A 121,896-nucleotide genomic window follows, 5' to 3' on the forward strand; every position below is an offset into this window, starting at 1 on the left:
GGTGCGTTAAGGGGCGGATCAAGGATTGAAAAGGTCTGAAGAATCCCATTTCATTGTTCATCCTCTTGCCTCTAGGGACTCCGGCACTTAACTACTCTTATAGGTCTATGTATAGTTCAATACCTTTTTGGTTTCACTGGACTCATTTTCTTTAAATCAACTTTCTGTGTGAAAATGGAAAAAAAAGGCACTAAAGTTTTTCTTTATGCTCCAACTTTATATCTTTGGAGTATGTATTATCACATCTGATTCTTCTCATAAAAGGGAGGAGGAGGGATATGGCCTTGTAACACAGGGCCTTAGACATCCTTGAGGCCTGTCTTCTCACAATTCAGGGGAGGCAAGTGAGGCCCAGAGAGGAGCTCCTCCAAGATGGTGGAGGCAGGGCTGGCATCCAGGCATCTGGGAACTTTCCCCAGCGCTTCTCTCTGGGTTCTGGTCTTTCACGTACTGGATCTGGTCAGCGGGAGGAACACTACGCCATCCGGATCTGTCTATGAGTTACTTGTGTCCTGATCATCATCCCTAAGGCTACATAACCTGACAGTGTTTATTTAGGGTCCAGAAAGATAACTATGATTGATATGTGTTCTTTGAGGAAGAATTTCTCTCTAAAAAGTAAACTGAGAGTAATTTGGGCTTAATTTGTGAGCAATATAAGTAGCTCTGTTTTTCATTTTCTCCATAAAATGCTAAGAAATAGCTATAAAGCAATGAAGTCAGTGTTAATAACCTAAAAACAATCTCTAAAGGGCTTTCAAAAAAGGAGTTACAAGTTTAGAGAAATACCTGATTTACTTTAATAAGTGAAGATAAGATCATTTAGCTTTATGAGTTTTTACAATGTGTTTAAAACATCATGATTTATCACCAAATATAATCTAATTTTCCACAGGATTGTCTGATTTAATTGAGGTGTAGTCATTCTGCAAAGTCAAGCTTTGAACAGCAGAATGTTCCAGTTGTGTTTACAGTAAGAAAAGAATTAATAGAATTCTGCATTAGAAAATGGATTTAAGATTATTCTTATGGTGAGCCTAAGCATAAACACGTCATAAATCCTTCCAGCAAAGGACCAATTCTACAATACCTTTTTTTCCCCCTTCCAAATTTGTGTTTGGGCAAGAAGCATATATTGTAAGAGACAGAATCATAGATCTTTTTCAGGCAGTGGAAAAATCATGTATATTTCTATGGGTTTCTGTTTGTACTCCTATGGAAAAAGAAAATTAGACTAATCTGTTCTGGTTGGCTAAAGTGGTAATCTCACTGTGTCAGTTGAAATGACAAATAGTGGCCTATCACTTCTTTTACTTTATGGATCTAGTGGGAAAAAGATTCTTGGCAGTTGAACCTTACTCTATTTCAGGAAAGCAGTTCCACAAAAGACCAAATTCCTAGTAAAAATAAATGAAAAATAGTAGACAAAATTTGTTTCTCTTGTTATTTCAATCTAGTTGTGAATGGAAAGTCCATAGAGATAAATAAGTCCTATGCTTAAATGGGCATATTTCCTGTTTCTAAATTCGGAAATGACTAATTGTGTTAGTTCAGGTTTCAGGGAAGCAAGCACCAAGATGCAGTTAGAAGTGCAAGAAATTTATCAGGAGTAATGTTAGTAAAAGATAGAGAAAGGGAGCAGAACAGACCAAGAAAGCCTCAGGTCTGGTGTGATACAGGCCTGACCTCCATGAAAGCAGGGTAGGAAGGAAGGAAGCTTGGGTAGGAAGAGCTCAGACAGCAGTACAGCCGAGAAAAACTTCATCAGCTCAAAAGGGAGCTTTGGAGCAGAGACTGACTGAAGAGGAATCTGCACTGGGGAAAGTTGTCAGGCCCTAGTACGCAGGCCACAAGTGGCTGGGAACTCCCCGGGCTCCTGAGGACTCTAGTGCTGGAGGCTGTCAGCTAACGGTACTAGCAGGAGGGCAAGCTTTTTGCATCTGAGTGGCATATCTTGGCTGTCTGATTAGTAATGAGATGTATCTTAAGTTTTATGTTCAAACTCCTTCTAAAGTACCCTTAAAAATTTCTGTTGTAGTCTGCTCTATCCTTTCAGGCTATGGGGATACGCCGGGCATACTGAATAGCAGAAGAGCAAAAGGCTTTTGGGCTCCTGAGCTCAATCCACCCAAAGAAGTCATATCTCAGTGTCCAGTGGGCCAAAGTTTGGTACTGAAAATCCCCAAATTGGCAGCTTTATGCTGTATGGGAGATGGTGAGATACATTTATGAAACAAATACTGATTAGTCAGCTGAAGGAAATAAAGCAACACTGACCAAAATAAGAATACATACTAAACTGTCTTATGGATAACTGGGGTGAAGATGAGGTTATTACATAAGGTGTTGGAGGTAACATGAGGGGCATTTCATGCCCCTCTGCAGTTCTGCAACATCAGTTTGGATTCTGGTCTTCCTGCTGCTGGGCTCTTTCCCTGCTACCCCATCCTTCCATTCTCTGTGCACTACTTGATGGACAGACTCCATTTAACATTACAGAGGTCAGGTTCCGAGAAGGAAAGAGACATTTACAAGGCAGGAGGGGGGATAAATTTCAGACAGATAAAACACCAGCAGCAAGGTCTGGGCAACACGGACATCCAGGATATACTCGGGAAATAGCTATTGAGTGATAGCTAGAGAGAGGGATGGAGAGGGAGAGACAGAGAGAGAGAGAGAGAGAGAGAGAGAGAGAGAGAGAGAGAGAGAGAGAGAGAGAGAGAAAGTTGTGTTTGGACAGGGAGGAGAAAGAGGAAGGAAGGGTGGAGGGATGAAATCAGAGAGAGTGGCTGAAACTTATTTGGTTCTCACAGGTTTGAACTGATATCTTACAAAAGCTTTTTTATGCTTCCCTGTGTAATGACATGTGGAAACCTCTCTATATAGAGTTGCACTGCCCAGTACAGTACCCTCTAGCCGCATGTGGCTGTTTAAACTAAAATTAAAATTAATTAAAATTTAAAATGTTGCTCCCCAGGCACATCAGACACATTTCAAGCATGTAATAGCCATGGATGCGTAGTGGCTACTATATTGGATGATTGATGCAGATATAGAACATTTAGATCATCACAAAACGTTCTTCTGGACAGCACTGAATGGATCATCCACATCTCAGCTTTCTGCAGTATTATTTGTGCCCTGAAGAAGACAAAGAATCTTGGCAAGAGAACTTAATGAGAAAATATTGTCCAGCAACTGGACAGGAGCACTGCTACAAAACAGTTCAGAGATTTGCTTTTTCATCTTCTGAAAAAAAATCAACTCCTGCCATGTAGGGAGCTGTGACAGTTCCTGGCTTTCATTTTGAAAGCAAATTTAAAGGCTAACTGAGAGACATTATCATAGGAGGAAGACTCCAGAGTCACCTACTGGGCTCAGATTTGGCCTTGACACTCACTAGGTATGATATCTCGAAAAACAGCTTAACTTCCTGATGCCTTAGCTACTCCATCTGTAAAATATTGCTGAAGAAAAATTTCTACAACACTTGTTAAAACAGTAAGGCAGACTTTATTCAGAGTTATGGTCTTAAGTATAGGGACTACTGAGGTTGGGTTTTCCCAAAGAACAGTGATTGGCTCAACTCTGAATACAATGAAGAAAAATGGGGATTTATAGCCAAAGAGCAGGATGGGTGGACAGTCAGTGGATGTAAAATTACTAAGAGAAAAATATCAGAAGAAAGGGGGGGATTCTTGCTACAGATTTAATAGGATTCTTGCTAATGACAGGCCAAGGTGATCAGACATCCCTGGGAGATGGTGGAGAATGAGGAACCCAGTCAGTTATCAAGGGGGTCAGATATTGAGGATGGAGGATTCTGGCTAAATCAATTAAATAGGATTCTTGCTAAAATTGGGCAATGCAAAAATGAACAAGTAAGTCCAAAAATTAAGGCCTAGTTGGGAAGAGGATTCAGAGGAGCCCAACTAAAAGTCTGCTCAAGGATAGCCTCTTTGTTGGTGTAGCAACGGTAACTTTGCATAGAGCTGTTACGAAGATAATATACAGAAATCTATGTAAAAAATTACAACAGTGTCTGGTGGTTAATAGTGCTTTTAGTGCTAGGTAATATTATTACTCATCGTGGCTTGTCTTTTTTGCTAAAATGGCACTACACAAAACTGGCTCTGAAGGGAAAGCCTAGACTGAGCTGGCTTTGTATGTCTGAACACATCCTATTACACAGTAAACACCCAATACCCACTTATTATTGTTTTTATCTTTCAAGTGGCATTATTACCAGAAGCAATTAGCTCTATTTGTGAAAAGCTGGTAAATCGATTTATGGAATGCAATTTTTCAATACAAAGATGGGTGTTCTAGAAATTTATAACCCCACAAATTGCCTTCATACACAGCACAAAACTGTGCAATGTCCTTTGATATTTTTTTTCTTTTTTTGAAACTTTTTGCACATAGATTCTAGAAGGAAAGTCAACTATGTACCAGCATCCCTCTTAAGGACAAGTTTGGTTACATAGAGATCATGAATAGTTACTTTCTGATGTCCCTTGAGAGTGGATTGATACTGCCTGATGCCATCCATTTTTTTGGTCACAGTAGAACACATGTTATGACCAAGAATAATACATTAGCTAGAAATGTTTTAGGAAGGTATAAATAAACCTTCAACAACAATCCTTTTCAGCTGCAAAACTCTATGACAGCACTTCTGCTTTTTGGCAAGATGGAAAAACAACGGCTGGACTTATGCTATTAAATGAAACAAAAACATGAAATAAGATATATAAAACAGGAGACATCACACAATGCAGGAGAGTAACCCCTCAGCAATGGGAAACAAATAAGGTAAGCTCTATGAATGCTTTGGTTTACTACCTTGAGAGCACTTTCAGATCATGGCACAAGGATGGGAATGTGTGAGGCCTATAAGACTCCACAAGTTGGTGACAAGGAACTAAAGGTTTGGGGAACCAAGGTGGGCAGAGTTCACAGGACAGAGTGCTAAAGAGAAGAGAACTGCACCAAGAAAATAATCCCAGAGATAAGATCAGAGATTACCCCTTGAATATTAAGCAAAGTACCAATCAATGTTCACATGTGAGAAAATTACCTTAGGTTGTGGGGGAAAAACATCTAAAAGGATTAGTGAGGACAGTGTTTTATACTCACAAGAGCTGAGAACATTGCACATTCCCATCAGCCTGAGTGGAAATTCTCATAGTGCATGGGACACTGGGTAGAGTGCTTGGCAAGTTTCATCTCAGGAATGGTAAATAATTAGCCCTCAACCTAGTACTCTTCCAGACCTGCCCAGCAAATAATAAAGGCAAGACTAAAAATGATCAAACTGATTGCATTAATTTAACAGCATCATAGAACAAAGTTCAAGACTATTTATGGTAATAAAAAACATTCAGAACTCAAGGTAAATTTCAGTAAGTCTTGCATCCTATCAAAGATTACGAGGCACATGAAGAAGCAGGAAACTCTCACCTGTAAGAGAAACATCAACTAATTAAAAGTGACAGAGAACTGACATGTGTTAGAAATGGCATACAAGAATATTAAAAGTTACCATAAATGTATTCAAAAGTTTACAAATATTAAATAGTAAAGACATGAAAGATATCAAAAGATCCAAATGTAAATTACAGAGATGAAATCCACAACTGGCAAAATAAAAAATACTCTGGATAGGATCAATAGCAGATTAGACATTGCTGAATAAAATATTAGTAAATTTAAAGTCATAGCAATATGAATTATCCAAAATGAAACAGAGACAAAAAACAAAACAAAACAAAAAATTTAAATGGCATCGGAGAGTGGAACAACTTCCAGTGGCCTAATTTAGGTATAATTGGAGTATCTGAGTGTGAAGATGTCGAGGGGATGGACAGAAAAATAACTGAAGAAATAATGGTCAAAGTTTTTCAAATTTGATGAAAACTAAAATTCAAAGCACAAGAAACATGAAGAAACAATACCAAGTCACAATAAACATATTTTTTTCAACCAGTGATAAAGTTTTAAGAGCAGTGCAGGATAAAAGGCACATTATATACAGAGGGAAAAAATAAGGATGACACATTTCTCATCAGAAACAATGTGAGCAGACAAGAGAGCAACATCTTTAAAGTACTGAAAGAAAAACTATGTAAACTGAGAATTTCATATCCAGCAAAAACAACTTTTAAAAACAGTGAAGGAGATATACAAAAGTTGGAAGAATTTATAACCAGCAGACCGTCACAATCAGAAATGGTAAAATAGGTCCCCCAGGCAGAAGTAAAATGTTTTCAATGGTAATATGGATCTACACAAAGGAATGATGAGCACCAGAAACAGCAGCTACATGAGAAAATATATAAGATTTTTTCTTATATTCATATCTGTTAAAAAGATATGACTAAGGTTGACTAAATCAAACTAATAACAATGAATAAATAAAATGTATGCCAACAATAGCATAAAAACTGGGAAGGGAGAAATGAAATATACTCTTGTAAGGTTATCATACTAGACATGAAGTGGTATATCACTTGAAGATAGACTGTAGTAAATTAAAGCTATACACTATAAATCTTAAATCAACCCAATAAAACAAAACAAAACAAAAAACCAAATGAGGCTATGCTTAATAAAACAGCAAAGGAGATGAAATAGAACCATAAAAAAATACAGTTGATGAAAAAGAATTAAGGAAGAGAGCAACAAAGAACATCTGGGACAAAGGAAAAACAAATAGGCAGATGATAGACTTAAGCCTAACAGCATCAACAATTACATTAAATGTAAATGATTTAACATGCCAACTAAAAAGCAGAGGTGGTCAAAGTGGATAAAAGCAAGACTATATTTTGCTTTTAAGAGATGCACTTTAAATATAAAGCACAAATAGTTAGAAGGATGGAAAAAGATATTCCATGCTAGTCAAAGAGTAACCTGGAGCTGCTATGACACAATCCAGCGGTTCCATTCCTATGTATTGACCTAAGAGAAGAGAAAGTTTACATTCATACAAAGACTTATACACAAATGCTCACAGCAGTTTTATTTGTAATAGTCAGAAACTGGAAATAGCTTTAACATCAACAGATGAATGGACAAAGTCATTGACTTGTAAAACATATTCTTTTCTCTAGCTTACTTATTATACAAACATAGTATATAATATATATAATGTACGAAATGTGTTAATTGACTATGTTATCAGTAATGCTTCCAGTCAACAGTAGGCTATTAGTAGTTAAGTTTTTGGGGAGTCAAATTTGTATGTGGATTTTCAGTGGCACAGGAGGTTGGTTCCCTTAACCTCTGCTTTGTTCAAAGGCCAACTATATTTTGCAGACACATTAATGGTGCCTAAGGTAGATTTTTGTTTAATCTTTTGTTAGTCTTTAAACAACATTTAGCCTTTTTATAACTTAAACTTAAATTGTATATTAATATAACCCCCTATACTGCTACAATTATTTCTGAAACAGGCATTTATCACTGATGAATTAAAAGTACTTGAGGACAGGTATCGTCTTGCCTTTGCAATCACAGCATCCAGCAGTTTACCAGTCATATACAGGGTTTTGAACAGTTACTTTTGTTTTTTTATTTCTCAAACCCGATGTATGAGATGCTGCAATCCTCTCTGAAACAGTATTTTCATGTCTATGTAAGAGTAATGAAGAAGTACAGAACATTTTGCCTCTATTTTCCTATTATTTTCCATCAAACCATTTCCATGGGTGTCTTCAGAAACCCTCTCTCACATACAACCAAGGTATATTAGTTTCTTTTTCCTGGAGGATAGAACTAGGATTGGATCATGTTTTATTAATCTCTGTATGCCCAGTGTCTGACACATAGTAGGTGCTCATTAAATTTTGTGTGAAAGAATGAATAAGTGAGTAACACCAGCCTCTGTGTAGTGTTAAGTGTCATTAGACTGGTGTTTGGCCCTAAGGCTATCAGGTTTGAGCAACAAGTTTGTGTCTGACTCTGTAGTGGATGCAAAGGTGCATACAGCAGACACACCCAGCCTGAAGGATGTAGATATGGAAGATATGGAAAGACATCAAATATAATACCACAGTGTAAGTGCTATAACTAAAGTATGAAAGTTCTATGGAAACACAAGTAAAGGGGTGAAGGTTCTTGAATGTTAATTCAAGTGGGACTTGAAAATAAGAGAAAAAATATGCAGAAGTTTTGAATAAAGTTAACCAAGAAAAAAAATTTCAGAATAACATGTTTAACATAACCACCAAGATTAGCCATAAAAAACAGACATAGATAAGATCAGGTTTCTAAAGAAATGCATGGATAAATTAAAATATACTGTAATGTATCTCCCAAGTTTAAGTTACAGAGCTCCTTCAATAAGCAACAAATATTTTAAGCCACCTGGATGACAATGACAGTGGTTGGGTTGTCATTTCCCAATAGCCCCTGATATTTAAAAGACAGGGAAGGGGAAGGAGAGCATTCTAGGTAGAAAAAGAGTGTTTGCCAAGTACTCAAGTGTTTTGGGGGATAGTGAGTTTAGTTTGACTAGTTTTCTTAGGAAAAAGTGACTAGTTTAGCCTGCTTCAGCAGACCTAAGAAAACACTGTAGTCTGGAGGCTTAAACAACAGAAATTTATTTCTCACAGTTCTGAAAACTGGGAAGTCCAAGGTCAAAGTGCCAGCTCATTCAGTTTCTGGTGAGGACTTGCCTCCTGGCTTGCAAACATCAGCCTTCTCACCATGTCCTCAGATGGTCTGTCCTCAGTGCATGCTTGGGGTTGCAGGGAGAACAAGCTCTCTGGCATCTCTTGTTTTAGTCTCATATGAAGGCCCCAACCTCATGACCTCATGTAGCCCTAATTACCTCCCAAGTCCCCATCTCCTAATACCATCACACTGGTGGTTAGGGTTCAACATATGAATTTGGTGGGGATACAATTCAGGTCAGGGCAGTGGCTGAGATGGGACTGGACCTGTATCGCTGGGCCAGCTACTCAAGCACTATGTTCAGGACATTTCCAATGTCAACAAGGAGGCAGTACAAGTTTTATAACAGGGAAAAGACATGATCCAAGCATTTTTAGAGAGGTACCTTTGATGAGCAGCATCGTCTGGCCGCTGTTTTCTGCTGCTTTAGTGATTCAAGTGGCTGGTTGCCAGGAAGCAGACTCTACACTCAGTAGGATACAACATATTGAATAATCACAAGAATTTGTGATGCATTATTGGGAAATTGTTGCTAGGAAAATTATGTTAAAATCTGTGATAATCTTTTTTTACCTAGTATTTACCCACATGAGTTATTTGAATCATGAGTGTCTGGCAGTGGTACCATGAACCTACAAGGCATTTCTTTATATAGAGAGTGTTTTGTCCTTTCATCTTGTTGACAAATTAGATCCCCTCTTCTCTCCTTGTTGCCACTATAATTGAAGGCAAATCCCTTGGGGCGATCCACCAGTAGTCTCATCTTGTTTCATTACTCTCCTAATTTTTCACCTTTCCTTACTTAGGACATAACTTGGGGGAATTCACATTTATTCCTTAAGGGTATTTATTACTGAATAATGCCCACTATTTTTACTCATGCCAAACCAAACATCTTTAACCTGAAATAGATCCTTGGAAAAGAAATGGGAAAACAATTTTAAACACAGTCACAACAAAAAAACAAAGAACAACAAATGATGACGCCTCTTGTAAACAGGCAGCATTTTGCCACCTGTGCAAACTTAGGGGTGGGTTTTTTGAAGTCATTTAGCTATGAATGAGAATTAAAATGACTTGGAGCATAAAGACAAATTTTAAAAAAGGGAACAGTGTTCTTTCTAAGTGAAAAGCCCAAAGAGACCAAAGGTTTGATGATGTCCTAGATTTCTGGGGCAGTCTACACTGAAATGATTATTTGTTTTTTTTGGAACTGCCAAATTTTTTAGGTCATTAGTGGTTAGGCAAAGTTGTTAATGCCACTAACATTTCTTGTTAATGCCATTTTTTTTAAGCCTGGTAAATCTCAATCATCAAATAAAATTTAAAACACCAACACAATAGTTTGAGACTTTTCCATTTATTTCTAGTATGGAATGTTTAGAACCATAAACTGTCACATTTTTGCAAACCGCTGTTATATTATTCTGTGCTGAGTATTTTCTTTTCCATAGTTATAACTATCCCAGATCCCTGACTTAAGTCCCTGCTTGAGTTCACATATTAAAGTCTTTGACCCCTCTTAGGCTTTTCCTGCATGAATTTGGAAGGAGGCACAATGGTTACTTTCATTCCAACTTAAGCTGCTATTCCAACTGCAGTGAGAAGCAGTGTGCATTTGAGCGTATCACAGGGCTGGCTTCATTTCAGGACTTGTGGCTGGTACAAGGAAAGGTCTGGGCAGGCTCCCCAAGGGGTGTGCTCAGCTGCATCTTGGCTACTGGCTGCTTCAATGAGGATTTCAAGACAGAGCAAGACTGACTGAACAGCATGGAATCTCTAACCAGTTTATCTTTTATGCTCTCATATGTAACATTTTTTTGGTGTGTCTTTATTTCACTTTAATCGGGTGACAAAGGAGTACCTTTCTCAGAGCTGAGGTCATGAGGTGGAGGGGAAACACTCTGGATTTGATGTCAGAGAGTGTTAAGAGTCACATCCAGGTCCTATTTGGAAAACCCTATGTATTGTCTATACGACACTTCCTCAAATTACTTGATTTCAGTTTCATAGGAGCTATTTTACAACTCTGTACGCTGCAAGAACTGATAGGCATACAAATTCGGTCCTGTCTGGTATGAGTTTACTGACTTCCCTTTCCCAGCCCCCGATGGGAGGAGGTGGGGGGCAACAGTTTTGCTTCCATTTACAATTCACCTCAACTTTCCCTTCACTCCACACAAATTTGTGCTTCTTGACTTCTTTTTGAACTGGCTGTTAACATCTTCCTGGTTCCCTCACTGAATGAGCTAAACAAAATCTTTAATGTGTGTTCATTTTATGTCTGTATGAAAGTCACGATTTTATTTTATTTTTATTTTTAATTAGCTTTTAACACTAAGCTTCCTCATTTGGAGAATGAGCATACCTCCACTCACCTTCCTCCCTGAAGTTTTGCGATTGTATGAGTTATAATTAACTGGGTTGTAATGATAGCCTAAGGGCTGAAAATATGTCTTTAGCTACCTTCGTAGTCTAGTATCTGGGAAAGAAAATCTGCCCCTAGATGCTCTTTATTATAAAATACTAGGCTAATAGGAAGGGTTGTCATCATTATTAGACATTATTGGCAACACAGGAGCCAGCAACCTCTGACTTCATTTTGAAAGCGGCCAGAGGGGTCATCTTAGGTAGCAAGCAAAGAGCCAGAGGTGTGGAGCTCACGTGATGGGCAAATGAGGACATGGATACACTGAGTGCTTTCTGATTCCAGTGAAGAGGCTGCTGGTGGCAGAAAAAGGTTGAAGGTGACTCTAAAAGTTGCCTCTTCCTTTCTGGGCCCTTTGCCACCAGGGATTTAGAGGTCGAAGTGCTTACTCCATGCAAACATCAGCTGGCCTAACACACAGCCCCTTGTCACTTCTCCTGGTCTTTGTCTGTGCTGACTGTTGTGGAAGGGCTGATGGGGGCAGAGAGCAGGACTTCTGGTATGCAAAATCCTACGGTGAATATAAAGATTTGTCAGAACACTTAAACTTGGCCAGCGCTTATTGGCTGGATCTGTATCCTACTCTTTACATTCAAATTATTTACTTCAGTTCCACAATATAGTATCAAAAACTTTAGAACAGGAAGCTAAAGCTCAAATTGAGGTCACTATAGAAATATTTTGGGATGTTTTTTAATAGTCCCAGTATTCTTAGCTTCACTTTTCTACTCCTTCTCTCTCCCTGACCTCAAAAATAAACAGGTACACTAAACATCTGGTTCACTAATTACTAACCTAAGATTCACAGGAAGGTAACCTGTGTTCCCTGAGTATCTAGATGCATTCTTCTGTTAGATACTGCAGTAGGCAAATAATGGCTCCCAAGAATATAGGATCCTAGTCCCTGCAATTTGTAACTATTACATTATACGGGAAAAGGGTCTTTATAAAAGTGATTAGATGAAGGATTATGACAAGGGGAAATGATCTAGATTGACCTGGTGGGCCCACAGTGCAATTGTGTCACTGTAAGAGAGGCAGAGGAGATTTGACACAGACAGAAGAGGAAAAGCCACTTTGACCATAGCTGCTGAGATTGGAGCAATGAAGCCATAAACCAAGGAATGCCAGCAGCCCCAGAAGTAGGAAGAGAACAGGAAGGAATTTTCCCTTGGAGCGTCCAGATGGAACGCAGCTCTGCCAACACCTCCATTCAGCCCACTGAAACTGATTTTAAACTTCTGGCCTCCAGACAAGGACAGAATCCTCTGAAGCCTCTGAATCTGTGGTTATTTGTTACATCAGCCACAGGAAACTAATACAGATACTTGTACAAATATATTGTAAAACCTAAAACACAAAATAAATGAAAAATCCCCAAAAACTTTGTCAAGTGTACTTGCTATAACAAAGTACAGTATAGCCTGGGTAATTTAAGTGATGCAAGTTTTATTTCTCACAGTTCAGGAGGATTGAGGTTCTAGATCAAGGTGTCAGCAGGGTTGATTTCTTCTGAGATGTCTCTCCTTAGATTAAAGATGTCTGTCTTCTCCCTGTGTCTTACATGCTAGATTAGGACCTACCCATATGAACTCAGTATACCTTAATTACCTCTTTAAAGACTCTGTCTCAAAACAGTCACATTCTGAGGTACTAGGAGTTAGGGCTTCAACATAAGAATTTTGAAGGGGACACAATTCAGCCCATTACCCCAAGTTATATCATTATCTCCATTTCTACTCATGAGAAAAGACTAAAGGCCCAAACTTTGCTTAACATCACTTAGTTGATAAGTCCAGAAGCTTGGATTTGAAATCAAGTTGCTCTGATTCCACTACCTAGTTCTTAAAAAAAATAGATAAATTATTTTAGGTAGAATTAACTTTTGTTGAACATTATTTCTTATTAGAAAGTTTTGATAAAAGTTACCAGTGTGTCCAGTCAGGCTAAGACAAGGTTATCAATGTTAAGTTGGGACACAAAAAGAAAGACAATAGGACACAGGTGCTCAAGATGGTGGTGTGAGTAGGGCGGTGGAAATCTCCTTCCAAAACCATATGTATTTTGAAAATACAGCAAATGCAACTATTCCTAAAGAGAGACCAGAAGATAGAGGACAACAGCCAGGCTACATCTACATCTGTGAGAACTCAGCATCCAACGAGAAGGGTAAGAAACAAAGCCATGACCCAGCAGGACCCGAGCACTCCCCCCACCCCAGCTCACTGGTTGGAGGAAAATAATCAGAGTGGGGAGGGAGTGGAAGCACAGGACTGCTAAATAACCAGCCCTAGTAATCTGCACTGGGAGCACAGACACACACTGCATGGTGTACTTGATGTTAGAGAAATGGAAAAGTAAAATCTGAGACGGAGACTGTGAGCAGGTCCCCACAGCTGGCTCCCCTGGGACAAAAGAAAAGCAGGCACTTTAAAAGTCTTAAAGGGACAAGAGGTTAACAGGTGAACAAAATCATCCCAGCACACTCAGCCCAGCAGGCTGGGAATCTTAAGAATTTCAGGTGCCCTAACTCCCTGGGTGGCAATGCAGCTCCGAAGCCCCTCACGGTGATAAGCAGGCTGCCGCTCATTCCCCACCACTGGCACTGCAAACAAACTGGCTGACCCGCCATTATTGCGGACTAGCCAGGGAGCAGCCCTGCCCACAGAAACCACACAGAATCTTTTCCCAGCGTGCAGCTAACTGGGTCAGACCCAGAGGCTGCTGCCAGCATGCAGCTGCCCAGCATAGGTGGAGGAAGCCAGGGCAGAGTGCAGAAGGCACGAAGGGGCGCTGTTCTCACAGGAGAAAACACCCAGCATGCCTGCGACCCTTGGTAATGTCCTAGGCCATTCTGAGGACTGCCTCACCCACAGCAGCTCAGGGGATTAAAACCCAGAGACTGCTCCTTATGTGTGGGTAACTGGCCCAGGCAACAGAGAAGGGCAAGGTGACCAGCAAGCAGGAAGGGACTTTGTTCTCCAGCTGACACATGCGCCACTTGCCAGTGATCACTTCTATCACTATGAAAAGGCAGAAGAACCTGGTCCTGTCCCCAAATCACTCAAACAATGCCAGAGAGAGGGCCTGGTGAGATAGATATAACCAATCCTCCTGAAAAAGAATTAAAAATAAAAGTCATAACCATGCTGATGGACCTGCAGAGAAATATTCAAGAGCTAAGGGATGAAGTCTGGAGGGAGATAACAGAAATGAAACCATCAGTAGAAGGACTTAAGAGCAGACTGGATGAATTTTAGGAGACTGTTAATGGAACAGAAATCAGAGAACAGGAATACAGAGAAGCTGAAGCAGAGAGAGACAAAAGGATCTCTAGGAATGAAAGAATATTAAGAGAACTGTGTGACCAATCCAAACGGAACAATATTCACATAATAGGGGTACCAGAAGAAGGAGAAAAAGGGATAGAAAGTATCTTTGAAGAAATAATTGCTGAAAACTTCCCTAAACTTGGGAAGGAAATAGTCTCTCAGACTATGGAAGCCCACAGATTTCCCAACACAAGGGACCCAAGGAGGACAACACCAAAACATATAATAATTAAAATGGCAAAGATCAAAGACAAGGACAGGGTATTAAAAGCAGCCAGAGAGAGAAAAAAGATCACCTACAAAGGAAAACCCATCAGGCTATCATCAGACTTCTCAACAGAAACCTTACAGGCCAGAAGAGAATGGCATGATATATTTAATGCAACGAAACAGAAGGGCCTTGAACCAAGAATACTATATCCAGCAAGATTATCATTTAAATTTGAGGAGGGATTAAACAATTTGCAGACAAGCAAAAGCTGAGGGAATTTACTTCCAACCACCTCTACAGGGTTTTTAAAGGGACCACTCTAGATGGAAGTATTCTTAAGGTAAATAGATGTCACCAGAGAAAATAAAATCACAGCAAAAAAAGCAGACCAACCAAATACTAACTAAAGGCAAAAAATAAAATCAGCTATCCACAAAAGCAGTCAAGGGAAATATAAAAGAGTATAGAATAAAACACTAACATATAAAGAATGGAGGAGGAAGAATAAGAAGGGAGAGAAATAAAGAATCATCAGACTGTATTTATAATAGTGTAATAAGTGAGTTAAAGTTAGACGGTTAGACAGTAAAGAAGCTAGCCTTGAACCTTTGGTAACCATGAATCAAAAGCCTGCAATGGCAGTAAGTATATATCTATCAATAATCACCCTAAATCTAAATGGACCGAATGCACCAATCAAAAGACACAGAGTTATAGAATGGACAAAAAGCAATACCCATATATATGCTGCTTACAAGAGACTCACCTCAAACCAAGAGACATACACAGACTAAAAGTCAAGGGATGGAAAAAGATATTTCATGCAAACAATAGGGAGAAAAAAGCAGGTGTTGCAGTACCTGTATCAGGCAAAAGAAGACTTCAAAACAAAGAAAGTAACAAGAGATAAAGAGGGACGTTACAAAATGATAAAGGGGTCAGTCCAACAAGAGGATATAACCATTATAAATATGCACCCAACAAAGGAGCACTGACATATGTGAAACAAATACTAACAGAATTAAAGGAGGAAATAAAATGCAATGCATTTATTTTAGGAGACTTCAACACACCACTCACTCCAAAGGACTGATCAACCAGACAGAAAATAAGTAAGGATACAGAGGCACTGAACAACACATTAGAATAGATGGAACTAACAGACATCTACAGAACTCTACACCCAAAAGCAGCAGGATACACATTCTTCTCAAGTGCACATGAAACATTTTCTAGAATAGACGACATACTAGGCCACAAAAAGAGCCTCAGTAAATTAAAAAAGATTGAAATTCTACCAACCAACTTCTCAGATCACAAAGGTATAAAACTATAAATTAATTGTACAAAGAAAACTATAAAACTATAAATTAATTGTACAAAAAGCCTCACAAACACATGGAGGCTTAACAACATGCTCTAAATAATCAATGGATCAATGACCAAATTAAAACAGAGATTGAGCAATATATGGAGACAAACGACAACAACAGCATAAAGCCCCAACTTCTGTGGGATTCAGTGAAAGCAGTTCTAAGAGAAAAGTATATAGCAATCCATGCCTATTTAAGGAAGGTAGAACAATCACAAATGAATAGTCTAAAGTCATAATTATTGAAACTGGAAAAAGAAGAACAAATGAGGTCCAAAGTCAGCAGAAGGAGGGACATAATAAAGATCAGAGAAGAAATAAGTAAAATTGAGAAGAATAGAATAGAAAAAAATCAATGAAACCGAGAGCTGGTTCTTTGAGAAAATAAACAAAATAGATAAACCCCTAGCCAGACTTATTAAGAGAAAAGGAAATCCATACACATAAACAGAATCAGAAATGGGAAAGGAAAAATCACTATGGACAAAATAGAAATACAAAGAATTATTAGAGAATACTATGAAAATCTATATGCTCACAAACTGGATAACCTAGAAGAAATGGACAACTTCCTAGAAAAATACAACCTTCCAAGACTGACCAAGGAAGAAACAGAAAATCTAAACAAACCAATTACCAGCAATGAAATTGAATTGGTAATCAAAAAACTACCCAAGAACAAAACCCCCAGGCAAGATGGATTCACCACTGAATTTTATCAGACATTTAGAGAAGACATAATACCCATTCTCCTTAAAGTTTTCCAAAAGTAGAAGAAGAGGGAATACTTCCAAACTCATTTTATGAAGCCAGCATCCCTCTAATACCAAATCAGGAAAAGACACCACAAAAAAAGAAAATTACAGACCAATATCCCTAATGAACATAGATGCAAAAATACTCAATAAAATATTAGCAAACCAAATTCAAAAATATGTCAAGAGGATCATACACCATGATCGAGTGGGATTCATCTCAGGGATGCAAGGATGGTACAACATTCGAAAATCCATCAACATCATCCACCACATCAACAAAAAGGACAAAAACCACATGATCATCTCCACAGATGCTGAAAAAGCATTCAACAAAATTCAACATCCATTCATGATAAAAACTCTCAACAAAATGGGTATAGAGGGTAAGTATCTCAACATAAGAAAGGCCATATATGACAAACCCACAGCCAACATCATACTTAACAGTGAGAAGCTCAAAGATTTTCACCTAAGATTGCGAACAAGACAGGGATGCCCACTCTCACCACTTTTATTCAACATAGTACTGGAGGTCCTAGCTACAGCAATCAGACAAAACAAAGAAATACAAGGCATCCAGATTGGTAAAGAAGAAGTCAAACTGTCACTATTTGCAGATGACATGATATTGTACATAAAAAACCCTAAAGACACCACTCCAAAACTACTAGAACTAATATCTGAATTCAGCGAAGTTGCAGGATACAAAATTAATTCACAGAAATCTGTTGCTTTCCTATACACTAATGATGACCTAGCAGAAAGAGAAATCAGGAAAACAATTCCATTCACAATTGCATCAAAAAGAACAAAATACCTAGGAATAAACCTAACCAAGGAAGTGAAAGACTTATACCCTGAAAACTACAAGACACTCTTAAGAGAAATTAAAGAGGACATTAACAAACGGAAACTCATCCCTTGCTCATGGATAGGAAGAATTAATATTGTCAAAATGGCCATCCTGCTTAAAGCAATATACAGATTCAATGCAATCCCTATCGAAATACCAACAGCATTCTTCAATGAACTGGAACAAATAGTTTTAAAATTCATATGGAACCACAAAAGCCCCCGAATAGCCAAGGCAATCCTGAGAAGGAAGAATAAAGTGGGTGGGGGTTCTAGCTTCCCAACTTCAAGCTCTACTACAAAGCCACAGTAATCAAGATAATTTGGTACTGGCACAAGAACAGACCCACAGACCAGTGGAACAGAATAGAAAGTCCAGATATTAACCCAAACACATATGGTCAATTAATCTACAATAAAGGAGCCATGAATTTACAATGGGGAAATGACAGCCTCTCCAACAGCTGGTTTTCGCAAAACTGGACAGCTACATGTAAGAGAATGAAACTGGATAAATGTCTAACCCCATACACAAAAGTAAATTTGAAATGGATCAAAGATGTGAATGTAAGTCATGAAACCATAAAACTCTTAGAAAAAAACATAGGCAAAAATCTCTTGGACATAAACATAAGCGACTTCTTCATGAACATATTTCCCTGGGCAAGGGAAACAAAAGCAAAAATGAACAAGCCGGACTATATCAAGCTGAAAAGCTTCTGTACAGCAAAGGACACCATCAATAGAACAAAAAGGCATCCTACAGTATGGGGGAATATATTCATAAATGACAGATCTGATAAGGGGTTGTCATCCAAAATATATAAAGATCTCATGCACCTCAACAAAGAAAAAGCAAATAAGCCAATTAAAAAATGGGCAGAGGAGCTGAACAGACAGTTCTCCAAAGAAGAAATTCAGATGGCCAACAGGCACGTGAAAAGATGCTCCACATCGGTAATCATTAGAGAAATGCAGATTAAAACCGCAATGAGATATCACCTCACACCAGTTAGGATGGCCACCATCCAAAAGACAAACAACAACAAATGTTGGGAAGGATGTGGAGAAAGGGGAACCCTCCTACACTGCTGGTGGGAATGTAAATTAGTTCAACCATTGTGGAAAGCAATATGGAGGTTCCTCAAAAAACTCAAAATAGAAATACCATTTGACCCAGGAATTCCACTTTAAGGAATTTACTCTAAGAATGCAGGAACAGAGTTTCAAAAAGACATATGCCCCCCTATGTTTATTGCAGCACTATTTACAATATCCAAGAAATGGAAGCAACCTAAGTGTCCATCAGTAAATGAATGGATAAAGAAGAGGTGGTATATATATACAATGGAATATTATTCAGCCATAAGAAGAAAACAAATCCTACCATATGCAATATGGATGGAGCTAGAGGGTATTATGCTCAGTGAAATAAGCCAGGCAGAGAAAGACAAGTACCAAACAATTTCACTCATCTGTGGAGTATAAGAACAAAGAATAAACTGAAGGAATAAAGCAGCAGCAGACTCACAGAACCCAAGGATGGACTAACAGTTACCAACAGGAAAGGGACTGGGGAGGATGGTGGGAAGGGAGGATAAGGGGTAAAAAGGGGCATTATGATTAGCATAGATAATGTAGGTGGGGGGGGCATGGGAAAGGCAGTACAACACAGAGAAGATAAGTAGTGATTCAATAACACCTTACTATGCTGATGGACAGTGATTGTAATGGGGTATATGGTGGGGACTTGATAATGGGGGGAGTCTAGTAACCATAATGTTGCTCATGTAATTGTACATTAACAATACAAAAAAAAAGACAGACAATGGAAAAGACAGAACCCCATGGGGTACAATATGAAATTAAAGCAGAATGACATATATGAACTTCTACTACTTGTACTTCAGAGTACAAGGAGTCAAATGAAAAGTAAGGAATCAGGGAGATCACATCACTGTCTTTGAAGAGTCTTGCTTTTTATAGCTCACCGCTCTGGAGTCTAATTCAATAAGTTCAATCTGAAGCTGAAGGAGGAGATACAGCCTAGGCAGTAAAGATCATTACATTAAAGAACAAAACACAGCCAGAAAACAATCCCTCTTATAGTTTATTTCCTGAAATATCATTTTTGGGACAAATGTAGACATCTACAGTGAATCAGTTATTTTTAGGAGAAATGTAGAAATTTTGTATCATCATAATAGCTTACTTTTATTTTTCTTAAATAATAATGCCTTCATATATACTTTATGAGACATCATTCTTTTTCTGTACAAAAACTTCAATCATGTTTTAAAATGCCTTTTCTTAATGGGGGAGAATTTTCAAATGTAACATCATTCATTGAACAAATATTTATTGAAGACTATCTAGCATATATTATTCTAAAATTGGGAATGAATTAAAAAAAAAGAAAAATCCTAAACAAAGCCTACATTTTGGTGGGGTAAAGGCATACAGTAAACAATTACATGCCAAAATTAAATACATAGTATGTATGTACCAGTCATGCCTTAAAGTGACTGCACTGACAGTCAACATAAGCCCACAACCCCTAAGAGTAACTACCAAATTCCTAACCCACAGAAATCAGGGCAGATACAAATAATTGTCTTTCTTTAAGTCATTAAATCGTTTGTTATTCAGCATTAGATAACTTGCATGTTGTTTATAATTATTCAAATATGTTGTTAGTACCTGCTTTGTAATAGTTTTGTGTTTTCAAATGATTATTTTATGTTAAATATTACAACTAGAAAATGATACTAGAAAATACAGATTTTCCTCTAGGCAGTGCTTTGAAAGCAATTGTTGGTATGTTGTTGTCATTCTTAGAAGAGTCTGATATTTCAGAGTTACAGAGATCAGGCTCTTTAAAAGGAATATGAATTTCTATCCAGAGAACCGAGTTTCCTATGTTGCTTAATTACTTGAAAAGAGGGCCTCTAGATAATTATGACACCTGCAAGGTGCTTGTCACAATAGATACACAGAAAGATAAATTTGTTCCTTTACTTTCCATGGATGAATTCTAACTTCTAATCAATTAGACTAATGATTAAATTCATAGATTTACACAGATAATAAATCAGTTACCTGCTTTCCAAGCCATTATGGACTTGAAAGTTTAAGAAAATGCAAAGTTTGTATAATTTATTGGCCATAATGGTTTTGAATCTCTTAAAGATCACCATGGTTCCACCTGTTAAAGTGATGGCCTCTACCGCCTGAGAGAATGATGCGTTCAGTCCAGAGTATCTAAGGAAAAAAATTCCACATTTCTTTCTTTCAAATAAGCCCGTATTACTAAGGCCTGGATTTCTTTGTAAACACAGTACCAACAAAGAACTCTTGGAATTGCCACTGAATCAGATCTTTGGAACAAATGGTGATTTCACTGACTTCTGCCCAAGACATTTTAATGTTGAATGTTGAAACATGATCTATTAGTAGCATGTGTTATTTAGCTGCTAATCTTAAAAGAAATCTTCATACAAACTTATTAGGGCACAGATAAATTTCTTTCAACTGTGTTTAAGGATTCAGTATCATCCTTTTTCTCTTCCTGGGCTGTGGAGGAATCTGTGTCAGGGTCTCAGGGTCTGAGACTCCCACACAGCATTTCTCCAGGAATGCCTTCACTCAAATTGCAAATGGGTTTGCCCCAAGGCCTATGACAGTTGTCTTACTCTTCTTTTTACAGCCTTTTGAAGTTGGTTCCTTGGACACTGTGAGGTTGTACTCATTTTTTATTTTGTGTCAATGCATTCATCTTTTTAAATGGATGGCAGACAAAAGCAGCTTGTCTCTTTTGTATCACATATCATCAAAGAGTACTAGTATGCTGACACAGCACACTCTTGACCAATACAAGGTCTTGAAAGTTAACAAGGAGACTCACCACTGCAGAGTTCCTCTGTAAACCCTGCATACACAGAGCAGGGGTTCTCAAAGTGTGGTCCCAGACCAGCAGGAGCAGCACCACAAGCAAACTTACTAGAAATGATCAGACCCCACCCAGACCTAGCGTATCAGGAACAGGGGCAGGGTCCGGCAATCTGTGCTTTTAACTTTTAACAAGTCTTCCAGGGGATTGTGATGTGGGCTATAGTGCTACAGTTTGAGAACCAATGATATAGGAAATTCCTATCCAAAGGGTAAGACTCATCGTTTGACCCCACTAGGCCTGGCACAAATGTGGGTTTAAAAGAAAGACAGGATGTAACTGGCATTTGCACTTTCTTTCTAAATGGTTACCTCCTTGATTTCTCTTTAGGGTCAGAAGCTGGATGATAAAAGTAAGTTACTTCATAGTTGAAGCAAATCTAAATATGGGAATTGAAAGTGAGAGGAATGTTTGGTAGGGGTTCTATTTTTCGTAATCCATACAACTCTGCCTTTATGTGAACCATATTTATCAGTTATTCAGACAGTTAAATTCAGCAACTATTTATTGAACATACAATGGCAGGTAATCCTTTTTACTAAATTAACTGAATTCCTTGATACATAAAATTAGCTGCATTTCCTATGGTTACTAACTTTTTAGAAAAGAAAATAGCAGCCCTCCCTTACTCTCTTTTTGTATTTATTATTCACTTGGCTAAGTAGATTCTGGAACTTACCACCATGCATTTTGGGAGAAAGAACAAACACCTAAGATGGGAAATCACCATAGTTATGTATCTGCAGACTTAAAAGAACATTAAATTTCACTTGTACTTAAAAAAAAAAAATCCTAGCCTTTCCTCAAAATCTTTTAGAAATGACTTCACTATCTCCTTTGAGAACTCATTTTGTATTCTAAAACTTTTTCCTTATGGATAATTGAAATCATACTGTATATTGCTCTATGACCTTCCTCCTGTGCATTCAGTAGGAAAAGTGACTAGCTCCTCCCCACAGACATCTTAATACAAGATGAAATCTCTCTCCACACCACCTTTGCATGACAGTTTGAGTATGAAGCCAGCATTAAGCTACTTTATCTACTTACATGGGTGATGTCACTTTATCTACTTACATGGGTGATGTGACTGCCATGGAATAAGGGTGTTAGTGTTGATCTGTATATTAAATAAGAGGGAGCTTAATTTCTCTTTAACAAATAATCCCCTATGCAACATAAGTTCCAGTATATTCTTTCCACATCTTAGTGAATCTCCTTGCCTATTCCTACACTGGAGACCACTATCAGGTATCAGTGATAACTCATCTTAAAAGCTGTTTCTCAATCTCTTCTTCTTCTTCTTTTTTTTTTGGTGCAACCTTTTTTCTTTACACGTTTAGGTTACTTCTAAACATTGTTGGGTGTTTTCTTAGAAACACTACAATTCTATTTAAAAGTAGTAGCATAAATAGTATCATCCATGTGCTTCCCCAAGGCTGGTATGTGAGTCAGAATTCGACCAGGGAAACAAACCAGCAGGACATACATATTAAAGGATTTATTGCAAGGCACTGGCTTACTTGATTATGGAAGCTGGTTAAACATATCCAAAAGGCTGTAGGGCAGGCCATCAGGAAGGGCAGGCTGGAGCTCTCAGGCATGGACTGGAGCTGCTGTTCAAAGGCTGAGTTTCTTCTTTTGGGAAATTTCACTTTTGCTTCTAAGGCCTTTCAACTAATTGAATTCAGCCCATCAAGTCACCGAGGACAATCCCCCTTAGAGTTGGCTGGTTATGGACCTTCATCATATCTATGAAACACTTTCACAGCAATACACAAGTGAATGTTTGATTGAATAACTGATTCTATGGCCTAGCCAAGGTAACTCATAAAACTGGCCATCATAGGTGACAATTTTCTCTGGAGCCAAAGTCACAGATTATCACTATTTTACATTCATATGGAAAAGCATTTGGTTTAAAAGTCAGCAGCTATATGAACTTCAACCATTCAAATAATTTTTTAAACAAAGTGTAAGATGCAAAATTAAATGGAATTCCTTGTACAAAGTCCATTAACTAGCTACTGTGTGAGATTTCTTTCTACAGTAGGCCTTTGACAATGATCAATAAAAACGTGCATACAGCAACTTACTACAAGCATGGCTAGAAAAATTTTGCCTATTTCCTTAATTGTCCATGAGGAGACATTGAAGGTAATTTAAAAACAGGCTACTGTTGTTCTCAAACTTTTTGGTCTCAGGACTTTTACATGTATCAAAATTACTGAGGACCCTAAAGAAAGCTCGTTTAAATGGATTATACCTTCGCTAGTTTGGGCCACTATAGACAGAGCAGACCCTCCAGGGAGCTGAAGACTACACAGTTCAGAGGGGTTTACCCTTTGATACTCAACTGAGGACTGCCTTCCCCCAGGGGTCCACTGACTCCAGGTAGAAGTGCTTGGGTAGAGGTCTGATAAGTAGCCTTTTACGTAACGGTGGATAAACTGCTTCTACTACCTAGACATAGAATTTCAAAACCGAGAAGGCAAGAACATATAGGAAGGAAGGAAAAAGAATTAAAAAATGTTTAACTCAGTTGAGATCTTTACCTTAATGCTTGGAAGACAAATGCCATTTCAAGCTAATCTTTTGCTGTATGCAGAGAAAAAAAATAAGTGTAAGGGTAATCATCCCTTAAAAACTCACTACATAAGTTAGATGTCTGCTTAGCTGACTCATCACCAATAACTCAGTTGGCAGACAGACGTGCTAGGTTTTTATTTATACCATATTATGTTGGTAGGCAATCCACTGGGAAGTTGAATGTAAATACAGAGTACAAATGGTAACCTGCAGAATATGAGGAGTAACATGGTTATCAACTAGGGACTTAGAAAGTGAAAAGCATTGGGGAAGTTTGAAGTAACTACACCATTCCATAATGATGCTGAATAGTTTAATAGCTAATCATTTATAACCATTCTAATAAAATAAAGCAACACCAGGCACTGAAACATATTCCTTTGTAAAACACAGGATTGTATTTACCAAAGAAGACATCATTCGGTGACAACAGAAAATATAGGATATGGCACTCATTTAATTACAGGGAGCTGAAAAACAGATGAGGGACAGGATGTCTTCATAGTTCTGAATCAGCATGGATGTAGTAAATATAAACTAAATGGTCTTGAAAGAAAATAACACAGGTAATCTAGGAGATACACCCCAAATAATTAATGAAGTGAGGAGAAACTAGATTTCTAAGGAAATTCAGGTACAAATGTTTGCTCCTTAAAGCATTGGAGGGATCAGTAATCAGAACTGTATGGTATACACATTACGGATCTGAAAAGATTCCCCATGTCGAAAATATGTCCTTGGACAAAACAGTTCCTTGAAGAGGCTCTATCAGAGGTATGGAGCCTAAGAGCAGGCATCTAGGAGACAAAAGCGTTTGTACAGGGAGACCTTTAAGAAAAGGCTGAAGGGATGCATTATTTCCCAATGGATTATATTAACTGTTCAGAAAGTTACTGAGCAATTAAATAATACATCACCTGTATGAAGGATCAATATACAGATAACAGTAATTAAATTTTATTTCTATTTTATAAGAAAAAGAGCATAAGCTGCAGTAGAAAGGACTTGCTTCCAGGATAGCAAAGTCAGTTTCAATGAACAAAATTTCTTGAAAGTTACTGATATAGGTATTAAACAATGCAATAGGATCCAAGTGATGGTGTGGGACCTTCAAAGACAAGATAATGTGTCCCTGAAAAATCTGACTGAAGGCAAGGGTAAGCTAGAGGAGGAAACTTTGGTTCCTGCTAAATGCTAGTGCAATTTTTTTTTTTTTTTTACTAGTGCTATATTCTGTCTGTAACTCAGAGGCATCACTGCTTACCTATTGTGAGACTTGAATTCCCTTTGGGGTTATCAATCACTCACAGTCCTTTTCTGAAGGAAAGCTTGAAAGTAGTTCATATTTAACACTGACATGTGATAGCATTCATGTGGGCTTCATAGCATAAGTACATAGAGATTCTTACGCATTTTATAAAATTTTATAAAATACAGAGTTAATCGATCATTGAGGAATTACTGAAGATTTCCTTTATCAGAGTAGACAAGGTTAAAATGCATTACTTGTACTGTACTGTTTAAATGACATTTCATTCTTATACTGATATGCTAGTTAAACATTATGAAATGGTGTATTATTGTCAGTTTTTGTTTAAATTCTAGAAAAGTGAAAGATATTTTTTATTTGACCAGGCCTGAGATCATTTAGCATAGGAAATTTCTGCATTTCTCAAAGGTCATTCTGTAATTTAATAAACATAAAGAACTCAAACATGCTAAATCTTGGGAGAGTTAGCAAATGAGAGCAGGAGAAGATTTAAAAGAGGTAATTTCTTCCTTTGTCCAACTGAAAGGGTAGCTTAAGTTGATGATGGGTCTTGTATTGCTGAATTCAGTTCCTAAATATGTTAAGTACTGTTGGGTTTGGTAATTAATTATTTGTGGTTATGTGCTGAATTATCGTGACAAAAGTTTTTTAGTTTGCTATTGATAGGAAGAGTTTTTTAGTTTGCTAGTGATAGGAAAGGGATGAATCCCCAAAACCAAATGCAGGATCATTCTGCTGACATTACACAGAAAGAGGAACGTTGAAGCTGCAATAAACATAGCAAAGTTATTTGTGTTTAAAGCAAAAGATTACAGAATTAAGTGTATGTATTTTACATTGTACAGAAGTTAAGTCCTTTCAAGTCCTAGTAACCTCACCTGGATCCCTTTTAACAGAGAATGCTTCCCAAGGTCTAAACACATTTAAAATCTCTAAGAATTGGACTACCTCACTTTTTCTTACTGGTTCATTAGTACAGCACTGCTTAAGAACAACTATTTATAAGCAGAGTGGTGATATTTCACAGAATATGAAATGATGAAAGAAGGAAACAGAAAAGTCCTTTGTTTATAAGTAAGAATGTGTAGGGATTGCATCTGCACTTATTTTGAACAATTATTTGGAAGAACTGTCACAACTGTTTTGAAGAAGTAACAAATACCTGTAACATATGGGATTTTGCAGTATATTTGACATCTTTTGTTGAGAGATCAAAGTGAACAAACAAAAACCAAAAGCCATACCATATGTCTATAGTATTCAGAAATTAAATAAATCCCCAAATTTCAATTTCCACTAGAATATTTATTTAATTGATGATATTTTACAGAAATAAATAAGAGCAGTCTTTTTTCTCTAATACAGGTATGTGTGTGTGTCTATATATATATATATATATATTTTTTTTTTTACAAAATTGAAGCATTATCAAATTGTTTTTCCTAAAACTTTATCTCAAAAAAGAATACTAGGAAATAAACAATAAACAGTAATACTGAAATATGGTCGTCAGTAAATTTAACCATGGGCCTTCTGAATCTCAGTGTTACATATAATTTAGAGAAAGAACATGAGATTTGGAGTCAGGAGATGGGGGCTCCACTGTTTAGCTGCACTGTGCCAGAGGCACAGTTCTCAATAGTTCTCTTAGTTCTCTGCCTTCAAAACAGGAATGATGTCAATTCAATTTCACAGATTCTTGGGCAAATTAAACACATGAATGTATAGGAAAGCTCTTTATAGTGTGTAAAGAGCTACAAAAATAATAGTTCTGTTTAATTTCATATAAAAGAATCAATGAATGTCCCTTCAACTGAACAATAAGCACCAAAAATGTGTGTGTGTTTTCCTCAGTTGAATTATGTCACCCTATAAACCTAGAATAAGAAAATGCACCTTAACTAAGCACCAGAGTCCCTTGGACAAATGTGATCCTGGGAATACCTCTATTACAGTTTTCTGAACAGCTGAGAAGATGCTAATGAATCCTGAGGGTCACTTAAGAAAGGCTCAAAGAAAACAAACCAGAATGAGAATATATATATTACATCAAATGGCTAGGATACAACAAGCTACCCCTTATTTAGCGATTTCAAAGTCTATTAATTCTTCACAGAAGAAGCAACATTTGGTTTTCATCACTTGCAATAATTTGCTTATGTAAATATGCCATTCTCTTGTTCTAAAGATCAAATGCTAGTCCTTGAGGGAAGTACTAGTGTAATAAAATAAGAAACCCTATCACAAATTTAGATATTGGTGGTTAAAAGTCTAGTTACATGAGAACATGGGAAAGGAAGAAATTCTAAGACATCAATACAATTATGATTAAAAAAAGACAACCTGCCATATTTCCATGTTATAATGGTAAGAAAATGATAAAAATTGCAATATTTACAGATAAGTCAATCTTAAAACATTAAAACTTAAAGATTAGAAGTAAAGCAGTTTAGGTAATTTAAAGGTAAATTTTAAGATAATCTTAACTTAATGTTACTTAAAGTTAACTGTTTACACTTAACACATCTTAGAAGTCAAAAAATGTCCAGTGTTTCATTAGCAACAAGATACAGAAAAAAGAAATCATTGCCTAATATTAATACATTGTTAGGAGCTGTATTACTATAAAGTTACTATGCATGGAGTTAAAACTAATCAAATAACCTAATCAACCAGGAGTTGATATGTTCATCACCTACTTAAACAATATCCTGGTGAATGTATGTTGAAGAAACTGAAGGTCCTTCAAAAATGAGATCTCTATTGGCTGAATACACTGGGTCATAGAAAACTAAGCTACTTTATTTTCTCTCTTATTTGCTCTCTTAGTTCCCTCACCTCATTAGATAGAGAGATTCTTTGGAACAAAAATAAAGATTCTATTAGGAGTGTAAAATTAAAATTCTTTATAGATCGTTTAGAAGCAAGTTATTGAAAAGAACTCAATAATTACTAGGACACTTTACAAATAAAAAAGGCAATAAATTCATATAACTAAAACAGTATTTACTGACATCTACTGGGACTTTTCTTTATTTTTTTACTTGTAACTTTGCTTTACAAGCTATGAAATAATTTGAATACATTGCAGCTTGTGGATTGCATCAAATGTACTTCACTCAAGTTCTTCAGTTTCTTGGGTAAAAAGGTCTGCCAGATTAGCCAAGGTCAAGATGGAGGCTTCTGGGTGCTTTACCGATGAGATCATGTGACTGCAAGATTTTCCAAGTGAGCAGAGTCAGAAAGAAACCCCAAGGAATAAATTAGTATATGTGTCTTATATATTGCTCTGTCTTACAAAACATAATGATATAAGAATAAAGCATTCTTATAATAATATGAGAACATATTTGTTCCTAAGTTTTTGTTAGTGAATCTCAAGACAGTCCCAGAAGAAGGCAGATGATGGGATCATTACTATATCTTGTCAAAACTAGTGAAGCCTTCTATACAGTATTTTCAGGCTTTGTCATACAATGTATTTTCTCTGCACAATTAATAAAGAGACAAAATCCCTGCCAACTGTTACTAAGGCTCTCACCTTACAATTTACATTCTTACTACCCAAATCTAATTTGTTTCATGAGAATTTGAACAGGTCTTCTAATTGCTGTTATTTAAGCAACTTAAACATGATCAGTGAATTCTGTTACATATGGAGAAAATATCCACAACAAAAAGCCTTCATGTTCGAGGCAAAAAGCTCTTGTGGTAGCCTCTTTCTTTCTCATAAACCACCAATGGAAGAGAATTTCTGGTTTCAGATTGCTTCTTTGCTATGCAAAGTACTTCTGTGGAGATGTCCCTTCTAAGGCAATCATCTCCTCTGTGTATATGTTCCAATCATATCTATCTCACAAGAATGTAGTAAGGCACTGGTTTACGTTTTCAAAATGACTTTAAAGAAAACAAGTTAGGGAATAAATATCAGGAAGTTTCATGATTCCAAAGTTAAGTGTTTAAAATTAAGGCTATTCTGGTCTCTCTCCTTCTGTTCTGCCTTTGGAATTAACACTGCAATTATCAGCCAAGTTTTAAGTCCAAATCTTCTTATCAGCATGTGGCTAACTAGTGTGATGTATAAGGCAGCACTAAGTTTCCTTTACAGATATCAGACTAAGCTTTCAGCTTAGGTCTAAAATATTTCACTTAAAAAGTAATCTAACAGTATAACAATGAAGCAAAACTGAAGGAATAAAATAGCAGCAGACTCATAGACTCCAAGAAGGGATTAGTGGTTACTAGTCGGGGGTGGGGTGGGGAAGGGTGGGTGAGGAGGGAGGGAGAAGGGGATTGAGGGGTGTTATGATTAGTTCACATGGTATTGGGGGTCATGAGAAGACAGTGTAGCACAGAGAAGACAAGTGACTCTGTGGCATCTTACTACATTGATGGACAGTGACTGCAATGGGGCATGGCAGGGGGACTCAATAAAATGGGTGAATGAGGTAATCACATTGTTTTTCTTGTGAAACTTTCATAAGAATATCAATGTTACCTTAATAAAACTAAAAGTAATCCAACATAGTGAAGAAATGTAGTACCATTTAAATATTTTTATACATTACAAATTCTATTAGTAAATTAAGTCAAACACAGAATGTCCAGAGCATCAACTGGGAAATTCTGGATAGGTAAAATGCCGTATTTTGCTTTCAGAGTATTTGCACTTACTAACTTTTGGCTGACTAAGTGGTCATCTAAGTGAAGTTCTAAACACTTCCACAACCTTTTACAAACAGGAAAACTTCTGTCGAATTGCAGTAAATTGCCACCTACCGTCTCTCAGTAGTTTTCAGCATTGCTTGCATTCTTTCTTCTATTGTTGCTTTAATTAGGAATCTGTGTACAACAGTTGGTCTAGAAGGTACACAACGATAATTTTAGAAACATTTAAAAACAAATTAGAATAAGCAGACTTTACATACTACATGCTTCACATATTATATTCTTCAGTCAGTTGGTGCCCACCGTGGCAGGTATTATTAATCAAGGAGCGTGGGAAGTGGTCAGCAGTGAATAAAACAAACTAATCTCAATGAACTAACATTCTAATGAGGAGTGACAGAATAAACACATAAGCAAATCAGATCATTTCAGGTACACATAAATGCCAGGAGGAGGGTGACATGAATTGAAAGATGACAGATGGGAAGGAGGCCACTAAGGAAAGGAGGAGTGGGAGGAGCATCCAAACAGAAACAGCAAATCAATGCAAAGCCCTGGGTAGAGAACATGCTTGGAACAAGCTTAACATATTTGAAGGGCAGAAAGGCCTCCATGGTAGGAGCATCTTGGAACTGAGGGTTGAGAGGTGAAAATGCGAGTGGATAGGTGGGCAGGGACCAGGTCATGCAGCGTCTTGTGGGACATGGCAGGGATTTGGACTTGATGTGGTTATAATGGGAAGCCATCAGTACGTTTTATGCATGGTATGATTCATACTTTAATTAAAAAATCCTTCGGCTGCTGTGTGGAGGAAGGACTCTTGGGCAGCACAAATGCAGGCAAAGAAGCCAGTTAAGAGGTTCTAGATCTAGAGTAGTCCAGGTAAGAGGGTGGACTGTGCTATGGCTGTATCAACAGAAACAGTAAGTACTCAGAAAATTTGAGTATTTTTTGGAGGTAGAGCTGACAAGACTTATTGACTGATGGTTGGCACGTGAGGTATGAAAAGAGAAGTATGGAAGAGCCCTTGATTTCTGGCCTAGGAAACTTCTGATGAGAGAGCCATTTTATAAGATGGGGAGGGCTTGGGGCAGGTGGGAGCACAGTAGGAATAGTTTTGTTTTGCTCATGTTAAACATGAGTTTTCTATTAGATAGGTGTCCGAGGGGAGGTGTAGAGTCCATAGATTCATGTGAAGAGAGAGCAGCACATATGAATCTGGGACAGGAGTTAAGAGCATGTCTGTCCACAAACACTATCAGTTCTACCTTAAAAATGTATCCAGAAGCATTTCTCACCATTCCCATTGCTGCTGTGGCCCAGGATACCTGCAGCTCTTACCAGGATTACAGCCACAGCCTCACAGCTGTTCTCTGCACCCCCTTACCCCCCGGGCTTCTATTTTCCCTTGCTCCCCTTCTCCCCAGGCCCCAAACTTAGCACACAACATGATTCTTTCAAAACGTAAGTTAGATCATGTTACTCCTCTGCTGAAAGCCTTCCATTGGTTCCCTATCTCACACACAGTGAAAGTGAGGTCTTCACAGTGGCCTCCTGGCTCTACATAATCCTCCTGCTCCAAGCTCTCTAAATCCATCTCCTAGTTTTCTCCTCTTGGCTCACTCTCCTTCAGCAACTCTGGTTCCTTGCTATTCCTCAACATACCAGGTATGCTCCTGACTTAGAGCCTTTGCACTGTGTGTGCTGGTCTGTACCACTTTCCAATCTCTTTCAGGTGTTTGTTACATGTTACCCTCTCATAAGACTGGCCATGCCTTCCTACTCAGTCGCCTGCACACTTAATTTCTCTTACCCTGTGCTACATTTCCATCTGCTAACATAATACATATTTTACTTTTGTGTTTATTATCTACCATCTTATGGCTAAAATCTAAGCTCCTCCATGAGGGCATCTCAAATATGAAGAACAGTGCCTGGCACACACGAGGTGCTCAATAAAAATTTAATGAATAGTATGAGGGTAATGATGCAGGCAGGCTGTTCAAGTTGGTAATGGAAAGATGACATACTTCTAATCTGATTATATCTGTTTTCCATACATGAGGCAAGATCATCATCCATGGGAGCAGGATGACACAGAAGACTTAAGGTAGTTTCTTCAGAAAGCAGAAAAATGTTATTCACTAGGAAAGTGTGGTAGGATTGTTGGGTAATGTTGAATGGCCTTTTTACTTTAGACTTGTGGCCTTTCATCTGAGCTGAGTCCAGTCTATGCTTTAAAATATTGGTAAGACAAGAAGTCAATGTAAGACCAAACCAAAAAAGTACCACAACAAACAAGTAAGACATAACTGCATTTCAAATGACACTTGGTAGTATTTTAGAACAAGCTTGTATTTACTGCAATGATGTTATTTTATCACATTTTTGTTTGACAAACATGTCACCGTCTTGCTTAAGTTATCATCTGCTTTCCTGGCTATTGCTTACACTATAGTTCCTATTTCTGTGTTTGGCATACAAGGTGGCATCTCCTGCCACTCCTCTCCTCATACTTAATACTCCAGCAATTCCAAACTTCTTATAGTCCCTTGAAATATCATGGTGTTAACTCTCTGGCTGCTTGAGCCAAAACCCAACTTTATTCCTTTAAGACTTAACTTAATGAAGCCTTCCCCTGACTCTCTGGGACACAGCCAATCACTCCCTGCTTTGGTTATCACAGCACTTGTATCATTCTGCAATATGTTAAATCTTCTATTTCCTATACTACAGTGACCTCCTTGGGGGGATAGATTAAATCTTATTTAATTTGAACCTTCAGTATCTAGCATAATGCCTGACAAATAGTGGGTGCACAATATTTGTTCAATGAATACATAGTACTATGGATGCATTTTTTTTTAAACATTCAAGGCATCTAACATCCAAGAGGTAATACATCAGAGAGGCTTTATTTAGGATAATGATCTGTTGTGACATTTGATTAAAGGTAGTACATACTATATAGTATTCATTATTAGGTTTGCTTTGGGCCTTAAACTAAGTTTATTTCTTAGCACAGAGCTAGTGGGCTGTCTTTTCCAAAGGGGAAGAATTTAAGAAGCAGCAATTTGTTTTTAGTTATGCATGATGTGCCTTCTTTTAGACAGACACAGGCTACTTCAGAAAATCAAAAGTCGATTCTTCTCAAAGACATGAGGGATACCGTCAACTCTGTAGTTGTCTTAAGTATTTTAAGACATTTTTCTGGTGAAGTGATCAAGGTATTTTTTGAAGGAGAGTAGAAAAATATCTGGGAGAATTTGGGGGCTTGATGCTTGGAGGAGGGAAGGTTGGAAATCTCAAAATATCTTTTTGTTATCTACTAATACCTGAAAATTTAATAAATGTGGAAGTAACTAAAAATGAACAGACTATGATGAACATAAATGAAGACTTTAAGTGCTGATTTGTACATTAAGACACTTGAAGCAAACATGTTAATTTCAGTCCTTACTTTGTCTGTCCAATTCGGTGCACCCGTCCTATGGCCTGAAGCTCATGGGCAGGGTTCAGGATGGGCTCCACCAAGAGCACATGAGTTGCTTCAATGATAGTTATTCCATTGGAACCTGTGCGCAGCGGCAGCAGCAAAATGTTGACCTGGGGATCATATTTAAATGCTGACAGGTTCTCCTGAAACAGAAAGGTGCACTTACATGTTAGCTGGATTAGCTAAAAATAAGAGCAGTTCATTGCAGCTTATGTTAAAGATGACTAATGGTATCTAGGTCATTGTGAAATGTAATAACTAAGAAAATTATATGTAAAATTACAAATTTTAGAAAATGTAAACTTGTTGACTGACTTTATGAGTAAGTGTCACCTAAGTTCTCTTGTTCTTTATAATATGTAGCTGACCCTTGAACAATGAGGTTGGGGGTTAGGGGTACTGATCCTGCACAGTCAAAAAGCCATGTGTACCTTCTGACTTGCCCAAAACTTAAATTATTAATAGCCTACTATTGACCAGAAGCCTTACTAATAACACAGTCAATTAATACATAGTTTGTATGTTATATGTATTATATACTGTATTCTTATAATAAAGTAAGTTAAGGAGAAGAAAAAGTTTTTTCAAGTTGTTGTAAATGTCCAAAATATTTTCCAACATATGTATTGAAAAAAATCTGCATGTAAGTGGTCCAACTCAGTTCAAACCCATGTTGATCAAGGGGTAACGGTATAGTGGAATCCTAAGATATATGTATATGATGTATGCAAACTAATGAGCTCAGAGGAAAAAGAAAAATAATGCATTAGAGTTAGTATCAGGTAAGACATGGATCTGCTCAAATTTCACCTGGTCTTTTTACGTGTTTCTGTCAGGGTCTCTGTGCTGCATGTAATGTAAGGAATTTGACCATTTGCAATTTTGCCTGATGTAGTCAGTGCCCTTAATCCCAGGGCATGAGGCCCCTGTCCATTCAAAAGGTATAGCATAGGACATCTTTCCCAATATTAAAGAAAAGGACCTCAAAGTCAATCTTTAAATAGAAGATGGTCTTGCTATGGGTAAAATTGGGCAGAAAATAATTATACTTTCTCTACTTTGCTTTTGAAGTTAATCTTATAATTAAACAAGAACTCAAACGCTGACACAAGACAATAAATGGAAGTAAACTAGGTTAACAATAGTTTCAATTTGCAACTGAATCCACTCCAAAAAGCACAAGTAAAATCTTGACCTACCTGAAATGTCTTATTAACACTACTGATCTGTGCAAATTTCATGTTGTTGTCAGTGAGAGCTTTTGAAATAACATCTAATACATCTTGCCACTAAAATATATAAAAAAATAAGAAAACAAGACATTTATACATGGCTTTCATATAAAGAGGATTTGAAAAAGGATGAAATCAAAATAACTTTTGTAACTCAGAATTAAGTAAACACAAAAACAAAACCTTCAAATGAAGTACTATCAATGTTATTTAATTCTTGAAATGTTAGATTTTTAAAAAAATCAAATGCTGGTTAAGGATAGGGTAGAAAACACAAATGTCTGAGAAATGAACTAAGATAAACATAAATAATAGAAAATAATGGAGTACTTAATGGATATGGTTACTCATCTCTCAAAAATGAAAACTAGAATTTTTACTCAGTATTTTTATTGTTAAGTACTTTAATTTTCTTTTTCTTAAACCAATTTTGTTTATGAAATGACTTTCAAAGTTACAGATTATAATTTTTAAAATATGAGATAATCCCTAAATATAAAAACACCAAATGTAGCTATAGGAATTGCCTTGTGAAGCATCATTAAATTTCTCTAAAAAGAATTTCCTCCTATGAATATAGAAAAAAAACTAACATGGAAAAACCTAGCAGTAATTCTAAATCTCAACTATGTTATGGTTAATATAAAAATTAGTTCTCAGATATAAACTGATTGGAGACAAAACGCCAGTCTTAGTTAATACTGAGGTTGAAAATGTTGACTACCATCGAGAAGACGAGGGCTTTAGCCCCTGGATCTCTAAGCTGGATTGTCTTCAGAGTTCTGACCACAGCTTCTACTTTTGTAGAATGACTGCCCTTTGGAGACAAAGAAGAAAACACATCACTACCAAATAAAATCTACCTATCAATAGAAAGGAAACCAATATACAATACTTTTATTATCAAAACTACATGTGTGTCAAAAAAAACTGTCAAGTGTTTATGTGTATACTTTTCTTTATCTTGTATTTGCTGGAAATTTCCAGTAGCCTCAAACTGAGAAGGCATGGGATTTATACCCACAGAGAATCAGATACAATACACATTTAGAAAGTCATACAGTGATATGACCCTGAAGATGACTTTTTAGTTAAGTGGTTAGATTTTGCAGTTAAGCAAATTGTGTTAGATGAACAGAATTTATATTTAAAATACCGTTCACTTCAGATATTATGGCATTAAAAATGTTAAGAATACAATGAGTCAAAACGCTAATGTAAACAAATAGTGAAAGATCCACCCCATGAAGAACCATTTCTTACTGTGGGATTACAAAGGACAATAACACAGGTACAGGGACATCCACTTGCCCTGAAGCAGATTTATACAAAGCTTCTTCTATAACTATTTCCATCATGAGTACGAAAATGAGAAAAAAGTGGAGAGAAAAGAAAATGAGAAAATAAAGCAAGTGTTTTGTAGCCTTTACTGGGCAAGTTTTCTTCTTAGAATGCCCTGGGAGATGGTATTACATAGAGATTAAGGGCATAGGAATTTCAGTGAGACAAATCTAACTGCTAGTTCTACATCTTCCTGCTAATTTAGAATCTAACCTCGCTAAGCCATTGTTTCCTCATTTGTCAACCAAGGATGATAATTTGTATTTCCAAAGGTAGTTATGATGGGTAAGTGAGAAAATGCATACAAAACGTTTTAGCTCAACACCTGGCAAATAGGAGACAATAACTTACTATCTTTCTGAGACATTAAATATGAGCACTATAATGACAAACTGACCCACAGGTGTTGCAGATCTAATCAAAAAGAAGTAAAAATATTCCCACAGCAGCATTACTCTTCTTTTCAGTCCGTTCCCTTTTACACAGAGACACCCAAAGGTAAAAATATAAACAGAACAAGCAAGGAAGGTATATATACTAATTTAACTTAGCAAGACAGAATTATGGGAAAACTTTTAAAATTCTCATACTAAAATCCTGAGTCTACACTTACTTCTCTGGATACGTAGACTTTCAATATACTGAAAAGGTGAAAAAATAAAAGGGATCTGAACCAAGAGCAAAATTATCTCAAATAAGAGAAAACTGGAAACTAGCATAAAGTGATCACTTAGAGGAGTTTAGACAGAAACATCCGTGTTCCTTGCAAGGTCTCATTTTCAAAAATATTTTCAAGTGAAATACCACAATAACTATGAGCCCTTTCATCTATTAAGCTGCTTCTTAGAAAAAGTTCAAAAGAAAACCGAGTAATCTTTTACAGGCAAAATTCCACACTGGAGTGCAAACTCTATGATGAGTAAGACCACAACCGTCCCGTCCATCAAAGTTTGGCCAGTTTGGGGGTAGCTCTCAATGATGCCCTCCAAACACCACAATTTGGAACCATTTGGTCCCAGTCCAGTTACTTTCCACTATGAAAGAAGAATAATTAAGGACGTCTAGAAACCCAAAGCTCTCCTTGGCAGAGAGCTACATGGGGACTGAGATGTCCTGAGTGCCCTTTTTTCCAGATGGACAGAAAGTGATTACTGAGAATGAGAATAATGGAGTAGGAACTGGGTGGCCCAGAGATCATATATATAATATATTTGTAGTCTTTCTTAAGGGAAAGATACGGAATTTAATGGGAGAGCAGACTTCCTCAATTAATTGCTCTGCCATGGTTCTGTCTAGTATGATTTCATGATACCATCCCTCAGAGTACTCACTTGTCAAAACTCTATTTGAAAACGAGGACCAAATGGCATTTATTTTTATGTCATCTGGAGCCTAGGATGGTCCTTTGTAATTGCATACACTCAATCATCTTATTAAAATATATATATATTTACATTTCTCAATCCCAAACACGTTGAGTAAAAGAATACACAAAATGAAAATAGAATGGGTGTTTAAATGAGTTAAAATTCCCAACACATTTTTTATTCATTCAGAATGATCAACAATAGGCAAATTAAATTTTGCACTTAATCTCTAACTTTCCCACTTACAAATGCTAGAGAGACTCAGACAAGAGCAGTCATGAAAAGACAGGGGGATTTGATCTAACACAAAGCAGGCTCTAGGTAGATTCTCTATTAAGTATTGTGTAACTCTTAAAAGAAGCCTGCAACTAGAAGGTGGTGCCATGTCATTCAGGTTGATAACACTAATTTTTTTTCACCTACCTGTCAGCAGCTATAGGAAAGGTTAATAAAGTTAGTAAACCCTGTGGAATTTAATTTTCAATTTTTAGAATCATAAGTTCCTATCATATTATACTCTATTCAGGAACTTTTTTCTCTTTCCTGCTTGTGCTTTTTCACTTCCAAATGAAAAGTGTCCCAAAATAATACTGAAAAGACCACGGGTGGACTGAGAGTAATCAATTACAGTAAACAGAGATAGGGCAGGGTTTCTTCTCTTTGTCTCTATCACTCAAGTTTCTCCAACACTTCAAGTGCAGGTCTATTCATGTTTTGACTATTCCAATAATTCATTTATGCATTCAATAAAACTTACTGCACACCTAAGTGACACAACTACATTAGGCAACCGGGGACAAAGATGAAAAGATACACTCCCTTACTCCCAAATACATTGTCTAACACAGATTAGAATACTGAAAAAGGAGAAAAACTGAAAAAGGATGGCTTGTACTGCCAGTTTGGACTGGAAGCAATTCAAGCAATTGCTTTATTATGTTACCTTAATGAGCCCTATACACATCCTATATTGTTCTTTTTAATACTTCTATGTCAAGTGCATAAACGGGCTCAAATCTGCCAGTTTCTGAGAATACTCAGTGTGGTTAATACTACAGAAAAGATTTTAACTACTTTGTTAAAAAAGATTAAATAAGAAGAAGGGGATGGGTTATATATAGGCAAAGCTGGAAGGGATCACAGAAAAGAAAAAAGCAGTAACGATGAGGAAATGTGGACACAAATCTATCCTTGTGCAAGTATGGATATCCTCAGGACAGGTAAACTGGTAGCCTCAGTCCAACTTAGCTTATTCTTTAGCTGAATCAGTAAACATACAAAGGTGTTGGAATGTTATGTCTTAGGGAAGAGGGTATATGGGAACAGAAATCCCACAAAATTGCCAAATTATTTCTTAATGTTGGGCTGATAAAGTTGCATTTAATTACAAGCACCTGTATCCTCTTCTGAAATTCTTGTCCTATTCCTCATTCCCAACCTTTCAGTTTTTCCAGATATGTTTCTACCAACACTGACCTTGTGATCAAGGCCTGGTTTTTCTTTATGTTTCTGAAACATCAATGACTAAGGCCAAGCTTTGGAGTGAAGACACATCATCTATGATGCCTCCCCTGAGCCAATCTGCATCTTCATGGCTGTCCTTCCTGAAGCACAGTTCTAAAGTTAACACGAGAACTAGGATGGGAGATATGTGATGTGTACCAATCAGATCAAGTCAGTGCCTCTCCTGCAGGCCCATCCATGAGGCAAGCAGCCACAAGCATTGTTAATGGCACTCAAGAAACATCATATAATTTTCTTTCTTTATAATGAAAGAATAATATAAAATGTTCTTTGAGAAGAACTAACTATGCTCCATTGTTTTTAATTTAAAAAACCAAAACCCAAACAAGGTCTCAAAGCTATACGTATAGGAGGTCTTTCACTTTCTGGAACCAAAGTACAGAGCTGAAAGCTTCAGACTTTTAGGTAGGAAGTCACTGCAACAAAAACAGCAGAGATACATTACCATCAAAGGCCAACAAGGATATTTCTTATGAAGTCTGGCCTAGAGGTTGTTCAGTAGCATAACTAAAGATAAGAATGTCATGTAGCCTCTTACCTACTCCAAATAAGAGCAACTAACTTATTTTCATCAGAGTTAAACCTGACTGGAGTAAGGTAGCTCCGAAGACTCTGGTGTCTATTGTAAAATTCTGAGAACCTAAATTTTGAGTTACAAGTTGTTAAATGTGTTCAAAGGATAGAAAACTTTGTTTGTTTCTTTGTCACTATATTCAGTAGACTGAAAGAATTCTAATCATCATCAAGAAATATCTGACTTAGACTTTGATCAACCCCTCCCCTCAAGAGTGGGACTGAATATTTTACCAATGCAAACTTGGAGTGAGATACTGCATTTCATTCCCTGATGTCTTATTACTGATGTAAGAGGGAACAATAATATTAACAGGAAGAATTCTTGAGTATGGTGTAGAAAATACACTGTAGTTGGGTTCACTCTATTCTCTTCACGTCCATTTCCTATCTGTTGAGATTCCTTATTTAGGGAAGGAATGCAGTGAAGTGCTACATGTACTTGATTTATATAAATACAAGAAAAATAGTGCTCTATATGACTACAAAGTTATTGTTGCTTTGTACTTTTTGTTAATGATTCTAGAATCATAGTGAAAACTGGGATAGTCTGAAGCATGGCCTGGGAATTCATGACACTGAACCAAAGTCTGTGGCCCTTTATATCCCTTCTCCACCAGTCAGTCTGTCCTTCTTCCCTTGGTTCCTTCTATTTTCTCTATTTACTTAATCTGTCTACATTCCTTGCCCACTCCTCTTTCTTTGGAATATCTATAGATTCTTATGATCATGCTTAGCACCACTTGTAGAATTAAGGGCTAAAGTGGCTGCTGAGTTCTAAGAACAGCAGAAAAAAGTCAACATAAGGGAGATGATGAATGTACTTGATCTTACTTTTTATCAAACATTAGAGAGAATACTCACGTTCAGACTACTGCATGTCAACAGGCAGGCCATATCTTTTAGAGATTTTATGTATATTATATGCATATATGAATGAAATACATAAAAACACTAATATACGTGAAACATTTCAAATAATGTGTTACATTGAAGGGGACTGCCAGTCATCACTCTAAAGTGAAGGCAGAATGAAGTCATTTTCAAGAGTAAAAACTCTAAAATTTGCCATTCACATACTCATTGTGCTAAAATTTCTTAAGAGCAGTATAGCACAGTGAAAAAAAGAATCTTTGAAGATAAATGGATTATTGGTGCCAGATAGAGTTGACACAGAAATGAAGGAAGGGATCCAGAAAAAAATGAGAAGTTTCATTAGACTGGGGTGCCTGAAAGGTTCCTCTTCGAAAAGCAAAGTTTAAATGACATAGGATTAGTATTACATTCCTTTCTACATGACTTCCATCACTCTACTTGGTTTCCTAATAAACAATATTTACCTTATAATATTATACAGCCCCTTTACTGACTTTCTGTAGATAAGGCATGTCTGTAATTATGTAACAAAATTTGAATATTATAAACATTGTAATATAAACTGATACTATAACAAAAATGTGATGTGGAGGGGAGAAAGACTGAAGGCAGGATAGATACACTGATTTCCTCATATGTCAGTGAAGAATCAGCAGATACTGTCTAAAGCTAGTATTTCAAGAAATAAAATTTATGCATATAAATACTTTTACATATATAAATACATATGACTCTCAGTATGAAAGTCATATTGGTGATCTTTATAAATAAAAATAGAAATTGATCACAGTGGAAATGCAAAGAAGGGAAAATGAGAGCATTAGTTTTAATTGTGTATCAGTCCCTTTTATTATGAACTTACTGTTTTTCTTTCTTGTTAATTATTCCCACTAAAAAATGAGTATACATTTTTGTCTACTTGTGTTTCTTAAAGATGAACAAGAGTTTTAGGGGAATGAGTGGGAAGCCTGTAATTCTAGAACCTTTTAAACTTACTACCTCAGTGATGCAATTGGGATTGTATTTAAAAGAAGTGAAGTGGTCCTCTGGCTAGTGGTCCTACTGCTCCTGCCATGTTACTGCCCCTGCAGTGCCTCTCAATACCCCAGGGTCAAATGGAGGCCTAATTTGTGCTCTCTGCCACAGAAAATGAGTTTCAGCTTTGTCAGAGTGGGACAATCACACCTCAAACAGCACACAGACTTTATTTTAATCTTAGTTATTACTTGGACTGATTTTTGCAGTCTTCACCATCCAAAGCTCTTGAGACTAGAGATTTCTTGAAGATTTCATCTAACTGAAGAAGAACATCACTTAAAAGAAGACAAATTTAGTTTGGCTTCCCCTCCAACAAGCAGTAATATGACCAACTAAGACTACAACTTGGTGATAAGAAATAGATTTTTCTTCAGGTTTCCTTGGTGTTGTGTAACTTGCTGCAAACGACTTGAATATTTCCTATTATTGCTCAGAATAGAGTCATTTCCTGTCTTGGTATTGTCTGACTTGCTTTACTTTTATTCTAGATTTTACTTTCTGAAACAGCTAACTCTCAAAATGTTTGTGCTGTCCATAGTAGCTCCAGCTGAGCAAGATCAGTTAACATTGTTTTATTTCTGTCTGCATCTGTTTATCATGCTAAAAATCCATGTTGGTATACTGACAGACACAATTTAATGTAGTTATGTAGGTTGTATGACTGGTCTCACCAAGTGGGAATACTTTTCATGTATATGCCTGGGCCAGTGCTGGGTTCTTCAAGCATTCACATATTACTTGAATAAAGTTCAATGGAAACTCCACCTAGGCTATGGGACATCTTACAATTGCACTAGGCTGCAAAAATATTACCTTTTCTTTAAACCCTTTGCATAATGATTTCAAAGAGGTAGGTAAACAACTGCAAAAAATTAAAAAATTTTATTTGGATCCAAAGGCTTTTAGGGGTATTATATGTAAATACTATTCAACTGTTTATCTGATATCCATCCATCCATCCATCCATCCATCCACCCACCCACCCACTTACTGAGTATCCACTACATGCCAGGCATTGTTCTTGATACTGGGGACATAGTAATGAATAAAACTATGTCCCCACCTCATGAACAATGTCTCCACATTTTAATGGAGTTTACACTGCACAAAGTATAAGCTTTCATAGTTTCATAAATTTAATTTACAGTTTATGTCTTAGATGTCTCTTGTGTGTTCATTTTACTGCAAGCTATTGCTAACTTCAACATGAGACTCACTAACAGTTCAAAATTACAAGTGCTAATTGGGTCAGTGAGTAGAAATTGGTTTTTGCAATTGTATTTACTCATGACATTTTCTAACAAAAACACACACTTGCCTTCCAAATTTACCAGTTAATGTTCATGTACAAATATTTTATGTAAAAATATCTAGGTAAATATAGTTAAATATAATCACTTATGGATTATATCTGCCAGATTTTATGCCAGCTTTAAACTCAGTCAGAATTTTGCAGTTTTTTTCTACCCAGCTGTTTAAGTATATATAGAAAGCAAAGACAGACTTCGTAAGTCAAAAACTCAAAAAAAAGAAAAAAAAAAGAGAATTCTACCCATAGTAGAATTTGACACACAGTATTTCTAGACTTCTCTGGGAGTCTGAGTGTAGAAATGTAGTCTTTTTTCTCTATAAAAGGTTGTATAAACATGTCTAATATTAATAGATTTGTTTGTAAAAAATGCAGATTCATGAACCACATCCCAATCTAGTGAGTTAAATTTATGGGAATAGGGTATGAAAAAAGTATTTTAAAAAGTAGGTTAGTTGATTAGACACAAAAGTTTGAGAAGATGAAGCAATTACGCGTGTGTGTGGGATGGCTGGGAAGGGTGCTATTTTGCTGTAGCTCTATCCATGTAGTGTATTTCCTCCTGGACAGAAACTTATGACATAAGAACTTTATTCAGTAGGGTCACAGTTTCCATGGACAAAAATGCTCTGTATGACACACATCCAAACTCAGACCACAGGGAACATGCCACGTGAGGCTTATGTTCTGCCAGGAGGCCTACTGCACTATCCAAAATGCTTGGCCGTTGTCAGAACTTGCAAGGGGAATTTTGTTTACTTTGTGAAATGCCTAGTAGGTTCCAAGGGTCATTTAGGAATACTGTCACATGGGCATTAGGGTAGATACAGTCTTTAACCTAAATGCACCCACTAAAGGAAGCTCTGTGATCTCAACATTCATTTTATTTCTACGGTCAATCAGTAGGATTCCTTACATTGGGAAACACCAGTAGAAAAGAGTCTTATATAATTTAATACTATTTGTATGTCCTCCAAATATCTTTTATCCAAGATCAGGTATATGATTAAACATTGTGTATGCTATATTATATTCTTTATGTCCCAGAGTCTTGACATGAATGCTTAGAGTGAAATACACATATCAGATAATACAAAAACTTTAATGAGATAAAAAAAATTAATTCTTGGGATTATTTAATAAAGTTCAGAGATTTGGTATCAGCAATAAAAAATCGCAGATTTAGGAATAGTTTGAATATTTATAAAATTTCAAAGTAATGCCTTAACTATTCACAGTGCCATCTTTATTTTATATATGATCACTCCCTCAATTCCAAGGTACATAATATGACCATTTTGTAGGATAGTTTCAGATGCAGTGAGAGTCTAAGAAAACAGGCAGATGCTTCAAGGAGAAGGTGGCAGATAAGAGTGCAGAACTGTGACAGAAGTCAGAAAAGGGGACAGGCAGCGGAAGGCATAAGTGATAGATACAAATGGTGACAGAAAACGCAGAAGCAAATGTGGTAAGAAATAATGTGAGAATGTGGAAGAGAGATAAAAATGCTGCCAAAGAGGTGCAGACTCAGACATTGTTTAATAAAAAGGAAATACAAGTATATATGCATCAAAGAAAAAAGATAAATTAATTTTAGTAAATTCTGTAATCATATAAATTTTTATAAGATGTTTCAATTAATTCCTGTGTTCAACACCTAGGAAAGACAGGAAGAAGTAAGAGTATAATAAACAGTATTTGTATACTGATACTCTTGTCTCAACAAGATAGCAAATGTAACTGCCTGCCTCTCTTCTGGTGTCTAGGAAAGCTGCCATAAGATGAACAGGTGTTTGGGTTTGATGAGCTCAGTGACTCAGTTAGTTAGGCTGTGCTGTTTACTGGTAGTCAGAGCAATCACTTCCTAGACCTCATTGCCTGAAGCCTGACACAGCAGTTCTTCTCAGGCACACTCTCCATACTGTGAGGAATGCTATCACTTAGGGGTCAGGAGCCCTTCTTAGCCAGAAGGTCATCTGTGGTCTTTGGGATGCCTGAGGCCAGAGGAAGACGTACAAGAGAAGGAAGAAAGGGCTGTGAAAGACTGTCTTTATGGGAAGGAAAGGAGAGAGAAACTACGGGGTGGGAAGAAAGGGGAACTGGGGACTGGGAAGGAAAGCAGTTGTGTGTGTGCTGAGGAGGATAAAGTATGACCGCCAAATGCCTCAGAGCTGACTGCCCCACAGGTCACCTTCCTCTTCACTCAGCACCTCCTTGGCTTGCTTCAAAAATCTATTTATTCAGGGGATTCCCAAATATGGGGCAGGGCTAGGTGACTGCTTAAGTCACGATCTTCTCATCTCTTAACCCTGACCATTCTGTTATTCCCATACTGCTCTGTGGTTCCTTCCCACTCACTCACCCTGTCATTTTTCTCTTCCCACTCCTAAACACTGGTGGTTCCTAGTGCTTTATGAGGAACAAACTATTACATTTTTTCTCTCTTGGGGAAACACTGCTCTCTTCTTCCTTCTGTAATTAGAACATAGCTGTCCTTTGAGCTTACTGATTCCTCAGAAGCCCTTTGCAAAGGAAATGTTCATCTTCCCATATTTCTTGCACTATGAGACTTGTATCCTCTTTGGTCTCTAATGCAGTTTTCAGATCATTATTTCTCATTTTTGTAAAAATTTCCATTCTTTTGGGCTTCATAAATCCTAGCTTTTCTTGTCATCATTTACTGAACACTGCCTTTCATTCACTGAAGAATTTTGGTGCCTAACTCAACATCTGTAACTCTGTATCTCAACTCTAGATATTACATACTGTCCACTTGGACAGTCCATTCATTTAGGTTTCACTGCTTCATTTACTAGCACTGTTTCTCCTCCAGGTCACTTGGTTCACCCCTTCTGTAGTCACATCTGGGGTACTGAATATCTGTCACCCTGAAATGACTAATTGGATGCAATGTCCCATTCTCTGATAAGGACACCTACCTGTATAGCTTGTTTGCTCAACAGCCCAACCTATACTGGCTAATGAGATCACTGCTTAATACATCAGCACACTGTCTTTCCAAGAAACTTATATTGCAAATTAACCCTTCTTTCTCCTGTATCTTCAATCTATCCTTCTTTGCTGGAGATTAAACATGGTCAAGAAAGTTTTATTTTAAACAAAGTAACACCTAAAGAACAACACAAAGTCTTTCTGCATTTCATATTTCCTTCTGGTTACAACTCTCATAGCTAAATTTACGAAATGGTTGGGCATTTTCTCTCTCTACTTAATCATTCTTGTTCACTCCTCATTCTCTCCCAATTTGCTTGCTGCCTTTACATTGCCATTGAAAGAGCTCCTTCTGAAGTCAGTATGACCTTCATTAGCCATGATATTGTAATTGAGCCACCTTCAGCATTGCTAAATACAGCTGATAATTACCTCCTTTCTGAAGTAGTTTTCCTGTGGCTTCTGTTGACACCATGGTCTTCTGGATTGCCTACGTCTCCAGTTGCTCCTTCTTATTAGTCTTCTTTTTCAGCTCCTCCCACCCCCACTTTACTCAACCTTTAAAAAGCTATGGAGTTCTATAGGACCTAATCTCAAGATAACCTCTATGTTTCTTTCCTTAGGTAATCTCATTCATTCTCATGGTTTTAAAAGTCACTTAAGCCAATGCCTCTGAATTTTATATCTCCAGCTCTACATATCCATACTTTGCTACATAGTTCTACTTGGATGTTTTGGGCACTTCAAATATAGTATGCCTAAATGTACTTCTCTTCCCAATACCTTACAACAATGACCAGACTGTTATTTTCATTTTCACACCAGAAACAAGGGGTCACCTAGGAAAACTCCTTCATCAACCCCACCAACATCCTATCTTAATAAACAATCTTACTTTAAAAATCTCTTGAGTCTATCCAGTTCTACCTCCATTGCCACCAACCTAATCAAAGCCATCATCACTACTGTAGTAACCTCCTGAACTGGATTCTCCAAACTTATTCTACTCTACTACTGCCAATCTAATTTCTACATTGCAGCAAAAAATCTTATAAAAATTCACTTTGACCATGATACTTCTCCCCTGTAACATGTAGTGGTGTTCTGCTTATAGAGTAAAGAAGATTCTCAAATTGTTAGACAGCCCTTCAACATCTGGCCCCTCTTCAGTTTCCAGACTCATTTCATTCTCCGTTGTGTTTTATACTCCATGGTCACTCAATTCCCTTGAATTCCTTCTCATCTCAGACTACTATTTTATGCAGTATTTTATGTTTGTTTTCCACATGCTATTTCATGTTTGTTTTCTGTCTGGCAGCCTCCTACTCATAAAATCACTTATTTTTTTGGATAATCCATTACTGGTTAATGGATTCACCCTTGGCTAATTCATTTACCCTTCAAACACTGTCATTCCCTCAGAGAAACCAGATTTGAATTTCTTTTGTAGTGCTTATCCCAATTACAATGCATTATTTGTTTAATGTCTATGCTTCCTGCCCCAACTTAAACTCCTTACCTCCACTGCCAAACTGTAAGATCCAGGAAGGCAGCAATGGTGCAGGTTTTACTGAGTGTATGTTGCATCTGTGAGGCCCAGGCCCATAGTATGTACCCAATAAACATGAAGGAAATGAATGAATCAAAATTAGTTCATTACAACTTTGGGAATCTGTTTCTCTCAACCCATAGAGAGCAATGTGACTGATATTTTCAAGTTTTGCTTAAATAACAGTGGAAATAAACAGCAATTAGATGTTCTTTAATTCAACTATAGTTTTCTCAGGAGAGGGAACCCAATTGCCTAACTTCTAGTACTAACTTGTAGTTATTTCTACTCACAAATTACAGTCCTTAAAAATAAGTGAGAAAAGAGCATCAAGGACCAGGAGAAGAAATGAATAAAGAAGATTCTATTCAACTTCCTTTTGCTTAAGAGCCAGCTACCCCCATTCCATCAACTATTCCTTCAGATTTATATTTCCTACTACATTCATATACTGATTTGTCCTTTGTCTAAATTTGGTTAGAAAAAGAAAAAAGAGAAAAACAAGTATGCTTAGGGAAAACAAAGAAAAAAAAGTCTAGGAAAGTTTTTTCAATCAAGCAAACATCCCTGAGGCAGAAAGTCCAATTACAGATCCTGTTTGGATTTCAAATTATAGTCACTTTCTTAGAAATTCTGAAAAGCATGGGAAATAATTAGGAAAATAAAGCCACATTTTGGCTATACGATGAAATACCAATCCATGTCTTTTAAAAACATAGCACTTCCTTGTTGTTAAAAGTTTTCAATAACTTCCATAGTATCTATTTTTTCCTTCAATTTGGTTGGGCACATCCTTTTTCCCCTGATATCCAGGGCTGAATGAAAGAATAAGGAAATAGTTTTCTTGACCTAAGTCTCTAATTTAACCAGTGCTCTATCTCTCTGCAGTGACAGAGTTATGGAAGATCAAAGGGACCTGGAATTCTCCCTCCCACAGGGAAGAAGCAGATGGTAAAGGCTGACGCTTTCAGGCAGTATACTGACAGACAGACAATAGTGGTTTCTACGTATTCGCTGTGCCAGCCTTGTTCTAACTTTGATGTTTTTTCACTGCCAAATACTGATACCTATTACATTGTTCTCCCTGTGCTTCCACCCAATCTTAACCTACTTTACCTTTACAGGGATGTCCTTTTCCTGTCTGGCTTTCTCTGAAGTACAGACATATGATATTTCTTTGTGTGACGTGGTCTGGCGGCAGATGGCACACGTTATGGATCTTCTATGAGACCCCACGCTGTACTGTTTGATAATAATTGAAATGCATTCATTACAGAAACAGTGCCCACAGGTCAGTACTGACCACTGAAAAAGAAAACACACAGAAGACGTGTCAGTGAGATGCCATGAAAGATGACTTACACCTACAAATATGTTAAAAGGTGGAGAAGGGAGTCACAGTTTTACTTCTTAAATATTTTATGACATTAATATTCTGTAAGTCATAAAAGCTAAGCTCTATTTTTAAATTAATGATTTTTTAGTCCAACCAGAGTAAGCTATCACAGGCTTTAGTTCAACTCAAATAGTGAGCACAACAGTCACCATTACTCTGTAAGAAGTTGGTGTTCCCATTTCAGAACTTAAGAAAATTGCAAGTTACTTCTTTAGCACTGTAACAGCAGACAAAAAAGAGGAACTGAGAAAAATGTTAATTTAGAGATAATATCATACTCTACACAACATATTAAGAAGAGTTATATTTTCACATTTTAAAGTACTTATTATATAGAATATGAGATTTATTTTAAAAGTTGCTGTGGCCCTTTAAAAAAAACCTAAATAAATAAATAATTCAAAAGATATTTGTGAAAATGCCATTGTTTTATTTCAAGAGAAGTACAGTGATCCTCTCTGAATCTCTGGAGACAACCATGGAATCTCCCCCTTTTTTGGCAATTGGATATAGAAGAGCATTAAATTTAGCTCAGGTGTCTGTCTGAAAGCTATCGCATCTTAAGCAAATCATGTAACCTTTTCCACCTGGTAAACAACAATTAAAAACTGAGTGATATCGTGAATGACAAGGTTCCCAGGCCCTAAGCTGTGTCTTTTCTAGGATTTGTATATGTATGGATGTGTATGAAAAGAGGTGTATGGCTTGGTCCACCCGAGGTCCTTGGCAGGATGGACCAAGAAGCCCCTTGGAAATGAACTCACGCTAAGAGAAGACAAAAAAGAGGTAAGCTTGGTTTTCAAACAATTTTTTAGAAGTGGGAGACATTATTTGGGGATTTATTAGCTGATGCAGTTCTCTGGTTCTGTGGCTATTCTCCTGCTCTCAAGAACTTGTGCCAGAGTACTCAGCGGTTAAGGAGCTGTTTCACTAGCATTTGTATAGACACAGAGCAACACTATTCTGTATGCTGTGTACCTCTAGTGCCACTGGGAGATGAAGGGTGAGCTCACACAAGGCTATTTGAGGGGCCTTGTGTGAGCTCAGAATGGACATGCTTATCAACGTAAGTTCACCTACATCTGCAATTCAGGAGAAGCCAGAGACACCTGGTACCAGAGCATGAAGAGTGACTGAAATTTGACTGAAGTGGTCCAAACAGAAGAACAGACAAAAGACAGGCCTCCAGGGGTTTATTAGCTATTATATATGCGCTATTGCCAACAGATTCTCTAAAGTAGGAGAGGAGGGGAATGGGAAGCTAAGGGGAAAGATCTACTAGATCCTACCAATTGTGAATACGAACAGTTTATAAAAAGCAAAGTTCTGTTACTCTTATTGTAATCCAATGTTTTCCTACGTGTGGGAGATCTGGATTATGCTAAAATTAAATGAAATAATGTGTATCAAAGAACTTTAAAAAACTGGAAATGTTTGAGCCAAAAATTAAATAAAATTTCTGAGACAATATAGTTGCATGAATTTTATCAAAACTAAAAGCATAAAAGCACAAAACTAAAAGCACAAAACTACTTCCATCATGATCCTTTCCATTTTTATCACAACTTCAATCACATTCTTATTTTTTTATCTTTTCTAGGATTTGGATATGTATGGACGTGTATGTAAAGAGGTATATGGCTCTCAATCTTTTCTCATTGGCTTTTCTCAGAATCAGCAGTACCTGTACCTTACTATTCTTCTGTTTAGTTCCCAATGTAATTTAATCTATCCATTTAAGACTTATCATCAATTAAGTATCCTTTAAAATCTCACTGTCTCCATAAATTGTGAAAACTAAAAGGTACTCTTTCTGATTCCTGCTGGTCAGAATATGGAACTCACATACTTGACTTTCTACTCTCAGTTACGTAGGAAAAAAAAGAGCCAAGGACACTTTTACTCATTTAATAGTAGTAGGCTTATCTTTCAAATTTTGAAGAGCAATGAAAATTCTGATATTGTAAATATTGATTTATTACACAAGTAGGAATTTATAGTTTCAAATATCACAATTGGATGAAAATAAGAATCTCTTTAAGGGAACTAATTTGGTGTCAAGTTTATAAACATCTGTATACTAATATTCACAAAGAAACATATTTATGCTTAACTGATACAAGGGTCTTGTAAAAATCATATCTAAATTCTCCAAGGAGAGATGTTATTTGTACTTCAAAGCCTGGTACTATTAGGTATTAATAATCCCAATTAAGAGCTGTTTACTATCTTTGTAGTGTCTTGTTAAGTAAATCTGTATATGCTGTATTATGTGTACAATCACCAAATAACCATGTTAAACTGACAAAGTCAAGTTACCTTCATCCAACTTTGTGACTGGAAACAACACTCAGAACTATGCATCTCTTAATAAAAAAGAACGAGTTATTCTAGAAATAAGCACCTAGAACTTAAGGGAAAACTCTACTCAAATGTATGTGGCATTAAGCATGTCACTTACCCTTTGGCCCTATTTTTTAAGATGGAGGTAATATTTGCCTTATATACAAAGTTGTCATGAGAGAAAGAAGATAGAGATACCATGCCTCTGAAAACTGTAAAGTGTTTTATAAATACATGTGATATTTATTATAATTTCACCTGTTTTCCCAGCTGCCGAGCACAGATTGGACAGGGTTCTGGATTAATACCCCCTGAAGTTTTGTCTTGAGACTACCCAAAAAAGAATTAAAAAACGTATTAGTTACATCTGAAAACCTGATACATGTTTTACAAGTCATTTATAGAGGTAAATGCTGGCAAATGCAATTTAAACAACTCAATAATTGAGATGACTTAGTGAAATATAGCTGTCCTTTGAACAACACAGTCTGAACTGCACAAGTCCACTTATATGTGGGTTTTATCAATAACTATATTGAAAATCTTTTTGGAGATATGTGAAAATTTGAAGAAACATTCTTTTCTCTAACTTACTGTAAAAGTACAGTATAAAGTACATATAACACACAAAATATGTGTTAACCAACTATTTGTAAGGCTTCTGGTCAACAGTAGGCTGTTAATAGTTAAGTTTTGGGGAGAGTCAAAAGTTATACTCAGATTTTTGACTACATTGGGGTTAGGGCTCCTAACCTTCTTGTTCATGGTCAGCTGTACATATAATCTTATTCTATTATTCCTGAGATTGACAAATAACATTTACTCAAGGAGTAAAAAAGTGTGTCAACAATTTATAGTTTGAGTTATCATATTATTGTAATTTTGAATATCCAGAAGGCAAAATGAAAAGCAAAATACAACTTGGCTAAGTTCTCAAAACTTTACTTTCAACCTAGACTTTGTTATAAAGAAATATATATCATTTGTAGAACATAAAATTTGGAATTTTGAAATAAAGTCTCCTTTCTTAAAAATTATGGAGAAAATCTTTTCTTACTCTGCATATCCACCTGGCATGAGATCACAGACTTGGGAAGAGACAACATTTACTTATGTATCTCCTTACTAATACTGATTTCTTCTCAGTATCTTTCTTCTAATCTCATTAAGGCAAAGCAAATAACTAGAAAGCAGAAATACTTCTGATTTGAGACCTATCTGTGCCTGGAAATCATACTGAAGTATAATAACTTTTCAAAGTCTCTTTAAAACTATCTCAAAAATTGGAGAGCTTCAAAAAGTCACCAAGTGGGCAGGTTTTAATATTCAGGAAAACATAAATTAAGACTCACAGATTACTGAAGTTTTTAAGTCTGTGGTTCCACTAACCAAATAAACATTTTAAAAAACTTGATTATCCTTTGACTTTAATTAGTAAACAAAAAAGCTAAATTGTTTATGGATTCAGCAATTCTACGGGTTCAAATCAATTCTATTAACTATAAGTACGCGGGCATTTAAAAATGCTGAACTGAATTATTCTTTCCTCTGTTAATTACTGATTTCTGTTTCAGATAACACATATACAAACTACCTAAAAATTTAGTGGCTAAAACAAACATTTCTCATGATTCTACAGGTCACCTGGGTAATCTGGGGATGGGCTGACTTGGGTGAGGCAGGATGATCCAGGACAGGCTCATGCTCATGTTTAGCAGTTGGTGGGCTGGCTGGTCTGGGGAAAGTGCTGAGCTGAGGTTTCTGTTCCTCAAGAAAAGAAACCTAGGCTTCTTCACTTAATCTCAGAGTTCCAAAGAGTAACAAGATTGGAAGAACTCTAATGTACATTGGCTTTTAAGTCTCTGTTTGTGTCTCGAGGCCAAACACAAGTCAGATGACCAAGCCCAGAGTCAGGGTAAGAAGAGAGCATCTATAGGCAGGTACAATAAGGGGCATTGCTATAGCATTTTGTAAACAAGTTGTCATACTAATTTATTTAAAGCAAAGATTAACATTTTTTTCCATAAAGGGCCTGGATACAAACAGTATAGGCTTTTTGGATACACGGTCTCTGTTGCAAACACCCAACTCTACTAGTATTTTAGCACAAAAGCTGCCATAAAAAATATGTAAAGGAGTAAGCATGCTTGTGCTTTTAATAAAAAGCTTGTGCTTTACAAATTTAATAAAATGCTTGTGCTTTGTAAATAAAACTTGTTTACAAAAACAGATCATGGGCTGGATTTGACCTTCATAACTGTCTGCAGATCCCTGATCTACAGTTGTAAACTTCTAAGTAAGCCTTAGCTGCATATTGTCACGTACTTTCATTTTTGTTCATTTCAGAACAATTTCTAATTTCCACTGTGACTTCTTTGCCTCGTGGCTTATTTAGAAGTGTTTTGTTAATTTCTGAACATTTGGGGATTTATCTGATTATCTTTCCATATTGATTTCTAGTTTAATTCCTCTTTAGTTAGAAAACATACTCATGTATTACTTTAATCCTTTGAAAACTGTAAGAGTTGCTTTTTGGATTAGCGGAAGGTCTACTTTGGTAAATGTTCCACGTACACCTAACAAAGTGCCTGCCACATTCGTTGGGTAGAGTGGTCTGTCAATCAGGTCACGGTTGTTCACAGTGTTCAAATGGTCAATATTCTTTCTGATCTTTTTGTTCATTTGTCTTAAGTATGGAAGAATTTTATAATAGTTAACCTCTGCTTAACTCCTTTTGTGTATGTATTTTAGTTCTGCATGTGTTCTATATCCTATAAAACAGCATTGCTGCTTTACACAGTCAATATTGTTTTATATTTACCTACGTATTTAAACTTTCTCTTGTTCTGTATTCCTTCCTGTAGTTGCATCCTTCAATCTGCAATAATTTTCCTTCAGTCCAAAGAAGTTCCTTTAATAGTTGATGTACTGTGAGTCTACTGGGAATGAATTCTTTCAGTTTTTGTTTCTTTACAAGCACCTTTTTTTCACTGTTTCATAGTATTTGAAAGATGTTCCACCATTACTTGGTTACACAGAGAAGCTGTGGAAACCAGTTAACAATGGAATGACATCTTTAAAATGCTGAAACAGCTTTCTGTGTAGTCAACACAGAGAATGCATGTAGTCACCAGTTTTATGGTGCTCCCTTGAAAACACATATTTTTTGTCTTTTTTCTAATTCTAGTTGTTTAAGTTTTTTTTCATTATTTTTGATTTCTAACAGTTTGATTATGATAATCATATGTGGGCTTTTAAAAAAAATTCTGGTTGGGGTTCTCTGAGCTTCTTGAATCAGTAAGACATTGCCATTGTCTTTCATGAGTTTTGGAAAATTCTCAGCCATTTACCTCAAGTTGCTTTTCTCATATTTTACCTTTTTTTCCTGATACTCCAATTACATGTAGGCTAGATCATATGACTTATCCCACATCTCTTTTACTCTATTTTGTTCTTTATTTTTATTTATATATATGCATCTTTATATTGGTATTTTCTGTTTAACTGTTCTTGAGTTCACTAATTTTGTCATTTTCTGCATCTGGACACCATCCAATGAGTTTTTATTTTCAGATACTAGATTCTGCAGTTCCAAAGTGTCCATTTGATTTTACTGTATATATTCTAATTTGTTTTATCAATGTTGTCCAGTTTTTCTTCTTTTTTAATGTATTAATCATAATTAAAGCCTTTTCCTGCTATGTCAACAATCTTGATTATCTATAGGTCTGCTTCTACTGTCCATTTCTTCCCTTTCAGTTATTGGTCACATTTTCCTGCCTTTCACATTTCTTGTAATATTTTTATTGTATGCTAGATTTCCCAATTTGTTTACATAACAAACTGCAGAGACAAAATTTGAATACATTTTCCTCCTGCAAGGATCACCTTTATCCCTGACAGGCAGTTAGGTTGAGGGGTAAGTGGCTGGCTAATCACCTCAATCCAGTAAAACAGGGAGCTGGTTTTAGGGAATGGTAGGAAGTTTAGTTCAAAATCAGTCCCCCTATAGTTTCAAGTGTCTCAAGGGTAAGAGCTGTGAGGTATTTGCTGTGGACCCCTTTCTCTGGTGGGGTAAACACTCCCCTAAGTATTTTTAAGACTGATGAAGATTTTACTTTATTTCTAGATCAGGCCTTGCTGTCACACAACCAAAAACACTGAGCAAATGACTGAAGTTTGTTGAATTGTATGTCACTCTGCTCTCAGTGATTAATTTATATTTAATTTGCCAAGTTTGGTTGAATCACTAACATCTGATTCATCACAATTTGATCAGTTCCCATGATCTGTCCACATCAAATCACTCTAAGTACCTTGAAGTTAGGGACCAAGTCTGTTTATCTCAAACTGCTAGTATAATGCATATGCACAGTGGGCGTTGAGTAAGTATTTGTTGACTGTCAGAAAAATTTATCATTTAAAAAATCTGTTTAGTTCACTACCTTTTGTTTATTTTGAATAAACATAATCACACAAATTTGAGATGACATTCCACTAATAATATTAGACATTTTTTTCTCTCAACTTTCTAAAACAAGCATTTTATCATATTCACTGAAAATACCATTTAAAATATTTATATCATAATCTCACTAGAAGAATAAACCATGACTTATATAAACACTGTACTTTTTGTTGGACATTTAGCCTTCCCAGTTTATTAATATTATAAATAGCACTGTAATAAATATCCTTATAACTAATTCACTTCCTAAATTTCTATTTACTTAGAATATTTAGGTAAACTTCTACAAATTATTGAGTCATAGAATATGAATTATTTGAAACTGTTAATATATGGTAAAGTGCTGTCAGGGAAAGGCTATGTAGTTTATATCCCCATAGGTAATGCACGAAATACTTGTTCACTGCCCTATTACAACTGTGGAGTGTTACTTAAAAAATCTTTGCCTACTTGTCGGCAAAAACGGCATTTATTTAATCTGATTTTCCTTCATTCATAGATTAAATGTCAAATTGGGTTTTCTTAGGCAGATTACACTCTTGGAATTTTAATTTTTCAAAAATAATTCAACATGTAAAGGATATCAACTTATATCCTATAATTAACAAATGATTAACCACCTCTGAGTTTTAATTTCACATTCAAAGTATAGAAATCTTATGTTTTAGGAATTTATGGCCAGGAATTTCAAGACTTTTTTTTCCAAATGTAATTTTGTTAATGCTAGCATTTTGCCTGGGGGGGAAGTTTTTCTGTCATTTTCTCCTGCCAGCATATTAGTAGTCATCATCATAGTAATAATAATATGGTGATAGTATTAACAGTGAACACCTAGAAAGTGCTTATTTAACCAGGAACTACTCTAGCACTTCTATATATATTAATTCATATAATCCTCAAAAGAGCCTTACAAGATAGTTATTATTCTCATATTATAGACAGAGCAACTTGAATAGAGTCTTATATCTAGAAAATAGTGGTGTCATGGTTCAAACTTGAACTTTCTGGTTTCAAAGTCTATCTTAACTATCATACTTTTACCTACAATGATTATCCAATTTTTCATTTTGTCACTACTAGGATTTCCTGCTTCTCTTCAATATATTCTGTATAAGTTTTTAAGACAAACTAGTCTACTGCTTTCCTTTATTTGCCCTATCCCAAAATTAACTTTTATATCTTGTTCTGATAAGATACTCTGCCAACTGCCATTTACCCTTACAAAAAAACGGAACATACAATTCATCGATGTCCAATATAATACTTTGTTCACAACTCAGAAAATGTATTGTGAATTACATAACAATTCATTACATCTTCTGATTTACCTTTCAAACACATTTCTAGAGTTTCAAAGAACAAATTAAAAAAACCACTGTGTATGCATTAATGAGTGCATGTGTATATATTATATAATGGTTTCTTTACTTGGGGTACATTGTACTACATCTATTGTTCAAGGCTCTGAACTACAGTGTGTTTACATTGTTCTATATGATATAGTACACACCATTTATATTTTCTGTGTAACATACTTTCTATAAGCATCATCTTGTGATCTGTGTAGCTATGATACATGTAACTAGTGTTCTGACTCATACCACAAACAAAGGATTAAATAAGAAAATCTTATTTATAGGACTAACAGACTAAATGGAAGGGGTCACTAAAGTGGTATACTGAAATACAGTATGAGAAAGTCGTATCTTTTAAAAACAATACCTTTTTCAAGTTAGTTAGGTAAAGATGATGTCCAAGTTTTTTCTGAAGCTGTGAAGTGGCAACAGCTTTATCATTTAATAGTTTTATACGATTTTGTTCTACCTAAAAAACAAAAGAACTTCTTTATTCTCTCTCAAAAAGACAGTAAAATTATATAAAACATGTACAATTCTTTCCCATATTTTGCTTTATAGAGGATAAAATTCAATATAGAGTTCTTCTAAATATGAAGTTTCCCTATATACTTGAGGTTTAATAAAAATCAACCCAGACTGTATTTATATCCATGGCATAAATAAAAATTAAATGATTGGTATTTTGGCAAGAGTGATTTTACGAAATCCAAAGTAGAATCTTCCTGAACACTCACTCTCTTCCTTCCTTTCCCAGTAGAATATAGTAGGCAGAAAAGGAGTATGCAAATAAAAGGAATTTGTTTTCATAGGAAATGCTTGTTGAGAATTCATATTTTAGAAGTTAAGTGAGATAGTATATTATGAATATTTCCAAGTTTTTCTAAGTTACAGTCTCCAAACTTTATAGGAAAAAAAAGACTTAAAAGATCAAACACATACAAGGAATAAAAATAAATTATAATGGAAATTATATTTTTAATATGGAAGAGAAAAGGTGGAGTTATTTTTTGATCCTGAGAAATAAAGAAGGCTTTATTATAAGGTAAGCTGTCAATATCTGTTCATCATTAGCAAAAGAAAACTTGAAAGAAAAGGTTGTTTGTTTGTAAGGAAGGCTTTTCTACTTCTGGAAAAGCTGAGGTAATAAGAACATATGCTTAAAAACTGCCCAAGAACACCTTTAGGTTTTGGCACATAGGTGATCAAAAACACATGAATGTACAATCTGGGAAGAAACAAAAACCAAAATAGTGGTATGAAATGGCTCATCTTTGACCATTTTTGACCTACAACACCAAACAATTTCATATGGCTCAAACTAAGAGTAGAGATTAAATACATACTTCTGAAGGAGATTACTGCCTTGCTATCTCTTCTACAGATATTGGATTTTTGTGACATCTATTTGCTGTGCTCCTTCCTGTGATTTACTTGCAAATTACCTCATGTGGTTCAATGATATGAAGAACAGGAGGATTGGGCTTTGGCTCTTGAGGATGACGCACTCTCAGTCGTTCTGTAGCCATTGCAAGTTCATCAACAGCAGATACACGATTCCTTAAAGCCATCCAATATTCATGCAGCAACTGGAGGAATAGAAAAAAAAATAAGCGACAGGAACAAAATTAAATTGGTAAAGTGCACATAATTAAAACTGTTTAAAGCCACCAAGATGTGCATGTCTTCAGTGAGGTCTAAGACATATACATATTTTTCATTAAATGTCTAAGGTATAAGCAATTTTAGAACTGTCAGGATGAGGAAGTAGGACTGAATAATCACCATAGGAAACTGCAGAGTACTGCCTCTTCAGACTCTAAGGAACAGAATACCCGAAGATTTCTCAGTGGGACCAACGATCTTTATAAACATTAGGCTATGGAATCTATTTTTTAAAGAGATATTTTTATTATAAAATGTCTCACATATTCAAAATAATATGTATATATGACAATGAAAATACTAAAATACACAACCAAGTACTCTTCATCCAATTTAAGAAAGAACAATACTAATTCCTCGAAAAGCCTTTGTGTTCCATCTCAATTGTACCATTCTCTTTCCCCACACATTCTTCAACTCCCCCCAACAATGGACTAACCAATAATCTGAATTGGACTTATTTGTACTTTTCACTGGAGTTATACTGATCTATACTTAATAATTTAGTTATGTATGTTTCTGAAATTTATAGAAACGCTATAATAGGTATAAAATTTTTGATATGCTTTCTTCCCTAACATTACTTTGAGGTAGATTCTGATTGATGAGTTTAACAGTAGTTTACTTATTTGCATTGCTGTAAAAGGGTTTAGTTTGCAGTGTTGTGAAGGAGAAATGCACAAAGATTTGGGAGAACTACATGATAGGCATTCCTCTAGCACAGAATCTGTGGCCAAACCAAGACACAGGAAAAAAGCAGGGGAAAATGGACATTGTATATAGTACTGTCTACTTCCATGGTTTGTTGGAATTAACTGCGATAAAGTGCTTTTGCATTTAGAATAGTAATATGAGAAGAAAAAATTATGAGATGATGATAAGTGACTTTATTGAAGTATTATAATTTATCAAACATATGAAATGATATTATAGACAGCACATCTTCTTTCTGGATAGAAATTTTTATCTTGCTTTAAAAGGCAAGAACTTTAGATTTTTAAAAAAAGATACCAAGTAGAATTAAAACATTATAAATAAAACACTTTTTTCATTTCCTAGCCCATCTCACCTGCAAAGTAGGATAATGGATAACAAATTCCACATAAATAATTACTCAATATTAATGAATTCAGGAATCTCATCTCAAGTGCATAGTTATAATGTGAATTTATAAGTATAAATATGAAGGGTTACTTTGTGCTTTATTGCAAGGTTTCCAGCCTTGCAGGTTGAGAAATATTTACTTTATTCTATAACTTTCAGGGTTGTTATTTGGTTGTCATTCTTTCAGCAAAAGCAAAACAACAAAACACAGCACAAAATCCTACTCTCATTTCAAAGAATAGCACTGCAAGATCAAGCTAAGAAGACAATGAAACACTTTCATAGCTAAATAAAGGAAAATCATTTTAATGACTGTCTTTCAGTAATTTAATAAATAAAAGATCCTCGGTATTATTATATTATTTTTTATTACACTCATTACATTTTCAGGAAAGAGAAATTATGACACCTCAAGTGTCCAAAGCAGGTTTTTAAAAACTGAACAGAGAAAAAGCAAAGTAGCAAATGAAAGTATTTTCATTTTTAATATTGGAAAGAGTACTGATATTTAAAATATTGTACCTTATATTCTTTCTTCCATGCTTCAAACAGATCCATTGAAGTACTTCCTTCATCAATTAATGCAACATCAAATCTATGTGATTTTGCAAATGACAGTAACACTTTCATAGACCTCTCTGTCTCACTTACTGCCCACAGACCCCGGTTGGTGGTAGGCATTCGATCATCCACTAGTACTTCCTCATCCTCTATCATTTCCTCAAAAATTGCAGTGTGGCCTTTGACTCTGCATATATACAAGAGCAAAACAACAGCAACTATTGTCAGTGGGTAATATGCATTATAAAAGTCATACGGGCAGAGCCAATAGGGAGGCAAGGTCAGTAAGTTTTCACCAACAATCTTCAATGCCATGTCTACATCATCAAGCTTGCAAGTCTTTAGAAAAACAACAATAACTCTGAAAATGCTCGATACATCATAAATTTGTCCAGTGTTTATTGAGAGCAACCTGGCATCATAAAAAATGGCTATAAATTCCAGGCTAAAATCTCTCTCTGAGAATTAAAAGAATATAAAACACAAACTACCACCAACATCAACCATGCAAAAACAAAACAAAACTAACAAACCCATGTATCAAACATTATGCCAAGCAATTATATGCATTTTCTTACATAATATTCTTAAGAAACTCAATGAGGTTAAGTGTTGCTATTATCTTCATTTCACATGTGAGGAAGCTGAGGCGTGGTGAAGTAATTTGTCTACAACACTGGGCATGGATTTGAGTCCAAATCTGTTGAACTTGAGACTCTTATCACTCCCCTAAAACTGTCCCCAAATTACACATTACTACATGACATGAGCATTTGGTAACTTCTGTGTAGGTGAAACTGAGCATGTTAAATGATCAAAGGACAAAGCTTACTGAATTGATGGAATAAAAGAAAAAAATGTAAAATAGGAAAATACAGTCTTACAAATCAAAATGCTAAGTCTTTAAAAATATTTCATTCTCCTGATGGGAAATAACAATCAGAGAACTTACATGTGAGAAAACAGCTTCGATTCATACTCTGTGAACAATTCATCTGCTTTACAAAAGACACAACTGGAAAAGAAGAAATTATCAGAGAAATATTCACAAACATAACCAGCTATCAGGCAGTTTCTAAGAGAGGTTCAGTATTTGATACTTAGCTTTTTCTTTACAATAAATGTGCCATTAAAAAAAGTAAAATATATAGTTTTCAGTATGTGGTTCTTGAGAGTTTGTGTTTTGAAAAGTTAGATTAATAATACATCTCTTTCTACTTCTGTCAAATTCAATGAAAGAAGCTTTATGATATGAGCCATGGTCTTCTCCTCTCAGAAGAAATTTGCCTTGGTGGAAAGGTGCCATTTCATTGCAGGAGCTCTCCTACCACCTACCAGTTGAGAGGAAGTCTGGTTGGCCGGAGGTGGCAGATGGTTGCAGATTCAATAACATCACGAGATGGAGGTCCCTCCAGGTTTCTTACAGCCTCTCTTACCAGCTTCTGGAATTTATTTAGCTCCTCCATTTGTGTTGTAAGTAAGTACTGAAGACCTCTGCAGTCATAGAACCTGATTCCCATCATCAGCACAATGCACAACACAGAAGAGTAGTAGGTTAGTTTCCTCAAATTCGAAAAATGGTACCAAACAAAGTGGTAAAAAAACTGCAGCATTTTATCTAGCTGCACTTGAGGGAGTTTACTTTCACAGTGTATTCCATCAGTATCTAATAGCAGACAAAGTATGACAACATTGGGTTATTTACTATAATAGATGCCCCAAATGGCTGATAGTCCCTCCACAGGGACTGAAACAGAGGACACACAATTTGTTTCTTTCTCAGATGTTTTTGAAAGATCAGACTGCCACATTCTTTTTTAATGCTGACTGACTATAGATGTCCCTCCTGAATCCTTGTTCTATATGGAGAGGTGACTACAGGATGAAAAATAAAGACAGAAAATTGGGAAGATGAAAAATAGTCAAGACTTACATTCCTTGTTACAAAGACATTTTGTATATCTATACATAAAATATATGTGTATATTTGATCACATATATACATTTTATATATCTATTCTATTAAGCATTTACTATATGCAGGCACTTTGCTAAACATCTTTTGTTTAATCTCGACAGACACTCTTAAACTCATGTTATGGATGAAGCTTAAGGAATAAAGTAATTTAGTTGAAGTTACAAAGTTATTATATTGCAGAACTAGGAGTTAAACCCAAACACAATGCTCTTAGCCATTTTGATAAGCTAAATGAAATAGGCTAAAATCATACAGATGTGTCTCTATGGGTTTATGAAAGGAAAAAGAAAATCTAGAATAATAAGAAATAAGAAAATAGAAAATAAAAACAGGATTTGTTTTCTTTTTAAGATGAGAGTATTCACTTCTCCTTCCTAAAAAGCCATATGCCCTCCTCTCCAGATTGTTCAGAAGAGCCCACTCTCCTTCCTGAAAGCTTTCCCAGTATTCCACGGTACTAATCTATTCATTTTAGCAGTTTGTTATGTTCAGTTTTTAAACATCTCACATTTCTTAAACTGTCCATAAGTCTTGTCTTCTCATTAAGCTAACTTTTTAGAAGATAAGAATTCTATCATACCCATTTAAAAAAAACATTCATAGTAGGCACAGAATAGCTACTCAATAATTTCTAAAAGAATATGCACAGGGGTACTAGAACACAATTAGGCTATAAGTATTATTCACAAATATTATTCACAAATTATGTGACGAAGGGTTGAAAAACATTATTATAGATCAGTATTTAACAAGTCTTAACAATGTTCTCTCCTGCAGGCCCTTTAAGTAAAAGAAGAAAACATAGTAATAGCAGGTAACACCTAAGTATCATATTAAATGGTAGGCACTATTCTAAGTACTTTACAAATATTAATTTACTAATCCTCACAACAATGTTGTGTGATTTTATAGATGAAGAAACTAAGACACAGAGAGTTTATATGACTTCCCAAGGTCAAAGAGCTAATGAGTGGTGGAGGTGAGATCTGAACACAGTCTGACATGAGAACCTATCTGTTCTTAACCTTAATCTACACAGCCTTTCCCAAGAATCATTAACAAGCAAGTATGAATAATTTGGCTTCTGAGATAGCAATATTATTAAATATAACAGCAGTGTTAAAATGATCTTTATAACATATGTAAAGAAAAATAATTAATTTACCTATAGTAGTTATACATTTTGAAGTGTGTTTTGTTACTTTCTATTTATGTGCAATGTTTTTAATAAAATGTTTGTGTGATGAATGTTTTACATTGCCTATTGTATTGGCCCTTTCACGCCACTGGGACCTTGAAACATTTAATAGGGATATGTTCTAATACGCAATTTGCAACTTTAAAGTCGTTTCTGTGTGGTTTAAGAAAAACAACTTTAAAATAATTTTAATATTACCAGCCAATTACACAATATTGGTAGATCACATTTGGATATAGCTTTAAAACTGGATAAAATGAATTATGACTTAATTATAACTTATCCTGGAACAGGGTTTTTTGGGTTTAAAGTAAAAAAAACAAGTGTACTCAAAAGCATAATACCTCAGAAATGAGAAGCCCATCAAGTTCTGTATGGTGAAGAAACACATCTAAGTTAATAATGACACATGGAACAGGTAGCATCTCTTTAGGGTTCTAGCAGACATTTGGAAAAGCTCTGAGAAGAGCATATGAAAGCACTTTAGAACATTTCAAAGATATTCTTATGCTGAACTTTTCACTGAAAACTAACATTAATCCCAACGCTAACTTTATACTGAGATGTGATCTGAGAAGCAATAAAGGATCCTCTCTCTCTGTCCCCCTACAAAGACTCAACATTCTGTCACAACACCTCAATTCCCCACATTAGACAGACATTCCTGTGGGTCAAACCACTGAAGGTACTTTCAACAGAATGAATTTGGTCTTTGGGAAGAACTGTTCACCATTTACACACCAAGAGCAATAATCCAACTCACCAATGAAGACACGGAAGAATGGTGTTAGGAGAAGAAGGATGGGAGAGAGAGTAGGTAACTTAACAGTATAAAACCTGGGCCACTGTGGCTCTATGATGCTTAGCTCTCAGGTAATGAATTACACAGAATAATTCTCCCAAACAAAGTCTGTTTCAAAACTTTGCTTAGAATTGGTTTTGGGTGTGTCCAACAGAGATACAAAGAAAACACTTTAAGCAGATTAAAACACTAAAAAGATAACATTTAGAAATGACTAATATATAGAAAAAAAGGTTTCTCATTTAGACTTATACCTAGTATTTTGGTTTGAAAGGTACTCTTAACAGTAAGGAAAAATCCAGATGTTCATAACCATATTACTCTGATATCTAATTCCACCTCTTAATACTAAATGATCTGATTATCTGGGGTGACTAGTCATAGCTGTTCTATTTTGTACTATTTTCTTACTTTTCTAACATAGAAAGCTTGCCAGTTTGTTGCTTGTAGCTGCTGGCTATTTCATTTCGCACTCGCTGAACAAGCTCCCCATCAATAGCAAATTCTATTGCTCTGTCAATCACATTTAGCCACCAAGGAGAAACAGAATAAATCTGTAAAAAAAAAAAGACAAGAGCTGATCAATCAATGTTTTTTTTTTAGTACTCACTTTATTTCTATTACTGGGAAGGGTGCTGTGAAAAAGTCAAAGGAAGCAATAAATGCTATTTCTAAAGGAATTATTATAGTGGGATAAAAGTATACATAATTCCATATAATGGATGAGTACAATTTTGCACATATTTTTAAGAACACCTGTTTGCTGACTACTTTGGATGAATGAGAATTTATTGTATACACTTGTATAACAAAGCTGTGCTAAAAAAATACTTTACCAAAAAGAAAACTTAGTAGTATATATATTTGAAAAAGTAATAGGCCTCTTTCTCAGAATAAAGACAGACATCATGCTAACCTTCAGCTAATTGACTAGATTTTACTCAACAAATAATCTATGATAACATCAAATGCCTAAATACTAAATAATTAACTAGAAGAATAAAACATGGAATAACTCGTTAAAATCAAAAAGTAAAAGTACATTTTGTGTAACCTTAGACTTTGCTACTGATTTTTTTTTTTGAGAGGGCATCTCTCATATTTATTAATCAAATGGTTGTTAATAGTTAACAACAATAAAATTCTGTACAGGGGACTCGATGCACAATCATTAATCCCCCCCAAGCCTAATTCTCATCAGTCTTTGATCTTCTGAAGCACAACGAACAAGTTCTTACATGGTGAACAAATTCTTACATAGTGAATAAGTTCTTACATGGTGAACAGTACAAGGGCAGTCATCACAGAAACTTTCAGTTTTGATCATGCATTATGAAGTATAAACAATCAGGTCAAATATGAATATTCATTTGATTTTTATACTTGATTTATATGTGAATCCCACATTTCTCCCTTTATTATTATTATTATTATTATCTTTTTAAATAAAATGCTGAAGTGGTAGGTAGATGCAAGATAAAGGTAGAAAACATAGTTTAGTGCTGTAAGAAAGCAAATGTAGATGATCAGGTCTGTGCCTATAGGCTAAGTATTGATCCAAGCTAAGAATTGATCCCCAATTTCTCACCTGATGGCCCCCCCTGCGACTGTGCCTGTCTTAGGTTGTTCCTCCCTTGAGGAATCTTACCCGTCTCTGGCTAACCAGTCATCTTCTGGGGGACTTTGCTACTGATTTTATAAAAGAGAAATTTTAGAAATGACAAATGGCAAGTATTCTATAAGAAAAATGTGTGTGTTTTAACGTTCTGACATCTTAAAAGAAAAGATTTTGTAAACATACACATCTTAGATCAAAAGGAGGTGATGGAAATCTTTACTTCCTTCAAAAGACCACTTGTCACATACCCAGGGTAAGAGCAAACCCATTGCAGCTTATATGAAAGAGATAACTTCCAAATAGGTGATTTATTTATGCATCTGTTCATTCAATCAATAAACACTGCTGACAGGAAATAAACTTTTATTGTGGGCCAGGCACCATACTAGATGCCAACAATTCCAAGAATAATAATACAGTTCAAGTTTCTTCCTAAATCAAAACAAAAATCAAAAGGCTGTGAGGAGACAAACACAAGCAAGCAAAGTCATTTTGGGTATGTACCTTTCTCTGCAGCTCACATATCATCTGCTGCACAGGCTGCAAAGCTTGTTGCGCCTCGGCAACTTCTGTATTACACTTGCTCATGTAATGCTCTCGCAGCTGTTTGGCCTGTGTTGGAACCGTAAACAAATACAAACTTTCATTCCAGGTCTAGAAAATAATTTAGTATGATGTTTCAAGAACAATATGGTTATTACATATATATTTAAAGCTACTTAACTCAGTTGAGGCATAAATATTTCAAGTGTACTGTTGAGAACATAGAAGTCATGCTAGAAATTCCTAGGATGTATATTAAAGAAAACACATTTATTTGTAAGTCATAAAATTTAAGAGATCCCAAGGGTTAACTCCCTAAATTTAAGAAAAAAGAGAACAGTAATATTTCAAAATATGAGGCAAAGGAAGGATACCTTTTAGTATTGGTCTGAATTATTTATTATGATTTCTTGGAATTACTTCAGTTTAGAAATAATATTTGAGAATACACAATAACACAGGTGTTATAAATTGAACTGCCCTCCACCCCAAATCAATATGGTGAAGCCCCAAACCCCAGTGAGACCATACTTGGTAAGGCCTTTATTAAAAAGGTAATCAAATGAGGAAATGTAGTTATATGAGATCACAAGGGTGGAACCCTAACTCAATATGACTGGTAGCCTTAAAAGAAGAGAGAAGACACCAAGGTTGCAAGCACACAAAGAAAAGGCCACCTGAGGATACAGCGAGAAGGCAGCCATATATAAGCCAAGGAGGAGTCCCCAGGAGAAACCAACTCTGCTGACATCTTGATCTGGAACAGCCAATCTCCAGAACCATGAGAAATGAATTTACACAGTCTATGGTATTTGGTTATGGCAGCAATAGAGAACTAATACAAGAGGGATTTAAACTTCTTCCCCTTTCAACTTTTCCAGATAAATCGAAGGGCCATATTATTTGTCAATGAAATATTGAAAAATTTTATTCTTCCAAATCACCATTAGGAAACTTGTGAAAATTCTTCACTTTCTTCCATTTAACTGAAATACTTAACTTGTTTCTGAAACTATTTTATGAATAAAGAGAGGAGATCAAAGGCTAGATGGGATACTTGGAGGAAAACTAGAAAGACTACTACTGAACAGAAAAATCTCACGCTCCCACATAGTAGTGGATTGAGTCACATGAACTTGTCTATACTAAGCCACTTCTGACTCAAGAACATGGCAATTTCATGAGGTTTAAATGAACAGATACATCTCTTTGGACTAGTCATTTTATTTCCCGGGGTTTTTGTTACTTCATTTGCAAAAATCAGTAGTTGAAACAGATGATTGCTTGGATCTTGTCCAGCTTTGAAATACCGTGCCTTCATATTCGAGGCAAAGCAATAATGTGGCCTCCTTGGAAATATATTTATATGGCACGACCCTCTTTCTCATGATGCATTTTTTCTTTTTTTATCACAACTTTCTAATTAATTGCTATTAAAGTTCCTTGGCTATATTATTTGGTCATTAGAGCTGCCTACTAATAGACTGAACTGTCTCCCAGAGAGTTTCCTGTCACTGAAGGCACTTAAACAGTGATAGATCATATGCAAGGATTAGATGGTTGAGTTGGGAATGAAATTTCACTTGGAAATTTCCAACACAGAATGCCATCTAACACCAACAAAGAGCTGTACATATTTGTACAATCTCATCTTTTATCTTGTTGATTCAAATAAAGGCTCCACTTACAGGTTCAATTCATTCCAAACATATTTACTACTCTTTAAAGATTTTAGCTATGCCATTATCTCTGATCTTTAAAGAGGCAAAAATCCATGGGGGAATTATCATGATATACTCATTAACAAATTACAGTGGAATAATTTATATCACTATCTCCAATGACGGCAAGCCTCATTGCGGAAGGAACGTCTTTGAGGACGTGAGAAATACCACTGAAACTCTGAGTTAGTTTATTGCCTTCCATAATATACAGAATGGTAGAGGAAATGCAAAACTTTATTTTTACTAAACTATGTCTTTTGCAGATCTGCCATGCCAACAACATGGCTCCTTTTTGCTTGTTATTTATTTACATGTGCTGTTGGCAACCAACAGCTGTATCTACAAAAGGAATGATTATATAACTGCAAGTAGATCACCAGTGAAGCAAACTAATATGGAGTCTGCCACGGCTGGCCACTCAAAATCAGCAAAGTTTGGAACATAAAAGCAAAAGAGGAAATCATGGCTAACTTCACTTAAAGTATGCCTTAGGAAAAATTAGTTAGATGGGGCATAAAGTCTGAAAAAAACATTCTCTTACAGGCAGAATGAAAAGCAATAATTACCTCTTCCTCAAGTCTGCCATCTCGCAAGGTAGGAGGTATCCCTGGGTGCTTGGCTACCAACAATTCCATCAAGTTATGTGTAGCATGAAGTCTCTACAACACACAAAGGGCAGTAACTGTGACAACAATGCAGTGTAACTCTGAAGAGAGAACCTACTATTAATATGGCATACAGAGTACCAACACCACATTAAGATCAGATCACCGAACACGTTTCCTCTAAAACAACTTGAGTACTGTCTCAAGAAAACCAAAGTCAGTTTTATAGTAAAGGTCTTTATTTCATAATGGCATAAATTTTCTATTAGAAACATACAGTCTTATAGAATACATCTATTCATTTAGCAGAATGTCATATGAGCATACTTCTTCTATTATACATGGATTTGTCTATACAGGGAACTATGAGTATGCCAAATAAGTCCAGTAAAATAGAAAGCTTGACTGTACAGACTTGATTTCTCTTCTGGGAAGTGAGTCTGCATGAGCCCAGCAGTTATATTATGATAAATATAAGGATAGTAAAATACCTAAGAAAATGGTAATGACCTGGATCTGTTGAACTTAAGGGCTGACAAGGGGAGGAGATAGAAGTGAAGATGGTGTGGGAAGGAGAGAACTATCTTATGTCTCTGTATCAATTTCTCACTGTGGCACTGAGTCTGCAGCTGGTTAGAGGCTCCCTCTAGAGTCAAGGGCTGTGAGAAGAAATAAAGTGACTTCTATTTGTTAACTTGACACTTTACTTGGGAAGATATGTAAGGGATAAAGGATGATGGGGAAATAACCCTTCTGGAAAGATCTGATATGGTGCCAGGGGTCTGGAGACTATAAATGTTTACTCTGTTTTGCTATAAATTACAGGCCACGAGATAGATCTTTACAGAATTAACCTTTCAAAGTTATGTCGAATATCTGGGGTCTTTTCAACATGGTTTCATAGATTATACAGTCAGTACCGCTGTCAGGTTTAATATCAACAACAAACATGTAAATAACACTAGACAAACAGGGGAGTAGAAACTCAGCTCTACTTCTTGTGTACACTTGTGGAACAGAACTCTGCTTTCTGCACATGGTGGTGGAATGGAAGGGGAAGAACACTTATCTCTCTCCACCAGCTTACATGTTTTATGCCAAAGGAACAGAGCAGCTAATCATTCTGGACAGAGCAAGACATTCTGTGGCCACGCTTTACCAGTAGGTGGGGTTACTAGGACCAAAAGGAAGAACTAGGTTGATTGCTTCCCCTTCACTCTTGCACTTGGGCATAATGACTCATCAGTTGTCTTGCCCACTCTTTTACTTCTGTTTCTTTTACTTAGGAGTGTGATACCTTTGTACTTCCTCCTTCTCTCATGAGGCAAACACATTTGTTTAAGGTCCAAGGCCTGCCTTCCTTACCCATGCAGAATATAAGTAGATTTGTATTTAATTTTCTTTCCTCTCCCCCAGACACTCTAATTCCCCACTGAGGCACATGGGAACATGCAGGTCCCAAGGTCTAGATTCTGAATGGTAAAGAAGTTTTACTAAGGACTCAAGCCTAAACTTAACAAGATTAATAAAAATGGTCTTTATTCACCATTTAGATAGAGAGCTTTGTTTAAATGATCCACTGGGCAGAACCAAAAAGGGAAAGAGTTGTAATATTTAAGTAAGTGTTATAATTCAAATATCCAAATCTCCATTAAAAGACATCAGAAGTTAAATAAGATCATTGATAGGTTTTATTATTGCTTAGTTCCATTGCTGATGCTGATCTTAACTCTTCTTTTTGGTGAAAACCATGTGAATAAGTATGTCACTGTTATATGCAAAATGATAAAGCTTACAACATTCTTTGAAGCACAAATACTCTGAACTGTTTCTCTGATGTAGATTCATCTAATCAGTCTTGTGCCAATACTGGCCTAAGCATATGAAATAGTAGTGATGTTCAAACTTCCGTGTATATGCAAATCAACTTGGGTGCTTATTAAGAGGACTGATTCCCAAGCTTTATGTCCAGAGATTGACTCAGTCCATTTGCTACCCTTTATCTTATTAAATATTCAGAAAAATTATTTTGTAAGAAACAAATAGAACATATATTTGAAACTGCTTAGTTTTTACTTACTTGGATTGAATCGGTTTTGAGTTTTGCTTTGTGCTCCTCAGATGAACGCAGCACTTCTCTGTATAGTTCTGCTGCCAAGGCATACTCACCTGAAGAATTAAAATGTATTTAAAGCATAAAAAAGTCATGTATTTAGCTCCTAATGTGGTCTAGTTATTTATTATCTAAAAATGTCTACTGTAAAAAAATAACTGAATGATTAAAACAATTTTTTTAAGAAAAGGAATTTGAGTTGGTATTAATGATTGCTCCAACCAGAAACTGATGATTCACCTTTTTGTTAATTTCACAGAATAGAAAACCAATTAAATACATATACAATGTTGTAAAATTATACTGACATACAAACTCTTGATTAACTTTTAATTTAAACTACTGATTTTCCTCTTACTGAAGTTAAAGGGTGCCAATCAGTAGTCATTTGATGTTTCAAATTAAAAACAGATCTGGGGTAAGTACAGGTACTTACAACAAATATTTAAAACACTATGACCACAATACACACTAATGCTCAGAAAAATAATATATTCTTAATAGGCATTGGTGGCCAAATGATTTGCAATTAAAAACTATATTTCAAAAACTTAGGTTCTTTCCATTTTTGGTCACACAAATCACAACTAGTTAGAGACTGAAATGCTGTGTTTTATTGTTCATAAGTAGGAGCTCATTCAAATAAAGTAATTAAAAAGTATCAATTAAAGTACAAGTTGGCAAACAGCCAATGGGTCATATCTGACCCCCTGAATTTTTGGAGGGTCTATGAGCTAAATTTTACAATTTTAAATAGCTAAAAAAAATTCAAAAGAATACTATTTTGTGACATGTGAAAATAATATGAAATTATATTGCAGAGCCCATGAATAGTTTTATTGGAATTCAGCCATGCTAATTTGTTTATGTATGGTCTTCTGCTGCTTTTACATTATGGGTAGTTGCAACAAAGCCTAAAGTATTTGTTACTTGGTTCTTCAGAAAAACTTTGATGACACTGAAAACAAGGAAAGAAGGGATGAAATACTTTTAATGGCTTGAATAATGGAACCTATCTTATTTTCTGCTCGGGGAAAAAACTCAAAACTCGTTAATTTATTAATACAATTAAAATAAGAAATCTAATTTTAACTGAACAAATCATGAAATACAAGAAGAAAATACAGAAATGTTCTAGTTTTAGTTAGTTGACAAAAGTTTTTTTCCCTGATCAATCAGGTACTTTATAAGCTTACAACTGGTTTTATTAATATCATGGATTTAGGACTTTGATCATAATCGCAATGAATTATATATATATATATATATATACACACACACGAACTTCTGTAAATTTTGTTGTTGGTTCCCTTTCTGTTAAAGCTGATTATATATATAAACATATATACATATTTGTGATAAAATATACATAACATACAATTTAGCATTTTCAGCCATTTTTAAATGTGTAGTTCGGTGGCATTAAGTACATTTACATTCTTGTGCAAAACACTTGCTCTTACACCACTGCTATTTAGTTCCACCAGTTACCTAATACAAAGCTTTCTAAAGCACACCTTGTCATAGTACTTTATAGTCAGCCAACTTCTATTCAATTTGACAAGGGAGAAGACTATTTTAACAATAATGAAGTCATGTTATAACACAGAAGTAACTCAATTATCTTTACACAATGAGCTTTCCTATTTTAGTTTTGAAGATTCTTATGAAGATTTTTAAAAGACATATGGATTCTATTAGTAGTTACAGAGAATAATTTTTTAACAATTCTTTCATAATTAGTATAACTTCTAAAAGAGGTATAATGACTAGAATATAAGCTGTTAAATTTGAACTACTTACTACTAATAGCTGCCTTTTAAAATGTTTATTTAAAAAAGACATGCTTTCTGGGGAAAGCACAAAAATACGCATATTCAGTAAGTTATACAAATTTAAGATGAATTTGGAAATACCCATTCTTTGCCACTTGATGGCACTAACATTTCCAAGTAAACAAACCATACTGAATTTGATATTGCCAAGTTAATTTTCTTGAAAAATATTTGCAGAAAACACATTGTACAAAATTGGAATTAACACCATGTTTTCAGTACCATAATCAGTGAGTACCTTAGAATATGCTGTCTATAACAGATACCAATTTGCATATAATATAAGCAAATCCTCATGCAGTTGGAAATTAATTTTAGATTTCTTTTGTAAGTCAGATCTCCACTATCTGATCTTTATACTGCAGGAGTTTAAATGATATAAGTTAAATATGTAAAGTTATTTTTAAAAATGTGTATTGTTTAACTTTTCCTTATCAAGTTAAGCAATGGAAACTAAAAGCAATAAACCCATCAAAATTAAATTAAGAATGGACATATCCTTTGTTAATAAACATTCTACCAATCATCAATATTTTCCAACTGATTTCCATTCACAGAAAGACAATGAACTACAGTGGGAATGCAGAGGAAACTATCTGAAAAGAGCAGTGAAGTACTTCCTTTTATGCCACAAGGTGGTATTTTGTCACACAAGAGCCAACTACACACTGATCCTGCTAGATGCCTTAGTGCTTGGAAAATGATCAGATAAATAACCTTTTTTTCCCAATCCTTATACCATGCATAACTTCATAGCAGGGAAATGGATACAATAAATCTGAACAGGAGGCTGGAAAAAAGGCCAAGTGGAGCAGTTTATTCTCTCGCTAAGCTCCTAAGTCACAGCAATAGAGAACAAAATGAGGAATGTAATTTTATAAAATGAAAATGGAAATATGAAATTTATTTTTGTTATTGTGACAATCTATAAGTAATATATTGCTCCATGTTAGAAATTTCTGATGGAGAGCTCCAACCTACTATAGACAGCATAATTTATCATAATAATGAAATTTATAAATAGATAAAGAAGTAGGCATGGTATAATAAAAAAAATTAAACATTTCATTTGAAGTCAAAAGATGCAGGGCACATTCACTGTCATTTACTAGCTAAATCTTGAGAAAGCAAGTATGCCTTCTTAGAACTCCAGCTTTCTTATGTAAAATGGGGATGCTAATACCTCAGCCACTGGGCATTTATGAGGATAAAACAGAATATATGCATGAAAGTATTACATATTAAGTGCTTGTTGAAAAATGATCATTTCTTAGATATGATGCTAGATTTTAATGATTTAAGTCCACAGGCTACAACTATAGTAAATAAGCCCTATCTTTCCCAGTTCTTGTCTACAACTACTTCTACTCAGCACTGTGAGTTGCTCTAAACTCTACCTAAGTATTGAAGACAATCAGAGACACTTCTAGTTCTAGTCTGTATGCTGAAGAGCTAATTAACTAAAGACAGGCCGCCAGTTGAAAGAAGTTTAGAACATTTCCTTGCACTCTACAAAAGCACAAATTTCTCTGAGCAATTGATTTCTTTAAGGTCTTATTAGGTAAATGAGAATGGTAAGTTCCATGACCGTGTATCTAAGTAGACTAAAAAATTAGTAATTTTTGTGGGAAGGCTGAAAGAGTGGAAATTTATCATAAAACGCCTTTCTAGAGGTAATACTATAATGATGAGCTCATTTCCCAATTTTGTGAGGAATGTAGAAATAAAGTAGTTGTATATCCAAAATAATCAGAGTGCCTAAAACTGTACACTATTACACCGTTATGAAATACTTAAATGATTTCAAGGACTATATTCTACTTAGTTTTGGAGAGACTAAAATCAAATTACCTAAACCAAAGCTGCTAGAGAAAGTTTAAAAAGTGGTTTTATAAAAAGGTACATTTGTATCAGTTATTTCATCATTACTACAAGAAACCTTAAAACTCTATGATCTAAAAACTACGAAACTATACAATCTTATATTTTACAAGGGCAGCATAAAATTGATGTAGTTCTTGAAAAGAGCACTCAATGATTCATTAGAGTTGCAAAAAAAAAGTAGCACTTGAGTTCAGGTAGCCAGAAAAGTTATTATGAAGAAAATACAAACTAAATTTCTGCAAAAAATGAATGATTCTAATACAAAGGTAGAGGCACTGAGTTAATTCCAAGTCTACTATAAAAGTAAGTTGAGGTTATGTAAATGAAGCTAAGGAAATGATACACAGCTGGTGTACAAGTTTATAGCCTCATCAGCAGGGTATGAATGAGAATTCCAGTTGTTTCCACATCCTTGTCAACATTTGATGTTTAATGTGAGCCATTCTAGTAAGGGCATAGCAGTATTCTTACGGTTTACATTTGCATGTACCTAATGACTAATGATGCTGAATAGCTATCTTTTCATGTGTTTTTTGCCAACTCTATGTAGTCACTGAAGTCTCTGTTCAAATATTTTGCCTATTTTCATTGAGTTTTCTTATTCTTTTAGTAGGTCTTTTAACATTCTTGATACAAGTCCTTTCTCAGGTATGTGATTTGCAAGTATTTTCTCTATTCAAGGTCTTATCTTTTTATTGTCGTAACAGTGCCTTTTCAAGAGTGGAAAGATTAATAACTTCCACCAACTCAATCATTTTTTCATTTATAGATTGTGCATTTGGTATCATACCTAAGAAATCTTTGCCTAATCCCAAATCACAAATATTTTATCCTTTGTATTTCTAGAAGTTTTATAGTTTAAGGTTTTAATTTTAGTTATATCCTTTTTATTCTGAAATTTTTACATGGTACATGGCTAAAGCTTAATTATTTGAATATGGATATCTTTCTGTTCTAGTGTTTACTGAAAACACTAAACTTTCTTCACTGAAATGCCTTTGCATCTTTGTTGAAATATCAACTGATTACAGATAAGTGGGACTATTTCTGGACTCTACTGTTCCATTGGTCTACTTGTCTATCCTTAGATCATGTCACACTGTCTTGATTATTGTAGCTGTAAAATAAATCTTGATTCAAGTAGTGTAAATCATCCATTTTGTTCTTTTCCAAAATTGCTTTGGCTATTCTAGGTGAATTTCAGAATCAGCCTGTCAACTTCTATATAAATTTTCATTATGCAATTTGGATCGCACTGACCCTATGTATCAATTTCAGATGAATCAGCATCTTAATATTACTGAGTGTTCTAATCCACGAAGATCAGAAGATGGTGTAATTAAGTGTTAATTTCTCAGTAATGTTTGTAATTTTCAAGGTTTTTACATCTTTTTAAAGTTGAGGTCTAAGTATTTAGCATTTTTCTGATACTAATAATGATATTGTTGTTATAATGTCTAATTGTTCATTCTTAGCATATAGGAATAAAGTTGATTTTTATATAGTCACTTTGTATCATGCAACTTTGCAAAACTTAGTAGTTCCAGTAGTTTTCTTACAGACAACCATATTGAGCAAAAATAGTTTTATATTTTTACTTACTGAATCTCCTAACTTTTATTTCTTTTAACTGTCTTTGAGCACTGAAGAAAACTCAGGTACAATGCTGAATAGAGTGGTGAGGGGACATTTTTGACTTGTTCATGATCTTAGAGGGAAAGCATTTAGTTTTCAACCTTTAAGTATAACACTGTAGATTTTTTATAGATGCCTTTTCTTGAAGTGAGAAAGTTCTCTTTAATACCTTGACTTCTGAAAGTTTTTATCTCGAACGGATGCTGAATTTTGTCAAATAATTTTACTACATTTATTGGGATGATCATAAGATTTATCCTTTTTAATTATTAGTTTGCAAATTATATTAACTGATTTTTGAATATTAAGCCAATTTTGCATTTCTGGGATAAACTCTACTTGTCATAAAGTATTATTCTTTTGTATATATTGTTGAGTTTATTTTAAAACAAATTTTAAAAGAATTTTACATTGTATTCTTGAAAGATACTAGTCCGTGGTTTTCTTATAATGTCTGTGTCTGAATGATGTTAATGCTACCTCCAAATAAGTTGGGAAGTATTCTTTTTCAATTTTCTGGAAGAGTTTTTATAGACTTGATATCATTTCTTCCTTAAAGTTTTGTAGAATTCACTAATGAAGTCATCTGAGCCTAGAATTTTCTTTGTGGTTTTTTAATAACAAAATCAATTTCTTGAATATATTCAGGGCTATGCAGGTTATCCCTTTCTTCCTGAGTAAGCTTTGGTAGTCTGTGTCTTCCAAAGCATTTGTCCATTGATGTGAGTTATCAAAATTCTGATATAAAGTTATTCATAAAATTCCTTTATATTTTTAAATATTTCTAGAATCTATAGTAATGTCACCTCTCACATTTCCTAATCATGGTAATCTGACTCTCCTTTTTCTCAAACAGTTTGACTAGAGGTTTATAAATTTTTATTTATCTTCTTAAAAATCAGCTTTTGGTTTCACTGTTTTTCTCTATTGGTTTTGTTTTCCTTTTGATTGATTCATGATCACTTTATTTCCTGTCTTTTGCTGACTTTGTATTTCATTTGTTCTTTTTTTAGCTTCTTAAGGTTATAAGCTGAAGTCACTGACTTAAAACTGTTTTCTTTCATGATAGTGTTTAGTCTTATAATTCCCTTTAATTACTAACTTGTTACAGTCTAGAAATCTTGATACATGTTATTTTCATTTTGACTTACTTCAAAATACTCCCAGTTTCCCTTTTATTTATCCTTTAACCCAATGGTTATTTAGAAGTATATTATTTAGTTTTCAAATATTTGGGGATTTTCCAGTTATTTTTCTGTTTGATAAATTTAATTCTACTGTAGTCACGGAATATCCACTCTGGAAGAAATCCATTCTGAAAATCCCTGTTTACTAATTAGGGAATTCAGACAATTGCATTTAATGTGACCACTGATATGCTTGGGTTTAAAACTTTTGCTATTTGTTTTCTATTTGTCTCATCTGTTTTTTATTCCCTTCTTGTTTCTGCCTTTTTTTAGATTGAGAATTTTTTATTATTCCTATTTATCTTCTCACTCAGATTATTATCTTAACTCTGTTGTGTTTTTCAGTGGTTGCTTTAGGGTGTATAGCACATACCTTTGACTTATCATCTACTATCATGTGATATTATACCACTTCATATATAGCATAAAAACTGTGTATATCTGTTTGTCCTCATCCAGACTTTCTGCTGTTGGTTTCACATTTACATGTTATAAACTCCACAATATATTTCTTCACATTATTTTTTCTTCTTCAGAGACTCTAATACATTTATATTAGTCCAGCTGAAGTTATCTACAATTTCATTGATGCTCTTTTCAAATTTTCTAGTCCTTATTTTCTTCATGTTACATAGTTTCTATTGCTATTCTATTCTTTGACTTTGGTGATCATTTATTCTGGTATCAAATCTGCTGTTTATTAAGTGTATCACACACTGAAATTTTCATCTCTAATCCAAGTATATGTTTCAATACCTCTACTTAACATGTTTAATCTTTACTCTTGAACCTATGAAATACAGTACTCATGATTCTTGTATTTATATGGAAAGGTGTTTACTAAATGGTGTTCATTAATAGAACCTGTTATCTAAACAACTTCTGCTTCTGGCCAATACAGAATAATAGAGAATCGATTAATCCTTCTCCCTAAAGCAACTAAAATAATAGACAAAATGTATGAAATAGTTTGTTAGATATTTGACGTCAGGCAACAAAAAAACAGTGATCCCTGAGAGACGGGTATGGCAAGTAAACACCTTACCACGAAATAGAAGATTCTCTTAACCTGCTTAAATTTTATGCATATTATATGACACCATAACTATAGACACATACATGTATGTATTTGCTTCCTGTTAAGATTTTAATTAAGGTATACAAGATCAGAGACTATCCTTTGTTTTACTGTATCATCTTTAGGACCTAGATCATACCTGGCACATAGCAGATACTCTAATATTTGTTCAAACAGTGAATTTACAAACAACATTATTTTGTAAATCAATGACCAACATTCCTTTGGATGTGTCAACATTTAACTATTCTTCTATTTCTAAACATTTTGGTTGTTTTTAGTTGTTCACTGTTATAGACTAAGATTAATGACATAGAGCCAAAGCGTTGTTCATATCCTAATTTCCCTAAAAAAAAAAGCTTCTAAAAGTGTAAAGCATATGAAAACTTTGATGGTTTTGAAATGCTCCACACAACTGCTTTCTATTAGGTTGAACCTATTTAAATTAAGATCATAGTGTGTGAGAGAATCTTTCTTGGGTGATTTTGATTACTACTATAACTAATCTTCATTAAATACTCAGAAGAATCGGACATCACAAAGCAATCACATTCTACCTTTAATGATATGGATGCCTGCTAAGCCATTGAGAGCACAAACTAGCTGCCGATGTGCTTCTTTACATTCAGTTGTACATTTCCTCTGTAGAGATATCAGCAGCTCTTCCATTGTCATGGTGCTACAAGAAAAGGCAGACTGTTTAGAACTAGAAAGAAAATCCTTTGTAAGAGTATTATACCATGTAAGATCAAGAGGGTAACTCATGAAGTTTTTGTGGTATCTTCAGCATCCTCTTTACTCCATTTTTCCAGTATCAATTTTCACAAAATTACCTCTTACTATTCTAATAAGCATCCTTCTACCATACCCCATCATTCCTTAACTTTTTCTCATTTCAGTCAATGGAGAATGTAACTAGAAAAACCTTTGTAAAGTACAACACAATATATTTGGAACAGTAAGGGTGTTGGAATGTTAAGACTGAGCCTGAATCCCAGCATTATAACTTAACCTCCATGAGTCTGAATTTGTTTTTTAATCTGTAAAAAAAAGATTAGATTCTCTAAGGATTAGATCAAATGCCATTTCCACAAACTGACTGTTTAACAATAACCATTTATATAGTAATTGTTTCTATGCTCTAACTGTCCACAGCAATTTATTTGTATGTCTTGTGAAATATATCATGCTTGCTTTAAATTATAGAAATCTAATCTTTGTCATCTCCTTTACTGGTCTAAAACTGCATAAAAGCAAGGACAAAAATGTGATTCCTCTTTCTATTTCTTATAGGCCTGAAAATTATCTTTTTCATATTAGCTGCTAAAAAAAAGTCAGTTCCTGAGTCAGAGTCCGATGAATAAACAATGTAAGCGACAACAGAGTACTGTGGACATACATAAATACCTTTAATGTGTTAAGAAGTGATAATCAAAGAGAAATAGCAAAATTATAAAGAAAATATTTTATAGTATCTATTTCATCTAATTCCTGATGCGACCAAAAAATATAAAGAACAAAAGCCTTTACTATAGCAAAAACAAAACAAAAAAACTCCATAGTAGTCTTAATTTTAAAAGAACTGCTCAAAACCCTGAAGGTAATTTTGATGATTCTTTCACAAATGGGGTTCCTTACCAAAGAAAAACTACCACACTGCTAAACATAGCTGATAACTTAGCTATAAGACCCTGAATGAAACTGTAAACTAGGAAGCTAAGTGCTTAAATATTGTCTATTACTATTCTATTATCAATTTGTAGCATAAGGATTGATAATAAAACCTTTTTTGGAGTGGTAAGAACTCTCCACGAACAGCCTGTGGGTGGCAGCAGGCTTGTCTGAGCCTCAGCAGTGGATACAGGATGGAGGTGACAGTCCTCCTGTCCAAGCTGCTGAGCTTCAGAGCCCAGTCAGAAATCTTCCTGAGTTTTACTGCTGCATCCTGGCAGCACACTTCATGTTGACGGTCATAGAAATGTCTTTCCACAGGAGAGAAGTGAAGCCAGTGGATTTCTTCTGTCTGTGGGGGTATCTGGATCTGCGGAGAGGAGAGAAAAATTGACTTCACCTGGAAATTTAACTTTTCATCCCAATTCTGCTTCTTTTCTCTTATGATACCCTTAATCAACAAAAACTTATCCTACTGACTTGGTCAATCACATCTTCCTTTGCCGACCTCCACAATATCTTGGCAATAAAGTTGTACAGAAGCTGAGGATTCTTCTTGAGGTAAGGTTGATAGAGAAGTCGAACCCACCAGTGTTTGACACAGTAAGGTTCAATACCAAGAAAGACCACTAATCCAAAAAGATCTGAAAAGAACAAACAAACAAACATAGAATAACTGTTCCTGTATTTCTACATTATTATTCTGAAAAATCACTTTCAAAGACATCACAGAGCACATAGTACTTTCTATAATTTAAAATGCAGATTGTACAGGCTCTCAAATCTGAAGGTGAATTTCACTTCAACTTAGGTATTATTCAGCATTAATTTGCTCTAGGTTTTATGCTAAGAGCTAAAAAATGTTTTGAAGTTTACAGAACCTTTACACAAGCCTTGTACTTCATTCAAAAGTCTGAAATTTCCATCAGAAGAAGTAAACCCAGGAAAGTACTCAACTGTGTGTGCCTGATCAAGGGATATATAAGAACCATGCATTGAAACTAATGGATGCAAGACTTGCTGAATTAGAAACAAAAATTCTAATTACATATTCTCTAATCCAATATTCCTCATATTTTTTGGTCTAATAATTTTATTTACAGGAAATAAAAGCCCAAGACAACAAAAAATAGAGACAAATTTACCCATACAGTGATCGTTCACAGAAATACTATACAGACTAAAAATGACTCAAATAAAAGAATGATTAAATAAATTATGGTACTTCCCATAAGACAGAACCTTTCTTTTTTTTATCCAGCAGATCCTGTGTGTGTTTGATTTAGAACATGGTACTTACATATTTCTTGACTGGGGCACACTGAATCTTTTTTTTTTTAGTAAGGTATCATTGATATACAAATTTATGAAGGTTTCACATGAGTAACACTGTGGTTACTACATTCACCCATATTATCAAGTCCCCACCCCACACCCCATTGTAGTCACTGTTCATCAGCATAGTAAGATGCTACAGAGTCACTACTTATCTTCTCTGCTATTGCCTTCCCCATGCTCCCTACATTACGTGTGCTAATCATAATATCCCTTAATCCCCTTCTCCCTCCCTCCCCACCCATGCGCCACACCCCCTTTCCTTTGGTAACCGCTAGTCCCTTCTTGGAGTCTGTGACACACTGAATATTATATTCTGTATTTTTGTCCACTTAACATTATACCCTAAGCAGTAAAACTGCTTTGTTATACATAATAGCAAGTGAAAAAAAATAAAATCATGCGTGCAGTATGAGCACAAATATATAAACATATACATGGGAAATGTTGGAACGGTGGTTGTCTTCAAATGAAGTTTATGGCTGAATAGTAATTTTTTTCTTTACGTTTTTTTGTATTGTTAGACATGTTCACAACAGGCATATATTCTCTTTAGAAGTCATAAACTTTTTTTTTTTAAAGGATAGGACTCTACCTATATTTATTCTGAAGATGACCAACATATATTTAGGTTGAATTAAGTTACTTTGATGATTCCCGAGTCAGAACCATCTGAAAAAAACATTGCCTGTATGCAGATATCCAGATTTGTATTTTCTGCTCAAATCAATCCAATCACCTAGATGTGCGATCCCAGATGTGCCTCAAGCTCAATTTGCTAAAATCAAATTCACAGTCTTTTTGCCCAAAGATGCTTCTCTTTAAGTGCTGTTCAGTTTGTGTATACTGTCACAAACTACGTAGTTGTGAAAGTCTGAAGTCTTGGCATTTCCTGATAACTGAAGGAGGACTATTAATTTTTTCTTACCCACTTGTTTTCATTTCCTCAGGACAATCCTAGTCCAAATCCAAAGTGCCAACACCACTTACCCAGATTACTTATTGTAGCAAACCTATTGGTAGTCTACTATTCACACTTGCCATTCTCCACCTTGCAACTAGCATATTTTGAAACATAAATCTAACCACAATCAGGTCAGAGACCTTGTCTAGTTTCCTATTGTACTTAACAAAGAATGAATGAGCCAATAGAAAAATGTACCACAAAGTACTTATGCTATTTGACATCAACACTTTCAAACAAACTAAAACAAATAAATACATAAACAGAAAATAAAACAACAAAAGCAGGAGTGGAATCAGCTACCATTCACTTAATATTAATATCTTCCAAGTATTGTGCTAAATGTTTTACATACATTATTATTAACTTTAAAATGTCTTATTTTACAAATAAGGAAAATAGGATTTGAATGTTTCGCAATTTATTTATGGACATACAACTAAGTAAGGATAAGTGAACCAAGATTTATATATCCCTCAAAGCCAATGCTTTGTATGCTATACAAACAAGTATAATATATGGACATAGAGGGATGGGAGGAGAAGGCAATGTTCTTGACTATTTGACCTTCCAGGTAGACTGACATTTCAGCCTGCCCACAGAAACATAGTAAAGGCCTGGCAATTACAAAATAAAAACATCCAAGCCTTATTTCCTTGCTTAACAAGTTGCAAACCTGGGATTCACAAGGATCTTTGGTTGTTGCTAATGAATGCATCATCAAATCTGATTTATCTCTGTCTAGCACAGTGGTTCTCAAATGAAGTGGAGGTGGAAGGGTATAATTTTGTGCCCCCCAGGGGACATCTGGCAATGTCTGGAAACATCTGTGGGTGTCACAAGTGCAGCAGTGCTACCAGCACCTAGGAGGAAGAAGCTAAATATCCTAAATGCACAGGGCAGCTCCAACAAAAAATTATTATTCAGCCCAAAATGTCAATGGGGCCAAGACTGAGAAGCCCTGGTTTAATACAAAATAAAACAATGAGAGACTTCCACTTTCAAATACAACATACTAAGTCATGGCAGGTTAACAGTCCCACTGAATCAACTACAAGAAAATAAATACACTGCACGAGTCATACTATTAAAGACATCAGAGACTTATGGGAGCAAAGAAGAAAAGATAAACTAAAATTACACAGAAGTTGGAAAAGCTTTAATCAGGTAACTTGGGCATGAGGAAACTTCAGTGTGAGATTACTTCAATTATGGAAATGGATTCATGGGTATACACATATGTCAAAAGTTCACAAATTTTACATTTTAAATATTTAGTTTTATTATATGTAATTTACACCTTAATAAAGCTGTTTTGGTTTTTTTTTGAGAGGGTATCTCTCATATTTATTGATCAAATGGTTGTTAACAACAATAAAATTCTGTACAGGGGGGGTCAATGCTCAATGCACAATCATTAATCCATCTCAAGCCTAATTCTCGTCAGTCTCCAATCTTCTGAAGCATAGCGAACAAGTTCTTACATGGTGAACGAATTCTTACATAGTGAATAAATTCTTAAATGGTGAACAGTACAAGGGCATTCATCACAGAAACTTTCGGTTTTGATCACGCATTATGAACTATAAACAATCAGGTCAAATATGAATATTTGTTTGATTTTTATACTTGATTTATATGTGGATCCCACATTTCTCCCTTTATTATTATTATTATTTTTATTTTTAATAAAATGCTGAAGTGGTAGGTAGATGCAAGATAAAGGTAGAAAACATAGTTTAGTGCTTTAAGAGGGCAAATGTAGATGATCAGGTGTGTGCCTATAGGCTAAGTATTAATCCAAGCTAGACAAGGGCAGCAAAACATCCACGGATGCAGCAGAAGATTTGTCTCAGAACAGGGGGGGTGAAGTTCTGAGCCTCACCTCTGTTGATCCCCAATTTCTCACCTGATGGCCCCCCTGCAACTGTGCCTGTCTTAGGTTGTTCCTCCATTGAGGAATCTTACCCGTCTCTGGCTAACCAGTCATCTTCCGGGGCCATACAGGGAAATGTAAAGTTGGTAAGTGAGAGAGAAGCCATATTGTTTGAAAAGGTTAGCTTTTTACTTCTTTGCAGATTTATGCCCTGTGGCTTCTATGCCCAGCACTTGTCTCAAGGTATCTTTACCACCTGGAGGAATTATGATACTCGGTAAATTCGATATGAGGCACGAATTCTATTTAAGGGTTAATAAAGCTGTTTTTAAAAAAAATAAAGAATTAAGAGCTCAACCCACCTGCCAATATCTTACATATCCAAAATGCTCATATTCTTTCAACATTAAAATTAGAAAAAAGTAACTGATGGTCATTTTCTTTTTTTTTGTATCTTCTCAGAGCATTTCTGAGCTAAAGAGATCCTTAGTAATACCTAAATATACACAGTTTGGGCAGTTCCCAAATTTAACAGTGTGCCACTAAATTTGCTCTTTTAATTAGCCTGGTATTACCCTATAAATATATCTTCATGTAACTTAACTAAAATTAGGCAAATATTTAAGTATACTTAAAAAATCTTTTCAGAAAATATTTTTCCCTACAAAAATAAATATTGAAAAAAATGAGCTTTTCAGGCCACAGCAATGGATGCTGACATTTTTATTTTAGCAGAGTGGTAATTATCCTGCTGAAAACAAACGATATATAAAAACTTGAATTTTCAAAAAGATGAGTCTTGAGGATGACTATTTGCCACAGGACTCCAAGGATATTCATATTTTATAATTAACATACATTTTAATTCAGGTTTTCATGAAATTGATTACATAAAAAACACTTAAACTTTGTTTCAGGTATTTACAACTTGAATAAAAGTTTAATAAATACAATATCTGCTCTATGGAAAAAGTAAGTTATATGAATGAGGTGAACACATATATGTATGTGTGACAGGGAGGGGAGAACCAGACACTCTAAATGTCTAAGAGGAGGAGGGGTTGAAGGAATAATGGTGTAAGTACACAGGGTGACACTATTAGCTATTAATATTTTATAACTTTTATAATTACTAAAATTATGGTCCCACAGTATGAATTCAGTCAATGAATACTGCAGGCCTGATTTTTATAGACATAGCCAATTGACATGAATTCCTTTTTCTTTTTTCTCCTTGTCAGGTTCTATTTTCTATCTACCACTTTGAAACAGTGAGTTCAATTCAAATCCAATCTACCTGTTTAGGCAGGCACGATAACCGTTCAACATAGGACACAGGATTAGTTACTCATATAATCTGTTCTCACAGATACAAACAAAAATCACCTGATTCCATTTAAAAAGATGAATGCCAGAAACTATTAGGAGTCAAGTGTAAATATATGTATAATCACTTAAAATAAGTACTTCAGTAAAAGGTTAAATATAACAATACTTTTTCTTCAGAAAACTTAAGCTTTTAGAGGATATGCAATACGTGAGGAAACCATGTATTACCGTCCAATCCTCTCTGCACTGGAGTGCCACTGATGCACCAGCGATTAATCCCTCTCAAGCGTTGAGCCATTTCTGCAGCCTAATGAAAGAAAAATATGAAATAAAAAAGAATATACAGAAAACCAGGAATATGTTTGCTTATGAAAATAGCCCATGAAAAGCTATGCTTCAGGTCAGATGTATTTATTCTTATATATGGTTATCACACACAATGTTGAACGGCATATTCAATGGGACTCCAGTACAGTGGCTCTTGTTAGCAGGAGGCTGCTCCTCTTTGCCCACCCCCTACGCCCCACAAAGAGGAAAAGGTACGTCCTGAAAAGGTCCCCTAAATGACTGCCCACTGCATCGTTCAGATGTGAACCACTGTACTAATAGACATGATTCATAAACTCAATTCTGGTTACAAACTGGCTGAAGAAGACAGAATAAAGCAATATGACAACGAAAGGCTGAATCAAAATTCTATCTTCTAAAGTGGTACTTTCTGTTACCATTTGGTCTCTCTGATAAAAAACTACCAAAGTCCACTTGGCCCAAAGCTATCAGAGCCTATGTGACAAGTTTTCCGTTTAGCAGAAATGCTTATAGAAGTCCTTAGTTTACTTTGATTTGCATCTTATTCAAATACACATGGGCACTGCACATAGAGCAATGATTCTGAGTACCAAAGTAATTTTTAAGAGTTATGCAGTTCAAAGTACCAAAGAAAAGCAAACATGGAGTATTTAACAGGAAACTTTTGGTCAACATCAATGCTGTGGGTTAACTATACTTAAATTATTAAATTTTTTTCTGGACAGCTTCCCCCAATGCGTCTCCTCTTTTGTCTTTATCAACCCTCAAAAGATGCTGCAGAAATTCTCACTTTTATGGCAGGACATTCAACCATCTGAGCTTCATCAAGGCAGATCCTCCACCATTCCACGGCTACGAGTGGACTGGGAATAGCCATATAGCGCTTCTGGTTCCGTAGCCAATGCCCATCCTCACTACTGCTGTGTGGGATATCTGCATAGTTTAGTTCTGAACGAAGGACATCATAGGTAATGATAACTATATCCTGTTCTGCCAAAAACTGAGGTTGTAAAAAGCCATCTTTTTTCACTCCTTGATATACCTAGGAAATAATCGGCACAGACAGTTACTGCAGAGAGGCTCACAATTGAAACATTCCTTCAGTTGTAACCTTAACGGAGCCCTTTCTATCTGTTTAGGACCAAACATGCTATGAGATGCATCCCATACCTTTCTGGAGAAGGACACATTTTAGCATGGAAGACTAATAACATAAGCAATGTGAAAGGAAATGTAACAGAGGTAAATGTGGCAGCGGGAAGACCAATTCTATGGTGAGAAGGTAAACTTTGTGGAGTTAAAATGTGAGGTGGATCTTAAAGAACATTTAGGAGTTCTCAGAGGTTTTGGAGAAAAGGGGAAAATGACTTACAGGTAGGTAGGTAGATGGAATCAATAGCAGATGCAAAAGCATATTGGTATGAAGAAGTAGAACAGTAAGAGTTATTTACTGAATGCCTCTTATATTTTGGACACTGTGCTATATACTTTACTTCTGTCTTTAACAACAACCCCGTTAGTAGTTGTCACTCCAATCCCATACAAAAGAAACATGAAATGATTTGCGTAGAGCAAAGATTCAAACCTAGTTTATCTGCCCCAGAGAACAGAGGTCCTCAATGACAGAGAAGGTGTTTTACTTACTACTCTATTCTCTATGACTATGCTAGTGACTGAAATATAGAAAACCTTCAATAACATTTGCAATGGAAAGGAAGAAAAGAACAAAGGGAGTGAAGAATACTAACTAATATTAAATGACTGTGTACCACATGCCAGCACTTCAGCAAACCATTTCATTGTTGTAAGTCTGTGGGTGGGTGGGGGGAACTATTTTCAGAACTTAGCATGGTTCCTGGCACACAACAGGTTTAACATTTATTTGCTGACTTGAGTACATTCTTATTTTACAGATAAGGTAACTGAAGCTTCAGAGGACTACTCTGGAGCTAAGAGCTGGCAGATGAGACAAAAAGTGACTCTAACACAATGCTGCCTTTGGATGGCATCTTTGAGATTTTAAATGCTTACATAAAGGCTTTTTCATATACAGGATAAACAATTTCTTAAAAAATTTTCACATCTTTCCACCCCAAGTGCTTAACTACTAAAGCTCTGATGTCAGAAAAATTCATCCTACTGTACTATTTCTTATTCTCAATTTCCTCTTAAAGTTCTGATTCAGTATTTTATTACCTCATAAAATTAATTTTTGGTACAAACAACAAAGTAACCAAAATTATATAAAAACTATCATGAAGAAGCAAAAGTTTACATTTTCTTATCCCTTTAAAGAGTCCAAACTTGCCTTACCAATACACGAAGAGATGATGACCTCACGTGTTTCCTGATTTCATCTATCCATTGATGACAGATGCAGCTGGGAGAGATGATCAGAGTTGCTCTTGATGATACTGGCTCCATTGCAACCAAGCAGTGGGGGCAATAAAAAGGCTTAATCTTCAGATTCTTCTCTTCATAATTCACACATTTTGCATGTTGCCACAGGTGGCATTTCAGGCACTGAACACGCAGCTTATGGTCTCGCTGGTCAGGTTCACCACATATGCACTCAAAGCGATAATCAGAGGAATTAAAAGGACTCATGATATTAGCATGTGGCACACTGCCACCAACAGGGTGTGAAGACCCACCTTGGCCCTCTGTTGCATGTTCTTGATTCACTTCAAAGATATATGTGCTTTCAGATATGGTAACATCAGTAATTCCAGAGTCACTGGTAGCTGGACAGTGATTTTGTGAATTGAGATCTATGTTAGGCTGACTTTTTCTCCTTTTTGCAGGGGGAACAAGATTTTTCCTCAATTTACTACGATTTTTCTTGGGCTTATAGTAATAATAAGGATCATCATCATCATCAGAAGAGTCTGAGGGGAAGTATTCAGAATCTGTGTCTTTGCTTCCTGATTTTCTGGATTCTTTTTGAATTTTCCTTGGACTACCTAATGCCTATGAAAAATATTAATTAATTTACTTCAACATAGTTATATTTCTGGTATTAAATCTCAACTCTATGTGCTTTGTATAACAATCCAGTAGCCAGTTTTTGCTACCCTTTTCCCTAAGGAGAATCACTGCTCATCAGTGGCTTTCAAATTGCCCTCTATAAAAACCCTCCCTATAGCCTGCTGCTCCAAAAGAAAAGGAAGGCTCTACAACTGTAGAAGTAAGATTTGGAGAACAAAAATTAGGAAGATAAAGCAAGGTGCTAATGCTTTGGTATCAACCTACTGTAACTGACAGTCTGTTTAAATCAGTAAGAGCAGTGTAGTTGATTCGTGAACAATGTGAGGGTTGGGATACTGACTCCCTGTGCAGTTGAAAATCTAAGTATAACTTCTCACTCCCCTAAAACTTAACTAATAGGCTACCGTTGGTTGACTAACACATATTTTGTATGTTCCACGTATTACATACTATATTCCTACAACAAAGCAATCTAGAGAAGGGAACATGTTTTTTCAAATTGTTGCAAATCTTCAAAACATTTTCCAATATATTTACTAAAAAAAGTTCATGCGTACGTAGACCCTTGTTATTCAAACCCATGTTGTTCAAGGTATTTTGTAGTTTATAATAAATAAATATATAAACTAGGACAATTATAAAAATACCAATTGCTGAAATACAACATTTAAAGAAAGTGAATCTACTAGTTCCTGCAATTAGCAAAAAAATTTCTTTTTTCTTTCTTCTTTTTATCTGTGTCCCCCTCCTGCAGTTATAAACTGAATGCCAGTTCTGTGCCAGACACAGTGTTTGAATCTGGGGATACAAATATGTATGCCCTGATCTCAAAGGGGTCTGTTGGAAAGGAGAGAACAGTAAAAATAAGACGATGCCATAGGAATGTCTATGTAGTAGAGAGGGGCTGTGAGGAGGTACCTATGGCAATAGCTCATCCAAGTGATGTCAGAGCCAAGGTTGAACAGAGGAGTTAGGGCACTTAACATGGAAGGAATGGCATTAATGGAGGGAGATTTTCTTCTTTTGGTGAGAGAAGGGTTACTAAAAGCACAGAAGTTCATTGCAGTCTTCTACCCTGGATGGAGAAAAATATGTTATAGATTCCCTATTCTAGGAAAGCAACTTTTTATATGCCATTTCTTTCACAGTAGACAAGCTGGTCAATCCACTTTGACTTGTCCTTCAGTGTTAAGGTGAGATCTTTCAGCTCATTTGGGAGGGCATCACATATGTATAGGTACTTAATAAATGCTCTGTTACCTGCTTTTTTGCTTTATCAGACACATTCTCTTCCTTATAATTCTTCCCCAATGTAAAAGTTCCAGAAAAACCATGGCCTTTGATCCGTTTCACAAGACCTTCAAAAATTAAACACTTCAGCATTCGTTTCAGAAGACTTCTGTTCCGGTGAACATCATACCTATATACAGAACTGACATACTTATAGATGGAAAGCATGGAAACACCTTTTTTCCCATTCATTTCTTTCACAGCTGTCAGGATCATCACACGTGTAGCTAAATACAAAAAGATAAGCTACTCAGTCACAGCAGTTAAAAGAAAATAAAATTCAGTAAATTTTAATGTGCACTTAGGACCAAAAAAAAAAATGAAACAAATCTACTAAAGATACATTGTCTGTACATCATCATTTTGAAGAATATGTAACAAAACTCTATTAACACACTAAGAAATAAATGACTGTAATGGAAATAATTTAAGGAAGAATTACCCATTAATTTGTTAATCTTACAAGACAACTATCATCTAAAATTATAAAAAAACTTATACACAGTAATCTATGTATAAGCTACCTATGTAAATGCTACCTTAGTAAGGGAAAACATTCACTTGCTAGCAGAATGTGAAGCAGCTATGCTTGAGAATAAAGAAAGTCTGGTTTAAACTGTACATTAAAGAAACTTAAACATAACAAATTGAGCAAGAACCAGCTAGACTGAGTCAACTGAAAGAAAAATCTTTACTTTTGTTAAGATAATATGGCTTGTAATTGAATCCACTTACGTGAAGTATAAACAACTATAAAACCAATTACTCATACCAATTGAAAGATATCTCTATATAAGGATTTTAAGAATTAGAACAAAGATCACTGTAAAAAGTGTTTTCTTTAAGAGATTTCATACTTACGGGGACACTGAACTTTTTCTTTTGGTCTAAATTCCATATTTCGGGTTTCTGTGTTATTTACTTTTCCTCTAGAATAATGTGATGGAATGAAATAATTCACCATTTTTCCCTGATAGAAACAACATTCAGTAGTCACACAGTGTTTTGCTTTCACTGTTGTGAATTACTTACTAAATTAACCCTCCTTTGAATATAGTCAATGATTCTGTAACATTTTTCTACATTGATAGATAGTTACTGCACTAGAGGGGGTGAGGATTTAATAAATACTTTAATAAAAAAATTAACCCTCCTATTAAGGAAATGAAAGAGTTGTAAAAAATTATGAAAGGGTTAAATATGCTGTTCATATACACAAACCATGCTTTTTTTTATTTAAGGGTTTATAGCTAGCCATCACTTTTTAAAACTGAGTATTATCTTAAATTATCTAAATATTAAGAGTAGAACTTCTAAATTAATTTTTAAATATAGAATTAACCCACTGAATTTATAACAGCACCAAAAGTAACTTAGATTTAAAACAGCTAATAAGCAGAAAATCCCAAAAGGAAGTCACCAGATTGTTAAAACTGTACACTCCAATTCATTTTTCTACAAAGAGGTATTTTGGTTCCCTACTCAAAATACAAACTTGACCCTATCAAAAGATCACATAATCACCAAGGCTGTGAGAATGGTGGGCCCTACATGTAATTACAGTTATACCCTTAAGCAGTGGTCTCATTTCTGCAAGATTTAATGTGCTGATTTTAGATTTCATTACTGGAAAATATGAGTTATAAGCTCTACTTGCCTCAGTTTTGTTATTGTTGTGTTTGTAAACTCTAGGATTTATTTTTCAACATGATGTATTTCAGAACAAAATATATTAGACTTAGGGTTCGTTTCACCTAGCAATCTAATTGCTAAGCTACTTATTTAACAAAGTTCTAATGATTAGATTCTAAGATTTACATATCAGAGATTTGTACAGGTTTTTAAAAATAGTCTAAAGAATATTTAGTGGTAATATGAAGACATGTAGGAGTGAGAGAACATTTGAGGAAGTAACAGGAGTCTCCTTAAGAGAGTTTATCAGCCAACGAGAAGGAAACTCAGTAAGTGGCAGCATACTCCTTTCCTAGTTGGCCAACAGCTTGTAAAAAAAACTCTGCCAGGTCACAAACATCCCATTCTCTGCGCCCACTTAAATCATTAGCTGCAGAGTAAACTGGAAGTGTTGACTTAAGTGCCAAGCAAATGTTCAACATATGATGCTTTCTTTGTTTGAGAACATATGTCCCCTGCTTTCCCAAGCCCTACAGCACTCCTCCTACCTCAGGAAGAGTGAGAGGATCTTGTTTGACATCTTGTCGAGTATGAGTCAGAATCAGAGCCAAAACCTCCACTGTCTTTCCAAGACCCATTTCATCTGCTAAGATTCCACCAAGCAACTGTGGCCCAGCATTTGGGTACTCACGCATAATGCTAAAGGAAAAAACAAGAAAGACACATCACAGGCATGCATGTAAAAATTATACTATTCCTGAAAAGAAATGGAAGAAATCCACAAAAATCTAAGTTTTTTGAAATTACATTTTGGGATGAAACAATTCAAATCCCTAGGTCATGACTATAAGAACTGTGATAATCAAAAAACTGCTTGAGCTGACAACTAAGACTACAGAGACAGGAGTGGTGCTGGTAAATACTCAACACTTTTTCCTCTTCTATAAATGAAAGAAGCATGTCTGCCTTCTTTGTGACCTTTATGAATCTGTGAATACCATATCTATCCTATCTATAAAAATGCCTATTAAGACTTTAAATTAGTAGTTCTTCTTGAGGTACTGCCAAGGCTAAAAACATATGCTACCAATCTTGTACAGGTTTTCATTGTATTTATTTTAATTTCAAGCATATAAAGTTTCACCTTACCAGCCAGTATATGGATTGTAGTAGAGTTTCAAACCCTCAGATGTAATAATCTCTCGCCATAAGAAGTGCAAGGCATTTTCTAAAGAAAAATATAATAGTAAGAACAAGTTTTGTCTGTTTTCCTCTCTGTCAGATAATCACATTAAAATAAGTTAACAGGATTCCCTGGGAAGTCACATACACATGAAAAAAAACTCGGATATTATTCTTTTATTTTCTTTTAATAATATTTTTCAGGTATTATTCTTTGCCTCCTTTTGTTTTGGTCACAAATATTTTCCACATAAGCAAATGATAAGACATAAAAACGAAGTATAGCAAATTACAAGGGATTAACAGGAAAGGAAAACTAATACATAGAGCTAACTCCTACCCAATAAAGGAAAGAAGCTTGTCTTTTATAAATCTCTCAAAAAGTTGCCGTAAGTTTTTAAATAACTTAACAGACATATGCTAGCAGACAAATACATTAACCCAAATAAGGTTAATATGGGTCTGAGAGTGGGAGGAAAGTCACTGAGAAAAAAACATCTAGTACTTTAACACATAAGTACTAAATTTGTTCAAACTGTATTTTCCACTTTCCCTTAATATTTTAAGTTGTTTAAACCAATTGCCAAATAGGAAGTATGTCTTTACTAATCAGAGAAACAGCAAATTATCTTTTGTTGCCTTCTTTAGGGATTAATGGATGCAGTAGTTATATAGGTACACAGAGTTTACAAAATGAAAAAAATAAAAAGTTTCAATTACGGGAACCAAAGAATTAGCTGACACATGGGATGTAATCAACAAAATCCAATCTATGGACAAGAAAGAATAAATTACTGATACATACAGAGTGAATGAATCTCAAAAACATTATGTTGAAAGAAGCTAACTCCTTCTACTCCCCCAACTATACATATTTTGGCATTCCATTTATTATTTCAAACACAGGCATAACTAATTTTTGGTGACAGTGGTTGCCTTCTTAAGGGGATGAAGAATAAATGACTGGGCCAAGAAGGAACTTTCTGAAGTGATGGAAATATTTTTGTCAGCATTCTATGATAGGATAATAGAAACAGGAAGAATTAACAGTTTACTTAGCCCAACATAACCAAAATATTACCATTTCAATATATGATCAATGAGATATTTTGCATCCCTTTTTGGGTACTGCTTGAAATCTGGTGTATATTTTAAATTTACAGCACATCATTTGGATAACCACATCTCAAATTTCAAGAGGCATGTGTGGCTTGTGGCTACTTTTGGGCAAGTCTAATTCTATGTCTTAGTTGGGCTGCTGGTTACATAGATGCATAGATTTGTCCAAACTTATCAAACTGTGCCCTTGAGATTTGTGCATTTTACTGTATGTAAGTTATACCTTAGTAAAAAAAAAATTACTTCATTTTGTAGAAAAAATCATCCAACCTGTGGGAAACTCTACAGAGCTAACAATTTTTTCAATACATAAATTTTAAGGAAAAAAACAGAATGAGACTGACAGTAAAGCCTATGGATTATAAGAAACTTAAGAGACAGCAACTAATTCTCAAGTATGGAGGTTATTTGGTTTCAGATTTAAACCAAGTGTAATAGAGAAACAGAAGGGGGAAAGGAGAGAGAGAGACACTGGTGATATTAAGGAATTACTGGATTTTAAAATTCATTATTATATATATATGTTTTAAAAAACCTTTGTATGTTAATGAAATAAACAGGACTATTAACAGATAAAGTGGTATGGTATGTGGAATTATTACTTCAAAATAAATCAGAGTATGGGAGGAGGAGGAGAAGTAGGAAGAAGTAACTGGTTACGAATTGATATTTATTTTTCAAAATAAGAAGTTTAAAAAATGGACTTTGTTGGATAAAGAGGTATAAACTGCAACTCATGGGAGAAATAAATCAGCGCTTATTCATCATTAAAATAAACCTACATAGGAAGAAAGACAAATAGGAACATTTCACTTCCTAGGATCATGTGAAAGTCTCATGCCCATCTCTTTTAAATATATTGATAAAGAAGTGGCATTAAGTGACTCCCCCAAATCTACTTCTTTCATGAAAACAATGATAATGTATTTTTATTTTGTGGAGTAAAGAAAATAATGCAAACATAGGAAAATTAGATTAGTCACATGTTAAGTCTTCCACCTTTTTGGCAATTTTGCTTTCTGTCACATTTACTGTCAAATTGTGAAGCCTCTTGAAGATGATTAGCAAGATTCCTATCTGATCAGGTTCTAAAGGCAACTTTTTGTTGGAAAGGCATGTAAAATATTTCTTGGTTTTTAAAAATTCCCATCAAAACAGACTTTACTTGGTGGGAAAAATCAGTTCCAAGTATTACAGGTGAGAGAACTCACAAAAGAACTTCCCTAGATTTCAATTTTGACAGATTTCTTAGGAAATAATTTTGCTTATAGTAACACCCATTCTATCCTATTTTTTCAATATGGTTTCTTTAATGTTCAATTTCCCCTCACCCTAACTATCTTTCACATAACCTCTCTGGCTAATCTGCCCCTCTGTAAGCATCTTATACTTGCCACCAGTAGGAACGCTTCTGCAAAAATGCTCTTGTTGTAGCATCCAACTGACGGCCTCTCTTTGGTATGGTCTCAACACAGGCATTAGCGCAGGATGCTGGACATCCACTTGGATGGACTGTGATTCTCGCTGACGTATTTGCTTCACAAACTGATAGAGCTTATCAATGTTTTGTCCCTCTGGCTCACTCTCTGAATCATCTTCATCCTCTTCCAACACATCTGTACACCCAACAACAAAGGTACTCTAAACAACTTGATCCACCTTGTGTAACTAAAAGCAATTCTATTCCAATAACATACCTTGTACTTTCCCAACTCTGGGGCTTGCTCAGTGTTTTGTGACTGAAAGGTCTTATCTTTAATTATTCACTGATCAAAAACCTACCCATCTATTCTTTAAGATAGCTCGACTGCTACTTGTTCCATGGAATTTTCTTGTTTTCCTTGGTTAGAATTAATGTTCCCCTCTGTTTTCATGTAATACTCTGATAATTTGGATATATCAATACATTGGAGTCTGTCTAGTAGTATAATCATTTATGTATATTCATCCCTTCTGCACTAAACTGTGATGCTCTTTGAGGGTAAAAGTCTGTATGTTTTATAGCTCCTCAGAGCAGCTGGCACATGATTTGCCCATTGTAGGTATTCAATAAAAATTTGAGAACTGAGTATCTTTTACAGTTTATAAAATGACAATTTATTTCACCTTTACATCTCAATATAAAAAGAATCTGTATGCAGACAATTTTTCTATGTCTAATAAGACAAGGGCTCCCATTCTATTTTATATGCTACAAAAGACAGCTGATAACATCAGCCACCAATTAGGAGATAAGTGCATAAGCCACTAATAAAAATTTACAAGAATATCATGTTCATTTGTTGAGCACAGCTCCCCTGTGGAAGAAGATTTGTAGCTATTATAACATTAAAAAAAATTCAAAATCTCTAACAAATTTATGAGCCACTTTTAGCTAATAATTTATTTCTGAACTGTTTCACAAAGGCTTATACACTAATAGGACATATCTCATATGCTCTAAAACAAAAATACTGTATAAGAAAAAAAGATAATTCACTTATCTCGATAAAAAATATGCCACGTAGGATTCTCAAAATTTTACAATTAATGTCTAATTATATGCTTGGTTATTTCAAACTGCTACTATAGCTACATAATCTAGTATTGATAACTAAATTAAAGTCTTCCTTTGAAAAATTCAACTAGTATTATCTTTACAAAGTGGAATAATGGATTCTAATCATAATAATTTAAAAAAACTTTAGATGTATTTAAAAGCATTCCTTCTAATTCTGAAACCAGAAAATTTCCTCCTTTTAAGTCTTTAACATACAAAATGATTTACTTTCATTAGTATTATGAAACTTTACAAAGAACGTACTAGAGAAACCACAGTCAAACTGATTTCCCAAAAAATACAGTATGAAAATACTGTACAATTTGCACCTGAAATAATTCTGACCCACCATGAGCAGAGATTGGAGAATCTGAGCTATTTTTCCAGTAGTGTTAATGGTCTGCGCCAAACCATCAACACTCCCACCTGGGAACTAATGGCAGACAATTGTGAAGTTGCAGTCCTGGCCACAGATGCCATGTCTTGCTAAGGACCAGTGGCAAGTTTACTGGTCTTTATGGGAAGCAGTCTCTTGAGATTATTTGTCAGACTGCAGAGGAGAGGTGGAATGAAGGCCAGCCAAGATGTTTGGCCATAACAAATAAAAGCACAGGAATAATGCAAAAATTCTAGTCAGCTCAGATTCTTTTAGATCTGAAGACTCTGTAAACATTTCTTAAGTGCTTACTATAAGCTAAGCACAGTATTAAGCAAATATAGACACAAATTATATTTGTGGGGGCATTTCAGATAAGTACAATTTTGTCATATGGTAGTTTTATGGAGCTTTTAGAAATTTATTATGGTTTTATTAGCTGCTTTTCTGGTTGTTATGTACAGGAGTTGGGGAAAACTCACAACTAATAGTTAATAGCAACTTTAAAGTTTACTTAAAAAATTACCTGGAATAATAAAATTGTACAACTTTTCCATCACTCTCTTCATGAGTTGATTGAACTTCTTCATTCTTGAATTTGTATCACTCAAAAAATCTAGTTTCACTAGGCCATCTTCCAAAAGATAAATTCCAACCTACAAGGAATTAATGGAAAAAAAGTTTTAATTATATTGTACCATTCTTAATGAGAAAATAAGAAAAACATTTTTTACCATTACCATTTTTAAAGGTATACACAGTATTTTATCAACAAACACTAAATATATGCCTACCAAATCACCCTCACATATTTTCACTTACATTAAGATTTATTTTACAAATGCAGTGCCTACTATATGCAATGCACCATTCAAGTTGCTAGAAAAAATACTTCCCTAGCTGAAACTCAACCTGGGACAATGTGATGAGAACACCAATTCTACCTATTATGTCAATAATTTCTAAACTTGATGAGCATCAGTATAATCGGTGAAGTTGGTTAAAAATGCAGATTCGCCCAGGAGATTCTGATGAACATGCAAGGATTGCTAAACACAGTTAGATTTGGGAATCCCTATTACGTGATCAAACACTAAAATATATAGGAAAACAGACCTTAACATTAGTTTACGGTAAAGCAATATAGTGTGAAGTTTTGCTGTCAGAACACTTTCATTTGAGGACTGGTGTTGTTACTTAGGAACTAAGTAAACAGGTTAAAAATAATTGATTTACTGTGACCCAAATGTTGTTATTTGCAAAATGGAGACCTTGCATGCAGTAGCCTGGATAATACAATTTAAAAATTCGCAATGGAACTTCATAAAAACTCAGTAACAGTTTCCCTTATTTCCCTGTATTACTATGGACTTGTTTCCCTAATCACTGAGATTCTCATAGTCTTTCACTAAAGAACAAAAATCCAACCAGGATTATACAGGAAAGAGTGGCAAAAAAATTACATTTTGTTATTATTTGTATTTTTCCTTGTGTTCACCCAGAGCTGATTTAATACAGCAGCAATAAATTTTTAAATACTGATAAAAATCAGGATCAGAGAAAATAGATCAAGACTTGGTATGTGGGGAAGGTGGAGAGAACACAGATATGCAAGTGATGAATTCTTGCAAAGTTGTTACCCCTGAGCCACAATTTTGGCTCACAATCAACACAGAGGGAATGCTTGCTTGGCTGCACTGTTTCACTGTCCAGGGAAGAATTACAATTTAAATCTTCTAAACTTCCTCCTTTCCTTCTGTCAATTCTGAAACTATAAATAGAGCTAATGATGTATGCTTTTCAATATGAGAAACGTACAAGATAGCTTTCAAATGAACAAAGGTGAATTTAACATTTTAGAATTTATTTTCCTTTCAAGTTTTGGAATGAAGGCACATTCATCTGTTTCACAGTTTACAAAGGATTTACTTACATTATCTCACCTGACTCATATAACTGTATGAGGTAAAAAGAATGGGTATTATTTACATTTCATCAGAAAGAAGCTGAGATCAGAGCATTTAAATCATTCAAATAAAGTTACTTCACTAGTGATTAGCAGAGCCTAAAATGGATTATCAATGGATTCATTCATTTACCAAAAATCTGCTCAGCACTAAGCACTTTACTAGGTAAAGATAAAAGACTCATAGTCCAGTGGGGGAGAAAGATCTACAATGTAACTACATTAAAAGTAGCCAAGGCCAAAAGAAACAAATGCATCAGGTATTACAGGAGAAGGGCATGTAACACCACCTATGGAGTTTAATGAACAGGAGTTATCAGGGAAAAGGAAGGGAACAATCCAGGCAGAGGGAACTGTGAGAGCAAAAGCAAAGATGCGAAAACATGGCAGGGAATGTGTAGGAAACAAATCAATCTGGAATTTTCACGACAAAGTAAAGACTGACAGATAAGACCAGAAAAGTAGACAAGGGACTATGAAAGGAGGGACTTATATGCCCAATTATACCTCATTTTGTAGGCAGTAAAGAACAGAATTCCAGTTACATTTCTATCATGCCATTCCAGAGACAGAGTAGATGAAGGAGTTGAAAAGGCAAGCAGGGGAATGGTTAAAGCATTCTACAGGAAGAGGACAAGGTAATGAGTACCAAAACAGGTCACTGAGAGTAGAGCCTGGGAGGAGGAATCAGAAAGGTCTCCTTGAAAAAGTACAGCCTGGAAATGATTAGCTCCAATATATACATTTCTTTTCTAGTTACTGAAAGCCCAAAATAAAGTGTACTTTGAAACTTAATAATGAGAGGCTTTTTGCTGGCTTTATAGACCTTCCTTTGAAATTAACTTTGAAATGGACTGCCCCATGCAGAAGACTCTGAAAAGACACCACAGAAATTGAATACCTTGATAATGTGATTTCCTTCTGGTTTCTGATAAAGTTTTATTCTTCTCTTCTTTTGCAGCCATCCCAGATCTTCGAACATTTCATCACTGAAGGATGATTTGACTCGAATACCCTTGTCACAAAGACAAGGTTTTTTTTGTTTCTCTACATCTTTGTATTTTGAATGAATATAGATCAGGAACTGATTGCTCGACTCTAAATTCGTAAGTGTAAAACTTCTTTCGGAAAAATTTTCAATTAAACTCTGTTCAGGAAGAAGCTGAAGAGTTAATTCTCCTAGTAATGCTTTCCAAGAATTATCAAAGTGATAGGGAGAAATCACAATATTTAGCTTTATAGACAAAGGGGTAGAAAGACCACCAGTATCTTCTTTATCGACTGAATTTGAGATGCTCTCTGCCTCTAAAAACCTTTTCTTATTTCTAGGAGACAATTCGTCCTTTAGATCATCATCTAGGATGATGGAGTGAGCAGAGGGAGAATGCAGACCAAGGCAGGGGAGCTCTTCGTCATCAGTCAAGGTGAGAGGCTCATTCCTTCTGTCCTCGTGCATATTCCAACAATGCTGCTGCCGCCTTTCCTCATCTGCTCTCACTGGCGGGGCACGTTTCCGCCGGCCGCTCATTGTCAAATTCTCCTGGTGGGTAACCTGAACTCTAGAACAATAAAACAAATTGAGAAATTTCTTACCTACCTAAGATCTACACCCTTCCCTGCTGACAGAATCTTTCCCTTATTTAGGATCACAGTGGCTTTGTGACTTAGAAGGATGGTTTCCTTGGTAGCCCAGGAGATTGTTTCAGTCCTGCAAGGTTGCCGCTAACTGCATGTGGCTATTTAACTTTGAATAAGTAGCACTAAATAATATTAAAAACAGCTTCTGAGTCTCATTAGTCACACTTCAGGCACTCAATAGCTATATGTAACTAATGGGTACTGTATTAGTGCAAACAAGAACATTCTCAAAACTGCAAAAAGTCTTATCACATAGTGCTCATCTGTCAATGATGAGAATTCCATTCCCTAAGCCACTGTTTGGTTTATGAATGTGCAGGTAATAGACTATAATCAGTATCTAACTATGGTTAACTATAAGCATCTTATCTCCTCTCTTATTTTGGAAGAATAATATGGGCTGGAACACTGAAATTTGGTTATCCTGCTGGAACTCTGGCAAGTTAGGCTCTATCAGCTTATCAGTTAACTATGGCCACAGATGTATAACATATCACCCCAAAGCTCAATGCTTTGAAACAGCAACCACATATTCTCATAGAGCTGCAGATTAGCTGAGGGTTGTCTAATCTAGCATAGGTTTCTGGAGGAACAGTTTGGCTCTGCTTAATGTAGTTCTCATTCTCCTTGTGGAACAGTGGAGCAGCCCACAGATGTTCTTACAGCCATGGCTGAGCTGTAAGAGTGTAAACTCAATCACACAGTACTTTTAAAGTGCTTGGTCATGGCAAAACCATCAAGGTCCCAAAGGCCAATGTCAAGAGGAGGGGCAACTATACTTCTTTAGTGGGTGGAATTGCTCATGGCAAAGAACATGGATATGAGGTAGGGGGTAGGGAGAGAACTGGGCTGGTTACTTATCTATCACACCAATCACAGTATTAATAACATGGTAATTATGAATCGCTAACTCTAAAAGCTCAAAAAAATGATTGGTTATAGAGCCTCACATCTGTCAAACAATATGGCACACAGGATAGAAGATTCTAATTCTAGCTCTGGTGCTTACTGTGTGACACTGGAATAGTTAACTTCACTGCCAGTGTTCTCATTTCTAGAAAGGGATGACAGCAGGATTGTGCTTAGAAATAAAGTAGGTACAATAGCATAGTAACAGAAATTTAGCACATATTCAGTCGTGGTAGTTGCTATTATTATCCTGAGAACACGAGAGACTGTATTCTACAATAACCAAACTTCAATGTGGCAGGACAGAGGATCATAGGTCTGTATGCCTCAAACTTGACTAAACATTAGAATCATTTGGGGGAACTTTTAAAAATCCTGATGCCTGGGTACTACCCCAGCCATTTAAACCAGAACTAAGCATATATTCATGATTTAAAAAAAAATGAAATCTTGTTTTGACTGACTCTTTTCCTAAGGAAGCTCTATCCAGGAATAACCTCCTGAACCAGAGATGATATTATTTGGTCAAAGCTAGTTATGACCATAATGTTAATTGGCCGCTAGTAAGTACTGGTAAAATTCTCTGTGTATCTAGCCATATTCTACATCCGTCTCTTGGCTTTCTTCATACCAAATGAATCCCATCTTTAATGGTTCTACTTCTTACTCCTTATCCTTAAATATCAGTGTTTGGATAAAACATGATTGTATGCAGTTTCTTATATGGACCATACTTTTACTGTTCTGCACGTAAACGTAAAAAGCATTTGCTTGAAATGCCTTTTCACACCTTTCTGCCTGTTGTCCCAATCTCCCCACTAAAACCTTCCATGACTGGGCATGCTGAGTTAGGGGTCTCTCCTCCTTGATCCCATCTGCTATGGTGTTTTTAATTGTTTGACTTTGAACTACTTGAAAGCTGGGCAGGAACAATATCTTATTCAGCATTGTATCCTCAATGCCAGGTCACTGCCAGGATGGAAATGATACACAAAAAAAGGTGAAGCAAAGATCTCGAACTCCCTAAACATCCTCCTCCTTTTTAAGGACCTAACATTACTTTACTCACATTTCTTTTAGGACAAGAGTCTCTTAACCATATTCTAGAAGACTATAGGTAATGTGAAACTATTCTTTACTCTTTCCAGCCAGAATGAGGCAGAGAAAACTAACCTGTATCTTTAACAGAAAACAAAGATAGGTTTCTAGAAAAATAAACATAAAATATTAAGTTACTAAGACAACTAGACAAATGAACATCAATTAAACATAAATTCAGATTTTCTCCCTCCCAATTATTACCCTCTCCACTAAAAGACACATACAAATCCTGAATTACAACAAATCTATGGTAGGCCTAGGTTTAGGGTATTAAAGGCAACAATGAGTACTGTATACACTTGCCACACTGCTATCCAAAGTAACGCACACAAGGTAAGCCCAGACATTACTGGAAGCTCAATGATTACTGATGACTGAAAAGCACTCAATGATCTAGCATGACCACAATCTTCTTCTGTAGTGATAAACTTCAACAGAAGTATATTCATCTACTGAACCCTAAAACAGAGGTTACATAAGTTTGAAAAATGCCCTATAAGCAGCAGTAATAGATTCTGCTTCCCCCAAATCTAATCAGCCTGAGCTTTTAATAAAAGATTTTTAAAAATAATTCTGTAAGTACTGTTCTTTTAGGTTGAGCAAAAGAGGATATGTAAAATAAATAGCGTCTTTCAAAAGTAATGTATTTTATTTTCAACTATCAGCTTTAATTAAAGTTTACAGGTTCTGCAAAACTCTAGGAAGCACAGATTATTCAGTATAGACACACTCAACCCACCACTGCTAACTACTATTCTGCCTCCAGCATAGTTACTGATCATAAATCAAGTAGTCTTTTTAGTGATAATACAGATGTGGATATTTCCATTCATGGGAGTTTCATCATTCTTGCTATCACCCAAGGGAATAATTAAAAATAGCTGTAATCACTTTAAAATTATTTTACTTTTTTCAGTTAAAGCCTCAAGTTAATTTAAATACCAGTAGAAAACATCAAACACCTAGGATTTCTACCTCGTGGCTAATGTTACTTAGAAATGTTACTTAGAAATGAGGCACAACCTTAATGGTCATTACTTAATAATTTTGTATGATTGACAGTGACCGTCAACCATCAGGTAACACATCTTAGTTATAAACCTGGCAAATACCATGGAATCAAAATGTACAACGTGCAAGGGAGGTTCTGAAGGCCACTGTTACTAATCCAAAGGTAACGAGAACTCAGACTAATTTAAAAGATTTGGCTTCTCCTTTTACTACATTATAACCCTGCGTATCGAAGCCAGGCAGTTGCCCACTTCTAGCTTCCAGGGGCTTACCTTAGCGCATGGCGATACCCACTCAGTTTACTTGCGACTCAAAAGCAGTTCCAGGAGCGTGAACAGGCTACCGCATGGCGGAGGAGCGCACCGATAGCCGCTCCGACGCTAGAACAAAATACGGCAGGCCTCAGCCTCCGGGGACGAGAGCGTCCTTTCCCACGGCCCCACATTCTCCCGAGGAGGCCCTAGCAGTCGAGAGGCCCGCACGTCTGGGATGGGAAAGGGTCAGGGAGGCTAGTGCTGCCGATTCCCGTCAGCCCTTCAGCATCTGGGGCTCCAGAATAACAGAGTCCTTCCTCCCCAGGGCTCCGTCTCCCTCCAGAAGTCTTCCACCCGCCAATCTCTGACCCCTGACCCTCCATCACCCAAGCGCCTACCTAAACTGGTTCTCAAGTTTCTTAAGAGGCTCTCTGCACCAGGACCGGGGGTCCTCTAAAGTCCCAGCAGGTCCCGAGAACGCCTTCGCCACCCATCCAACATACGCCTGAGGCCGCGCCTCAGGCTGGTTTGTGTTGGGGTTCCCTGGAGACGCAGAAAACAACAGCTCCTGACTACCGGGCGCGCTCTGGAACGTGGGGTCAAGATGAACGCGTACGTCGGGGCGCCCCGCCCGCCCCGCCCGCCCCGCCCCCTTTCTCCGTAGTGACTTCATAAATCTCTTCTGCGCAGGTCCATGCGGTTAAAGTCTCCTGAAGGCTACCGTTGGAGTCTCGCGATAGCTCTGCCCACGGCGTTAGCGATTACAGGATTGGTTAGAACCTCTAAGGACGAGGCGGGGCTCTAAGCAGATCTAGTGTGGGCGGGGCGGGGCGGGGCGGGGCTCTCTCCCCGAGGCTCTCCCTTCGGCTCACCCCTCGGCTCTCTCGTCATGAAACGAGTGATGGGGTCCTGAGTTTAATGAAAAGGCTGAAGAGATTTCTGCAAACGCGCCTTTTTTATTGCTTATAGGAAGCAGCCACTAATTAGGTACGGATGGAGAGTATTTCCCTCAAAAAAGTTATTTTAAAAGACTTTCCAGGGAAATGTGAGTAAAAATTTTAAGATGAAAGAAAAAACTACCTGTTTTGTTATGAAGCTGGCCTGCAAATGTTAGTCATTTTTCCTTTTCAGTGAGAGGTAGCTTTTTTCTCATGGAAATAGGCTTATGCTTAGTTAACTTTGGAGTAACTGAGAGACTTCAGGGCCAAAAGCTTAGAAAATAACCCCAAGGAAACATGGGGCATTCAATGACTAGTGAGTGCCTAATAAGGTCTCTCTATTGTGCTACGGTGGGGTGTCTCCGCCTGTATGATCACAGAAGCACAAAAGTAAGCTCTTGCCTAAGAAAACAGCAGTTGTAGTTGCAGACAGTCTAGAGTGGTCTATTTACTACTTAGAACAGAACGTCCTCACAGACCTTTCTGGTAGCTTGAAAGAAACCGTTGACAAGAACCAAACTCTGTAAAAATTCTATGGAAATCAGTTCCCTTATCCAAGGCTTAACGAGGCAAGTTGAAAAAGTAATGCTAATGCTGGAGCAGTGGGCAAGCAGTCTTTCTTCATTGGAGAACCAATTTTACTGAATACAAGATACAGTGGAAACTTTCTTTTGGAAGTGTAACTTCAAGCTCAGTATTTAAATGTACATTATGTTGTAAAGTTTAATAGTTTTATGTCACCTCACCAATGGAACAGAGAATTAAGCTCATAGTTTGAGTCCAACTGGTGCTAGGCAGAAATACCTTAAAATAAGCACAGCATCATTTCATTGTTTGCCTTGATTAGGGTAATTAATCTCTATAGACATAATTATTGTTATCCCTTGCAAAATATTAAACTACCGATCTAGTTGTAAGTATAAAGATATAATTTCAATACAGAGATGGAATTCTATACACTATCATTCAGTGGTTACAAATTAAAATTCTTCCTCTTGAATTTTCCAATGGTATATTCAATACTGTATTTACAAAGTGCTTTGTATAGTCTTTGAAAAATTTCTCTATGGAGTAGTGTGTTTCAGTATTAGAATCACCAAAGCTGATTTTTGAAAACATGGCTCATTTTTGCACCTTAGCTCTCTGGAGGCTCCCAGCTGTGAAACATCTGCTCACCCCTGACAACATTGAGCTCATCCATCTATTAGATGCTAATGATCTAATGGCATTCCACGAGTGGGAATCAAATAATTGAACATTAACCAATCAGCAAACCAATCAGTATTCATAAAGTTCAAGTACTTCTTGAAACTATAAATATGAAGGCAGTCAGACCATTTCCTTCTGTGTGTGGTCTTACTAGGCTAAACTATAGATCTACTTCCTTTTGGGGACAGTAGCTTTATTCTAGCCACACCCTTAACTCAGTCATCTTTTTTTAAAAATGAATGTTAGAAGTTATTCTCAAGGAGGAGGACTGTTTGAGAGGGAGTAGATGAATTCATGCAAATTTAACTCCCTTTAGGGGCAGAAACAGGATTTCTGATGATTTATGAGTAAAATTTTATATTATTTCAAAGCCCTTTGATGTTCATTTTTCCACTTGACTCTTAGAACAGTAATATGAAATATTTAAAATTTTTATTTTATACAAGGAGTAATCTGAGACTCAGAGAAATTTGGTGACTTGCCACAGTTTAGCTCTAAGAGACAAGGGGACCTAGAACTCCCTGTGATTCCTCTGTCTAGATTGTTACCTCTTATTACTAAGCCATATTGTCTACCAAATAAAAGTAAACAATTTATCGCTAAACTTCCTAGGTTGCAATGGGAAAAATGAAAGAAAGATATGTGTAATTCTTTGATGACACAGAGCTGTGTATATCAATAACAGGGATCATTCAGGCTCACAACTGTTTTCTCCTTAATAAAAAGCTTGAGAAATTTATTCCATATTCTGTTTACCTATGCCATCTCTCTGAAGTGAACTTGATAGTGACTCAATGTGGCAGAGGCTTGCCGAAGATGACTTTGTTGCCATTTCCTCTGCTACTAGGCCGTTTTAGGACTACTTTCCCTCTGGGCAAGTTGGAAATATTAAAGTCAAAGTCACTATTCCAGAATGAGTTACACTGTCCAAAGCCATTGTTACAATGTGTTTAGTACTAACAGAGAAAGTGAGGAAAAAACATAGTCTTGCAAAATTGGTGCTGGCAGGGGTGATTAGCTGTGCTGAAAAGACTGGTGCCAGGCCAGACAAACAAGAAATGTTATCAGAGGGACTGGTCATGTGTTACTGTAACATAAGCAGGATATGTTGGGAGGCTGGAGGTGTGTGACCTAAACACAAATATCTTCATGTTTAGAACTGGATAGCTTTTTCATGTTTAGAACTGGATAGCCATGGACAGGTTTAACATTTTAATTTTCCTTGGTGACTTGGAGGTTGGATTTATTTCAAAGTCCAAAGTTTGTTCTATTTTCTCTGCTGCAAGCTGAACCTGCAAACCCAAGTTGTATCTCTTCTGTCCCTCATAATTTGTAGCAAAATTTGTAACCTCCAAAGCATCATTAAGCATGAATTTATGACATAAAAAGAAGGTAATTCACCATTTTTTAAGAGTTTTTTTTTGGATGTTCACAAAGCACTGTCTGTAAATTAGGTAAAAGCAAGGAGAAGGTTGAACCTGAGCCTAGTGAGTGAGGAAAGATAGGAGATTACATTCAGTTTTCATCAGTGAAAGTAACAGTCTATTTCACTGGTCCCTTTCTTAGTCCCTCCACACTCTCCATTCCCAATTATCACTTTTTCTGAGGGCATATGTTTTTCCAAATAATTTTGTCAGTATGGCCTCTAGGAATTTAGGAATAGGAATTGTCCTCCATTATAGATGAATCTATTGTTGCTTAAATAATAATTATTTTGCAGTTTTGAGAAAATACAAGCAAAATAGTTTTTGAATATTTTAAGGGTCATGTGTCATTTTAGAATATGAAAATAGTGATGTAACACTTTTAGAATGAGTGTAATATCACAAGGAAGGTTAGTCATAGTAGTGTTGGCATAAAATGATGCTTACCAGAGAATAAATAACCTTTCCAAAAGCTTCTGTCCATTAGAAGGGCAGCACCATGCCCTGACTTTAGCACTGTATGTTGTTTCAGATCAATGCTTGGCACAATGGCAAAATTAGATTCAAGTTCCATTTCCTTTAGACCGTGTTAATTTCTGAATTCCTCTATGGGTCCTTATAACTGTAAATACTTAAAGCTTTAAATACTACAAAGTAGTAGTATATAATGATCAGTTATGTCCATAAGCTGTAACATCTTCACCTTGGCTATTAGCTTCTGAGAGTTAATTTTTAAAAAACAAACCAAACCATCTGACAAGGGGTTAACATCCAAAATATATAAAGAACTCACATGCCTCAACAATCAAAAAACAAATAACCTGACTAAAAAATGGGCGGAAGATATGAATAGACAATTCTCCAAAGAAGAAATTCAGATGGCCAACAGGCACAAGAAAAGATGCTCCACATCACTAATTATCAGGGAAATGCAAATAAAAACCACAATGAGATATCACCTCACACCAGTTAGGATGGCCAGCATCAAAAAGACTAAGAACAACAAAATGTTGGTGAGAATGCTGTTTATAAAACTCCTAGAAGATAACATAGGTAAAATCTTCTGCTATGTAAAAGATAATATTAAGAGAATTAAAAGACAAGCCACAGACTCTGCAAAAGACACAAGATTGTTATAGCCACAAGTTGTTTTATGTAAGCCTATACAAAAGATGTGGTCATCAATCTAAAATATTCAAATTCATGAAAGCAGAGTGTAAAAAGGTGTTTTTTCAGGGGCTGGAGGGTGGGGGCATGGGGAGATGTTCAAAGGGCACACAAATTCAATTATTTAAGTTCTGGAGATCAAATATACAGCATGGTGATTATAGTTAATACTATTTCATTGCACACTTGAAATTTGCTTATGTATGCTCACTACAAAAAAATACAGTAACTTTGTAAGGTGATGGGTACATTAACTTGATCATAGTAATCATTTCACAATTAATATGCTTATTAAACCATCAAGTTATACATTTTAAGTATATACAAGTTGTATTTGTCAATACCTTAGTGAAGCCGAAAAAAAGTGATAATTGTGAAATGTTAGCAATTTGAACTGCCCTCATCAAAAAATGATTGATTTGTAATCATATAGGTATTATATATTTTATTGGTCTTCTACCCTTTAAATTATCTATGTAAAAGAAAGTCTTAGCCAAACAGTATGACAGGAGTTAGAATGCTCTGCCTGTTCCAAATATTTTGAACAAATAGGGGTTTTCTGTATCTTGTTTGACAAAGTGGTGGGAGGTAATATTTTCCCTATAGTACCAGAAACCAATGGAGTTCTGTTGCTTTAAGGCTTATTTTCTCCTGTGCAGAATATTTGTTCAATTTCCTTCCAGTTAAGTGTGGTATATTTAAATCAACCTGAAAAGCATAAATTTGTATTATTAAGGAAGGTAATTTATAATGGATACGTTGGCAGAAATGAAATATTTGATCAAGTATTTAAAATAAATCCAAATCATCAAGGATTATTTCTCTGATTACAAAAGAGGCATTCTCTTATGTAAAACAATATTTATGAATGTGTGATTTCAGTAATTTTGAATATGTATGCATTTAGAAAATTCTTTAGGTTTATTGAAATTCCTCTGCCCTAAAGGACCAGTCTTGGTTTTTCATTGTCCTCATCCCTTTTATGGTTCAAACGTAAAGGAGATATAATGGAATATTTCTATAGTGACTTCTGGCTATACTGTCGTTGGAAACTTCAAAATATTGAAATGAATGATGGGAAAAAACCCTCTGTTTGTAGATGTAAATAAACCTTGCTTTTAGATCTTCTGTATCATATGCTTTATTTTCTAATTAGAGATCAATATAACTACATGAGAATAATAAAAAAATGTTTCATTGCTATTATCTCTTACAGGTCCCTCTGCTATTTCAGAATACTTAAAAAATGCTGGTATATTAAAATTATTTATTGCAGGCATCAAAATATCCATCTAAACTGGTTTCTTGACTTAGTGAACTTCTTATGATTTAATATCCTTCCATTCCTTAGAGAAACGTAAGTGCCTTACTTCTGTGGGGTCAAGTCTCATATGAAAAGCATCATCACCTACATTTTGAAGGAAAATGCTTTGGCTTGGTAGAGACTCTGCCTGAAGGTCATAGGAAGCTCTGCTAATTTGAATGAGGCTTTAAACAATGCACAGGAAATGTCAAAATAGAGACCTCTTTCTGTCTATTGCTCTGCTACCTTACTGCTAATATAATGTGAAAGACAATTTTTGAAGTCCATGAGGAAGCTGTATCCTAGGCAGACATAGTAGGAGCTCTAGCAATTTTAGAGAATAACTTGTAAGGATACAAAAAATAACCCCCAACTTCTCCATCTCTGAAATATCTCCTCACATCATCCTTGGTACTTAAAAGTGTGTTTATTTCTTTGGATAAAGATAGCACATATGCAAGAATCCTTTTTTTAACTTTACACATGATGACTCCTATTCAGTAAATATTTTACACGATTGTGTGTCAAAATTTTACAAATTGTTGGCAATATGAAGACAAGTGAGGTCGAGTCCTTGCCAATTTTCTAATTGGCTAGTAAGAAAAGATAAACATATGTTAAAAATAGTGTGATACATAGTATGTATTCTGATAGAATTGCAGATTATTGTGAAGGCACAAATGAGGAAATTACAAACCCTATTTGTTGGGACGTTAGAAATTGCTTCACAGGGGAAAGGATAATTGAGTATTGAAGGATTAATGGGTATGTTCCAGGTAGACAAGGAGATAAGGTATCCTCAGTAAAAAGGACCTCTTTAAGTATGAAGGCCTGGAGTTGAAAAGCAGACTGGGATAATTGATGAAATTGCAAACTGTTAGAATAGATGGTATGAAGGGTAAAAGTAAAGAAGTGGTGAGGCAAGAGTAAGAAGTGAAATGAAACAGTAGAGTAGTCAAGAGTTTGACCATGGGAAACATTTTGTGCCTTGATAAGGCATTTAGAATTTATTTCACTTTCAATAAAAAATGATTTTAATCAGGGAAGTAATATGGTCAGATTTGTGTCTGCTGATTCTAGTCATGCTATTGAGGATGGAATGGATGGGAAGAGTCAGGAGACAGACCATTAGAACACCAGTGCAGCTGGTGAGCTCAAATCTGGTGAAGACTTGGACTAAGGCTGCATCAGGAGGAAAGGAGAGGAAGGGAGCAACTTGTGAGTTGGGTAGTGCCTTTTATAGAAATACAGAGTACATCAGCAGGTATACCTTGGGGAGAAAGATGATTTAAGTTTAGGTCTTGTTGTGTTTCAGATGCCTGTGGGATAGGTATGCACATAAAGAGCACTTGATTTGGATGAGATGAATGATTGCATGAATGGCTATTTGAGAACAGGGCCAGAGAAAAAGTGTGGTCTAGAGATAGAGATGAGCACATAGGTGGTAGATGAAGTAAAGGAAAAGGATAAAATCACTCAGAGGCAACCTGTAAAGCAGGAAGAGACAAGGTCCAAGAATAGAACCTGGAGAAACGCCACCTTTTAAAGAGCAAATACAGGAGCAAGAGCTGAAAAGGAGACAGAATATGTGGGTTGAGTGGGAAGATGGGAAACCTGCGAAGCATAAAGTCACAGAAACCAAAGAGAGTTTTAATGTTGGGGAAGCAGTCAGCAGCACTTGAACGCTGCAGACAGATCAAGAGATCAAGAACTAAAAGTATCCCAGGGATCTTTTAAGAAGTTATAGTGACTTTTGGTTGAGGAGTTTAAGTCGTGGTGAAGGGGAAATTTGCTTGCAATTGAAGCGTAAGGAAGAAGTGAAGAGAAGCGGTTATCCAGTGTAGAGTTTCTCTTTTTAGGAGTTGGTTGTGAATGGAGAGAGACACATTAGGAAGTGAACAAGGGTCAATGGAGGGATTTTTGGTTACTTTTTTATTGTTTACTTAATTTATTTTTTATGGCTTTGTTGAGATATAATTGACATGTAAGCATTGTATATGTTTAACATGTGCAACTTATAATCATTCTTGCCTTGCAGTTGATGTCCATTCCTGTGTTCAATATCACTGTCTTCCCAAATGGGGGATCCATTCTGAACTACTTACTCTGTTCCTCCAGCAAACCTACCCCAAATAAGCACTGAACTAGGAGCAAAGAGACTTGGATCCTTGTCCCACTGAGTTTTATGACCTTGGGAAAATCACTTAATTTGCATGCCCTCGGGTTACTTATTTTTTTTTTTTTTGAGAGGGCATCTCTCATATTTATTGATCAAATGGTTGTTAACAACAATAAAATTCTGTACAGGGGGGTCAATGCTCAATGCACAATCATTAATCCATCTCAAGCCTAATTCTCATCAGTCTCCAATCTTCTGAAGCATAACAAACAAGTTCTTACATGGTGAACGAATTCTTACATAGTGAATAAATTCTTACATGGTGAACAGTACAAGGGCATTCATCACAGAAACTTTCGGTTTTGATCACGTATTATGAACTATAAACAATCAGGTCAAATATGAATATTCATTTGATTTTTATACTTGATTTACATGTGGATCCCACATTTCTCCCTTTATTATTATTATTATTTTTATTTTTAATAAAATGCTGAAGTGGTAGGTAGATGCAAGATAACGGGTTACTTATTTTTAAATGACAACAGTTGAGAAGGCCATTTTGAGCTCTAACTTTCTATGTTTCTTTGACAACTCTTGCATATACAGTTGTAAACATGCTTTTAAGTTGATGGCAACTTAAATGGTATCTGCTTTCAGAGTCATTTGTGTTGTAATTGTATTCAAAAACTTTAAGAAAAGTTCTAACAATTTAGAGTCCAGATACAAACACAAGGTGGAGAATTTTGGAGGGCATTGTACCATCCTGGTATCCTGGAAATCATGCTACATAAATACCTTTTCCACACATAGAATCGACCCTTCCTGGAGTCAGTTATGTCATTTAAGATGAGAAGCAACTTAGGAACAATAGCCAAAATTTGTTCCAGACCCTGGTAATGAGGTAACTTTTAAGACCTGCTGGTTTTTATAGTTGATAATAATTCCATCCTGTCAAAAACTCCTGGTTTTGGTCCAGCTAAAAATGTTGGAGGCATCCTTGATTCATTTTTTAAAAAATTCACCTTGTATTTATTCTTTCAGAAAACCCTATTGGTTCTACTTACATCCAGTCAGTATCCAGTGGCTGATCATTTCTCACAGTCTTTCTGCTCCTACCCTGGTCTAATTCAGCCACCGTTATTTTTGTCTGTATTGCAATAGTCTTCTAACTCATCCCAGTGTTTTCACTCTTGCCTCCCTACAATTTGTTCTTCTCAAAATAGAGGAACCTTTAAATCATAAGCCAGATCATGTCACTTCTTTCTCAGAACTATTTGATTACTCTACATTTCATGGAGAATAAAAACCAAATTCCTTCCAATGGATTATAAGACTCTCTACATAAATTGGTTCTGTTTGTTCTCCAACCTCATCCCCTACTGCTCTCTCTTTCATTCACTTTATTCCAGCCAGAATGATGTCTGTATGTATCTTCCTCACACCAAGAACCCTTAAACCTTTGGGGCTTTCACTAGACATTTCCTGTGCCTGAAACACTCCTATATACCTCTGAGGCTCACTCCCTCACCTCCTTCAAATCATCATTCAAATGTCACCTTCACAATGATGACTGACTACCCCATTTAAAATTAAATCCCACTCTCTAGTATCCAATTTACACTCTGTTCCCTAATCTGTAATTCTTATTTTCACTAGGGCACTTGTGACAGAAATAATTTATGTACAATTTACTTGTTTATTCTGTTTAATATTTACTTTGTTTCTTCCTGGTAGAAAGAAATCAGATTTTTCTGTGTCATTAGTTCACAGATGTATTCCAAACACTTAGACAAGTGCCTGACGCATAGTAGGCACTCAATAATGTTGAATTAACAACAACAGTGGTTACTATATATATATATATATATATATATATATATATATATATATATATATATATGTATATACTATGCAAGCCTTAATGTTTGAGTTTCCCCTAAATAACCTACCTCCTGAGGTGATGATGTTAGGAGGGTAGAGATCTCATGAATGGGATTAGTGCCTTTATAAAAGAGGGTCCCCTTACATGTCTTATTGCTCCTGCCTTGTGAGAATAAAATGATAAGTTTGTGACCTGGAATATGGCCTTCACCTGAATATGCTCTTGCCCTGATTTTGGACTTCCATCCTACAGAACTGTGAGAAAAGAATTTCTGTTGTTTATAAGCTGTCTAGTCTCTTGCTTTTCTTAGAGTAAACTGAACAGACGAAGCCAATGGCTGCTTATATTTACATAGGCATTTAGAGTCTGAAAAATACATTTATTTTTAGGAGGCTCTAATAAATATGGAAATAGCTTGGGGGGGCCGCCCTCCCAACAAAGCCAGTGTCATCCAGATTAGTATGAGATTTAGCAGAGAAAGTAGAATCCTAAAGGACTGGAGGAGAGGGCATTCACATTTGGTAAACAAAGAACTGCAGAGTCCATTATGCTCAGATACTTTTGTGAGAGTAGTCAGTTGGATTAATGATTTTTTTGTTGGAGCTATAGCAAACAGAAAGAATGTTTCTAGAGACAAGAGAAGGAAGACATTAAAAATTAGCATTACCCAAGTCCCAATATCATCTGTATCTGCCTCTTTTTGAATATTATAATCAGACAATATTGTGTTTGGCTGGTCAAGACACCAGTCATGAAACTGAAAAATTGTTTTACTTTTAAGTCATGTCAAGATGTGTGTATATGCGGTTTATGCATTGAGCATACAGTAGAGAATATACTATGCAAGCAATTTGAGAATAACAATGAATAGGAATAGATACACTGGAAGACTAGGGGTTTTTCTTTTGGGATGTGCACATATAGTCTGTAGATATATAGCACTAATGATTCCTTAATGGTAACAGAAGAAAATCTCAAACCAATTTTGTTTTGAAATATTAGCAAATTTAGCCTGATAATAATAGTATCAAAAATATCTGTCTTATATGTCTTGTGGGAAGCAAAGCTGCTTGAATCTGTGCAAGCAAACAAATATTTCTTGCTGAAAAGATCACATCTCCAAACCAGAGAATTGCCATTTGACTAGACTAGACTAGGCTAGAAACTGAAGGACTAGGATAGCTCCCATGGACAGAAAGAAGAAGCTTGTTTTGTAAATTCTACCTATGATTATCTATCATAGTTAATCAGCTTAATACAATTAAATCTGATTTAGTGACTGAAACATATTGTGACTAGGAGATTAAATTTAAAAGAATTAAATTTCAGAATCTAGGAATATGCTACTCTGTTTCTACAGTAGAAAGATACTAATTATGTATTTAATAATCAGAATATAGAAAATACAAGTTGAAAATATGAATTAACAACTATTTTTTTTTAATTTTTAAAGAGCTCTTTCTTGCACAACTATACATGACATAATGCTGTTGTTATAAGGTGTTCTAAAAGACTTCGTTAAATTTACGTGTTCAGCAAATAAAAGTAAGAATTAAAATCCTATAGTTGTTTCTCCCAAGTTTAACCATCTATATCTGTAGGGACAGATGTTCAAATTATAGGATTATTAATTTTATGTGGTATTTAATTTACTTAAACTCGAAATTAAAAAGTTAGTCTAACTTGAGTTTTTCCATTTGTAATATGTTTAGAATTTTATTTCATTTTTTTCATTGAATAAGCTCCAGCCACAGGAACTAGATGTACAACAAATTGATAACAAATTATTTAGTTTTCTTAAAGAAAAATAATTCTTTATTTCTAATCTCTTGAAATCACAACTATTGAAGATAATGAGAGCAATGAGTAATTATTCCAGAAAGCAATATTTAGCCTCTCACACTGGTAGAGATATTGTCATCAAGACAGAGTGAGTTTGCATGTCCTCATACCTGGGAAGAAATTACCTGGGGATAAATATAATGAATTTAATGAAAATATATGGCCATTAATGAAAATATATTGCCATTAATAATTTGTGTATTTTTAAAACTTTAATTTTATCAGCTAGGAAGGATTTTATATGCAATTAACTTAATCCCTGATGGAGTGTGGCTTAAATAATAAAAGCAAGAAAACTGGAAGTGATTACAGGTTGGCTATAGCAGCTCAAGAATAACATTTCACTTTGGTAGCAACTATAAGATTTTATTGGCCTTCCCTTCATAATCTTAAGAAGGCTTCAGCAGCTCTAGGCAGTAGGCCTATGTAACCAATATTCTGAGTAGAAAAGAGGAGATAGGGGCACAAAACTTTCTTCTTGCAAAGGCTATATTTTTAGCTAGGAACAAATTTTTGCCCAAAGCTTCCCAGAAGACTTTCTCTTCTGTCTCATTGAACATAATTGTCATCTGGCCACCTCTAGCTCCAAGGAAAATGGAAAGTGTATCTAATGAAGGACAATAGGATAATGGATTTCTGTGACTAGTTTATATTAATTTTGAGTCATTTTCTAGGGCTGGCAAAAGCCCTACCTTCCCTGAGGTCAAAGAATCCTAGCCAGCTATTTGAATACAACTAATATTCTATTAGGGAAGACTTGAGAAGATAGTAAGATATTTTCTGCTCTTCTGGGATTATGGCTAAGACCCAAAGTAGGCATTAAAAACAAAAAGTATTCCACCTATTGTAATCACTACTCACTAGCAGTTGGGGCTGGTTATTGTCATGTAGGGCTTGCTGACATGTGCCAGTTTTGAGAAGAGGCTCAGGTGCCACCCACCTGTCCTGTCACTCATGGGCATTACAAGGGGAAGGCAGTGGGATTTGAAAGAATGCAGTGTTTGTGAAGAAAGGCTGCTTCCTCCTCTCTTTCTCCTCAAGGCTGAGGGAAGGGAAGTTCCAGAGAGAATAACTTGAAGATTGTGACGGCTGCAAGAAGGGGATTGACATTTCGTTTCCTGATTGATATCCAATCACATCTGTCCTTTGAATTCTTGAATCATCTGGCAGCATAGACATAAGTGAGCAAGTGAACTCATTGAAACTACCTGTCACATTATTTACTCATTCTCTGCTCTCTTAGCATTGGTGCTATTATGTAGGACAGTTTCATTGACTCCTGTACTCAATGATTCTGAAGAGTTGTGTTAGGCACAGTTGGGAGAAGTTAATGGAAGTATATTTTTGTGCTATTTTGATGGTATTTCAGTTACGAACCCAAGAATATCCAGATTATCTTTCCTCCCTTCTCCCCCTACCCCTGGGTTTCTATGCAAGCCACACATCTGAGAAACAATAGCAGAATGGGTATCCAAGAACCACATTATCAATGATCATTCGGGCTTTAAATAACTCCTGGGAAAGTAGAAATGAGACATGCATCTTAGACTCAAGCCCTAAGCAGTGACCCTTTTCTGTTTGGCCCAGCTTCTCAGCTGATTCAGGTGTGTTCAGTAATGGAGGAATCAGCACAATGAAGAAGCCAGGAGAAGGGAGAGGTATGTGAAGATCAGGTATCCCTGCTCCAAATCTAAGCCTTTAGCATCACAGGCCTATCTTGGGTCAAGTGAGGTAATGAGAAGGTCTTTGAATCAGATATGGAATTAGAACTTTGAAATCAACAAGACTAAGTTTAAAAAACTAGGGTCAAACTGTTCTAATAACTAAAATATCTAGAAAATTATGTAATTTCTATATGATAATGAGAGAATGGTTCCTCAGAAGGAAAGGAAGCCCAATGGGGAAGATTTGGTATAGGTTTTTGGAAAACAAACAAAGAACTATATCATCTTTATAATTCAATAAGCTCTCCAGTAAACCAGGCTTATAGATGTGTTTGTTGTACTTGTATGTCAAATACAGTTATCACATCTATAATGTACTCTGTGTGTGTGTTTACAAAAGTATATAAATATTTAAGAATTAACTTATTATTAGCTATGAGCTCAAAATATAAAATAGAAAACATAATAAAGGACATCAAGTTACTTAAAACAAGCAAAAGTCAGTGGTAAATAAGAAAGGCACCAAGGAATATAATAGTGAGGAGAACTGAGGCAGTAGGTAGCATACCAATGTTTATCCAAATACCTGAGGGAGATTACTCATGGAGTAAGTTTTATTCTTATAGAGCGTATATTTTACTTATGTACTTAACTATGAGTCAATCCCAGATTTAACTTTTAGTTTTCTAGAAGCCAGTGCAAAGTAGAAGTGTATTTTTATAAATGATTCAAAAAAATGTAATATAAAAGTTAAGTAGTTACTTAAGAATACGGTCACCACTTATACTGAAACCAGGCAGAGGTGTACCCTGAGTGTCTCAAAAAGCATGCTGTGTACTGTAATAACAATATCCTCAACATGATCCTCGCTGAAGAGCCAATAATGAGTTTCTTAAGGCTGTATTTAAAAAAATGAAACTTTGGATGAAATAGTGGCAATAACCATTCTTACTACAAAAATAAGTCTATCACCTAAGACAAACATCATACTATTTTTTAGGAGGAGCCCTTAGGATTTTCTCATGGCTCCTAATTTTGCGTTTGAATGTCAGGGTTATCTGGAATTAAAGTATAAGTAAGTTGACAATACCCTTGTCGTTTCTTCTCCTGAAGGGGAAAAATATGTGCTATTAATACAATATGTAATGTAATTTTGAAAGGAATGAAAGCTTTTATTCAAAGTTAAATACTTACTTTTTGCTATTTCTAGTTCTTCAAGATCAACATGTTAGGACTGAAAACATGTAGGTCTGAGAGCCATTGATCATTGCAAAAGAGTTTGCAAAAGAGTATGTGTGGGTGTGTGCCTAGGCTTTTAATAAGTATTTGTTAGGTGAATTATTGAATGAATATATTCCTTTTAGTCATTCAATTCAATGATTCTTGGACTTTCTGGTATTATGTCTTACTATGTCTAAGACAAAATTTTGAGCACTTCCTATGGAAACAGAGACACTTAGCAATATTCTTAGACTGCTTTAAAACATAGTTTATAATATAATTTTTAATAACTTGGGTAGAAGATAAATATGTTAATCCACAGTAACCCTTTTATTTTTAAACCTGAAAGTGAAATCAATAATTATAATAAGGACCTGGCCTAAAATTAAGGTCTGAAAAAACTTAGTAACCAGTCATTAAGAACAGCATATATCCAGAAGCTATTTTATTTAGCAGTCTGTTTCTATGTTGAAATCTGTAATTGGCAAAAACAAAGCAGAACAAAATTACATGCACAGGAGAAAATAGCCAATTGCAACTCCTTTGTGCCTTAGAGACTTTCACTCCTTTTTTATACATACCCTGGAGCAGGCTACCAGGATTTAGTGAAATTTCTGACTGGGAAATCCTAAAAAATGAATAAACAATATATAAACAAACAAAAACGATCATGATTTAGGTATAAACTTTCTGGGAAACTGTGGGCAGTACATATAATCCTACCCCATCACACTGAGACTTAACTTGATTTTATCCCCAAGTATATATCTTCTTTTTCTTCCAGGCTAATCTTATTTCCCACTCCCATATTGCCTCTTTGCCCTCAGACATACTATGTCCTATGGTGTGGAGCATGTGGGAGGTACTTCTCCTTATATCTTTTAACTAATTCATGCTTCTTTTCTCCTTTAAAACCAAGTTCAAATTTTGCCTCCTTGTATTGAGTAGTCTCTGATTCTTTGCCCATGATCCGCTGCTAGGTATAATCTCAGTTCCTGGGTATTTAATGAAACATTATCATGCATGGTGATGTGGCTTCTCATTGTTCTTGTACCTTTCTTGTATTCTTAAGTTTTGAATCTTTACTTATTTTTCAATAGAAAACCTCACAAGTAATGAAAGAAAAGTGATGTATCATTTTGGTAGTTTGGTTTCCTAGGATTATATTATCATTTGGTTAGCACTAAAATGATTTGAATTTTTAAGGCATCCTCCTGAGGGTTTATTAGAACAGTGGTTCCTGACCAGGGATTCAGGGAGCACTAGAGGCTTCTAAAAGGTCATTTTGAGGTCTACTAGAAAATGTAATATTTTTAAAGAAGTCTAATGGAAATTTTGTTTTCCTAAGGTAAGGTCACTTAGGGTAATTAAACCATTAAATTTTTTTTGGTTTTGCCTAAGTTATATAAATTCAACCATCTAATTTTGTATTGTTGTAAATAAAGCATCTCAATTCTTTGTATGCATGAAGAGAATACCAAACGATTAGTTACTATTCTTGGTGATTAAAGGATTGGTTATACCCTCTTTAGGACTTTATTAGAGGTAGCAAGTACTTTATAGCTTGGCTATTCTATATATGATAAGATATTTAAAAAATACTTCAACCCAATTAATTATTTTCTACACATATAGCCATAAGAATAACAATATAACTTTAAACTTTCTTCTCTAATAACAACAATCACATCTTTAGTGTCTTCTATGTGATAGGCAGTCTTAGGCGCTGTTTGCTCACAATCTCATTGATCTTGAAAATTTAAAGAAATAGAGGCATAACGACTTGCTCAAGGTTACCTACTAAGTAAGCAGGAAATCTAAGATTTGAAAACCGATCTTCCTGAACACAGAATGCATATTCATTTTTCTTTTCTACATTGCCTTTCTATGAAAAATAAATGGAGATACAAAGTATGAAAGATTTAGAAGAATTATATCATGCAGACAAGAGTTTAATCCCATGGTATCTCTAAATTCTGTGTTGTTTTTCATGGCTAATTAATTAAATATTGCTTTCCTATGAAAGAACTTGGTTTAAATTCTAAACTCTCTCTTGTGAAAGTTACCTTGAATCGTTGGCCAATGATATGGGAAAACATATGGATTAGTGCCACAAAATTCATAGATTTCATCCTCAGCTGAATCCTCATTATGTCTTTAAATTGCCCTACCCAGCTCCCTGTCTATTTATCTCAGTGGTATGTCAACTTTACTCATGCTTTATTTTACCAGTTCCTCCCAGGCATTGTGCTAGCAACTAAGGGTATGGTCAGACATAGTCAGTGACCTCAATGAATTTCAGACCCATGCTGGATATTAATTGATCACATTTAGCAATAGCATCTTATGTTTACCATCCTTCATTGCAGAATAACATCTCACACTTGGTGTGTCTCAATGTGAATCTTTGTGTTTATCATTCTTGGAGTTTATTCAGCCTCTTGGATGGGTAGATTAGCTTTTTATCAATTTGGGGAAGTTTTTGACCATTATTTCTTCAATTTTCTTTCTGATAGTCTCGTTCTCTCTCCCTTGCTTCTGAGATTCCCATTGTTCATTTGCTTGTACACATCTTTGAGTCTCGTTTCATCATTCTTTTTTCCTTGTGCCCCTCAGACTAAATCATTTCAATTGACCTTATTTCAAGTGTGCTGATTCTTTATTCTACCTGCTCAAATCTGCTGTGGAAACTCTCTTGTGAATTTTCATTTGTTATACTTTTCAGCTCCATAATGTCTTTGATACCTTTTAATAATTTCTACTTCTGTTAATACTTTCTATTTGCTGAGATATTATTATGGTTTCCTTTAGCTCCTTTTCAGTTGTTTCCTTTAGTTCTTTAAACACGTTTAAGACAGTTGATTTAAAGTAAGTCCAATGTCTGTGCTTCTAAGGAACACTTGCAGATAATTCTCCCTGTGATTAAGCCATACTTTGTTTTGTTTTGTTTTGTTTTTTTTGTATACTTTATAATTTTTGTTACAACCTGACCATTTAAAATATTATGATATAGTACCCCTGGGAGTTAGAGTCTTTCTCCCTCCTCAGGGTTTGCTTTTATAGTTTTCTGTAGGTTGTAGTTATCTATTTAATGACTTTTCTAAGCTATTTTTGTAACATCTATATTCTTTGTTGTGTGTGGTGTCTAAACTGGTTAGCTTGAATTCAGCTAGTGTTT

At 35.6% G+C, this 121,896-nt stretch overlaps 1 protein-coding gene across 2 annotated transcripts; it reads right to left on the reverse strand.

The window, feature by feature from the left end:
• Positions 1-28,457: 28,457 nt before the first annotated feature.
• On the reverse strand, positions 28,458-104,555 carry SHPRH (SNF2 histone linker PHD RING helicase). Of its 2 annotated transcripts, XM_073219714.1 has the most exons (31): positions 104,345-104,555; positions 103,965-104,072; positions 99,935-100,592; positions 97,594-97,723; positions 95,547-95,768; positions 93,001-93,079; positions 92,400-92,550; positions 91,081-91,189; positions 90,190-90,446; positions 88,255-88,911; positions 86,732-86,983; positions 85,861-85,939; positions 80,609-80,772; positions 80,242-80,498; positions 79,015-79,136; positions 70,806-70,894; positions 68,687-68,779; positions 66,358-66,465; positions 64,647-64,789; positions 61,593-61,766; positions 61,210-61,272; positions 60,219-60,444; positions 58,373-58,516; positions 57,295-57,396; positions 51,363-51,434; positions 48,482-48,670; positions 35,561-35,653; positions 34,804-34,893; positions 33,569-33,747; positions 30,220-30,300; positions 28,458-28,652 (listed from the first exon to the last, which is right to left on the reverse strand). In XM_073219714.1, the coding sequence occupies exons 3-31, from the start codon at positions 100,559-100,561 to the stop codon at positions 28,556-28,558; spliced, it is 5,049 nt and encodes a 1,682-aa protein (XP_073075815.1). In that variant the 5' UTR covers positions 100,562-100,592; positions 103,965-104,072; positions 104,345-104,555; the 3' UTR covers positions 28,458-28,555. The 2 variants fall into 2 exon arrangements, with proteins under 2 accessions (XP_073075815.1, XP_073075816.1); XM_073219715.1 differs by lacking the exon at positions 103,965-104,072.
• Between the last annotated feature and the right edge of the window lie 17,341 nt (positions 104,556-121,896).

The sequence above is a fragment of the Manis javanica genome, chromosome 13 (assembly GCF_040802235.1).
Source record: "Manis javanica isolate MJ-LG chromosome 13, MJ_LKY, whole genome shotgun sequence".
Lineage (NCBI taxonomy): Eukaryota > Metazoa > Chordata > Mammalia > Pholidota > Manidae > Manis > Manis javanica.

Coding starts and splice junctions, on each gene's coding strand:
- SHPRH (XM_073219715.1), bottom strand. CDS start 100,561: ATGAGCGGCCGGCGGAAACGTGCCCCGCCAGTGAGAGCAGATGAGGAA. Junction 91,190..92,399: donor ATCCTCTCACTCTTCCTGAG/GTAGGAGGAGTG, acceptor TGTTTCTATCAG/GGAAAAATGGTGAATTATTT. Junction 80,773..85,860: donor AGTGCAGAGAGGATTGGACG/GTAATACATGGT, acceptor TGTTCTTTTCAG/ATCTTTTTGGATTAGTGGTC.